We start from the raw sequence: 144,179 nt of genomic DNA, 5'->3' as shown, positions 1-144,179 counted from the left end.
ATTTGCCATAGCTTGGAATTCCATGCCATGTTGTCTGTACATAATAGGTACTCAAGTTCTTCCCCAGATATTGATGCTTTTCTAACTTACGAGGACTCCTGAAACTGGCCTCCCAAACGAGATCACCTTTCTTGCTCTCAGAAATGCATGCTGAGGTTCACAGGTACTCTTATTTCCTCTGAAATTTATGTTTCCTCTAGTGTCCCTTTCCCACATCTCCTGATACAGGACATGTTCAGTGATATGAAATGTGTTGTCTGACAATGTAATCAATAGAGCAGAATCCTGCCTCAAGATGCCCTGGGACCTATGTCTCATATTCATAAAAGGTGTTATTACTTTGGGTGCTGCTAGGCTGTTGAGTCTATTTTTATTAATTGCATCTCTCAGCTGCACTGGATAGAAAAGAGCTGCTGCTTTATGAGTTTTTTCATTTCCTGAATCTGGTAATGTTTTGGACTCTGAATGGGGCAAAAAAATAATTCACGATAGCAACAGTTGTTGTTTGTCTCATACAATTAAATTCCTAGCATCGACTGCAGAGGTGATGTTTTAAGGGGAAGCAGGATATATTGGTCATAAATGTCTTTGCCATTTGTTGAAATTGCAGTTCGATTTGGAGATGAAACCTGATAAAGTAAACAGAGAGCTAGACTGGAGTTAGGATCCTAGGTTATTGCCTGAGTGTTCCTGCTGACTTCTGGGAAGCTTTAGCTAAACACAGGATGCTTTTCTGTGCTACAGTCTCTTTGTGTGCAAATATTGATAACAGTGCCTATTTTAGAAGACAAAAGATTTTTTCTTTTTTTGTAACTATATATATATATATATATAGTGAGGCTTCCCAGGTGGCCCTGTGGTAAAGAATCCTCTTGCCAATGCAGGAGACCCAGGAGATGATGGTTTGACCCCTGGATCCGGAAGGTTGCCTGGAGAAGGAATGACAACCTACTCCACTATTCTTCCCTGGAAAATCCCACAGACTGGGAGTCTGGCAGACTACAGTCCATGGGTCACAAAGAGTTGGACATGACTAAGCACACACACACACACAGGCACACATACAAATATAGCAAGGTATTTGGTATAAAAACTCTAAATTACAGCCAGGGCATGCAAGCTACTCAGTTAAACAGTGCCCTACGTTTGGCTTAATGATTTACTGTCTCTGCCTTTAAAGTTTTAATTCTTTTAAACAATAGGCTCCACATTCTCCTTTTGCACTAGACCCTTTAAATCAGGCTTCATTATTGTACATTCAATTGGAATAGATAAAACTGGATAGATATAGATCTCCGTACTGTAAAATCTTTTTTTTTTCAATGATGTAAATTAACAATGCATCCAATGTTTTCAGGAAGAATTTGTTTTAGTTCTTGCCTCATTAAAGTACTCAATATTAACTAGTTTATTATAATACTGGCAGGAGTAATTTCTGCTTGATTTTATAGGTTACAGACATCATTGTTTTATGGATAAGCTAGCAAAATCCTTTGGGAGAAATAAACCTGTACACTTTTGAAAACACTCCTGGGCCAAGGTAATTGTTTTTGTGTTAGGTACTCTTGAAAAGACTGATTCTTAGGTAGAACTGTCTTCTATCACTTAAAGTTCTTATGTGATCAATGGCCTTCAGGCAGACTCCTAGGCATGTCAACTCAATACCACCTAGCAGAGTGACAGCCACTGCTATGTCTGTCATTATAAATTGAAATTAATCAAGTTGTTTTCCTGAAAATATTGTACAGGTGTGATGAATCAATGACATTAACAACATATATGGGGTTAAGGGGAATACTATGACCAGCCAGTTTACTTGATAAGATACATTTCCAATACAGCCATAACATTACTTTTATCATTATTTTTTTAACCCGTTATATAGAACAAGTTGGAAGGTGTTTCTTAGGAGTTGAGACTTTTTGTTGTTTATTTTTTTTTGCAGCGATGAAGTGTGGGGTTGTTATTTAAGTCCATGTACATGGACTCCACACATGAACTACTCACACATGGTACAGTTGCATTCCTAGTTTTGAATTATTATCCTTTTACTTGTTTAATGGACCAATCACAAGATTCATGATTTTAAGCTAAAGTATGGAAGAAGACTCTCCTTTAACATTATATGTATTGCCACTCTATTGTCACTATTATACATATTGTCACTGTATCCCTTCTGTCATATACAGAAACATGTTTGCCTCAGAGAGTATATTATAGTTTGCTTAGAATATAAAAATTATAAACAAACAAAACAATAAAAACTGTTTTAAGTGCTATGACATCAAAAATATAGACAGGACACCTAATTTAGACTGCAAGGACAAGGAAGGAAACCACATGCAGGCTAATAACTGAATGATATTAGCGGCCAGCTTGAACCCAAAGTTTAACCTTGAAGATAGCCTGGAAGCAAAAGCTACCAAACAAGAGAATAGATAAGTGGAGTGAATATGATGAAACCATAGTCTGGTTGAAATATGAGGAAAATAATATCTGATGAGATAGACCTAACCTTTAACAAAAACATTACAAACAGTAGTTAATGGAAAGATAACCTGGATTCAGAATTAATGGATGATGGTTGTAGAATCTTAAGAAGTCAGCTTCAGAGCATCAAGTGATTTTGGAGATTGTTTTCTTCAAGAAATGCTATATGCTAACTCCATGAGACTATAGATTCTGTCTTGTTTGCTGCCATTATCGCAAGGTATATGAAGAATTTTCTCAATAATAAGCCCCTATATCATGTACTGGATAACTGAATAAATTTTCTAGGTAATCATGTAAGTAAAAAAGTTAAAAATGAGAAGCTATATATTCTAAATGAGATCAAGCTGAAATCGATAACAAAGTTGTACAACAGTAAATTGTCTTCCTAGACAGATTCCTTATACTTTAGCAATATATTTTTATGCTTTTTACAAACAAAGATTATGCTTGTTTTATAGGGACAGAGAAAAAGAAAAGGGGTACATATCATTTTATGAATTAAGTAAAAATGTTCTTTGAACTTTAGACCTCTTGCTCTAGTTTTTAAAGAAATTTTAAGAGAAATTTCAGTGTCTAAAATATTTTTAACTCCTTCCTATATATGTCATTGTTCTAATATATTAACTGCCCAGTTGTCAGAGTTTGTGAGGAACTAAGGGACCAAGTCTCGTTGGGAGGAAAGTTATGACCAACCTAGGCATCATATTAAAAAGCAGAGACATTACTTTGCTGACAAAGTTCCATCTAGTCAAGGCTATGGTTTTTCCAGTAGTCATGTATGGATGTGAGAGTTGGACTACAAAGAAAGCTGAGCACAGAAGAATTGATGCTTTTGAACTGTGCTGTTGGAGAAGACTCTTGAGAGTCCCTTAGACTGCAAGGAGATCCAACCAGTCCATCCTAAAGGAGATCAGTCTTGGGTGTTCATTGGAAGGACTGATGCTGAAGCTGAAACTCCAATACTTTGGCCACCTGATGTGGAGAGCTGACTCATTTGAAAAGATCCTGACGCTGGTAAAGATTGAGGGCAGGAGGAGAAGGAGATGACAGAGGATGAGATGGTTGGATGGTTTCACCGACTCGATGGACATGGGTTTGGGTGGACTCCAGGAGTTGGTGATGGACAGGGAGGCCTGGCGTGCTGCAGTTCATGGGGTCACAAAGAGTCGGACATGACTGAGCGACTGAACTGAACTGAAGGGACCAAGGACTTCTTCCTAACAATATTCAAGAAATACTTGTCCCTTGAATAATGAAAGCAATAAAAATGAGTGGTAAGTAGATAACTTTCAGAATTTTTGTACAGGTTACTTGAAGGACACATAATTAAGTTTAGGACCTAATCAGGTCTCTGATACTAGATTTTTTTTTTTTTTTGTAAAATTCTGGTGATAAATGTCTCATAAATTTGCATTAGCTCATCTAATATGTGAGTGCTAAAAAAAGAAAAAAAGTCTAATTCTAAACTCTAAAAAGGTGGACTTCTGGATGTGATTTTAACTACAGAGGAAATATACCAAGGAGAAGTTGTTTGTTTAGCTGATGACAGAATGCTAATATAAACCAGTGACATGCATCATGTAAGAAATCATTAAAATTAGATCAATTAAAGCTAATGCCTTGAAGAAATTATGAAGTTCAAATGGAAATTATTTTAATAAAACATTATAAAAGAAGCCCAATGTAACTAGCTTAAAAATATTTTTAGTTTTTTTGTGTTTTTTTTTTTTTTAACATTTTAAGGTATTTATTTACCATGGGGAAAAATAGTAATTAGTAGATGATTCCTTAGGCAGAGTAAAACCTATTGTTACAAAGAATATTTTTAAAAACCTAATGAAGAAATGTGAGCTGGAATCCTTTATATTAAGAAGATTAAATGAATCATGTTTCATGGGTTTGATTAAACAATAGTATCCATAGAATAAAGGGCATTATTTGATTCCTGGGCATCTTGTACTTATTCATGAAATATAATTCTATGGCATCAGATTCTTCTGCCAACTGCAGTCTCACAAAGGTTTGGTTTGTCATAGTGGTGCTCAAGAGAAGGCATGTGGGTCATTTTCAGAATCACTCAGGAAATCATGTTTCTCCGGTGGTGGGCCAATATTTTATTTTTCTTCTGTATATTGTGCATTTAGCAGGAATAAAGAAGGATGGTGAAAAGCTAACAAATGAAAGGTATGTTGACTATTATATTTTTTTTCAAACTTAATTATGCCTCTCCTGTCCAAATAAAATTTTGAAATACTATAAGGGGGGACTACATAGTGTGAGAAATCTATTTAATCAGAGTTTCTGAGCAGAAAAAAATTACAAAAGTTTCAAGGTGGGTTTTGTGCTATAATGTCTGAACATTGGTAGGAGAATAACCAGGTCCTGGGTTTGGTCATCAGAGCTGGGTGTCTCAGCACCAGCAAGGTTCATGCTTAGGGATGAGGGTTCCATGGTCCCTCCTGAGCGTAATGTGATAAACTCAAGAGCTCCTGGTCAGAGACTTGCAGAATCTCTAATGGAACTCATTATTCTTAGTTTGGATATCATTGCCTATTTTTAAGATTCCTAAAGAATATGAGTCTCTATAAGGTATTTAATCCTGTTCCTCCCCTTCTAGGTCCACATTGCCTCAACAATAATGTCTGCTGGGAGTTTAAATTCTTATTTTGTTCTCTTTTTTATAATTATACTTCCTTCACTTTCAGTTGACATTTAACCTATTTTACCTTTCTCCAAATTGATTTTTACATCCATTTATGGTATGTAGATCATTTTCACCCCTTTAAGGATTTATGAAAATAAGAAAACAACCTCTGGTATATTAAAGATGGCTGAAAAATCTTTGCTATTCCTCCAGTTAAGATGTGAAGTTGAATTGCTCTCCTCTTGAATCTTCTCTGGGTATATGCACTTATTAACCAATGGAATAGAATACAAATTAATTTCTGAAATTATGAGACTAGATAAGAATAATCTTGTAGCTTCTATATTCCCTCTTGGACCTTTAAGTCCCTGTGTAAGAATTCTGACTACTCACCTAGAAATACAATGTGGAGAGGCCCTGAGAGGTCCCAGAAGAGCTCAACTTTCCAGTTCTCCCACAAAGGCACTAATCATGGATAACCATACTGAATCTCCCAGGCTGAAAGAAAGAACAGAAGAAAAGCAACATGGTGATTCTATAAGATGAGACTCAGCTGGAGGCTATGATAAAACAGGAATTTAGAAAGCAGCCTAACCATGGCAAAACAGGATAATTCAGCAATAGAAAAACAATTACACCATGAGTAGGGAAACTGCAATAGGGAAAGCAGATATGAGATTGGATTAAAAATAGTAGTAGTTACTGGAGTCAAAAGGAGGAGGTAGCCACAAATATGAGAAGCCTTAAGAGTAGCATATAAATGATCCCCCAATTCTTGACTGACCCCTAACTCTGAATCCAATAATCATAGGGTAAACACTATTTGGAAGACTGACATATATCAGTTACTTCAAAAAAGCTTTCTAAATAAGCCTACCCATTGACTAATTATCATATCTTTTTGGCCACCTTAATATGTAAAGAAACTAAACATATCTAGTCTTATTTTTTGTCCATTGAAATTTACTGTCAGCAGAAATAAAACAGAATTTCAATTTATAAGGTTAGAGGCAATCCTAGGGAACTGAGTAGGTAACCGTAATCATTTCCCCACTAAAATTAAACATTTTCCAAGGATAGGAATGCTGGAATAAATTTATGAGTTGCAATCATGACCTAATCCTTACCCTTCACTTTTTTCCCTGCAGAAGATCAAGATAGTATTCTCTTCATGAAGGTGTTGAAGTATATTTGGTAAAAGGGACAAGAGCATTCTTGGGAAGAAATATGGTGTCTCTTATTTGTACTAAGAGAGGATGGTAAGAGATGATAAAATTGACTAGACTCCTGGGTTTCTACTGTGATTATAACAATCTCACCATGGTGATCTTTGGCTATGACTAATTGGTTATAAGTTCTCTTAGATTGGAATGTGTGGATGGACCATTAATAAATTATTTAATATATATTTCTGAATAGCCCCAGAATTGTGAATAGAGGCCTGATTATAGCCACAATGATAGAAAATCTCCACTTGAATCAGTTCACAGAAACTTCTCCAAATACATAATTTTTGTCAGTTCTACTTATTTTTTCCTTAGGCATACTTCCTATTAAACGTTCACAGTATTAACTCATATTAGTACTTATCACTATATGAATGTCTTATCTCCAAAACTAATCTGTAATTTTCTTCAAGTAGGAGCCATGTTTTATGATTCTTCTCATTTCCTGAAGATCCTACTAGCTCAACAATGAACATATGTGATCCATATGTAATGACTTTACTAAATTGACTGGACACAATGTCTAGACAGGAAGTGACTATTAATTTTTGCCAACACTGAATTTTCCCTATCCCTGGAAAATATCTTGGAAAGATAATAGTTTCTGATCTTGGTTTTTTTTTTTCTGTTCACTTTTAGACATTCAAATATCTTCTGAATGTAATTCTATGTTTATGTAGCATAAAAATAATCACATATGTTTTAATCTTCCCACAAATCCTCCAATAACACATGCTAATCAATAAAATGCAAAACTCTCATTAAAGGGGGGTATAGAGAGAACAAAGCTTAACCTAACATAGGCCATTTATGACAAATCTACAGTTTACATCAGACTCAAAGATGAAAAGCTGAAAGCCTTTTCTCTAAAATCATGAAGACAGACATGCCCACTCTGATCACTTCTATTTAACACAGTATTATCAGTCCTAGCCACAACAATCAGACAAGAAAAATAAATAAAAGACATCCACACTGGAAATGAAGTAGGGAAATTATCACTGTTTGTGGATAATACAATACTATATATTGAAAACCCTAAAGCTTCCACAAAAAAGCACTAGAATTATTAAATGAATTCAGTAAAGTGGCAGGACACAAGATTAATATACAGAACTCTGTTGTTTTTTTATACACTAATAATGAACTGAACTGAACTGAATGAACTATCAGAAAGCGAAATTAAGGAAATAATTCTATTTAAAATTGTACCAAAAAGAATGCCTAGAAATAAGTTTAACCAAGGAGGTGAAAGACCTATACTCTGAAAATGATAAAACGTGAATAAAGGAAATTAAGATTGATACAGATAAATGGAAAGATATCCTCTGTTTATGGTTTTGGAAGAATTAGTATTATTAAAATGTCCATACTATCCAAAACAATCTAAAGATTTAATGCAATCTCTATCAAAATACCTATGACATTTTTCACAGAACTAGAAAAAAACCATGCTAATATTTATATGGAACCATAAAAGACTCAGAGCTGCCAAAACAATCTTAAGAAAAAAAGAACAAAGCTATAGGTACTGAACTCCTGGACTTCAGACAATACTTCAAAGCTTCAGAAATCAGAACAGCATGGTGCCAGCACATAAAAACAGACACATGGATCAATAGAACAGAACAGAGAGCCCAGAAATAGACCTAAGCACTCATAGTCTATTAATATATGACAGAGGACGCACAAATATATAATGGAGAAAAGACAGTCTTTTCAGTATGTAGTGCTGGGGAAAATGGACAGTTACATGTGAAAGAATGAGATTAGAACATTTCCTCAAAACATATACAAAATTTACTCAAAATGTATTAAAGGCCTAAATATAAGACCTGAAACCATGAAACTCCTAGCAAAAACATCTTTCAAAAACAAAGGTAAAATAAAGATATTTTTAGATAAATAAAAGTTTAGAGAATTTATAGTTAGCAGATAAGAATGATAAGAAATGATAAATAAAACCTTTTTTGGTTGAAAGGAATTCCAAGTTAATGGAGTTAAGGGTCTACCAGATTTTTAAAAAAACCACTGTATAAGGTCACTTTGTGGATAAATATGAAAGACAATTTTTATGTTCTTAAATACCTTTTTTTTTTTTTTACTTTTAAGATCTACTTTTTAGCAACTTTCAAATGTACAACACATATTGCTAATTATTATCACTATGTTGTCATTACATCCCCAGGAATTAGTTATTTTGTAACTGAAAAATTCTGTAGCTTTGACCACCTTCACCCATTTCACATACTACTACTGCTGCTGCTAAGTCGCTTCAGTCGTGTCTGACTCTGTGCGACCCCATAGATGGCAGCCCACCAGGCTCCCCCGTCCCTGGGATTCTCCAGGCAAGAACACTGGAGTGGGTTGCCATTTCCTTCTCCAATGCATGAGAGTGAAAAGTGAAAGTGAAGTCACTCAGTTGTGTCCGACTCTTCGCGATCCCATGGACTGCAACCCACCAGGCTCCTCCGTCCATGGGATTTTCCAAGCAAGAGTACTGGAGTAGGATGCCATTGCCTTCTCCGTTTCACATACTACCTTCTCCCAATAACCTCTTGCACATGGCATTCTTTAACAATAGGACCCAGAGCTTTGTCCCAAGAGTTCACAAAACTCTTTGCAACAATTTGGAAAGAACACTGAGATCCAAGGAATGAGTATGCAGGGAATGAGAGAAAGATGTCTCTACTGACTCTTTGCTTTCCTTGATAATACCTGGAATTTATAAAAAGAGCTTTAAATTTTTACAAAGCACCTACTCCTTGCATTATTACCTTTTCCCTCACATAGTCCTTGAGATGGAGATTTTATGATGATCCCTAAATACATACAAGAAAAATCTGATCAGAGATGTTAATTTATCCATGATAAGCAAATGAAGCCAGAAGCAACTCCTGGATTACAGCATTTTAATTATAAAAGAGTTTAAAAATCATCTAGTTGAGAAGGTTTTTTCACCTAGGGTCCACCAACCCTCAAATGGTCCTTGAGGGTCCATAATTTGGATGGGAAGAGTATTGTGTTCTTTTAAACTAACCTATAACTGTAATCTAGCACTTCCTTCTATTATAATTGTAAACCACAAACCATTTAATACTTAAATACTTTTAAGTCAATTGACTATAGCAAAAAGTCATATAGTATGGAGTTCATAACATAGATAGAAGTAATACCTGGACAAGGATGGTACAAAGGATGGTAAAATTGAATTATTAACATAATATTACAAGATTTTTATTTTACATGAGTAGTCCTTTAATAGTAATTTAATATAGACAGTTATAAATTAAGGAAACACATTTTCATCCTAAGAATAACTATATGTTAAAAAAAACAAAAAACAAATATCAAATGTATAGCTAAATCCAAAAGAGGAGAAGGAGGGATGGAACATCAAAAATATTTGAAGAGAAGACAGAAAATGGGGTGTAAAAGAAAACACAAAGAGAAAAAAAAGAAAACTAGAAATTAGACTTACATTCAACCATATAAACCTTTACATCAAATGTAAATACCGGAGTCTTATTAAAAGGAAGGGATTGTCACAATGAATAAGATGAATGAATGAATGAAAGTCACTCAGTCATGTCCGACTCTTTGCCACTCCATGAATTTTAGCCCGCCAGGCTTCTGTGTCCATGGAATTTTCCAGGCAAGAACACTGGAATAGGTTGCCATTTCCTTCTCCAGGGGATCTTCCAGACCCAGGGATGGAATCCAGGTTTCCTGCACAGCAGAGAGATCCTTTACTGTCTGAGCCACAAGGAAAATTAAACCCAAGTAAATGCCTTTCACAGGAAATACTTTAATTTCAAGGACACACAAAGGGAATTTTGCTTCAGGCCATTTGTAGTAACAGCAACTAAATACCCCTACTATCAAAAAAAAAAAAAAAAAACCAACAACTTTCAAAAACTAAGAAAAATTGTTGAAATAATAGTTTCTAGATACTACACAGAGCAGAACCATGATTTCTAAGAAAGAACAAACAAACAAGATGAACTCTATAAAAGCACTGGTTTGCCGACAGTTTCTAGGTCACGGTCAGTGAAAGAAACCCATGTACAGCCTACCATTCTTGATGATTTGAGAAGATAGAAATTGGGCTGAAGAAGATAATGGTGGAATTTGGGAGGCAGAATGTTGAAGGGGCAATGCAAACACAGAAAGCTACAAAATACTAGTGATTTAGTGCAAGAGTTGAGAAAAAGAAGTAAAAGCCTGAAATGTAAGTAAAATTGACTTTATTTGCTAATAGCATAATCCTTTATTTAGAAAATCCTGAGGAATTCACACAGAAGGAACTAGAATGCCTAAGTAAGCTTGGTAAATTCAGCTCAGCTCAGTTCAGTTCAGTCTGTCAGTCGCGTCCGACTCTCTGCGACTCCATGAATCAAAGCACGCCAGGCCTCCCTGTCCATCACAAACTCCCGGAGTTTACCCAAACTCATGTCCATCAGTCGGTGATACCATCCAGCCATCTCAGCCTCTGTCGTCTTCTTCTCCTCCTGCCCCCAATCCCTCTCAGCATCAGGGTCTTTTCAAATGAGTCAACTCTTCGCATGAGGTGGCCAAAGTATTGGAGTTTCAGCTTCAGCATCAGTCCTTCCATTGAACACTCAGGACTAATCTCCTTTAGGGTGGACTGGTTGGATCTCCTTGCAGTCCAAGGGACTCTCAAGAGTCTTCTCCAACACCACAGTTCAAAAGCATCAATTCTTCAGCGCTCAGCTTTCTTCACAGTCCAACTCTCACATCCATACACGACTACTGGAAAAACCATAGCCTTGACTAGATGGACTTGGTTGGCAAAGTAACGTCTCTGCTTTTCAATATGCTATCTAGGTTGGTAATAACCTTCCTTTCAAGGAGTAAGTGTCTTTTAATTTCATGGCTGCAATCACCATCTGCAGTGATTTTGGAGCCCCCCCCCAAAAAAAGTCTGACATTGTTTCCACCATTTCCCCATCTATTTGCCATGAAGTGATGGGACCAGATGCCATTATCTTAGTTTTCTGAATGTTGAGCTTTAAGCCAACTTTTTCACTCTCCTCTTTCACTTTCATCAAGAGGCTTTTTAGTTCCTCTTCACTTTCTGACGTAAGGGTGGTGTCATCTGCATATCTGAGGTTATTGATATTTCTCCCAGCAATCTGGATTCCAGCTTGTGCTTCATACAGCCCAATGTTTCTCATGATGTACTCTGCATATAAGTTAAATAAGCAGGGTGACAATATACAGCCTTGACATACTCCTTTTCCTCTTTGGAACCAGTCTGTTGTTCCATGTCCAGTTCTAACTGTTGCTTCCTAACCTGCATACAAATTTCTCAAGAGGCAGGTCAGGTGGTCTGGTATTCCCATCTCTTTCAGAATTTTCCACAGTTTATTGTGATCCACACAGTCAAAGGCTTTGGCATAGTCAAAAAAGTAGAAATAGACGTTTTTCTGGAACTCTCTTGCTTTTTTGATGATCCAGCGGATGTTGGCAATTTGATCTCTGGTTCCTCTGCCTTTTCTAAAACTAGCTTGAGCATCTGGAAGTTCACGGGTCATGAATTGCTGAAGCCTGGCTTGGAGAATTTTGAGCATTACTTTACTAGCATGTGAAATGAGTGCAATTGTGTGGTAGTCTGAGCATTCTTTGGCATTGCCTTTCTTTGGGATTGGAATGAAACTGACCTTTTCCAGTCCTGTGGCCACTGCTGAGTTTTCCAAATTTGCTGGCATATTGAGTGCAGCACTTTCAGAGCATCATCTTTCAGGATTTGAAATAGCTCAACTGGAATTCCCTCACCTCCACTAGCTTTTTTGTAGTGATGCTTTCTAAGGCCCACTTGACTTCACATTCCAGGATGTATGGCTCTAGGTGAGTGATCACACCATCATGATTATCTGGGTCATGAAGATCTTTTTGTACAGTTATTTTGTGTATTCTTGCCATCTCTTCTTAATATCTTCTTCTTCTGTTAGGTCCATGCCATTTCTGTCCTTTATAGAGCCCATATTTACATGAAATGTTCCCTTGGTATCTCTAATTTTCTTGAAGAGATCTCTAGTCTTTCCCATTCTGTTGTTTTCCTCTATTTCTTTGCATTGATCACTGAGGAAGGCTTTCTTATCTCTCCTTGCTATTCTTTGGAACTCTGCATTCAGATGCTTATATCTTTCCTTTTCGCCTTTGCTTTTCACTTCTCTTCTTTTCATAGCTATTTGTAAGGCTTCCCCAGACAGCCATTTTTCTTTTTTGCATTTATTTTCCATGGGGATGGTCTTGATCCCTGTATCCTGTTCAATGTCACGAACCTCATTCCATAGTTCATCAGGCACTCTATCTATCAGATCTAGTCCCTTAAATCTATTTCTCACTTCCACTCTATAATCATAAGGGATTTGATTTGGGTCAGACCTGAATGGTCTAGTGGTTTTCCCTACGTTCTTCAGTTTAAGTCTGAATTTGGTAATAAGAAGTTCATAATCTGAGCCACAGTCAGCTGTCGGTCTTGTTTTTGCTGACTGTATAGAGCTTCTCCATCTTTGGCTGCAAAGAATATAATCAATCTGATTTTGGTGTTGACTATCTGGTGATGTCCATGTGTAGAGTCTTTCTTGTGTTATTGGAAGAGGTTGTTTGCTATGACCATTGCATTCTCTTGGCAAAACTCTATTAGCATTTGCCCTGCTTCATTCCGTACTCCAAGGCCAAATTTGCCTGTTACTCCAGATGTTTCTTGACTTCCTACTTTTGCATTCCAGTCCCCTATAATGAAAAAGACATCTTTTTGGGGTGTTAGTTCTATAGAACCGTTCAGCTTTAGCTTCTTCAGCATTACTGGTTGGGGCATAGGCTCTCCAGTAATGCTGAAGAGCTTGGTAAACTTGTATGCAATGTAGTTAATCCATGAAAAAACCAACTGTATGTCTATGTAAGTGAAAAAATTATAAATTGATTTAAAATTACTATTACTGTACTATCAAAGAAAGAATGACACTGAAATCCTTAGAGATATATTTAGTGCATGAAACATACACTGAAAAGGATAAAATACTGCTGCAAGAAATTAAAGACCTAAATAAAGGAAGGGTGATACCATGTTCATGAATCAAGACTCAATATTTTTAAGATGGCAATTCTTATCCCAAAGTAATCCCTTGATTAAAAGCAACCCCAATCAAAATCACAAGACATTTTTTAATTTAAAAAATTGATTCTGAAATTATATGGAAATGCAAAGGATTTAGAATAGCCAAAATAATTCTGAAACAGATCAAAGTTGGAGGACTTACACTACCTGGTTTCAAGGCTTACTATGGGACTGTGGTAATCAAGAAACAGTGATCTAAAAATAGATCCACATATATAAACTGAGATGAAGTTCAACAAAATTTTCAAGGCTGTTCGATGGGTAAAGTATATTATTTTTGACAAAGACTGCTGGGAAACTAGATATCTATATGTAAAATAAATGAATACCTATTCATCTTATATCCTAAAATTTACTTGAAATGCATTATTCATATATGTTTAAATGTCACAAAGTAATTATTTCAGAAGTAAATATAAAAGAAAGACCAAGATTTTCAGACACAGAAAACTTGAACCATAAAATAAAAAGTATCTGTCTTCATTAAATTAAAACCGTGGTGTTCATAAAACATTATTTAGAACATAAAAAAGATAATCCACAGCCTTGGGGAATATTTTCAAAACACACAACATAATAAAATTATATGCTGAATAAAAAAAAACATAGCCCCCCCCAAAATTGGAGAAAACTTTTGAACAAAAAATCACAAAGTTACACAAATGGCTAATATGCATATTCATACATGCTCAACTTCATCTATTATCAGAAAATGTAACTTATGACCACATGAGATATCACTGCATAACTGCTAGAATAGCTCAAATTACAAAGATTGATTAAGCCAAGGGTTGGTGAGAATGTGGAATAACATGAATTCTCAGCCCACTAGTGCTAATGCAGAATGGTACAAAATGATATACCCACATAAGAAAAGACTGTGTCACTTTCATATAAGGATAAACATAAATTTTACTATATGACCCAGTCTCTCACTCAGAGTATTTACTCAAGAGAAATGAAAACTTATATACATAAAAAGATATATATTTGGGTATGCATAACAGGTTTATTCATAAGAACTAAAATCTGGAATTTCCATAACAATAGCTATCCAGACATTATTAATATACAGATACTCCAGTTAAAACAGTATTGTGAATTACAGGCAGACCAATAAACCAATGCAACAGAATACAGTCCTGATACATGAATACTATAAATGGGAGTCATGTCAAAAATGACATTACTGAGTACAGAAAGAATTTGTTATTATATAAATTGTTCTGGGATTATTGTATATGCATATAAACATCCATTGGATCATTGAAAAAGTGAAAGAATTCCAGAAAATCATCTACTTCTGCTTTACTGACTGTGCCAAAGCCTTTGACTGTGTGATCACAACAAACTGTGGAAAATTCTGAAAGAGATGGGAATACCAGACCACCTGACCTGCCTCTTGAGAAACCTATATGCAGGTCAGGAAGCAACAGTTAGAACTGGACATGGAACAACAGACTGGTTCCAAATAGGAAAAGGAGTACATCAAGGCTGTATATTGTCACCCTGCTTAGTACTTTTGCCTGGAAAATCCCATGGACAGAGGAGCCTGGTGGGGTCGCTAGGAGTCGGACACAACTGAGCAACTTCACTTTCACTTTCTTTAACTTATATGCAGAGCACATCATGAGAAATGCTGGACTGGATGAAGCACAAGCAGGAGTCAAGATTGCCGGGAGAAATCTCAATAACCTCAGATATGCAGATGACACCACCCTATGGCAGAAAGTGAAGAGGAACTAAAGAGCCTCTTGGTAAGAGTGAAAGAGGAGAGTGAAAATGTTGGCTTAAAACCGAACATTCAGAAAACTAAGATCATGGCATCTGGTCCCATCACTTCATGGCAAATAGATGGGGAAACAATGGAAACAGTGGCAGACTTTATTTTGGGGGGGCTCCAAAATCACTGTAGATGGTATTGCAGCCATGAAATTAAAAGATACTTGCTCCTTGAAAGAAAAGCTATGACCAACCTAGACAGCCTATTAAAAAGCAGAGACATTACTTTGCCAACAAAGGTCCATCTAGTCAAAGCTACAGTTTTTCCAGTAGTCATGTATGGATGTGAGAGTTGGAGTATAAAGAAAGCTGAACACTTAAGAATTGATGCTTTTGAACTGTGGTGTTGGAGAAGACTCTTGAGAATCCCTTTGACACCAAGGAGATCCAACCAGTCCATCCTAAAGGATATCAGTCCTGAATGTTCATTGGAAGGACTGATGTTGAAGCTGAAACTTCAATACTTTGGCCACCTGATGTGAAGAACTGACTCATTTGAAAAGACTTTGATGCTGGGAAAGACTGAAGGCAGGAGGAGAAAGGGATGACAGAAGATGAGATGGTTGGATGGCCTCACCAACTCAATGGACATGAGTTTGAGTAAACTCCAAGAGTTGGTAATGGACAGGGATGCCTTGTGTGCTGTGGTCCATGGGTTTGCAAAGAGTCAGACATGACTGAGCAACTGAACTGAACTAATATAAACAAAGCAAATCTATTTCTGTTCACAGCATGCACAAAATTTAATTCCAAATGGAATGCATATGTGAATGTGAAGGGTCAAACAAAGAAACATTTAGTGGACAAAATAGAATATCTTTATGATCTTGATGTAGATAAAGATAAAATTTAGTCTAATCAAAAACTTCAAAAAGACTGGGCTATATCAAAATTAAGAACTTTTCTTCCTCAAAAAACACTATTAAATGAGTGAAAATATAAGGTATAGAATGTAAGAAGGAAGATATTTGCAGTATCCAAAGAAGAATTTATACCCATAATATGCAAGGGGGGGGGGGAAAGCAACCCTACAAAGCAATAAAGGAAATATAGGCAATCTATTTTAAAAATTGGCCAAAAAAATCAAGAAGTACTTCAGAATCTATCCAAATTACCAGTGAACATAAGGAAGAGTGTTCTGTTTCCTTAGTCATTAGAGAAAGGAAAATTATAATGCTTACCATTATATGTTACCAGAACGCATGAAGGAAAAAACACAGCAGATACAAAGAGTTGCAGAAGTACAGAATCTATAACTCTCATAACACTCCTGGTGGGAGTGCAAGTTGGTATAAACAAATTGGGAAATTGTTTTTCAGTGTTTGCTAAAGCTGAAGATATACCTTCTGACCCCAAAGTTTTACGTCTAGGTATTCCCCTACCAAAATTCAATTCCTATTTCACCAAACCATTTTTACCAAAATTGTCAAACTGCCACCGTTCAAAACAGTCCAAGATTCACCTACATTAGAAGGAATATATAAAATTGTGAGGTATTGGCATAATAGAAAACTATATACACTTTTAGAAGAAAGAAACATGAGAATCAAAGGAATATATATTATGGGATTATATTGCTATTAAGTTAAAATATCCAGATATAATTTTTAGTCTTAGATATCAATCTAGTGGTTACACTTGGGTATTAATTAAAACTTTGGCCACCTCATGTGAAGAGTTGACTCATTGGAAAAGACTCTGATGCTGGGATTGGGGGCAAGAGGAGAAGGGGACGACAGAGGATGAGATGGCTGGATGGCATCACTGACTCGATGGATGCGAGTCTGAGTGAACTCCAGGAGTTGGTGATGGACAGGGAGGCCTGGCGTGCTGCGATTCATGGGATCGCAAAGAGTCGGACATGACTGAGTGACTGATCTGATCTGATCTGATCTGATCAATTAAAACTGTACAGAGTTTGAGGGGCTCTTGGGGTGCTCAAAAAGCTCTTCTTCTTTAGTTGGATAGGTATGTCTTGAATAAATCTACCCAGGTATGCTCAGTAGGTAAAATTCATTAATATGTACATTCATAATTTGTATACTTTCCAGGAAATGTGTATGATGCATTGCAATTAAAATTGTAGAGACTCTAAGAAAGATAGAGAATAGAGAAAAATGATGGAAAGCCAAGGAAATCATAGTGAAAAACTGACCCTTAGCTCTGGCACAGTGTTGAATTAACTTTGGGATTGCCCTATTCCAGACTTCTCTTCTTGGATATGTTTTTTCTTTGTTAAGCCAATTTCATCCTTTTTTTTTTTTTTTTTTTTTTGGCTAAGCTCAGTCTTCATTGCTACTCTTGCACTTTCTCTAGTTACAGAGGCTACTCTCTAGCTGTGGTGCATGGGCTTCTCATTGTGGTTGCTTCTCGTTGCAGAGCACAGGCTCTAGGCGTGTGGGCTTCAGTAGTTGTGGCACACAGGCTCAGTTGCCCTGAGGTATATTGGATCTTTCTGAACCAGGGATCAAATCTGTGTCCCCTGCATTGGCAGGTGGATTCTTAACCACTGGACTACCAGGGAAGTCCAGGCCAATTTAAATGTGATAATCTATTTCTTGCAGCCAAACATCTTAATTGATACAGGACTGATATAAATTTGTACAAAAGTATTTTTTGTTGCCCATTTCACAAGTACTCTGTGGGAAATGAAAGAAAAGAATTCTCCTCCCCACACACATTTTTTAACATAGTGTTGAGAAAAACTAGTACATCTTGATCTTGCTATAGATGAAAATGAGGCATCACAATCATATGGTTTTGCAGCAATACCATTTTACATGGAAGAAAAAAATCATGCGTAGGCAATAACAATTGCTTATAATTTCCATTACGTTCTTTGTTTCAGTTTACCTCCTGAGAGTCCTAGACATCAACGTTAGACTTTCCAGCCCTGACAAGGTGACTTAGGAAAGTTTCTGACCCCTTGACTTGTCCATGTTATGAAAACAGTAAAATGTTTCTGAATTTTCATTTTATACATTGATGTCAACAAATCTCATTCAAACAGACATCTCTTCCAAGAGACTAACTTGCAGTTTCAGTTCAATAAATTTGTGTCCCCTTCAGGTTTAAAAAGGGGTTTCCCCAATGACTCAGTGGGTAAAGAATCTGCCTGCAATGCAGGAGACAGAAGAGATACAGGTTCAATCCCTGGTTTGGGAAGATGCCCTGGAGGAGAAAATGGCAACCCACTCCAGCATTCTTGCCTGAAAAATCCCATGGACTGAGGAACCTGGCAGGCTACAGTTCAGGGATTGCAGAGTCAGACACCTCTGAGTATTCAAGCACAGGTTTAAAAGTGTTCTCAAAAATCATATCTCACATAATTCAATGAGTTCTTTAAGAATCATTTGTGACATAATTGCAATCTTGTGACAAAATATGCACCAAGTGCCCTTCATTTCGGAGAAGGCAATGGCACCCCACTCCAGTACTATTGCTTGGAAAATCCCATGGACGGAGGAGCCTGGTAGGCTGCAGTCCATGGGATCGCTAAGAGTCGGACACGACTGCGCAACTTCACTTTCACTTTTCACTTTCATGCATTGGAGAAGGAAATGGCAACCCACTCCAGTGTTCTTGCCTGGAGAATCCCAGGGACGGGGGAGCCTGGTGGGCTGCTGTCTATGGGGTTGCACAGAGTCGGGCACGACTGAAGCAACTTAGCAGCAGCAGTAGCAGCCCTTCATTTATCTTATAATTTATATGAAATCATCCCATAGGTTAGGTGCTGAATAACGCTCACTTTGTACTCTAAGACAGTCCTAACAACTTTCTTTTTAGATCCACAGAAGGTCTTTCACAGATTCCATGTGAACTCTGATTCTCTCTTGCTAAGTAGAGAGTTCTACTTCTTCATTGTCTCCAAATTTCTTTCCAGGGCTTTGCTCATATTCAATTAACACTGAAACTTGGCATCAAGGCAAGTATTTCAAGCTTTATTTGGCTTCAACTGGTAGTCAATCTGATACAGATTGACTGGATGACATTTTACGTTTCCTGGGGCCTACCAAAGTTTTTTTTTTTTTTTTTCTTTCTATTATTCAATCTACCAATTACTTCATCTGATTTTGGAATGAAGGCAAACAAATTTCTACAGATGGAGGCCATTCACTCATTGAACTTTAAATAAAGCATCCAGCACTGTATACTATTTATACTTTCAAAATTGCATCAGAATGCAAGGAAAAATAACACCTAAATAAATCCAAGGTAAAGCTGTCAAGTTGTTTATTCTGTCATCGATCCCTGACAGATTTCAGATTGTTGGTATCAGATGGTACTATTAGGCAAGATCAAAATTGCCCTTGCCCATTTTGACAACCTCTCAGTTATCATCTGCATCTTTATTGCTTCAGATGAACTTCTTCACTGACATATTGATTTGATTAGGTGGCACCTCAAAGCCAAGTTTTTATGGAGATTAATGATCAAATATGTAATCTGTAATTAAGACTGTAATTTTAGAATGTGTTCCTGGGGCAGACTTTGAAATAGAGTACTGATTGAAGGTCTGGGGAAGAATTCTCACAGAATATACACTTCTGTATACCCAGGCCAGAACTGGGAATGAGGAGAAGCTGACCTGCACTGTGGTTGCACCTGAGACAACAGTATTGCCTATAGGCTGGTGGCAGGGAGGTTACTCTGAAAAGCTACAATAGCTCTTTGGAGTTCTCGTAAACTGAGGCGGGGGGTGAGACTCAGGCCTTTGTATCAACACATGAACCAACCATTGGCTGTCAGCCACCCACAATAGGGAGTTATAACCCTAGGATAAGCAGTTCCTTGATGCTGAGAGCAATTATTGGTGAGTGAAACAGATAATAGTCATGGTAGCTCGGAAGCAAGTGTCTTGCACTGAAGAGGGAATGTGGAGTTACCTTAAGAACACCACTTGCTTCTTAAGGTTATTTCCTGGAAATCTCATGGACAGAGGAACTTGGTGAGATGTTGCAAAAGAGGGGCTTCCTAGGTGGCTCAGTGGTAAAGAATCTGCCTGCTAATACAGGCAACATAAAAGACACTGGTTCAATCCTTGGATCAGGAAGATCCCCTGGAGGAGGGCATGGTAACCCACTCCAGTATTCTTGCCTGGAGAATCCCATGGACAGAGGAGCCTGGTGGGCTATAGTCCATAGGGTCGCAAAGAGTCAGACATGACTGAAATGACTTAGCACAGCACACATGGCTATTCCTTAAACCTTCTTGACCCTGATCTTTTAATATTTCTCTTTCAAGGCTGTTCATATCTGAATCCCACACATACCACTTCCAATTCAAGATAGACTACTCCTGTGTTCCCCTAATCTTATGGTTTGGAGAGTCTCACAGAAATGACTCATGGGAAGTTGCTGTTTCATGGTCAGATGTCCTTCTTGAGAGGCATCTGCTGACTTAGCGGAAGAGCTGCCTTTTTTCTACAGATGATATGTTGTTGCTCCAGAACACCAAGAATCAACTTTCTGATTATCCTATTAGAATTTTTTGTAAACTCTACACAGCACTTTTCCCCATTACAGTTGCCATTAATATCATAAGATCTGTCAGGCTACATGCCCAATTGATAGAAATATATGTACCACAGCTTGGGCTTGTTGCATAGTCCTTTTTTTAGTCTGGGCTGTATTCAGTTAGAAACCTTCTGTGACACCCAGTAAATGAGCCAAACAGGGAGAAGAGGTATTACAGAAGAGGGGATCTGGACAAAGAACCACAGTATTTGTTTGAACTAGCTTCCTCAATACAATGGTGTCAATGTGACTCCAGATTTAAAAACAAACCCCTATGTTTTTAATACTGTATTATAAAAGTAATCTTCAAAATTAAAAGCATTTGTGACAAAGAAAAAGAATCAAATGGCTATATTCAGATGCATATGTGGAATGGTCAAATAAGTTACCTCTCCTACAAATGACTAATTAGTACTAAAACACTTATGGGATGGTCAACACAACAAAATAAATTAATTAATGAGTGTGGTGGCAATGGTAAGGGAACATCCTTGTATCACTGAAACTGTGGATATTACACGTGCTAAGCCAAGGGCTTACAGATGAAGTGCTGGGTAGAGAATATACATTTATTGAGTGAAAATCTAGTTTCCATTCTATCAATCACTTGCTATGTCTCCCAGTTCGTTTTCCTTTCTCTGACGAACTAATTTACTTTTGCATTACCAAGGCAGCTATTTTGTCTGTTAACAGAGGGCACTCTTCTAGGCACCTTTAAAAATTTCCAGAAAGAAAACTGTCTAATTAAAATACTGTTAATACTGACCTTGTCTCACATTCATATTTATTTATACTCTCCAAGAAAAAATATAAACATAAAACAGATTTTTCAAATGCTGGGAGATACATTGTTTGATTGATAAGCTGAATTCTTCATCAAGTTACTGAACGTTGAGAGCAGAATATGTCTGGAAAAATGACCGTTGGTATAGGTGGAATGTAGGAGGGAGAAGTAGGCAAGACGTAAACAGGAAAGGACTTTGATGCATTTCTGAAAAGATTTTACCATTTTGAACAAGTATAAGTAACTAATAAATTTTATTTGTAGTTCATTATTTTTTTTCTGAACTCTTAAAGTAATACTTGGAGAAGGAAATGGCAACCTACTCCAGTATTATTGCCTAGAGAATCCCATGAATAGAGGAGCCTTGCGGGCTATAACCATAGGTTCACAAGAGTCAGACATGACTTAGTGAGTAAACCTCCACCACCAAAGTAAGACTATTTGATAATGACTTCTTAAAACTGAGTTGAAATTTGTATACATGAAAATGTACCTTGTAGAATATAGTTCTATGACTTTTGACAAATGCATACAATCACTTATCTGCTACCAAAAGCAAAATACAGTCTATTTTCATCATCCCCAAATTTCCTCCCTGTCCATTAACAGCTAACCCCTCCCTTGACCCCTAGTCCATAGTAATGACTGGCCTCTTTTGGGTCCCTCTATGTTTGCCTTTTCCAGAACATTACATAAATGGAATCATATGCTATGTGCTATGAGCTCAGAAGCTCTGCTGCTGAGTCACTTCAGTTGTTTCCAACTCTGTGTGACCCCAGAGACGGCAGCCTACCAGGCTCCCCCGTCCCTGGGATTCTCCAGGCAAGAACACTGGAGTGGGTTGCCATTTCCTTTTCCAATGCATGAAAGTGAAAAGTGAAAGTGAAGTCGCTCAGTCGTGTCCGACTCTTCGCGACCCCATGGACTGCAGCCTACCAGGCTCCTCCTCCACCCATGCGATTTTCCAGGCAAGAGTACTGGAGTGGGTTGCTATTGCCTTCTCCAGCTCAGACGCTCAGTCCTGTTCAATTCTTCATGACCCCATGGACTGTAGCCCACCAGGCTATTGGCAGGTGGATTCTTTATCACGAGTGCCACCTGGAAAGCCCAAAATGGACTCATTAGGGATTTATTCATGTTATCACTTGGTTCAGAAAATTATTCTTTTTATTGTTGAGAATTATTCCATTGTATGGATGTACCACAGTTTGTTTATGCATTCAATCACCAGGTGAGAGATAATTGAATTTTCTTCCAGTTTTGAGTGATTGTAAATGAAGTGTCAATAAGCATTCATGTAGACTTCTGCATGGATATGCTGTCACTTCAGGAAACTAGGCCTGGAAGTACTGTATAGAAGTGTGCATTTAACTTTTTAAGGAACTCTCAAACTCTTTTCCAAAATTGCATTTTTGCATTCCCACCAAAAAATGTATGAAGTTCATCATATTAACCAGCACTTTGTAGTTTTCTTTCTTTCTTTTTTGTTTTGCTTTAACCATTCAAATAGAAGAGTGGTTTGTTAACAATGAACATATTTATGTGCTTATTTGTCATCCACATATCTTTCCATGATACGTTAGTTCAAATATATAATCCATTATTTTAAATTCTGTTTTATGATGATGATTATCATTGAGATTTAAGATTTTATTTACATTGGATACAAATCCATTGTGAAACATGATTTGTAAATACTTTCTCCCAGGTCATGTCTTGTCTGTTCATGATTTTACCAGTGTCTTACAGAGAGTAGAAGTCCTCTATTTTGGTGTAGTACAATTCAGCAAGTTTTTCTTTTATGAATCTTGCCTTTGTTATCACTTCTAAGAAATACTTTTCTATCCCAAGGTATCAAATATTTTCTCCAATATGTTCTCTTAGACTTTTGCATTTTTAAACTTTGCACCTGTTATCTAGCCTTTAGCCTTTTTCAAAATATAACTAATTTCCTTTGACCTGCTTGTGTGGCACCAAGCACTTCTTTTTCCTTTCTTCTGGCACAGGAGAGTCAGTGCCTGCATCTCATCCACCATTGAAGAAAACCTTTCTTTGGATTTCAAGCTACTTGGTTGCTTGGTGACACCAGGTCTATTATAGAGTCAAAAAATTATGACTTTGTAGTTGATCCATGTTTCACTTGCTGTTAAAAGAAGCACAGCTTCCAGCTTTCTAAGTTCTAGATATTAAGTAGAACTCTACTGATTATTGTTATTTTAAGCAGCTTTATTGAGATACGGTTCAAGCACCATGAAATTCACCCATAAAATACAATGTTTAGTAATTTTTAGTATATTTAAATATTTAGTAAATCTAGTATATTTGTTGGAGAAGGCAATGGCACCCCACTCCAGTACTCTTGCCTGGAAAATCCCATGGATGGAGGAGCCTGGTAGGCTGTAGTCCATGGGGTCGCTAAGAGTTGGACACGACTGAGCAACTTCCCTTTCACTTTTCACTTTCATGCATTGGAGAAGGAAATGGCAACCCACTCCAGTGTTCTTGCCTGGAGAATCCCAGGGACGGGGGAGCCTGGTGGGCTTCTGTCTATGGCATGGCACAGAGTCGGACACGACTGAAGCAACTTAGCAGCAGCAGCAGCAGTATATTTGTACTAAAAATATTTAGTATAATTTTTGGTATATTCAGAGTTGTGCAATCAATAACATTTTACATATATTTAATTTTAGAATATTTTCATCACCCTCAAAATAAAATTCAATATACATTAACAGTCACTTCCCACATTTCTCTCCTAGCCTCAAATAACCACTAGTCGACTTTCTATCTCTTTGATTTTGCCTATTTTGGATGTTTTATATACACAAAATAATATAATATATGGTATTTTTTGACTGATTTCTTTCACTTACATGCTTTTAGGTTCATCCATGTTGTACTAAGTAGCAGAATTCATTCCTTTATATGGATGGGTAATATCCCTGCATATGGATATGCCACATTCATCAGTTAATGTTTGGATTTTTCTACTTTTCATGATTATAAATAATGCTACTATGAAAAGTGGTATACAAATTTTTGTGTGAATACAATATTTTTTCATTTCCCTTGGGTATATACCTAACAGTGGAATTACTGAGTATATGGTCATTTATTTCAAACATTTTAAGGAACTACCAAACTGCTTTCCAAAATGGTTTTATCTTTTAAATTATTTTTCAATGTGCCTAAAATACAGATGATTACAGTCATTATATTCATTGGACCCATGCTCTATAATCAACATTATTTCACTGAGGTATTAGATTACTGGTGAACTGATGTAAGTAAAGTCTTTTTTACACTATCATGTAAAAGTCCAGGCCAGTGACCATGAGAGCCTGAACTAAAGCAATAAAGGGAAAATTTTATTAAAAAATAAGTGCATAAAAATCTAGAATTAATTAAGAAGTACTGACCAAATTACAACCCTATTTTGGATGGAAATAAAAGAGAAAAAGAAATCAAGGATGCTTTTTACATAAAGCTCACATATTCAGACTTCTTGGGACAAGTTAGGCTATTGCTACAATTTGCACAAACTATTACTTTTGCATAATAATAATTTTATTTGCTTAAACATTTGTTTACTTTTTTTGTTACTTGTAGGTAAGGGTGGCAAAGAAATATTGCCTAGGACATATTGTTTAAGTAATACTGATTTACAGTTTTAATAAATATATAGTGACATTTTTATGTATTTAAGTAACTTAATTATCAGTTACCCCTGAACAAAGTTACATTTTGTTTCTGCTGTAACAAAAACTGCTAATATTATTCGCTCATTTTTGATGCTGTCAGTAACAAACAGATAAACACAGAAGACAAAATCTGCACTTGTACTGTTTCCCCACCTCCTAGGAATTTTCTTCTAGCTGCTTTTTTACTTCAAGTATGTATTAGATGCTTTAGTTCTTGTAGGTCAGCATGGATTCCAGTGTCTTAAGTCTATCATTTAGCAGAGATAATGTGCTAATTTTCTTCTTGCTCCTAACTTTAAGAGTAACCCAGTGCTTCTTCTTGTTGACTTACATCCCAAATCATTACTTGATTTCTAGACTGACTTCTTGTCTAAGTAACTAAGATAATAACACCAGTCTGTTGATTGACTGTTCCATAAAGCTCATAATATTCTTCTATCAATAAGAAGTGGTGGCCTTGGTATTCACTCTGTTATCTCTCAGGGAAGTTAACACTTCCCCAAAAGTCTAGCACTAAGATATAATAGGATTACTTTGCTAACCTCTTTGCTGTTGATATTTTGCAAATTGCCAGAGGCTTTTTACATAATTTCATTTTTCTTAAATATAACAGTGCAGTTAAAAAGTTATGCAATTTTTTTCTTTATAACATCTGTTTCAGAAATCATTATAGCTTAAGTTTCTTCATGGCATAAATTGCCTTATTTTGATTTCATCACTTTTTATGTCATTTCTGTTCCATGTCAATATGATTAAAGCTATATTTAGAAACAGTATTTTCAGACAACCTTTGCTTATCTCGCTGCAATTTTTTGTGAACATGGTTTAGAGTTTCAACTTCCCTGCAAATATACCCTTTCTCCTTACAGCTTGCCTTCTCCATACCTGCCACTCCCCACCCCCCAACCTGCACACAAAATCCAGATAGATTTTATTCTTTAGTGTTTTTAGTTCGAAATGGTGGGACACTCTTATTTTTCATTGATATTTGCTTTTCTACTCTTCATAAGCTTGATTATGAACCATACAAGCAATCTCAAAATATAGTTTAAATAAGATTCCTTTAGTCTTTCTTTAGATGGCTGACTTGAAGAACAGCATAACTGTTGTTATCCAGGATCAAGGAACCAAGAAGCCTCCCATTGAGGTCCTGAAGGCCAGTAGTAATGAACCAAGCCACAGGGCCATTGTTCTGGGGTGTATCTCCTAGCCAGTACAGTCCGACAAAATCAGTTTAGACATGCACAGAAGCGGGCAACAGAGGATAAGATGGTTGGATGGCATCACTGACTCAATGGAGTTGAATTTGAGAAAATCTGGGAGATAGTGAAGGACAGGAAAACCTGGCATGCTGCAGTTCATGGGGTTGCAAAGAATCAGACAGCACTTAGCGACTGAACAACAACAACAATATACCAACAACGATACAGGAGACTCGTATCTATAGATTTTACATCTTGTTGTCCAGGCTGCAGTCCTAAAAATGTGGCCAGAAGAAAGTCAACGGAAAATGACATATACATGACATAGCACTTTCTTTTTCACCAAAAATTTAAAAAGTTAATTTTAACTCCCTATATATGCACTTTATTCATTTTCTTGTTCGTTGGCTGAGGATATTTTTGAAAAGTTTATAAGTCTCTACTTTCTCTTTTCAAACAGTGATGAAGAAAGGGAAACTTATTTTATGAATTCCATTATTTTTTACTGTAAAGAACTGAAAAACTTTAGAATATCAGGACTTTCTTACCAAAAAAATCTAGTAAGAACATTTTCTCAGTGACATACTTCACTTGTTATTGGTTCTTTGAGTTTGCCACCCACTGGAAGCCTAGCAGTTATCCCAAAAAGATAGCAATGAGCATCAGTTTATGAGTAAAAATGCTTGATAAAAGAGCCACTGTCAGAACCTGCCTTATGAGATGGGAGAGGCTGAAGGGCAGACGCTGCCCATATCCCCTCCCCCATATGCAGGCATTATTACAACTTCACAGAACCTGAGTTCCCTAGAGTTCTTTCTTTTTGGTTGGTAGCTAGTGGACTCTTGAAATATTAATTTTACCATCAAGAGGCAGTATGGTCTTATTTTTAAGAAAATGGGCCTTATAATCAGATCGCCATCTTTGCTCTGATAGTTACTATGAGAATTATTTAATTTTATCTCTAAGTGAGCATAGGGTTAATCTAAAGAAACCGCCTGATCTCTTAAAATTTCTATAAAAATGAAATAACATATCCATACCCAGTTCCCAAAATAACTCTTGATATTTAGTAAGTACTCTTTAAATATTAGCTATTAATATCATTATGTAAGAGGGGAAATATAGCCATCACCATGCATTAATGCCTTTGATACAATTCTCATTCCAGCAGGATTCTGTATTTATGGAACAGGGAACAGAGGATGGGAAGGTCAGGATATATCTTGAGTACCAAAGATGGTGAAGAGAATGTTGGCTTGGTGTATGTCTATATCTACCTCTAACATTTGTTATTATTCTTAAAGATAGTTTCCAAAGTTGTATAAATTTCAGGCCCCACAAGACATGGATCCTCTCCTGTCAAAATGAGCACTACTTCTCAAAATGTAATGCACACATGTAACACTTAGCCATTTCATCAAAAGATTTTGATTCAGAGAAAATATTTACAAATGATATGACTCATAAGGGGTTAATAACCAAAATATACAAATAGCTCATAGAATTAAAAGATGAGCAGGAGAGCTGAATAGTCCTTCCAAAGAGGACATGAAGATGGCCAATAGGTTCACAAAAAGATGCTCAACATCCCTAATCATCAGAGAAAAGTAAATTAAAACCAGAAGGAGATATAGCCTCACATATGCCAAATTAGTTATCATCAAAAAGAATAAAAACAACAAATATTGGTGAGAATGTGGAGAAAATTGAGCCCTCAAACACTGTTGGTAGGAATGTGAGTTGATGCAGCCATTGTGGAAAGCAGGGTGGAGGTTCCTCAAAAAACTAAAAATAGAACTACCACAGGACCCAGCAATTTCACTCCCAGGTATAATTTCAAAAAAAGATGAAAACATTAATTTGAAAAGATGAATGTACCCCAATTTTCATAGCAGCAATATATACAATTGCCAAGAGATGGAAGCAACAGATCATTGATAAAGAAGAAAAAATACACATGTATACACACAGTGGAATACTACTCAGCCATAAAAAATAACAAACTTTTGCCATTGCCAACAATGTGGATGAACTTGGAGGGTGTTATGCTATCAGACAGAGAAAGACAAATCATGTATATGTGGAATATTTTTTTTAATGAAAAACTAGTGAATATAAGGAGAAGGCAATGGCACCTCACTGCAGTACTTTTGCCTGGAAAATCCCACGGATGGCGGAGCCTGGTAGGCTGCAGTCCATGGGGTCGCTAAGAGTCAGACACGACTGAGCGACTTCATTTTCACTTTTCACTTTCATGCATTGGAGAAGGAAATGGCAACCCACTCCAGTGTTCTTGCCTGGAGAATCCCAGGGATGGGGGAGCCTGGTGGCTGCCGTCTATGGGGTCGCACAGAGTCGGACACGACTGAAGTGACTTAGCATAGCATAGCATAGTGAATATAAGAAAAAGAAACAGATGCACAGATATAGAACAAGCTAGCAGTTACCAGTGGGAAGTGGGAAGGGGGAAGGAGCAAGAGAGGGTAGGGGACTAAGAGATATGAACTATTATATACAAAATATATAAGCTACAAGGATGTATTGTACAACACAGGAAATATAGTCAATGTTTTGTTATAACTGTAAATGGAATATAACCTTTAAAAATTGTGAATCACTATGCAGTATACCTGTAACTTACAGAATATTGTACACCAACTATACTTCAATTTAAAAAGTTAAAAAAAATTTTTTTTATTTGGTAGGTCTGGGATGGGGCCCAAGATTCTAGATTTCTAATAGGCTGATACAAATGCTAGTGGGCTCCCAGAGAGACACTACATTGCCTGACCTTCTGACAATAATAAACCCCTTGTGAGGTAAGAATCATATTATTGAGTACTTTTAGACACTGGATAGACCAAAATTTCATGAATTTTTGTGATAAGAGAAATCTTAGAGATTCTTTAATCCAACTCTCTCTCTCTTCTCTAGATTAGAAATCTGAGGTCCAGAGGTGTTAAGTGACTTGTGCAAGACAATGCAGTTAGGAGCAGTACTATCTCCTAAGCCTAGATTTCCTCTCATCATATTGTCCTTAGAAGGATAGAGGACAAGCTTTATGCAGGAGAAAGAATGCTACCAACCCACAGTAACCTCTAAAATGCAGAATAGGTGAGCTTATACCGAGCTATTTGAATGGGAGGTATAATAAGCACAGAGGTGGCCAAGGAAACTTTTAGAGGATGGATATATGAGACTGAAGCTGGGCTTCAAAGGAAGAATGAATCAGATGCAAATTCAGCTTTCCAATACGAGAGTCACACTGAAAAGGTCTATGCTTTGTGGTTATCATGAACCCAGGGGAGAGCAATCATAATGAAACTTGGTTTCTAAAGAGATTGCCAAGCAAGAGATAGCTGGGACCTGGGAAACTGATTATTTCAGTAACTATCAAATGCAGGAGCAGATGGTCCAGGCAGGTCCAGTGAGGTCTTGAAGGTCAGACTGTTCCCAGAGACTGTGTTTTAAGTCCCCAGGGGGATTTTTGGGGTAAATAAGGCCTTTGGAAAACAAAGAAAGGGTACCAGACATAAAACAAAGACAGGTATTCCAGCATGAGGAAATAAGAAATGTTAGAACAGAAGTATGGAGAGGGGAATTGATTTCAAGGGATAAAACACTGTTGGAGGTATTAGTGTTCAGGTACATGGGGTCACAAAGAGTCAGATATGACTGAGCGACTGAGCACACACACAGTGCGATACAACCTAAGGCATCGCAACAGAAACACTAGAGCTATGGACTCTGGAGTCAAGTCATTTTGCAGCTCCCTGTACATAAGGATGATGTGTGAAAAAATCACTGGGATAGGAGGTGAGTCTGAAGTTTTCAGTCTGACACTGATCTATTGTGCAAAAATGTCAAGACATTTGTTTACTCTCCTTGAGCCAAACTTCTGCCTGCAATGCGGGAGACCTGGGTTCGATTCCTGGGTCGGGAAGATCCTCTGGAGAAGGAAATGGCAACCCACTCTAGTACTCTTGCCTGGAAAATCCCATGGATGGAGGTGCCTAGTAGGCTATAGTTTATGGGGTCACAAAGAGCTGGACACGACTGAGTGACTTCTCTGAGCCAAATTTGCTCGCCTATAAAAGGCGGCATGGGAACTGCCTTGTTAATTTCACATTTTTTTAGGGTATAGCTTTGAAAATTATTTCAAAATAATTTCAGACTAAGAAAAAAGTTGCAAAAATAGTACAGAAAATGATCGTAGACACACACTGTACACCATTCAGACAGATTTCTTCAAATACTAACTTTTTCTGAATCACATCTCCTTTATCATTCTGTGTGCAAATGCAACATTTCTCTGAACCGTGTGAGAGCAGGTTATGGACAAGATGTCTCTTTACCCCCAAATACTTTCATGTGTATTTCCTTCAAACAAGAACATTCTATCACATACACAAAACAATTACAAAATAATGCAGTTAATTATCTAACCTAAGAAAAATTCAGATTTTTCCAAGAGTCCTAAAATGCCTTTTAGAGGAAAATTTTTTGCGGGAGGTGTGTGTGTGTGTGGGATAGGATCCAGTCCACGATCTCAGTTTGTTTTTAGCTGTCAAATCTTATAACTTTTTAAATCTTCCCCAGTCTGTCTTTCATGACCTTAACATTTTTGAAAATATTTTCTAAAATGTTCCTCAATAAGGTTTTTGATGTTTTCTCATGGGTTAACTTAGCTTATGCATTTTGACTGACAAGAATAATACTGCCTTCATATTTTATTGTCAGAATCAAAAGCAATAATGTATATGAAACTACTTTAGTAAAATGTAAAGTTCTATCCCAAACCGAGGGTTGGGGATTAAAAGGATTATTACTCCTTTGAATCCCAATCTGCATCTCTGCTCTTGTCCTCTAGAATAAGTGGTATTTCCCCTGAAAAGTAGCACTGGGATACCCTGCTTTACTTGGGTGCAATAGTGAAGCTGTAGGATAATTGAAACCTATACCATGCTCACTATGAGAGAAACGTGAAAACACTGGTGTTATAAGAACCTGTGCTGGTCCTATCCTCCTCTTTCTGTCTCCTTATTTCTTTTCACATAAGCATTTCCTCTTGTAAAATCTCTGCACATTTATTTAATTGCATCTCGGTGTTTACTTCCCAGAAGACCTGCACAAATGGAGGGAACTAATTCTCTCCTAGACACTGTGGGAAGAATAAGAAAAAAATATATATATATATATCATATCATATCTATATCTATATATATATATATATCATATCTCCCTGAAAAGCAGGGCACAATACTGAAATAGGCAAGTTTTCTGGCAAAAAAAGAAAAAAAAAAAAAAACATATTATGAATTCTTTTCCCAGAGCCAGTCCAAATCATCACACTTTGAAACCATAGTCAAATGTCACCAACCATTTGCATTTCAGAGACAGCAAAGAATGTCAATTCCATTCCAGAGTGAAAAACCTATTGGGTCAGGAAGAGAGTGGTAGAATAGAAGCCTCAGAAGGAAAGAAGAATGGAAGATACATAAAGTGGACCTAGTAATTTACCATAATAACAAGTGTCCCCTTAAGCAAGGAGAGTGAAGTTTATTGATTTTATATTAGTTGATGCTAAGAACAATGATTAAGAATGAGAGGAAAACATTGACTCCCCTGAAGGAGATTCTAACAGGGCTTCTAACATCTGCAACTCTTAAATGAAGGTGGGTAATGATCCCACATATTTCATTTTCACAGTGTCATGTGAACAACTAGGAGGCCAGCCTGCCTGGGGTTGCAGCCAGTTGCAGTAGTTTTCTGTAGCAAAGATTATATCTGATGTGTGAAAGGCATATCAGCCTTTCAGAGGTGGAAAAGTCAACCTTCCCCAGGGCTTCCTGTTGGCTTGAATTTTTGGTGGTGTTTGGAAGGCAGGTGCTGGTCTCAGAATGCTCACAGCCTGATTTGTACAGCTTCATGGGGACAGACAGGTAGCCTTTGTGAGGAGTCAAAGTGCCCCTAGCAATCCCCAGAGTACTGAATGCTCCCAGCAGGGAAGGGGGTTGGGGGGGAGACAAAACATCTGACTTATGTCTGCATTTACTGCAAGAAAAAGGATGGCATGTTCAGTTATGAAGACCTCCAGAAAACATCCTTTTTGGTCTAATTTAAAACCATACAGGTGGGTAGATAAATCATTATGTAAACCATATCATCGCTATCAGAATATTTTAAGGAAATGAGGAAAGACTAGGTATGTTTCTATTCATTAATTCTCTCCTTCTTACACACACACACACATACACACACAAATGCTGAATTTTCTATAATTAGTTTTGTTCTCTACAGAAAGCTTCATTTATTGAGGATGCCATTAAACAAGTGAAATACAAATTACAAGTGACATTGATATGATCATAACCACTCTTTCCTGGCTGCCAGAGATATTTTCTGAAAGGAACCTGCATTTCTACAGATGGCATAAAAAAAAAATTAGAGCTGCAGAACACACCATTATTCCTGCGAGGCCCTCAGTTCATTAGTTGAAGCAGCCAAGTCTTCATGAGCTGCAACTGATCAGCAAATGGGAAATGAGCAAGAATATAAATTCCCAGCAAAGCAAATCATTAACATTTGCTGCCTGCATCCTGGAAACACAGTAAATCAAATGTGTCATCATTTATCAAGACAAAATATCATTACTAATTGGGATTAATTTGCTGCTGTGGGATTGCTGACCTTTGCTGAAAGAAAATAAAACTGCTCGTTAGCTGTCTTCATTTAATTTTCCTTGAAGGAGGGAGAGGGGAAAAGGCAGCCTGCCTTTGGGAAGAGGTAGGGGTTGGGGGCATTCTTTTATCTCAAACAGCTATACATTCTAAAGTCACAAAGCAATGAGAGAACCTGCTGATGCACTATTGTCAATTGATGATCCAGAATTTTCGATATGCACTTAGAGATCACAGTGCCTCCAGCAGCCATTGTCTGTGATTTAACATTGTCTTGGGAAGAAATAATCAGAAAAATTTCTAGGGTGAAATTCTATATGGTTTCATTTACAGAGAAAAGGCAAGCATGATTGCACAGGAGCAGTCTAGGATTTATCTGCGTGTACTAATATTAAAGGGGGTTCCAAAGAAATATATATGTTTGCGCATCCCCCATGATCCCACATGTGGCTAAGGTCTCCATGGAACCACTGACTTAATAACTGTGGGGGTGATCTTTTACTTTTAGTAGCGACTAGTGCTACCGCAACTGATGAATGCATCTGCTTTGTAAAGTGACTATAAATGCCTGAGTCAGAGCTACTATCTTTTAGACCCTGAAAAAACTGTGAATCCTGAGAATTCCTTTGAGGACTCAGATCATCTCATTAACCAATCATCACTGACCTTTTGAGATCTTTAAAACATTAAACTGTTATTTATCTTGATTACTAAGATTTTTGGTGCACCCTTAAATTCTGTACCCCATGCAAATAATACCTTGCTCACTTCACCCTAATAGTGTTGGGCATTGTTTAAAGTTAAAAGTTTTACTCATCACAGGTAATGAGAAAATTGAAGATAAATAACCTCTGGAAGTTACACATCTAGCAAGCAGTGGAGTCAAGATTCAGATCCAGAGCACTGCTGCCTGGCTTCAGCATCATGGCCATTACAAAACTACCATTGCCCATTTGCTACTGTTAGGGAATTGGGGTGAGTTAATAAGTGGACCATGGCACCAAGCACTGTATGATGTCATGGGAAGACCACACATGCATGCGCGCATGCACACACACACACACACACCTGAAAGAATTAGGTGCTATACTATAACAAGTTAAATGGAGAAATATATGAAAAAGCCAGTCTATAGTACAGGAAAACTGAAGATGAAAAAACTGAAACCCTAACACTTAAGACATCTTCAGGTCAGTACCAGCCACTGGCTAAGAGACATCAGAGTTCTGGATCAAGAAAGGCAATGGGACTGAGTCAAGTAGCTGTCCCGGCCTCTCGATGAATCCTGTCTGTGATCAATCTACTTTGGGAGTTTACCAATCTCCAATTCAGAAGTGCCTTTGCTTATTTCCCTTTCAACATGAGTTAATATTTGCAGTGGTAGCAAGCATATTAATGTTTGTGTTAATGTGTTTTAAAACAATTTTCTCTTCTTAATTAGGGAAAACATTCTTCCTTAATATTTTGACATTATAGATATGCTCAGCAAACTTTTTGTGTGACTTTTTAAAAGGTATGTGAGATGGCACATAGAGGCTAGGTGTGAAGAGGGAGACAGGGTGCCAACTTTCCCTAAATGATAATTTAAAGAAAATAATTTTATGAAAATGTATGATATTTCATAATTCAGTGTAATGAAGAGACCCAAATGCATAAGTTTTAAGAGCTTCCTCTGGAGAAGGGCTTTGAAACAATAGAATGGGAAAGACTAGAGATATCTTCAAGAAAATCAGACATACCAAGGGAATATTTCATGTAGACATGGGCACAATAAAGGACAGAAATGGTACGGACCTAACAGAAGGGACAGATATTAAGAAGAGGTGGCAACAATACACAGAGGAACTATACAAAAAGATCTTAATGACCCAGATTACCACAATGGTGTGATCACTCACCTTGAGCCAGACATCCTGGAGTCTGAAGTCAAGGGGTCTTTAGGAACCATTACTATGAACAAAGCTAGTGGAGGTGGGATGGAATTCCAGTTGAGCTATTTCAAATCCTAAAAGATGATGCTGTGAAAGTGCTGCACTCAATATGCCAGCAAATTTGGAAAGCTCAGGAGTGGCCACAGAACTGGAAAAGGTCAGTTTTCATTCCAACCCCAAAGAAGGGCAATGCCAAAGAATGTTCAAACTACCACAAAATTGCACTCACTTCACACACTAGCAAAGAAATGCTCAAAATTCTCCAAGTGAGGCTTCAATAGTATGTGAACCAGGAACTTCCAGATGTTCAACCTGGATTTAGAAAAGGCAGAGGAAGCAGAGATCAAATTGTCAACATCCATTGGATCATAGAAAAAGAAAGAGAATTCCATAAAAACATCGAATTCTGCTTCATTGACTATACCAAAGCCTTTGACTGTGTAGACCACAACAAACTATGGAAAATTCTTTAAGAGATGGGAATACCAGACCACCTTACCTGCCTCCTGAGAAACCCATATGCAGGCCAAGAGGCAACAGTTAGAACCAGACATGGAAAAACGGACTGGATCAAAATTGGGAAAGGAGTCTGTTAAGGCTATATATTGTCACCCTGCTTATTTAACTTCTATGCAGACTACATCATGTGAAATGCTGGGCTGGATGAAGCACAAGATTGCCAGGAGAAATATCAATAACCTTAGATATGCAGATGACACCACCCTTATGGCAGAAAGTGAAGAGGGACTAAAAAGCCTCTTGACGAAGGTGAAAGAGGAGTCAAAAAGCTGGAATAAAACTCAATATTTAAAAATCTAAGATCATGGCATCTGGTCCCATCACTTCATGGCAAATAGATGGGGCAACAATGGAAACAGTGAGAGACTTTATTTTCTTGGGCTCTAAAATCACTGCAGATGGTGACAGCAGACATGAAATTAAAAGATACTTGCTTCCTAGAAGAAAAGCTATGACAAACCTAGACAACAAATTAAAAAGCAGAGACATTACTTTGCTGACAAAGGTGCCTATAGTCAAAGCTATGATTTTTCCAGTAGTCATGTATGGATGTGAGAGTTGATCCATAAGAAAGGCTGAGCTCCAAAGAACTGATGCTTTTGAACTGTGGTGTTGGAGAAGACTCTTGAGAATCCCTTGGACTCTTCCTTGCAAGGAGATCAAACTAGTCAATACTAAAGGAAATCAGTCCTGAATATTCATTAGAAGGACTGATGCTGAAACTAAAGCTCCTACTTTGGCCACCTGATGTGAAGAGCTGACTCATTAGAAAAGACCTTGATGCTGGGAAAGATTGAAGGTAGGAAGAAAAGGGGATGAAAGAGGATGTGATGGTTGGATGGCATCACCAAGTTAATAGGCATGAGTTTGAGCAACCTCCATGAGATGTTAAAGGACAGGGAAGCCTGGCTTGCTACAGTCCATGGGGTCACAGAGTCGGACACAACTGAGCAACTGAACAACAGCAACAACTTGTGTACTATGCCCAAATCTTCAAATAAGTGGGGAGAGGGAGGAGAGGACTGGGAGACCCACAGTCCTCACCAAAAATGATGCTCCTGCAAGTCATGTCCTAGGGCAGTTTCAGTAAACTAACCTGATGGTTCTGCAATGATTATTAAAAAATACAGTTTCAAAATAAGTGTTTGTATCTCGATTTTTTTTTCAGTTCACATTAGTCTCAGTACTGAATTCTCTTCTTCATATGTAATTGAATCTAAGATTGAATTTCATTTATATTGGAATCCTTGAGCATCCAACCTCAGTCCAAGGGGGTTACTTGGTTTCAGCTATGTTACTTTGGTCTTGTCACTGACTACTCTTGACATGTTTTTCCTCTTCTGAATCTGCTATGGGACAGCCAATGATTTCAGGATGTTGACTTGCTAGTAACCAGATTTGACTGCCCAAAATACCATTGTAAGTGTTAATCAATTCATATTTATATGAATACATTAAAAAAAAATCCCCTACTTCATTCCAGTTACTCCTCTCATCTACCTGGTAAACAGAAGTAGTTTTAATCAAAGATAATATCTACAGAGACATCAATTGTAAAACCTGTCTCTTCTCTGACTCAGAAAAATTTAGGTAACAACATTATAATCCCTGAATTATATGTTGACTTCTCACGAGTTCCTCTATTACCACTCTAAACAGTATATACAACCTTTTTCTATTTGGGAGTTGAGAAATAAAGACATCATTTAAAAAATAACAAAAGCAGCCTACAAAGTAAAAGTGTATACAGTTTTACTAAATCCAGTAACATTCCAGGCAATTATAGCTATATAGCTCCAGACTTGTATTTGCCCGCAAATCTCTAGTGGGGATTTGAAAGGAATGCGGTAGCCAAGAACTATACTGGTGACTTCAGTCCTTCTAGGGGGAACCAACGGGATGCAATGTATGGAAAAAAGATGTTGATTTTTTTTTTTTTTTAATTTACAGAAATTTATTGATCTTAGGTGTGTGGCTCAAAGGAGAAAGCTTTGACAAAAGTTGATGCAGGTTCAGCCTTTCCATATTACAATATCGTTCACAGTCCTCTCCAAGTTAAGGACCCCTTGATGCCTGCACTACCCCTATCCCAGTAGTGGAAATAAATGTCTGAAAGCTCTTCTCTATGTCTAGGGCATATTTTATCCATTGATCTTCTGAGCCTTTGACAAGCCCGAGTTTTATAGCTCCCCTCACTTAGAATCTGACCAGGTTTCCTGACATAAGGATACTATCCAGAGGCACATTTTTTTCTTTCTGCACAACAATGCAGATAAATAAGACAATACTAGATTACACAAGTAACCTACGCAAACATTGTAAAGGTCAACTCCAACCCTATTGTGCTGTGCTGCTCTTAGTCACTCAGTCACGTCCGACTCTTTGCAGCCTCAGGGATTATAGCCTGCCAGGCTCCTCTGTCCATGGGATTTTCCAGGCAAGAAAACGAGTGTGGTGCCATTTGCTACTCCAGGGGATCTTCCTGACCCAGGGATCCAGCCAGTGTCTCTTGTGTCTCCTTTGTTAGCAAGCGGATTCTTTACCACTAGTGACACCTGGGAAGCTCCAATCCACCCTAAACATACCCATTTCCCAAAGGACTCTGCAAACCTTTCAAGAGAAAAAGAAGTGCAGGGTGTTAGAAGATAGTAATATGAATCATATAGGAACTAACTAAGAGATATGGGAAAGGGGTAGAGCCAGACTAGAGTCAGGTCTTCTGTAGTCTGTCCTCTTTCACTTTCTTGGCTGACTATTAGATTCATCTTAGCCCACCTCTTTCACTGTTGCAATCTCCCATGCCTTGGTCTGTCTACTTCAGTATCCCTGTTTCTCTTCATTCATGCTGTAGATATTATATCATCCCTTTGATTCTATTCCATTCTAGCCATTTTATGCCAAGGGTTTTCCATTCTAATAAGAAAAATCTCTTTTGGTCCTTATCTCTACTGTGTCATTTTCCCCTCTCTGTGTCATGTTCATTGTATTTCTCATTTCTCTGTTCCATATTTTTCCTTCCTAATATCTATTTACAGTGAGGAAGTGTGATAATTCATTATTTTTCCTCTTCATTTGCTGCCATGCCATGCTCTATAACTACTAGCCAAGCAGTTTCTTTCTCTTTCCCTATGTGCCCCCTAAGGACAGAGCTCAAGTCACCTTACATGCTCTCTTCTGGTCATACAATCATGAGGTCACCATCACCCAGATCACACGGCCTCCCACTTCTCTCGCTGACACCCTTGGTCATCCTGGACCATCATGTGCTTCCTGTCTTTGTAAGTGAACTGCTTATTTAGATACAATTGGTCTACCTCCTCTCTCTGGCTTGCTCCATGCTTTTACGATTAGCTGTTCATTCACTCCCATTATTTTATTTTTTTATAAATTAATTTATTTATTTTAATTGGAGGCTAATTACTTTATAATACTGTAGTGGTTTTTACCATACATTGACATGAATTAGCCATGGGTGTACATGTGTTCCCCCATCCTGAACCCCCCTCCCACCTCCCTCCCCATCCTATCCATCAGCCTTGTCCCAGTGCACTGGCCCTGATCACCCTGTCTCAGGCATCAAATCTGGACTGGTGATCTATTTCACATATGGTAGTATACATGTTTCAGTGCTATTCTCTCAAATCATCCCACCCTTGCCTTCTCCCACAGAGTCCAGAAGTCTGTTCTTTACATCTGTGTCTCTTTTGCTCTCTCGCATATGGGGTCATCATTACCATCATTCTAAATTCTGTATATATGCGTTAGTATACTGTATTGGTGTTTTTCTTTCTGACTTAATTCACTCTGTATAATAGGCTCCAGTTTCATCCACCTCATTAGAACTGATTCAAATGCATTCTCTTTAATAGCTGAGTAATATTCCATTGTGTATATGTACCACCGCTTTCTTATCCATTCATCGGCTGATGGATATCTAGGTTGCTTCCATGTCCTGGCTATTGTAAACAGTGCTGCGATGAACACTGGGGTACACGTGTCTCTTTCCCTTCTGGTTTCCTCAGTGTGTATGCCCAGCAGTGGGATTGCTGGATCATAAGGCAGTTCTATTTCCAGTTTTTTAAGGAATCTCCACACTGTTTTCCATAGTGGCTGTACTAGTTTGCATTCCCACCAACAGTGTAAGAGGGTTCCCTTTTCTCTGCACTCTCTCCAGCATTTATTGTTTGTAGACTTTTGGATTGCAGCCATTCTGACTGGCATGAAATAGTACCTCATTGTGGTTTTGATTTGCATTTCTCTGATAATGAGTGATGTTGAGCATCTTTTTATGTGTTTGTTAGCCATCTCAGTCCCATTATTTTAGAAGGAAAGTACTGACTTAAAGACTTCAACTTTATCAGACCAAAAACAACAACACAAGTCTACAGCTTTCCTTCTCTATGATCTTTGAAATTTTCCTAATTTAAATGTTCCTCTTTCCAAAACCCACCACTATTGCCATGGCCCACGCTCTACCCCTTTCCTCTGCATCTCACTATAGCTAATAAGATTTCTAAACAAAGTAATGCCGACTCAGTATAAAAGCCATAGCTGACTCTTTCCTCTCTCACACATGTGATTTACACTAATCCCTTGAATTTTATCATCAAGAGACAACTTCATACAAGAAGCTTGGAGAGAGACTCACCTTGCTATTTATTTATTTATTTATTTTTGCCTGCTTATTTTGTTTCGGTTTTAACGCTGAGTACCAAGCACTGTGTTGGGAAACTAAAGGCTTCAAAAATTCTTGATGACAGGAACAATTAAATAATTTAACTTTTCCTGGCTAAGATTAGTTCATTCAGAGCCCAGGAGAAGACCACACATTCCAATATGAGCTTAGTCACCCAGATCCTTCTCCCCCCTCTGAAATGGATGTTTTTACAACCCTGTAAACGGGTGGGGCACAATTTTAACTGGACAGTTTGTCAGTGCCTTAATGTAAACAATCTTACAGTTTCTTTTTCTCAACTCCTTCCTCCTCCCTTTCTCCACTTCAAGGTAATGATCCCTGAATTCATAACACCTCCTGCCTCAAGGTAATGACCCCTGAATTCCTATCTCCATCTGATTTTACTCATTTTTATACTATCGGTTTTCTTTAAAGGACCTTGTGCTTTTTTGTTCCCTTGTGATTGGTTTTATCTAGTGTTCTCTTTAATTTAGCATAGTTGTCAATTAAAATTAAAAATATTATTGGTGATCATACAAGTAACTGCATACTCCCCAAAATCCAAATTTGGAGACCTATTTCTTCTCCAAAACCATTCTGCTTTACCACTGAGACAACCCACAGGAAAGTAATAAACTGATGAGAAGAGATTGAACTGTCACTCAAGCACACTGAGCACCACACCCTCTTATTCCATTTCAAGGATGAAATGGCACTGTTTATGGTATCCTGTAATAATAGTCTAGATTTAGCTTGAGGGGGCTGAACTTTATCTAAACAAGTTCTTTTGTCCCATGTTCATGTTTATGGTAGCATAAACAAACTTGCAAAAGCAACAAGAAAGGCAACAAATAATACCTTTGAAATATCATAGGGAATTTTGGCAGCAGTAAAATATACTCAGTCTTCCAAGAAGAAGTAAAGCTATTTTTCAAAGCAACAGACAGATTTATAGAGTTAGTAGATACTGATTAGGCTTAAAAGGGGGCTATTCAAATAGAATCACAGAGTGCTTTCCTGAGCAATTCCGTAAGGAACAGAGGTCTGGAGGACTTGAAATAAGCATTTGCTTTCATCCTTCTTACTCATTTCTCCCTTGTTTAGGTGCTTCCGAACTTTATAATAAGCTACAGGCTATTGGAGGTTGCTAACTAGTGATCTAAGAACTGAAATTGGTCTGAAGAGGAGTTCTGTTGTAAAAATAATTACAGTTCATGTCAAATTCCATACTTAACATTTTTCTTACGTTTTAAAAAAACTTTTATTTGCACTGGGTCTTCTTTGCCGTATGCAAGTTTTCCATGAGCTGGAGCCACTCTCTTCATTTCGGTGCACGAGCTTCTCACTGAGGTAGCTTCTCTTGCTGCAGAGGCACGCTGACTCAGAATTGTGGCATATAGGCTCAGCAGTTGAGGTGCGTATGCTCTAGGACAAGCAGGCTTTGGTAATTGGGGCACATGGGCTTAATTGTTCCACGGCATATGGAATCTTTCTGGATTAAGGCTCAAATCTGTGCCCCCTGCATTGGCAGGTGGCTTCTTATCCACTGCACCACCAGGAAGCCCCATGTTTCTTATTTTCTTGATAAAAGGAAGATTTGGCAACAACAGGTCCACATTCGCACAGGGCAACAGTGGCTTTTGCTGGCAATGACTTCCTCATATGAATGGCTCCAGTCTGGTTCACCATACAACTTACTGTCTCTTAATGTACTTTACTTCATTTACTTAAGTAACTTGGTTAAACTCTGGAGACAATTTGCAATTCCTGCTTTAAGCCTTTTGAGAGATAAAGGTTCAGTGATTCAGAATGGATACCTTGTAAGCTGGCCCCTTCTAGTTGCATAAAACAGGATACCTCCCAATACTTAAGGAAATCAATGATGGTCTGGACCTTAGTCCACCTCCGACAAAACTGAAAAATAAGACTGGTGTTTCCTCTACCATGGATACTGATGTGATAGATTCTGGTACTAGTTTGTGTATATATATATATATATATATATATATATATCATATAACTGCAACTGCAAAGCCTGAGCTGGTCCCTTGATCATGTCAGAGGAGGGGCTGGTTCTCATCCACAAACATGAAAGTTGAGCTGGCAGGATATGGTCAATGACATGATTTTACCAGGCTATGTAATTATTATATCCTGGTCCTTCATCACACTAGCATGCATTTGTGCTTTTTTTTTTTTTTTTTTTCCATGCAACTTGAAAGTTCCATAGATCAACAGTTAGGGTCTCCTGCCCAGAGTCTGATACTCAGCTTTGTTTGATCTCTGTGCTCAGCCTGAGGACGTAAGGGGCAATAGGGGCTCACTTATCTGCTACTTCTCTTGACTTATTGGATTTTACCCAGTGACACTGCTACAGTAGCTTTTTGAGAGTGCCCCTTGGTTATTTGCCTTTGTTTCCATGACAACTGCCCTAAACATCTGACCAAAAACCAACAATGGACCTCTAGTGTAAACAAGAGGATTAGGGATGAAAGTCCCACCTGACAGATAGACTAAGTCTTAAGGGTGTCTACTTTGGGAAGCATGACTGGATATTAGGTTTAGTTAATGAAGTCCTGAGAAATGGGAGAATTTCACATAATAAGAAAACCTATACTGAATTCTTAGGATGTTAATAAGGTCCTTAGAAAGAGTCACTCAGAAAGGAGTGAGGTCCATTAAGGAGGATATTGAATCATGCCTCCTGATAAACTGCATACATTCACACATGTATATACACACAGAGACAATGGAGATGAAAACACGCACATACAAACACACACAGACTATGGAGATAACCCACCAGTTTTTCACTGAAGGACTAACTAGCTGGTATAAGATAAAGGAGATGTTAGGAAACTATAAGGACCAATCTATAAGACAGAGAGGGATAAAGAGGGCTCCCAAATAGGATCCTTGTCCGGGGGATACTAGCTAACACTTCCTTGACACTCCAGAGTCATCGAGTGGCTCAGAGGTTGATGCAGAGACACAGTGTGTTCAACAGTAGATGCCTCCACATACAGTTCAAGCACTGGATGGAGAACTCTGTTGCTATTGAGTTTGGCAATGGAACACCAAAAAACGTAAGACTGTGTTTCCACCACATCATGTGTTTCCACCACATGATGAGCTTCCTCAGCTAGCGTGGCATGAAGATAGACCTGCCATCCAGTACCAGAAGTGATAGGAGGAGAGATGGCAGTCAGTTCAGTGCCTGCTAACGTAATTACCCTGATCCCAGTCCTTTTGCCGGAGAAGGCAATGGCACCTCACTCCAGTACTCTTGCCTGGAAAATCCCATGGACGGAGGAGCCTGGTGGGCTGTGTTCCATGGGGTCGCTATGAGTTGGACACGACTGAGCGACTTCACTTTCACTTTTCACTTTCATGCATTGGAGGAGGAAATGGTAACCCACTCCAGAATTCTTGCCTGGAGAATCCCAGGGACGGGGGAGCCTGGTGGGCTGCCGTCTATGGGGTCGCACAGAGTCGGACACGACTGAAGTGACTTAGCAGCAGCAGCAGTAGCAGCAGTCCTTTTGCTAGACTCTAAAGAGACATACCACCAGTACAGACCAATGAAAACAACAACCAGTAATGAATCACCAAAGGGTTTCCCTGGTGGCTCAATGGTAAAGAAACTGCGTGGCAAGCGGGAGATGCGGGTTTGATCCCTGGGTAGGGAAAATTCCCTGGAGAAGGAAATGGCAACCCACTCCAGTATTCTTACCTGGGAAATCCCAAGAACAGAGGAGCCTGTCAGGCTACAGCCCATGGGATCACAAAGGAGTCAGACATGACTTAGTGACTAAACGACAATAACAACAACAGCAACAACAAAGAGTCTTCAAAAGGCTAAACAGGTTACAGTACAGCTACCCCTCCCTTCAGGTTTCCTCAGTCATGGAAAAGGCCTTGGAAACTAGTTGACCTTTGCTTAATCTTTGCCTGAGCCAAGGGTGTAGTCTTCTTTCTCTGGACTTGACAATGTACTCCTCTAGGGTATTCTTACAAATGGCAGTACCCTGTCTGTTTTGGGTAAATATTTTCTGCACCCTAGAATTAGTCATCTAGTCAGTACTGACCTACTTTCAGAATCTCCTACAAGGACATCAATGACTGCACTGTCTTTGACTGAAAATGAGCACAGTGGTACAAGTTGTTAACTTATACCACCATAATAAAATATGTCATATTATTAGAAGCTATCTTTGGAAGGTGTACTTAGTATTAAGAAATAACTTGTCTAAGATTGCCTGCAGGATGGTCTTTCAGAATATGAATTGAATTCCTTCGAAGTTCAATGGAAGCATTGTATAACCCAAGTTTCCTGGTCAACAAATATACTTGCTATCAAGTTCCCCAGACTTTCTTCCACATTCCCAGGGCATGGCTGGTGGTAACATGGTGACATGTAGCTACTAGCTTGCCAGTTTTATGGCAAAGCCAGTTTCTAAAATCTTGGCCAAAGTCATAGTGCCAAGTCACATGGCTACAGTCAAGGGTTATAGCTCTACCATAGGTCATATCAGAAGAGAGACTGCTGCTTCCTAATCATACAGTTTAAAAGCCTTGCAACCAAAGAGTGGGGATACAATTCCCAGAATCTGATATTGTCACACAAGATTTCTATGTGCCTTGTAGAAGGCAATGAGCAACTCAAGATCTACAGAGCTACCACTGCTTATGTCATAAAGAGCTTTCCCTATTGAAATGATTCAGGTCTGGTTAAGAGCTGCTTGGGGATGCAGATTCATTTGCAGGACACCATGCGAGGAGCTTGCTTTTGAGCCTTCCCCCCATCCCCAGAAAACTCTGTAACATTCTATGTTTTCTTATCTAAAAATAATACTGAATCCTTCAATCTTGTTTTTCTATGTGCATGCAGAAACCTCAAATGTAGGATACTAATTTGTGTGTGTGTGTGTGTTACTCTTATTTATTTAATTAGTGCAAAATTGCTTTAAAATGTGCTGGTTAGATACTAATTTATATTGTTTTTGTTTGTTTGTTCTTAACATAGATACACTAAATGTTGAGGGAATAATGGATAGATTTAAATGCTGTCTTTGATGCCAAATGCTAGATGCCTCTATATATAGGAATGTTTATAGTGATAATGAGAATGTGGTGTTTAGCACAAAATGCCCATAGCCTATGGGAAATTCAAGAGGAGCACTGAGTTTCACTCCTTCCTTTGTCTTTAATATAGTTTCATTGGGGCTCGTCCTGCTCCTCTTCTCTGTGCAAGCAGGTTGCAGCTGGCCATGTGAAGTGTCGATTTTCAAGTCTATATAAATATCTTGAGTCTATATAACTACCTTGAGGGTCTAGTAAGGAGCCCAGCAAAAAGGAACTGGGCTCAGAGTTATTCTAATTTGAATATAAAAGAATGTTTTTCTATTTTATTCCTCAAACTGATGAAGCAGGAAATATCAATAATATATCTCAAATGTTTAATGAATTTGCATAGCTGATTCAATTTACCTAGCACATTTTAACTAATCAAAATTAAATTATTTATAAGCTAGAAAAATGTGGGTAATAAATTCTGAGAAATGAAAAAGAGACTATGCAAAAATATTGAAACTGTTATATAATCTAAGTATATTCCCATTTTCATCCCCAAATTGCTTTTTTAATAACCCTGTCAGCCACTGTCATTTGCTTATTGGTTCTTAAGTTGAAGAGTTTCATCCTCTTAATTTTTTCATAATAGATTACGTGAAACTTAGAACCAGGTCCTTCAGTTTTTTCTTTGTTTCCTCTCAGTTAAGAATACATGGGTTTCTTAACAGTCCCATATTCATGAGTTTACAAGAAGGCTCAACAGTGGGAAGTGGAAGCACACGTTCATTTTAGAAAATTCTTTGAATGCCCACCTTCTCTGTGGCTACAAAAAAAAAGGAAGAAAGAATAAAAGAAGAACAGATGGGAGGAAAAGAGGAAGGAAGGAAAGAAATATACAAAGAAGGAAAGAAAAGAAGGGAGAGGAAAAAAGGAAAAAAAAGTTTTACATAAACCTATTTTTCAGGGCACACATGTGTCTCTTTACCTTCTTGTCTTTATTTAATATTAGAAATGGGATTATTACACCCATTAATCAGTTATAGAAAATCAAGCAACAAAGACTAGAAGGGGGAACAATGCTTTGAGGGTCTTGCATACGTGCTCAGTTGCTTCAGTCATGTCTGACTATGTACGAGCCTATGGACTGTAGCCCGCCAGGTTCCTCTGTCCATGGGATTCTCCAGGCAAGAATACTGAAGTGGGTTGCCATGCCCTCCTCCAGGGTTGGAGGTTTTAATCATGTCCAAAAAGGCGAAGTCCATGTTTTTACTTAAAGTAAAAATAAATGTCATGAGTATTCTGAGAACCACCGCATTGTAGTGATTTTGCCACTTTTTGCCATCATCATCGTTTTTATTTCCAAGATATCTGAGGATTCATTTAAATAGTACAGATATTACCAAGTTGGAAAACAAAAGGAGAAATCAAACAAATGTGCCATTTTATTTTAACCTTGCTAGAATTCCCAAATCCCTCTGATTTTTGTTTCTTTTTTGTTTTGCAGACAGCTTTAGTGAATTAGATCACAACCAGCCTCTTGAGACTGAATTTATCATTCATATGTTTTCTGAAATCTATTGAATGAATAAGAGAGAGAGAAAGCAACTAAAATGCTTGCTCAGTTCTTAGTATTTGGCCATCTGCCAAATTTATCTGAGGTCATTCTTATGAACCCAAAAGCCCTTTGGAGAGCTTTCAGTTGCCATGCTAGCTCTTAAGTACTCCCGTTTAATTGTCTATAGATTAGTGTTCTACTTTGTTCTCTGCTCCTTTATGTTTCCTGGGCCATCTTTCTGGTGTAACCACACAGGTTACATAAACCATGGGCTGAGGGCTTAAAAGAAATTGTGAGAGGCTTGTAAAGAAATCAGATTGTGGGTGTGGGAAAATCATAAAACAGCAAAACAAAACACAGACCTTTTCCCAAAGTAACAGTGACTAGAAAGAAGGTTCTTGAGAAGATGGTGATGGGTGCAAAGAACATAATGTTATTGTTTTGTTTTAATGCTTCAGGATACAGAAAACAAATGGATACTCTTCAACGTGCGTATGTACCCAGGATACCTGACATCAGCGTTATTTTAAGCAAGCTGATGTGATTTAGCAGAATAATAAAGTAATATGAGCTTTCAGAGGTCCTCTGACTTCAGAACTGATCAAGAGTAGAGTAAAAGCAGAATTCTGATTTGAGAACACATCTCAAGCCAGTATACAAGAGTAGAAGAGGAAGAAAATGACATGGGGGGTGCGGGGTTTCCATCTGGATAGGATCTATGTTCTCAAGGCCCTCTTTTCTCCTATCACTCATTTCCTACAGTCAGCAGGCTCCATGTATTTGGAAATAGATTCTCTACATTTGCACCTTCTTTTACTTCCATCCATCCCCCCTCACCTGATCTCCTAACTCTTAGCCTTTCCCAGGTGATAGTGCCTTCTATATTCCTACAGCCATACCCCTGAAACATGGAGGGAGGAGATGGAGCTAGAAGTATCAGTGTTCGTGTTCTTTGCTCTCTTTACCAGCCCATTCAAATGCAGAAATTTTATTATAAAACGGTGTGAAATCTGTGTTATCCTTATAACACACTCCCCATCCTAGTCATCATCTTTGCCTGGAGTCTTAGGGCATTCTAATAATAGCAAGCAGCTATACTTGCTTGAATTTATAGATATATTTTGCTATTTCCCTGTCTTTTGACTTCAGGCAAATTCTAAGAACCACCTGGCCACTTTACATATCTGTAAAATTAAAATAATTACACCTATTTTAAGCAAAATGTTAAGTTAGACAATGATCCAATAGAAAGAGATTCAACTGTAACATCTTGGAAATGAAATACTTGGTGGCAACAGATAAGATTGCCAATACTATCAACTTTCTCAAAATTTCAGCATTCTGTTTCAAACCTTTTTTCCAGCCTATCCTTTAAATCAACTTCCTGAACTTGAATATCATGTGATGGTGGCCATTATTCCTTTCTAGCTATAATCTCTACTATACTTCTATCCACCTACATTTCTTCCATCCTCAGACATACATTTTTCAAATGTGTCCGTTTCACTTGGGTGCATTTTATAACTGTTTTTTAAAACTTCCAACTATTCCCCCGCCTTAAAATCTTGCTATTTTTGTTGGTGAGGATATAAAATGGTACACTACATGCTAAGTCACTTCAGTCGTGTCTGACTCTGTGCAACCCTATGGACTGTAGCCCCCAGGCTCCCCTGTCCATGGGAATTCTCTAGGCAAGAATACTGGAGTGGGTTGCCATTTCCTTTTCCAGTAAAATGGTACAGCCACTATGGAGAGTCCTCGTAAAACTAAAACTAGAACTACCATATATGATCCAGCAATTCCAGCAATGCTCCTTGGTATATATCCAAAGAAAATGAAACACTACTTTGAAAAGATACATGCACTCTAGTGTTCAGTTCATTTATTTATAAAGCCAAGATATGGAAGCAATTGTCCAACAATAGATGAATGGATAAAGAAAATGTGATACACATATATACAGAAACAGACTCAAGGATATACAAAACAAACTTGTGGTTACTAGTGGGGAGAGGAATGGGTGAGGGACAAGATAGGCCTATGAAATTAAGAGATACAAACTACTATGTATAAAATAGTTAAGCAACAAAGAAATAGTGTACAGACAGTACAGATAAATACAGTCTTTATGATAACTTCAAATAGAGTATAATCTATGAGAATAAACTAACAATATTATAAATCAACTGTGCAATAATTTTTTTAAATTAAAAGTAAATAAATATGCTTCTTATACTTGATGACATTAGAACTAAATAAATGAAATAAATGTGATAATTCCCCTTGGTCTCAACTTAATTTTTACTATCTCCTATCCCCTCCTTGTTCACAGCATTTCATCAGTGACTTCTGCCCATTGTAGGTTATTGCTTCAGAAAATCTTCCATCCAGCTTTCCTACTAAGTCTTGGATTTCCCCAATTCTATAAACATACTTTTCAGAAATTCCTTAAAGCAAATTATCCAACTCAGGACATGCACAAGAGTCTCTTTTGCTTTCAGTAGCCATGAATCTCTTTGAGTGAAGCTCAAACTTCATTCCTCAATGCTTTACTCTGCTGTTCTAGGCTAACCACACCTCACCAGGGTTCTAAGCCTCAGTATTTGCCCAGCAAGACAGACACTAATATCTAGAGAAATGCTTTATTTCCTATAGAGCATCAAACAGTAAGTATATAAGTCTTTGTGAACCACATGGTACCTATCACAACTATTCACTTCGTCTTTGTAGTGGGAAAGCAACTCTAGACATATATGTAAACAACTAAGTGCAGCTGTGTTCCAATAAAACTTCATGTACAAAAATAAGTGGTATAGGAACATTCATACATTACTGATAAAAATGGTACAGCTACTCTAAATACAATTTTATAGTTTCTCCTAAAATTAAACATGCAAGTACCATATCACCTAGTAATTGTACTCTGGGGCATCTATGTCAGAGAAATGAAAATTTGTGTGCTCAGTTACTCAGTTATGTCTGACTCTTGTGACTCTTTGGACTGCAGCCTGCCAAGCTCTTCTGTCCATAGGATTTTTCAAACAAGAGTACTGGAGTGGGTTGCCATCCCTCCTCCAGGGGATCGTTCCAACCCAGGGACCAAACCTATGTATCCTGTGTCTCCTGTATTACAGGTGGATTTTTCACAACTGAGCCATCAGGGAAACCCATTCACCTCAAAATCTGTACACAAATGTTCATAACAACTCAATTTATATTGATCAAAAGCTGAAAACAATACAAATGTTCTTCAGCAGGTAAACAGTTAAATTGAGGTAGATTTATAACATATAATATTACTAACCAGTAAGATGACATGAACTTTTATCATATACAACTTGGACAAATCTCAAGGGACTAATGTTGAGTGAAAAAAAAGTCAATCCAAAAAGGTTACATACTGTATAACTTCATTTATATAACATTCTTGAAATTACAAAATTATAGAATTAGAAAATAGATTAATGTTGCCAGGAGCTAAGATGGGAAAGAAGGGTGGTAAATATGGTTACAAAATGGCAACAAAAGAGACCTTTGTAGTGACGGAGCTATTCTGTATCTTGACTGAAGTAGTGAATACTTGAACCTAAACATGTGATAAAATTGCATAGAATTATACACATCAAATAAACAAATACATACATAAGTGAATGCAAGGAAAACTGAGGAAATCTGAATATGATTGGTAGACTATGATTTTGTCAATATCTTGGTTATAATATTGTTGTTGTTGTTCAGTCACCCCATCACGTCTGACTTTGCAACCCCATGGACTGCAGCACTCCAGGCTGCCCTCCCTCACCATCTCTTGAAGTTTGCCCAAGTTTATGTCCATTGCATCAGTGATGCCATCCAGCTATCTCATTCTCTGCTTAGAGTTCTAAAAGATTTTATAATACTAGTGTGGGAAACTGAGTAAAGGTTATATAGGACCTCTTTATTAATTTTTACAACTTGACATGAATCTACAACTATTTCAAAATAAAAAGTTTTGTAGAGGCAATAAACAGGTTGGCAGGCCAAATTTGGCACACAGGCAGTAGTTTGCTGACTTTTATCCTAGAGCTGTATTTCCATCACTTGTTTTTAAAACCTAGCCTCCTTGCCTATGGTTCCAGATTTTCTATATCTGGTCCTTACCTCTCTTTCTTGATCCAGATATTCATTTTCTACTGCCTGCTACCTGAGTAACCTTCCTATAATTCAACCTCAAAAAGTCCACATTTAAGCTACCATCATTCTTAATCCTTCTCTCCTTCCAAACTACCCATTTCTTCATATCTTTGCAAGTCCTTGCCCTGTGAATGCCAGCAGGATCTCCTGTAAGTCTACCTTGGTCCAAACCCAGGAGTCACCTCTGATTCTTCTTGTACCCTCCATAACAAATTATGTGACAAGATCTTTAGTTCCATCCCCCAAGACACCTCTTCTATTGATTTGTATGGTTATGACTCTTGGTCAAGCTTTTTTTATTTACTGTTTAAACTATTGTCAGAGCCTTCTGTGTGGTTCCTTCCTCCTTGATTCTCTCCATTAAGCCATTTTACTCTGTCTGACACCTCTGCAGAGGGCATTTCTTTGCTCAAACCTACTCTCTCTGAGTGACTCTCCTTTATTTGGGGAGGGAATTCCAGGCTCCTCACCTTTCCATCTGGTGCTCTCTACATCTTTTCCTCAGTTAGTCTTTCTACTCTTGCCACTTACCTATTCTTCCACTAGGCAACAGTCTTTCGATTTCTTACACATTTATCTCTCGATGGTTTTGCTCTTTTTTCTGGCTGCAGCCTATACCCCCATCTCTGCCAGTCAAAATTCTTTCAAGTGATGATCAAATAAGTCAGTCTGTCAATAAACAATAAAACTCTCTATAGATATAATGAATATGGACATTGGGAAGGATTTCCTTTCTGAGAGGTGATGACAACAATATTGATTTACAACACAATACTGCCCACAGAAGCCTTATGCCTGGCAGGAAAGATGCTTATGTGTGCTGGTGTGCAAGGCATACATTGTGTTTAACTAAACAGAGTTGATTTATGTGTATGGTGGGGTGCCAACAGTCAAGCAAAGACAAGATCTAGTCAAAACCTAGTAAGAGTCTACTTCCATCAGATTCATTTTGATTAAAATCACACAGATACCTTTCTTTGGTGTGAGTCTCTTCTGCATCACGTCATCACAGAACAGCCCTCTCGTGGCCCTTCTGCTCTCCAAATAATCCTGAATCAAGACTGGCATATGTAGTAGATTTTTACTAACAGTGTGTGTTAATCTAGATTCAGGGATGGTTGAAGCCAGTTATGCAAATCAGATCTGCAGAAATCTCTTTCTCTCTACTCCTTGATATTGCTTTCTTTTATTTTGATTTGTTTTCAAGAGAGTTTCCTTCCTTGGTGATTAAAAACAACCACTAGAAGCTTGAGGTTCCCATAATTCATCTTCATGACTTTCTCAACTGAATATCATCATTCTTGTCTTTAATTCCCTGTGTTAATCTGTATGGGCAGTTTTTCTGGTACTTACGTTCGTCTTTTAATTATAGCTTGTGGAAATTTGTAATTGTGTAAGCCTTATCTTATTTAATCCTCACAATTATCCAATTTAAAAACTATTGTTTTTTTTTCACATTGTACCAGTGACAAAGTTGAGTTTTAGAGAACCAGTGACAAAGCTGAGTTTTATAGAATCTCAATTACCTTGCTTAAGATTCCTCAGTTAATAAACGGTGAGGGACAATTTGAACTTTAGGTAGTCTAATTCCAAAGCTCATATGCTTAACAAGTGCTCTACTGCCTACCTGAGACTTGGTTTATCCATTCTGAAAGTCAAGATAATTATAACTACTATATTTCCCTCATAGAACTCTTGTGCTTTTCAAAATTTAACAAAAGGTATATAATTATGCCATAAAAGTACTGTTGAATGCATGGGGTTATTATTTTTCTATAATTCATTTTAAACTTCATCTAATATTCATCTACATTTTTTTTGAAAAATTAAAGTAAATGCTTTTACTAGTACCCAAAATATGAAAAGAATTCCAACAACTCAATTTTTTAAGTGAAAAACAATTTGAAAAGACACTTCAGAAAATAATATGTATGAAAGGCCAATAAAAAATAGATAAATGATCAGTATCATTAATTATCAGATAAATACAAAAAAAAGATAAAACTGTCACGCGAGTGTATGTTCCTCGGTTCTTTGTCTCGTCACAACAAAGATTTGGAGCGACGGACATTAAAGCCCTCAGCGCGTCACAGCTCTTGGGTCTTGGATAAACCGTGCTACAGCTCTTAGGCAAATCAGTGTTACAGCTCTATTTTATTTAGAAGATAGCAGGAGAATCCAAGACTCGAAGAGAAGAGAGTGGAGGAGTGTGTGGGGAGGGAGAAAGAGAGAGAGAGAGAAAGAGAGAGAGCGTGCGCGCATGCAGGAGAGAGAGTTTGAGAGAAAGTGCTTTGGCTCCTCCTTTTATATGTTTTTTCCTCCACCTGGGCCTGCCCTATGCAAATTGGGCTTAGCCAGGAGTGCTGTTTGTTCTGTTTGTTCTGCCTGAAGTCTTAACTCTGGTCCTCGGGCCTTCCTTGTCTTTTAGCCACCACCATTTTGGACTCCTTTTCCCTATTCTACCTACCTAACAAAACTAAGATCATGGCATCTGGAGCTATCACGTCATGGCAAACAGAAGGGGAAAAAATAAAGTAGTGACAGATTTTATTTTCTTGGGCTCCAAAATCACTGTGGATGGTTACTATAGCCGTGAAATTAAAAAACTCTTGCTCCTTGGAAGGAAAGCTATGACAAACCTAGACAGCATATTAAAAAGCAGAGACATCATTTTGCTACAAAAGTGCCTGTAGTCAAAGCTATGGTTTTTTTAGTAGCTGTGTACAGATGTGAGAGCTTGACCACAAAGAAGGCTGAGTGCCAAAGAATTGATGCTTTCAAATTATGGTTTTGGAGAAGACTCTTGAGAGTTCCTTGGACAGCAAGGAGATCCTAAAGGAAATCAATCCTGAATATTCATTAGAAGGACTGATGCTGAAGCTTCAGTAGTTTGGCCACCTGATGCAAAGAGCATCAGGAAAAGATCCTGATGCTGGAAGGATTGAGGGCAGGAGGAGAAGGAGGTGACATAGGATGTGATGGTTGGATGGCATCACTGACTCAATGGGCATGAATCTGAGCGAACTGTGGGAGACAGTGAAGGACAGAGGAGCCTCGCATGCTGTATAGTGCATGGGGTCACAAAGAGTTGAACAGAGTATACAAATTAGAATCACAATGAGATACTATTATCTACCCAGCTAAAATTAAAAAGAGAGACTAATGGTGGGAATCTAAGGTAATTACTGATAAGTATGACCCCGTTGCCATTTACTTTATTGTTTTGGGTTCGAATTTATACACCATATTTGTGTTTCCTGTCTAGAGAATATCCTTTAGTATTTGTTGGAGAGCTGGTTTGGTGGTGCAGAATTCTCTCAGCTTTTGCTTGTCTGAAAAGCTTTTGATTTCTCCTTCATACTTGAAGGAGATCCTTGCTGGGTACAATAATCTGGGCTGTAGGTTATTTTCTTTCATCACTTTAAGTATGTCTTGCCATTCCCTCCTGGCTTGAAGAGTTTCTATTGAAAGATCAGCTGTTATCCTTATGGGTATTCCCTTGTGTGTTATTTGTTGTTTTTCCCTTGCTGCTTTTAATATTTGTTCTTTGTGTTTGATCTTTGTTAATTTGATTAATATGTGTCTAGAAATGGTGGGAATCTAAATGGTATGACCACTTTGGAAACTTTTGGCAGTTTTGTAAAAAGCTTAACATATACTTTATAGCCATTATACTCCTAGATATTGAGGGAGTCAATTCCTGGGAAGGTTAATAAGATGTCCAAGGTCCTCCAGGAGGAGAAAGGGGTCCAGGGCCCTCGAGAAGGAGAAAGGGGTCTGAGGCTCTCAAGGAGAAGAAAAAGGAGAGAAACTTTTTTTTTCCTCCCTATATTGCTTTGTTTTAGTCAATATAACAATGTATCTTGCTCCTGTTTCTCCTTAACAAGAAGGTTTTCTGACTAATCTTGTTATCTTAAGAAGTATGTTGTGGGAGTGGGTCTGGTAAGACCTTTCTATTATTAGCTCTAATCCTGTTAATTTAAGATGTTTATTGTGGGAGTAGGTCTGGTAAAAGTATATAGGGTCTTGATAAGACTAGTGGGTGTGGGCACTCTCCATCCCCCTTCTGAGATCTATGTCAGAAGCTTTCTGTCCCCTCTCATACTTTAATAAAATCCTGCTATACAAGAGTTCTTGAGTGATCAGGACTGGTCCCTGGTCCCGAAGCTAAATCTTCTTCAGAGATCATGAAACCAACACTGTTCACCATAAGCTATCAATATTTACCTAATAGAAATAAAAACATGCCTCTCCACAAATATTTATATGCCACTGTTCATAAAGTCTTATTTCCAATAGCTAACAATGAGCAACAATTTAATTATGTAATGAAGTGAATGGAAAGACAAACTGTAGTATACCCATATAGTGAAAATTCCAGTTAGCCATATGAACTATTAATATATACTACAATATAGATGAATCTCAAATATCCTGAGAGAAAGAAGCTAGACACAGAAGACTGCTTACTGTATAATTCCATTTATATACAATGTAAACTAATCTGTTGGGATTAAAAGTGTATCGTAGTTGCCAGGAATGGAGTGAGGGGTATCCTGCACTGAAGCATAATGGAAGTGATGCATCTTTAGTGTAGTTGGTGGTTTCAGGGGGCTATACAACTGTCAAAAATCAATGAATTGTACACTTTGCATGGATGCAGTTTATTGTATGTAAATTATTTCTCAATAAAGTTCAAAAGGAAAAAATTTAAAAATGATGGAATATAGCCAAGACTGTGACTAATTTAAATAAAATGTTCTAGTGGGGAAAGTAATCAATGAGGGCTGGTGGCAGCTCCTCCCAGCCTCTAACAGCTGATTGTGAACATCTTTTCCCAATTCCACAACTGCTTTACAGTCAAAGACATCTTTATTGTAGCTTGGAATCAGCCGTGGTAGGAGTATTTACACCATAATTAGTGAAAAGAAGGCAATGGCACCCCACTCCAGTACTCTTGCCTGGAAAATCCCATGGATGGAGGAGCCTGGCAGGCTGCAGTCCATGGGGTCGCTGAGGGTCAGACACGACTGAGCGACTTCCCTTTCACTCTTCACTTTCATGCATTGGAGAAGGAAATGGCAACCCTCTCCAGTGTTCTTGCCTGGAGAATCCCAGGGACGGGGGAGCCTGGTGGGCTGCCATCTATGGGGTCGCACAGAGTCGGACACGACTGAAATGACTTAGCAGTGAAGGAAATGGCAACCCACTCCAGTATTCTGTCCCAGGGACAGAGGAGCCTGGTGGGCTGCCATCTATGGGGTCGCACAGAGTCAGCCATGACTGAAGCAACTTAGCAGCAGCAGCAGCAGCAGTGAAGGAAATGGCAACCCACTCCAGTTATTCTGTCCCAGGGACAGAGCCTGGTGGGCTGCCGTCTATGGGGTCGCACAGAGTCAGACATGACTAAAGCAACTTGCAGCAGCAGCAGCAGCAGCAGCAATGAAATTGTTAGTCACTCAGTCGTGTCTGACTCTGTGATCCCTTGGACTGTAGCCTGCCAGGCTCCTCTGTCCATGGAATTCTCTAGGCAAGAATACTGGAGGGGATAGCCATTCCCTTCTTCAGGAGATCTTCCCAACCCAGGGATTGAACCTGGGTATCACACACTGAAGGCGGATTCTTTTACCTTTTGAGCACCAGGGAATAGGCAAATGCTACAAAGTAGCATTCACATTCCCCCAAGAACCTACTGTTAAACACTTATTAGCAAATCACTGACTGGTACCACCTATAATACATATATTTTACACCCTATATTTCTGTTTATAGTTGTGAACTTACTTCAGGTTCTAAGAATTTGATAATAAATATGGGAAATTGGTAAGAAATTTAAATGCAATATAGTATACTTACTGAAGAAAAAAAAACCAACAACTTTCTAATTAGACTCTCTTTCTGAATTTGGAAAAGAGGGATGGGACAGAGATCCTGTTAGAAGTAAAGCAGAAAGAACACCAAATGAGGACTTAGCACACTTGAGGCTGACACAATTCTATCCACTTACATTCTGTGTACCTTTCTTTTTTTAGCCACAAACTCTTTGTTTGTAAAATGATTAAAATACCATATAGGTTTGAATCATACAGTTGTTGTAAGGATTAAATAAAATCTTATCTGTAAAGGTTCTTCTTATTGTAAGTTTTAATATGATGTTTCTAGAAGGTTTAAGTGTCTCCCCAAATACTAATATATTGTAAACATCTTAAAAGCAGAGAAAAAAATAGTAATTCAGTCATTATTTGTGAATTAGACAAAGCATTTCCAAATATAAAGGCCATGAGCCTTATTTTTATTTTGAGTGACACTAGAAACTTTAGGTATTTACCTCTTCCTCAAACATGCATAGATTGATTATGTCATTATGCATGTGATAAAATCAGTAACAATCTTTTACTATAACACTTCAGCTCTATGACTTAAAACTTCTCCATTTTATTACAGTCTGAAATAGAACCTCTCAAATATAGCTATAAAACATCTAGCTTTCTATGCTGAAATTTAAGTAGCCTACAAAAAAATAGAAATTGTAGCAACTTCTTTCAAAGAATAAATTAGAAATAAAAAAGTGATCAGTCAGCAACTGTTAAGAATAGAAATGTCAAGAGTTAATGCTTCTGGTAGCATGAGAAAACCAGAAGTATGGTGAAGGAAAAGACTGACCGAAGAACCCATTTGTCGCTTCCTGAAACCAAAGTCTAATGTGGAGGATAGACTCTGCTGGAACTTCTTTCTGATGATTTATTAGGGCCAAATTCGAGATGGTCTTCATCAAGATAAATATGGTCATGAAAACATGGATGGGAAACCATGGAGAAAGATGATGGAGTTTCTTCAGGAAGTGAAAGGATGAAAGTGAACTTTAAGGAACACTTGCCTGGTGTACTAATCAATACAAATGCTCAGGTATAAAGAGAGTCTGGGACCTGGATTCCCACAGTGACTGGGAGGAGGGAAAACTGAGTAGCTTATGACACAAAACATGAGAAACTTGTATGCGTTTCAATCAATAATAAGCCCATGTGAACCAGATTGCATTAAAAGTTAAGGCAGCTTTTGGATGTGTTGGTAAACTAATTCATAGGGTGAGCATGTTAATACCCTTGTTTGTTCAGCTAGTCAGACCATTTCTAAAGGGTTGTATACAGCTTTACTTAACATACTCTGAGAAAGACTGAAAACCAGTATCATATGAAGAATGAAGAAAAGAGGATATTAAAAAAAGAGGGGTGAAGACTGTTCCTATGTATAATGGAGACTGAAGATAATAGCTGTTTTCAAAACTGAGGAACTTTATGCATAAGTCAGAGGTTAAGGGAGGTTAAGATCCATAAATTTAGGATACTCCCAACTTGAGAATGTATGAATTCAAGATACAGAATAAAAGTTAATGGAATGAGCATATAATATTCTTGCCCTTGCTATAAAAGCTGCTACTGCTGCTGATTTGAATTACTTATTGTAATAATGGTAAGTTTGCATTTATAGACCTCCCATTTAATTCTCCTACTTGCAGCTGCATGAAATTTGTCTTGGAATGGAATATAGCATGAGTCCATGGGACTCATGAAGGACTCAAGTCTCAGAGGCCAGCCTCATTAGTGCTGATCTAAAAGGACTTAGACACGCTCATTTTCACTGAGATTAGAACATGGCAAGTTTGCTTGAGTGGTTGACTTTATTATTGAGAAAGGACAACTGGATCATTATTAAAATAACTTTCCTAGAAGATGAATATTGAATTATCTTTTACTTATCAATGGCTAAATTAAAAGCAGTTCTCATTATGGATTGATGCATTATTCCAGCCTCAGAATTATTGGTTCATGCATTTAATATACTATAAATATAGGATGACTTTCAAGTTATGATAAGCTAGCTTACCAACTGAGCCCAAGCTGACTACAGTATTGACATCATTAAAAACAGAAGCAATATCTTATTAATTTAAAAGATGAGAGACACTGTTATAATTAAATGGTATAATTTAGTTCAAAACTATAAATTTTTCACCAATTTTTCATTTCTACTTGCTAACATGTAAGCATTTTAATCTATTTTCACTGTAGTTTCAGATAATTTGATATACTTTTCCAAACAATTGGTCATATTTTCAAGTCATTAAAAAAATAAAATCCCTTATTCATGTTGGGATGTCATTGGTGAACCTGTCTTAGCCCTATATGGGGATATCTTTATTGATTCTCTCACTATTATCTGCCAAGTATTTGGAAATAATACAGAAAACATCACTGCCCTCCCTAAGCTTACATTGAACTCCAAAATGCATCTATAATATGATCTATGATTATTATTATTATTATTTGAGATCATATGATCTCAAATCTACATTGAGACAAAATATCAATCAAATATCGGGGCAGAAGATGGGCATTTTAAATGCCAATGTCACCAAAAAAAAAAAAAAAAAGAACCCTGATATTTTTATTTGCTGGAAGATTCTAGATACCCCCAAAGATAAGAAGTGAACTGTGAAAGAGAAAGACTTAGAATCTGGTACCACATTTTTCAAACTGTACCAACTTTCCTTGGAAGATACTGCAAAATAACAGTATACCATAGAGTATTTGGGCTTCCCTTGTGGCTCAGCTGGTAAAAAATTTGCCTTCAATGTGGTGGCTCAGATGGTAAAGTGTCTGCCTGCAATGCCAGGGTTCGATCCCTGGGCTGGGAAGATCCCCTGGAGAAGGAAATGGCAACCCACTCCAGTACTCTTGCCTGGAAAATCCCATGGACGAAAGAGTCTGGTAGGCTAGAGTCCATGGGGTCGCAAAGAGTCAGACATGACTGAGCGACTTCACTTCATAGAGTATATGGTCATGAAGGAGGATACAGTAACATTATTAGTACCACTTAAACTCCTAGTATAAAGTCATTGGGACTAAAATTCTTAACAATAATGTTAGGTATTTCTTTTGGCTTAGGAGTATCATAAAAAAAATCAATATGACACAAAGGGTATTATGAAGTGAGAGCATTTTAAAATATTTGATTTAAGAGACAGAGTATCTAACAGAAGACAAAGGCAAAGGGAGTCCTTTGGAGGATGGTGAAAGGAAAGCCATAGTGACTAATAGTCAGCAGGTCTAGAGATTTACCAGGTAACACTGAAGCAGGTTAGAAGAGGCAGGAAATACTTCTTAAAAAGATTTACTTTTTTAAAAGTGGTAGACAGCCCAATGGGTTTAAACAGAGAAGAGGTGTGTCACTTTGAAGGTTGTGGTATGATTCATAACAAATACATAGAAAAATAAACTAACTAAGCCATGTCCTAAGATTGAGGGCAGGAGGAGAAGGGGGCAACAGAAGATGAGCTGGTTGGATGGCATCTCAATTCAATGGACGTGAATTTGAGCAAACTCTGGGAGATGGTGAAGGACAGGGAAGCCTGGCATGCTGCAGTCCATGGGGTTGCCAAGAGTTGGGCACAACTGAGTGACTGAACAACAACAAGCTATGACAATTGAAAATATATAGATAAGGAAAAAAAGGAGAAAAAAATAACCATAGTAATATGCATGGATCATTTAGTAGCTGTTTGACATATAATGTAAAATAATGCAGTGAATATGTTTTAACATTTGGTCTATTTTGAGAGAATATGAGAAACAGGAAGTGTCTGAATTTGTGTGTGTGTGTAAGAAAAAAGATTAAACCATCACATTACATTTGAAGAAGCTAGGAGATAATTCTTATGACCAAGAAAACTTTAAAAGGAGCAATAAAATCTTATTATATTAAGTGTCAAAAGAATCAGCTAAAAATGTAGAAGATGGCTGCCTATAGGGAACTGTAAATTGAGAGTAGTCAGAATAATTAATTAGTTTCATAGAACCATTTAACTCTTAAAATGTAGACTAGAATGTTAATAAAAAATTAAAAACTAAATTATTTAAATAAACACACTTTATGGACACTGTGGTCCATGTACACTTCCTTAGGTTTTTTCACGATCTCTGTTTCTTCAATGACTATTTTATGTGAGCCTGACCTCAGTGAAAGCAGGAGAGTAAGGATTTGAAAGATGGTGTCCCTCTTCCAGAAGAGTTTGAAGTAAAAATCAATGAAATAGAATGTGGCAGCTTTTGGAGGAGAAGATAGCAAAGATAAGTTACTTTACTCTCATTATTTCATTTTTAAAATTAATACTTCTTCAGTATTTCATTCTTTTTAAGTACTTATTTCAAATTTTACTTTTTAAATTAATATAGAATAAAACTTTCTCTTTTGAAATAATTTTATGAATTTTAGCACATGTGTCAATTCATATTCTAAAGTTCAGCACTTTAAAAATGTAGTAAAACTTGCTTTTGGCCTCCAAATTTTCTGATTTGAAACTTTAGCCATTCAAATTCTCACTCCCTTACTAGTAACATGCCATTTTCCTCTGGATACCTTCCTGATTTTTTTTCTTAATTTTTAATAGCTTGATTATGATGTATCTGAGCATGGATTTATTTAGGTTTATTGTTTTAAAAGTTCACTGAGCTTCTTGAAGCCAAGTTTATGTCTTTTACCAAGTTTGGGAAGTTTTAACCATCATTTAAAATAAAATATATATATATATTAATATTATTTGGCAATCTGACGACACCAATGTTAGACATTTTGGTATTGCCTCCTTGGTCCCTGAGCCTATTATTTTTATTCAATCTATTGTCTCTCTGTTTTTAGATTATATATTTTGAATTTATATATTTTCAAGTTCAAGGACTAATTTCTCTGTCATTTCCATTCTGTTAGTGAGCATTTTAAGTATTTTATTTTATTAATTGTAGTTTTTAATCCTAGAATTTTCATTGTTTCTTCTTTAAGTCTTCTATTTCATTGCTTATATTCTTTATCTTTCCATTTGTTTCAAGAGTGCTTGCCCTTATTTCTTGGACTATTAGCTACTTTAAAAAATGTATTAGATAAATACAATATTTGTGTTATCTCTGCATGGGTGTCTTTTTTTCCCTCCACTTAAACTGAGGTTTTTTTTCCTATTTCTTCATGTTAAACTATTTGTATTGCATTTTGACATTTGAATATTGTCTTATGAGGCTCTTGTTTAAATCCTATTATGTATGTTGATATTTTGGTTTTATCAGACAATAGATCTAGTTAGGTTTAGGTCACAAGTTCTGACCAGCAGTCTTCTGTAGGTAGTGGTTTCAATGTCATTTTCATTTTCAAAGCTTTTGCAATTCTGTCTGGATCATTCCCAGGTGTGCATCACCCATAGCCAGTCTGGGACGTGAGTGGCAGTCTACCTTTTGATTCAGTGCTCAAGGTCTTTAGTATGGTGTATAGGATTATCATATGTACATCCATCAAGGGGAGTGTAATCTCCTCAGTTCTGTATCATCTCAAAAAAAATTTGATCAATGGACGTTAAAACCCTTGGCATGTCAGAGCTTTCAGACTGTGTTATAGCTCTCAGGTCTCAGACAGATCGTGTTATAGCTCTTGGACAGATCAATGTTACAGCTCAGTTTTATTTAGAAAATAACAGGAAAATACATCCTCCAGGCGTGAGGACATGCCGATCCAAAGATGCGAAGAGAAGGGAGAGCCCCGGCCCTTTGGCTCCTCTTTTTATATGTTATCTCCTCCCCCGGGGCCTGCCCTATGTAAACTGGGCAGCCAGGAGTGCTGTTTGTTCCACCTGAGGTCCTCCCTCTGGTCCTCGGACCTTCCTTTGTTCTATTTTCGCGGGCTTTTCCCTTCCTCGTCTTTTAGCCGCTGCCATTCTGGACTCCTTTTTCCTAGTCTAACTACCTAACACATCTTTGAGGGTAAACCTAGGCATTCATAAACATCTCCATATAGTAACTTCATTATCTCCCTGGTACTCTGCGATTCTTGGTACTTTTTATTGATACTGAGAGCAGAAATTTGGAGCATTATTTATTCACTCGATCATGCCCTCCTACCACTATACCCCCTGTCTGGGGTACAGAAGCAAAAGAAAGACACAGAGAGACAAAGAAACAAAGGGATATGTATTTCCCCTGCTCTTTTGTGATCCCAGGTTCTCTGACAGGAAAGTTTCCCTGCCACCATCTCAGTTTTAGGTGTATGTGGGTCTCAGATGCTACCACTGTTACTTACAGTTTCGTACACCTTGAGCCTGAACTAAGATGTTCTGGAGCCTCTCTCTGTTCATGCCTATGCTCTCTTCTCAGTTTCTAGCAGACTTGACACTGAGACTAGGCTGGGGGATATCAGAGGAGGAAAAAAAAAAAAAAAAAAAATTCAACTCACTACCCCTGGTTCAGTAGTCTTCTTTGACCTTCTTGTTTCTATTGACTTTTCTGAGTCCTCAAAGTGATCCTCCATATACTTGTCTGGGTTTTCTAAGTGCATTCCTTGAAAGAGATAGGGTCAAATATTCTGATTCCGTTTTACCCATAAACAAAACCTATGGTCATTTCATTCTTATTTATGTACCGTGCATTTAGTTTTGTAGTTTCACAATTACAAATCTGTGCATTTTCATATTTCTACTTTCTTTCTTTTACTGGTGAAATCTCTGGAACAGGGAACATGTTTCCTTATGATTACAGGGAATTATACTCCAATATATTTTCAGAAATGAGACGGCTAAAATAAGCTGAAATGTCACATTCTTCACCCTGTCCTTTTCTTTTGTCTTACTATTAGAACTGTGTTCATTCTAACCTTGGCCATCCAATGGCCTTGTTAAGATGCTGTGGCTTTTTATATACAGAACACACATTATTTCAGTTAGTACATTAGTAGTTATTTGAAATGTTGTGAGACTCAAGGAAGGGGCAAAGATAAACAGGATGAACAAAAATGAAATGAATATGAGAGACATGGTGACTATATACACATCATTTAATCACTATAGGCAGATTTTTAAAGTAGATACCGTTGATCTATTTTATGGATAAGAAAAACAAAATTTGTGAGAACTTTGTCACCTACTTATACAATTACTCACAAAGCAAGAAGAGGAAAAAAAAAGAACACTTAAAAAGGTTGTCCACAGAGCCCCATCACCTCACTGAACTTAAAGTGAGATGGGAAAGGAGATGGGAAAAAAAGGAGATGGGAAAAAAAAATTTAAGAAAGCCATTTTCAGAGCAATAGTTTCTTGTTTCCTCGCCTGACTTTGCTACAAACCTTTCAGAGCTGCACCTAACTATAAAGAAGCTGTCATTCCCTTTATTGTCAGCGTTTTTGCTCAATTCTCCAAGTGGTCCAATGAATCCTGGACTTTCTATCCACATGTGCATGCTTCAGGAATGTGAAGACTGGAGGAACTGGGATTTGACTGGATTTAGTAAATTTTGGCTATCAAGTTAGATGATTTAATGCTGCCCAGGGCTAAGCCAGCTGAAACATGCTCCATTAACCTGATAATCTGATAACAGATTATTTTTATGAGTGAGAGTCAAAAATTGTGTGGTCTTTGCCTAATGCTTGTAGTATACGTATCTCCCTGTCTATCACAGGCTAATATTGTAAAGAAGATAAGGAGGAAACGGTTAACAGCTTTGTAGAGGAGAGAAAAAAAAGTTTCCTCTACCTTCTAGGTTCTTTTCACTAGTCTAATAATCAAATTAACATAATATAGTTTAACAGGAGAAAAATACAAGCACACAAATTTAATTTTGTACCTATGGAGGCCCCATAGGTATGGAACTAACAAGTGATTTAAATAGGTTTTTTTATACATATTTTTTTATAAAAAGAATCAATTATTTGTGAAGATTTGACAAAACAAACAGGTTTCTGTTTGGGGTAGTAAATTAATGAAGAAATAAAAGGTTTGTTTATACAGCTTTCTTTGCCTTGGCTTCCCTATCACTGGGAATACGGATGCTCTCCTTACTCCAGGTCTAGGGAGGACATTTTCACACGGGAGCTTTATTTCCTGTTTTCAAGCGAACACAGGAGGGTCAGAGTGTTCTTATACCAGCTATTCCTCAAGTAACTTTAATTCAAAATAATCAATACACCACCTTGGCATATTTGGGGGCAGCCTGCCCTGAGTTCCCTCAGCCTTTTGACAGACTCAGCCTTGATTACAGGTAAGCCTAGATTACTGGGGAAAAAAGCTTACAAATGAATATCCAAACCTTTTTTTTTTTTCTTTTTAAAGAATTCATTTGAAATATCATTACCCCAAATAAAAATTTCCATAGTTATATTTCACATGCTAGGAAGGTCTGCTGACTGTGGTCACTCGGTCCTTGTGGTAACCCTGTGAGGTCAATGAGGCATCTTTTATTATTTTCATTTTATATATGAAGAAACTAGGTTGCAGATATTATGGTTCAATATCACATAGCAGTTGTGTCTCAGAAGTAGATCTCAAACAAACAGAATGATGCTTTCATTTACTCCTCACCAATTAGACTTCCGCTCCCATATTTTCAGAGAAAAATACAGCTACAAAGATCATTTATCACTTCCTTGTTTTTGTAAAGCATACCCTCCCAACAGCAGGGACCCCGCAGCACAGCGGCTCCAGATTGAAACCTTCAACTAGTTTCCCCTACTTTCACAACTCCCGTTTCTTCTATGCTTTTTTACTAGAGCAGCCAGCTCCTTCAGATTTTAATTCAAGCAGATTTTTCAAGGATTGGTCCTAAGCACTCTTCTCTTTATAATTTATATTTCCTCTCTAAGCATTCCTAGATACTCCCATAAATTAGGATGTAATAATTTTTATATTATAAAGGTAGTTTTCACCTTTCTATGCACTAGAGAATTCATATCATTCATACCTCAAATATTTCCTTTGCAATAATTCATTTACCACTTCCTTAATTTACTCAGAAATGTTTATTAAGAGTCTACCATTTTCTAGGAATCAATCTAAATTTCAGAATTCATTGCTGTTCAGTCATTCAGTCTGACTCTTTGCAACACCATGGACCACAGCACGTCAGGCTTCTGTGTCCTTCACCATCATCTGGAGCTTGCGCAAACTCATGTCCATTGAGTTGGTGATGCCATCCCACTATTTCCTCCTCTGTTGTCCCCTTCTCCTTCTGCCTTCAATCCTTCCCAGCATCAGGGTCTTTTCTAAGACCTTTGCAGCTTCAGTCTCAGCAACAGTCCTTGCAATGAATATCCAGGGTTGATTTCCTTTAGAATTGACCAGTTGTATCTCCTTGCAGTCCAAGAGACTCTTAAAAGTCTTCTCCACCCCACAGTTCAAAAACATCAGTTCTTCAGACCTCAGCCTCCTTTATGGTCCTACTCTCACATCCATACATGACTATTGGAAAAACCATAGCTTTGACTAGATTAACTTTTGTTGGCAAAGTGATGTCTCTGCTTTTTAATACGCTGTCTAGTTTTGTCATAGCTTTCCTTCCAAGGAATATCATCTGTTAATTTCATTGCTGTAATCACCATCTGCAGTGATTTTGGAGCCCAAGAAAATAATGTCTCTCACTGTTTCCATTGTTCCCCCATCTATTTGCCATGAAGTGATGGGACCAGATGCCATGATCTTTGTTTTTTGAATGTTGAGTTTTAAGCCAGCTTTTTCACTCTCCTCTTTGACCTTCATCAAAAGGCTCTTTAGTTCCTCTTTGCTTTCTGCCATAAGGGTGGTGTCATCTGCATATCTGAGTTTACTGATATTTCTGCCAGCAATCTTGATTCCAGCTTGTGCTTCATCCAGCACAGCATTTCTCATGAAGTACTCTGCATAGAAGTTAAATAAGCAGGGTGACAATATACAGCCTTGATATACTCCTTTTCCAATTTTGAACCAGTCCATTTTTCCATATATGGTTCTAACTGTTGCTTCTTGACCTGCATACAGGTTTCTCAGGAGGCTGGTAAGTTGGTCTGGTATTCTCATCTCTTGAGGAATTTTCCACAATTTGTTGTGATCCACACAGTCAAAGGCTTTTGCATAGTCAATGAAGCAGATTTTTTGTTTTTGGAATTCACTTGCTTTTTATATGATCCAATGGGATGTTGGCAATTTGATCTCTGGTTGCTCTGACTTTTCTAAATCCAGTTTGTACATCTGGAAATTCTTGGTTCACGTACTATTGAAACCTAGCCTGGAGAATTTTGAGTATTACTTTGCTAGCATGTGAAATGAGTGCAATTGTGTGGTAGTTTGAACATTGTTTGGTACTGCCCTTCTTTGGGACTGTAATGAAAGCTGATCTTTTCCAGTCCCGTGGCCACTGCTGAGTTTTCCAAATTTGCTGGCATATTGAGTGAAGCACTTTCACAGCATCATCTTTTAGGATTTGAAATAGCTCAGTTAGAATTTCATCACCTCCACCAGTTTTATTTGTAGTGATGCTTCCTAAGGCCCACATGACTTTGCAAACTAGGATGTCTGGCTCTAGGTAAGTGATCACACCATCGTGGTTATCTGGGTCATAAAGATCTTTTTTGTACTTCTCTGGTGGCTCAGATGGTAAAGCATCTGCCTACAATGCGGGAGACCTGGGTTCGATCCCTGGGGCAGGAAGATCCTCTGGAGAAGGAAATGGCAACCCACTCCAGTACTCTTGCCTGGAAAATCCCATGGATGGAGGAGCATGATAGGCGACAGTCCGTGGTGTGGCAAAGAGTCAGACACAACTGAGCCACTTCACTTTCTGTGTATTCTTGCCACCTCTTCTTAATATCTTTTGCTATATTTGGTCCATGCCGTTTCTGTCCTTTGTTGAGCCCATCTTTGCATGAAGTGTTCCCTTGGTATCTCTAATTTTCTCGAAGAGATCTCCAGTCTGTCCCATTCTATTGTTTTCCTCTATTTCTTTACATTGATCTCTGAGGAAGGTTTTCTTATCTCTCCTTGCTTTTCTTTGGAACTCTGCATTCAGATCGATATGTATTTCCTTTTCTCCTTTGCCTTTCATGTCTCTTCTTTTCTCAGCTATTTGTATGGCCTCCTCAGATAACTATTTTGCCTTTTGTTTGGTTTGTTATTTTTATGTTAAGCATTGCTAATCTTTCCTGTTCTCCCTAATCTTTCAATGTGAAACATCTAGGGAGTTTAGTTTGGTTGCTTTGTCTTCTCCTGCTTTTCTTTTTTTTTACTTTATTTAAAGTAATTTAAAAGAAATTTTTAAAGAGCAGTTTTAGGTTTACAAGAAAATTGAGTAGAAGGTAGAGATTTCCCATATATTCACCTGTCTCTACACATACATAGCCTCCCTTACTATCAATTTCACTCACTAGAATGGTGCATTTTTTTTTTTATTTACTGAGAAGAGACCTACACTGACCTATGATAATCACCCTGAATTCACTGTGTACCTGAGCTCACTTTTGATATTGTATAGTCTATGGATTTCAACAAGTGCATAATGACATATATCCATTGTCATAGCGGTATGCACAGTATTTTCACTGCCCTAAAAGTCTTGTGTGTTCTATTTCATCTCTCTTCCCTCTACCACCCTTGGCAACAACTGATCTTTTATTGTGTTTGTAGTTTTGCCTAATGATGGGATCATATTGTATGTACCCTTCTTAGATTGACTTCTTTCACTTGTGTGTGTGTGCTAGTCACTCAGTTGTGTCCAACTCTTTGCAACCCCATGGACTGTAGTCCACCAGGCTCCTCTGTCTATGGGATTTTCCAGGCAAGCATAGTTGAGTAGGTTGCCATGCCCTCCTCCAGGGGATCTTCCAGACCCAGGGACTGAACCCATGTCTCCTGTGTCTCCTTCATTGGCAAGTGGATTCTTTACCCTCTGAGCCACCAGGGAAGCCCTTCTTTCACTTAGTAATGCACATTTAAGGTTCTTCCATGTATTCTCATGGCTTGATAGCTCATCTTTTTTTAGTGCTGAATTTCTGTTTTTCTTCTCTCCAGCAACAATGTAACCTAATGTCTATACTACAAAAAGTCAAGTCATTACATTTTGAGCTTCAGTGTTACATGCAATTTTACACAGGGAGATTTCCTTCATTAATTTCAGCTGGTTTTGCTGACCAGCCTTCTAAGTTCTATCAAATTCATTATCAGTCCCAAGGAAATCAAAATCTTATCTAGCTGGTTTTATTAGAGTTCAGATCTCCCTTATAACCTCTCCTTTCCTGTGACACCCCAAAGGCTTATTCTCTTCACTTTCCCAATCCTTCATTCAGAAACTGTGAACCTCTCTTTTTGAGGCACTCAGTAGCTTTAAGCCCTCGCACACTATTTATGCAGCACTGTTTACTGATCAGTACAGTTCAAACATTATCAATTCTCTTTTTCACTTCTTTCTTGTCTTGTTGCTGTCCCTCAAAATGTGTCAAATTTCTGCTTCAGACCTTAGAGACCACATGTTTCTTATTCTATGGGATTGTATTTTCTTTCAATCAACTTCTACAAGATATGGGTATATATTCAAAATAACCATACTTGCTTGAGATTATAGTTTTAGTTAGAGGACTACAAGTAGATATAGGCACAAATAGGAGGGTAGTTACCCACACTGGGGTCAAGTGACAGAAAAGAACATGATTCTTTCCTTTAGGACCCAGGGTTACTTTGAGTTATTAAACAAATTTTAGTATCTTCCTGAATGCGTTTACTGTTAGAGCAATCTTAAGAATTCTGATAAAGATAATTTAAAACATTTAATATTCTTGGCTCCCTGATTGAAAAGTCTTATCTCAAATATATTAATGCAACCATAAATGAGGAACTCAAATATAGCTACTATCATTTCCTGAGCCCTAACTTTTACTGAACCAACAATTAATGTAAGGATAGATTCTCATCACAAAGCTCTGTTCATAAATGCTTAAGCTGAGTTTATGGTCTGTTGATTGGCTGAGGGAAGTTAATTGAAAGTAATTATGTATAGACAATTTGCAAACTGTAAAAAATAAAATAATTGGGAAAAAGTAAATCTCAGCACAATTCAGTGAGTCTTATTGTAAGAGTAAAGAATGAAAACTTCTATATTATGTCTAATAACATTTCCTTGATGTTACTTGCAAAAGAATATAAGCAAATTTTAGTATCTAAGCAGGAGAACCAACTTCTAGACTTCCTAAAGTGTCTCTGATCATTTCTGACCTATGCGTCTTCCTAAAAGGCATAAGTTAAATTGAATATAAAAAGAATACTCATTCATTATCCAACCAGTATTTGTGTATTGGCTATAAACCAAGGCAATGTGTTGAATACAAGTATTAAGAAAAAATCACTCTCTTTTTAAGATGCTTAAAGTCTAGCAGGAAGACAGATATACTAAAAAAAAAAAAAAAATCAATACAATGAATCATTGAAAGATCCAATATTAGAAACACCAACAAAATATTATGAAGGGACATAAAGGGACAACTAATTCTGAGAAAGCTAGGAAGGTTTCACAGAGAAATTCACATTTTATCAGACCAAGATCTTGGTTTATCAGACCAAGAAGGTGCCAGAGGTGACAGGAAAAAGAGATATCTATGGGCCACTTCATTCTCACACACACGTACAAAAAATTTATTGACACAGCTTATCAAGTGTGTCAGTCATTTAAAGAGTGCCGATTGTAAGGTGCATGAATGGGTAGATCTGACTGTAAAACTCTGCTCTGACTGCTGGCTGCTCAGGTTGCAGAGCTTGCACAAGTTTCTAGACCAGAGTGAGTAGCTGGTGTACTAATCTTAAAAGGTCAGAGTTGGCTGGGGCCTCAGTTATTTTCATATATAAGCCTTCTCTTTACAAGGCAGCGACTGAATCCAAGAAAGGGGGGTAGCTTGTCCGCTGACACTTATTACTGGAAAGGTGCAGTATAGAAATTCTGCAAACAGTAAATAATGGTACTGTTTACTGTAATAAAGTTGACAGTATGCACATCTCTTTGGGAGATCAGCAAAAGTATGATTTAAGAAGCTGCTCCTCATATACAAAATAATGTTTTGATTTGTTTTAAATCTATTTCATTTGTTTATAAGCACTCCTCAACTATAAATCTTCAACATTATTAATCTTTAATCCCTTTTCATGTTCTTTGGTAAAAAGTAGCAATTACATAATAGTAATATTCTCCCCAGTATAGGGACACGCCCCATAGCAGTTAGTAACATCCCAGCTACCCACATCCATGGAACAAGGTGATTCTTCTCACTAGTGCATGCTTAGTCTCAGTCGTGTCCAACTCTTTAAGACCCCATGGACTGTAGCCTGCCAGTCTATAATAGAAAGTTTCTTTATTCTAAATTTGGTTGCAAATTAGGAAATGAAGATTTGGAACTCTAAGCTGGTTCTATCTGTAATATTGCTGCTTCCATAAACAGATTTCACCTATTTTGTTTTCTTAGAGTCAGGGAATAGTAATGTTTACCTAGTGTTCTTCTTGGTAGATAATGATATAGTTTGAAATATGGGAGGGAGAGAGAGGGAAAGACAGGAGCAATTTTCTTCTGAATAGCTGGGACTATCTGGTATATCATTAGTTTTCAGGTAGTGGATCCCAGAAATCTGAGCTAGATATAGAAGTTAGAAGTTTCTACTCTGTGCTTTGAGGGTAAAAAGCCATATTCAGGACTGAAACCAGATTCTGGAAAAGCCAAAAGAAATCTAAGTAGACAAAGTGAAGGATTACAGGAACAGGGCAAAGAGGCAGAGCTAACCCCACAGACTAAACAGTCCATGGAATTCTCCAGGCCAGAATACTGGAGTGGGTAGCCTTTCTCTTCTCCAGGAAATCTTCCCAATCCAGGGATCAAACCCAGGTCTCCTGCATTGCAGGTAGATTCTTTACCAGCTGAGCCACAAGGGAAGCCCAAGAATACTGGAGTGGGTAGCCTATCCCTTCTCCTGTGGATCTTCCTGACCCAGGAATCAAACTGGGGTCTCCTGCATTGCAGGTGGATTCTTTACTAACTGAGCTATCAGAGAAGTCTTTTCTCCTGTGGGGGAAATGGCAAAGGTAGCAATCAAGGACAAGTGATATCCACTGCAGGGCAAAACTAATCCCCAGTGGTTTACAAAGTTTTCTTTGAACCCTGACTAAGAATAGAGAGGAAGATGTTAAGGATGGAGAATATTATGCCACTGTGATGGATGTTGACAATGTAAACTAGAGAAAACCCTTTAGTACAGATGAGATTTCTATAGGAAAGAAGGTTTTAGAAGCATCAGGATTTGCGATATTTTACTTGATAAGGAAAACATTTTCCCTTATAATTCTTCAGTTTAAGAAAAGTAAAATGTGGCCTTAGCAGTAAAAATAAAAAAAAATAATAATAATGAAGAGAAATAGCTGCCGTAGTACATAATCCATGGAATTCCAGAAGGTCAAGTTAAAACAGAGCTTTATGCCTGAAGTAAGCACTTGCAAAGTGTTAACTAAATTGGCATCCCAGATATCAGAGCCAGAAGAGATGCACTCAGTATTCAGAGAGCAAGTACTAAAATAGAACTCTTATTTGGGTAAGTATCAAACTAAAATGAATAGAGGTCTTTGAATGTGGAATGATAGCTAAGGTGTGGGAAAAAGGGAATTTCTCTCAACATATTAAAATAAGGAAATTAGAATTTCCTAAGGGTGAAACAGTAATTTGATAAGTATTTTTATAAAAGTAATTCTAAGCCAATAATAAAATGTATTTAAGGTGAAGGAAGGCTGATGACTGTGGTGTACAAGGAACTTCAGGGATGAAGAAAGATTATCAGGAACACTAAGTGGTTTCATTATTACCGACTTCACTGAAGTTGTTAGATTCCCACACCTAATTTATTCTTTGAAGCAAATAGGTCAGGGGGATTAGGGATTCTAGCAGTATTCTCTCACAGGGGCTTTTTCAGATTTTCTGACAACGTATACATGTGAAAAATTGCCAAATAAATAAATACATAAATAAATAACCAGTTTACTTAGATATATCTCTTGGAGTTGGAAGAGTGATGCTACTGAAATGATGGATAAGATATATAATTTATGTATTCAAATGCTACCATGTTCAACATTTCTACTGCTATCTGCAAAATGAAAGCAAAAAAGTGAATGTCGCTTAGTTGTGTCTGACTCTTTGCAACCCCATGGATTATACATTTGATGGAATTGTACAAGCCAGAATATTCCCTTCTCCAGGGGATCTTCCCAACCCAGGGATTGAATCTAGGTCTCCCACATGGCAGGCAGATCTGTTATGTCTGAGCCACCAGGGAAGCCCAATGAAAGCAAAACCCCTTACTAAATTTGACAGAATCACTGCAGGTGGTGATTGCAGACATGAAATTAAAAGACGCTTACTCCTTGGAAGAAAAGTTATGACCAACCTAGATAGCATATTAAAAAGCAGACACATTACTTTGCCAACAAAGGTCCTTCTAGCCAAGGCTATGGTTTTTCCAGTGGTCATGTACGGATGTGAGAGTTGGACTGTGAAGAAAGCTGAGCGCTGAAGAATTGATGCTTTTGAACTGTGGTGTTGGAGAAGACTCTTGAGAGTCCTTTGGACTGCAAGGAGATCCAACCAGTCCATCCTAAAGGAGATCAGTCCTGAATGTTCATTGGAAGGACTGATGCTAAAGCTGAACTCCAATACTTTGGCCACCTGATGTGAAGAGTTGACTCATTGGAAAAGACCCTGATGCTGGGAGAGGCAGGAGGAGAAGGGGACGACAGAGGATGAGATGCCTGGATGGCATCACCTACGCTATGGACATGAGTTTGGGTAAACTCCGGGAGTTGGTGACAGACAGGGAGGCTTGGTGTGCTGCGGTTTATGGGGTCGCAAGGAGCCGGACACGACTGAGCGACTGAACTGAACTGATGGAGATAAAAGGTGCCCAGGAAATTGCCATATGCTCTTGAGTAGAACAGCTGTGTGAACTCAGAACCTGGTGGGTAGGCCATTGAGATTTTATGAATTCTGTCCTACACCAACAGTTCTTACTCTGATGTAATGGGAATGAATGAAGAAGAGAGGAAGCATAAAGCATGCCCACTTAGCACTATTTCCCAGAATCTCTCTAACTATTTTTGTTGTCTTAACAAGTGCATTTGATCTTGGCAGCACTTTTTTAAGAATTGGATGATATGAAAGCCAGATGACTTTTCAAAAGTTGGATGATTAGAGATAAAGTCTTAATCCATTGGAAAATATTTTTAATTGTACATTTTTAGATATAATCACATATATTTGCCATCCCAGTGAATACTTATCTTTCTGTGTGTGTGTGTGTGTGTGTATGTTCTTAGAATTATCCAAGAGATACTATAGTTAAATTAAAGGTCTGCCTTAAGTGTCTTGGTTTGTGCAAATCTAAAGATTAAATTCTGATGTAAAATATTTGTAAATATTTATAGCAAAATTTTGTTTTCTTTGTCCTTAATTACAAATGCTTATCTATTTTTAGATTGGGCCAGATGAAGTAAAATGAGTTATCAATCTGACTGAGGATCATGTTTTTTCCCATGAAAGCCAGCCAGCTAGATTTTGAAAACACATTCTCTGTGGTTTATGATGAGAAGGGGTGGAAATGATGTGTGGACCCTCTATGATATGTTCTAGAATAACATTTCAAGGTTTAAAAATAGATTACTGTCACCTTAATTTTGACTGTATAATTTTTTTTTCAGTTTTAACCACAACCCTAACATTAAAATGGGGCTTTTGTATTTCATTAAGAGCTAAGCAATTAGGTTTGCATTTTTGATGCAAATTGTAGTAGTGTGACATTGTTTTAATGATAATATTCATTGATCATTCATAATGCAACTACTCACACCGTGAATCAAGTATAAATCAACACCTTTTAAAAATTTGTACATGCAGTAAGGCACTTGATTTTTAGATTGATAATTTGCACTCACAGTTTAATCTTCAGCTGTCAGAATTTTTTTTTTTTTTTTTTGGTTTAATTTCCATATGCCTTTCTTATCAAAGCTCCTTAAAACCTTATGAAAAGTATTTTGGAAGTAAACCAAATACCAAGGCAGGAGAAGAACAAGAAGTTTTATCATCATTAATAAAGAAGTCTATTTAATTGCTGAGTCAAAAAAAAAAAAATGACTTTCAAGCATAGGACAGACTGCAGTTAAGTGAAATCTTTGGTTTTACAGAGGGAATAGAGGTATAATATGTCACCTACTAACAGCTTCAGAATAAATAAACATATGGCCATCTCACCTCAATACCTATGAAGTTCTTTGTGTTCTAAACCACTCTCTGAATTCCATGGCTGATATAGATATTGTCCCTAAAATCTATTCAGATATCTTTCTGATTTTCTAAATTTCTAACATGAGTATACTTGCTGTGCTTTTATATCATGTCAACTGCTCTAAGTTAGGACAATGATTTCCAGAATTCCTTTCCTTACATGGTTCTGGATTAAGATGGGTCATAGGAGAAATCTGTACAAGATTTGGGATGAGGAAGAAAATTAGCAGTCATTGTGTTCTGAAAGTTAGGATAGCATGATAGGTACATATTGTCACTGACCTGCTATTTTGTCTGACTGAGGAGGAAATGCAGTCTGGCTTGGAGCTCTTCCAGGTTTTTTCTCACCACATTCAGCTTCTCTAAGTCCTAGCCTTTGCACATGTGCAGGTTAGTGGAGAAGGGTACCAGCTTATTTGGCAAAACACCACATCATTGAGATTCAATACAGACATGGGTTTTATTCTGTCCACCTGATTTCCAGTTTGTTGTCACCTTCCTTTGCTTCATCCCTAGGTGATATTTTTTTCCACTGCCAACCATGCTGATTGACAGAAACTTCAGGTCCAATGCCAGATTCAACAAGAGCTTTCACAGACTTCTCTATCACCTTCTACATTGTGTACTGTCTAATCTCTACACAGACTCCTTTTTCCATGCAACTGCTAATGGTTCTGCTTCCTAGATCAAACCCTCACTGGTAGAGTAGAAGCGAAGTCGCTCAGTTGTGTCCAACTCTTTGCAACCCCATGGACTGTAGCCTACCAGGCTCCTCTGTCCTTGGGATTTTCCAGGCAATAGTCCTGGAGTGGATTGCCATTTCCTTCTCCAGGGGATCTTCCCAACCCAGGGATCAAACCCTGGTCTACTGCATTGTAGACAGATGCTTTACCATCTGAGCTACCAGGGATAGAAACTAAATTTCTAGGCCAGTGATTCCCTTTCAGCTGATAACCAGAGTTATGCATTCTTTGACATATGCTCCATGACTTATCAGCATATGTTGACATGTTTCTATGACCAGAGGGAACAACCCTAAATTTTATATGCAAACACACAATTAGCCTTTCTAAGATGTAGAAAGCAGTCTTGCCATCCAGAGAATTTATGGAAATGAAGCCCTAGACCCTTTGTTCATTATGGTTGGAGTCTCTGCTGCCCTCAGATCATTGTCTCTGCTGTTCTAGATATCAAGAGTGCATACATTTCTCTATAATGATGGATCCTGTTCTTCTGCCAGTCTGTTCCCAATGTCACCACACCAGGAAGAGAAGAGGGAAAAGATCTGAACTTGGGTGATTATTAAGGGGTTTATCTCTTCATGGAAGTTGCCTTTCTTCTCTTGGCATCTATTTTTTCTGGCTCTTCTACTCTCTAAGATCAGAAACCCTCCTCAGAAAACAGAAGTAATCCGGTCAAGAGTCCTCTATCTCTCCTCTTTTTACTCACTATATTTGGCTCTCCTGTGCCAATTTTGGTTTAATTTCAAGTTTAATGTTATTTAAAGACAAATATGTTCTATAATGATAGGGAGAGGTCCTGATAGCACCTCAAGGAAGTTTCTACAGAAATCTCATTGCATCCATCTTTATGGATTTTTTGCATCTAGAAGATGAATAAGTCAGATGATGCTCCATGCTCTAGAGTCTGTGTATGGAAGGGAAAATGATGGCCAACATTCACTGGGAAGTGTTCAAAACTAGAAAAATCTCATCCAGTAGAGCTGGATCAATGCCAAAGGAACATATTCGGGGACAGAGTATGGGAGGAAGCTAAGGCAGGTGTCTGGAAGGTGGCATCTTGTGAGTTCAGATCCAGATGCCTACAGCAGTCCTGCTATTTCTTTCAAGAATAATAAAATCTCCCCAAACACAGTAAGCTGAATTATATTTGGGATAAAAAGTAAAGGTGAAGATTTTGATGATGATGATGATGTTCATTTTTCATTCATAATACCACTAGATCACTCCCAGGCAGCTAGTCCTATAGATATCTTGAGAAAAGATGTAGAACTCCAGTCAATCAGACTCTTACTAGGAGACAAGATTATAGTTTCTGGAGGGAGGAGAGAGAAAAGAAGGCAAAAACTTCCTCTGAAAAACCAATTCAGAACCCAATCATAGAGGAACCCTGCTATTTATGCATTTACTAAATGCTTATTTAGTGTACAGCATCTTCTGTACCCTAGATGAGGCACTAGGGATGCAATAATTTTCAAAACTGCATTTCCTGGAAGTAGTGCTTTCACATTAGTGACATTCTTTGAAAAATAATTTTGTGAGCAAATACTTATTATTACTATCATTTTATATAGAACTTTGAGAGCATTTATACTTGCTAATGTGCTTTCCCAAAAGAAGTATAGAGTAGGTTGCATTTTCTACACACAGGCTGTTTAATGGTGCCTCCTTTAGAAAGTGCTAGAGTCATAAATAAATACTATCCTTGCCTTGAAAGGCCTCACAGTCTATTGACAGCTAATAGGGAGAAGAGTGATCAATGTAGATAAATAGAACTTTGGAGCAAGAGAAGTGGAAGGTAAAGAAAAGCAACTGTGTTGATAATTCTCCATTTGCTCTTTTGAATTCATTATTTACCCTTCTATGTCTACTGTGTCCCAGGAAGATGATGGCTGTGGACAGCATTATTTGGGCTTTCTTGACCTCTATTTTCCAACTGGGATCAGTCAATAAAAGATCTCAGCAGAACATCAGAGGATGTGAAAATAGAAAGATTACTATATATTATTTCTGCCTCCACTTATTCCCTCCCTCTACTCAGGCAGGGGGATTTTGGCGGCAGCTGCTTTCTCCTGCTGAAAGCCACAGAACATGTCAAGCAGCCTCCCACACACTGATGCCAATATGTCTCAGCTGATAGAGGAACATGGGTTCCTCTATCCTTTCAGGTCTAGGGTGGTAACAACTTCCACTTGCTGTTAGTTCCTGGGTGCTTCACCATCTGCTGTTCATCCTTTAACCCTGCTCACACCTCTGTATAAAGTGTTGTAATTAAGTTATCTTAATTAACTTCTGAATGAATCATCTGTTTATGTCAAGACTCTCAGTGAAAAAGGAACCCATATTGTTGAGTGTCTTTTATGCCCCATACATTTTAATATATGTTACTTTATTCAGTTATCAGAAACATCCCCCAGAGTATAAATGATAAGCTCCATTTTGTAGAATTAAAAAAAAAGAGAATTAAGACACCCCACCCCACCCCACCCAAAAACTGTTAGGCAAGCAAAGTCACTATAGTTAATAATACTGTATTATGTATCTGAAATTTACTAAGATGGTAGATCCTAAGTGTTCTCACCACAAAAAAAAGGGAAAATGATAATTATATGAGGTGATGGATATATTAAGTAGCTTGCTTGTGGTAATTACTTCAAAATACGTATATATATCAAAACATCAATTTGTGTACCTTAAATATATACCATTTTAATTTGTCAATTGTATCTTAATAAGGCTGGGGAAAATAAGGTTAGGAAAAACAACAATAACTTATCTGAGGTTTTCTGTGCACTGGCTGTACATAAAGTATTTTTGTTGTTTTCTCTAGCTTTAGGGAAGCATTAGTGGCCTTAGGTCTCAGTATATGACATGTGCTGCCTATTTATATGAGAACCCCAAGCCCCACATAAATGTGATAAAACCAGATGGCTAATAAAATACTTTTTATTTCATAATATATTTCTCAGTATATAAATCTCTTAGTGTTCTGACCTTCAATAAAAAACTAGAGCATCTGAAAAAACCAATTAGGCCAAGTACACATTCAGATAACTGCAAAGAAAATGCAGAAGTGAAATTCAGTAACAAAGCGGAAAACATCAACTGGCATTTGCAAGAACCAAATTGCAAGTATTTCGAAAGCCAGCAATTTATTTCTTTGCAGCTAAGTCTAGAATATAGGTTTCCCAAAAGGACTGTTCAGTCTCTGAAAGAGCTAAAGTGGAACACATAAAGAAAAGATGGAAGGCTTGATGACAAGACCTGATAACAATGGTTAACATAAAAAAAAAATGTAGCCCCAAACGATGTATTTCTATAAACTTGAGAGAACAAAAATGAAAGAAGATTTAATTTAGAGAAAACTGTTTGCTAATTCTCACATCATCTGCTTGTTTTGCTTAAGTATGCTATTTTCCCCTTGATTTTGCTGGAAATATTTTTACCAGCATGAGTGAAACTCAGTGAGAGTATTTCTTAATACAAAAGAAGTTTTTGCCTGCAGGGCCTATATCATGGATCAAAGATTTTTTATTAAAATACATACAGTGAGAAGTAAAGCTGTGATGTTTTTGTGTGACACCTAGATTTTGTAATGAAACACTGCAGGAAGAATGTGAAGTTTAGGTTAAAAAAAAATGCAATATTCCTGAAATCTGTGTTGGATTTTTCTAACTCCTAGTATTATGATTAATTTTCTCGGGGAGGCAGCTGCTGTTCAGAGATGTTCTTTTGATGGAGAATGTCTGGTGATACCAGTTAGCTGCAAAAATGATGATAGCTATATCCTTTCTAAACTGGGTTTGTTTGATAAATCATAAGGGATTTTAGAGCTACACAGAAGTGGGACCCAGAAGAGAATGTGTGTATATGTGTGTGTGTGTGTGTGTGTGTGTGTGTGCTCTTCTTCCAACTTTTGAACTGATGCAAATTTTGGAGGCCAAACAATTTATTCTCCACAGGTGAAATGATGGCCAATAAAATATTATGAAAAAAAAAATGGGATTTAGCATCAGAAAATGTGATGTGAAGCAAAGCTCAACTGGATTTGGGGCAAGTTACTCTACTTTCTTGAGTAACACTATCCCTGGTGGAGTGATATCAATAATAATATCTATTTTACAGATAGTCATGCTGCTGCTAAGTCACTTCAGTTGTGTCTGACTCTGTGCAACCCCATAGACGGCAGCCCACCAGGCTCCCCCGTCCCTAGGATTCTCCAGGCAAGAACACTGGAGTGGGTTACCATTTCCTTCTCCAAAGCATGAAAGTGAAAAGTGAAAGTGAAGTCACTCAGTTGTGTCTGACCCTCAGCAACCCTATGGACTGCAGCCTTCCAGGCTCCTCCGTCCATGAGATTTTCCAGGCAAGAGTACTGGATTGGGGTAGCTCCACTATGGACCTTTGACTATATGGACATTTGTCTCAAAGTAGTGTCTCTACTTTTTAATACGCTGTCTAGGTTTGTCATAGCTTTTCTTCCAAGGAACAAGCATCTTTTAACTTCATGGCTGAAGTCACCATCTGCAGTGATTTTGGAGCCCAAGAAAATAAAGTCTGCCACTGTTTCCATTGTTTCTCCATCTATTTGCCATGAAGTGATGGGGCTGGATGCCATGATCTTCATTTTTTGAATGGTGAGTTGTGAGCCAGCTTCTTCACTGTCCTCTTTCACATTCATCAAGAGCCCTGGCAAACACTGATCTATTGTTTTCTAATATAAATATTTAGCTATAAATTTCCCCCAGATACTTCTTTAGCTGCATTCTCCAAATACTGGTATGTTGTGTTTTTATCTCATTGCATTCCAAATACTTTTTCTAAATTCCCTTGCAATTTTGTTTTTAATATAATGCATGGGTTAGTTAAAATTGTGTTGTGTTTGCACTATCAACCCTTTGGATATTTTCCAAATATCTTTTCTGTAATCAGTCTCTAATTTAATTCATTTGCAATCAGATAACATAAGTTGTATGCATGATTTCAATTCTTTAAAATTTGTTCAGATTTGTTTTCTGGCCCAGAATAAGTTCTTTTATGGTGAATATTCCATGTACACTTATAAAGTATATGAAGTCAGCTTTTGTTGGGTGGAATATTCTTTAAGCATCTATTATGTCAAATTGATTGATAATGTCTCCCCAGTCTTCTCTGTCTCTAATGATTTTCTATTTCTTTGTTCTGTAAGTTATTAAAAGGAGTGTTAAAGTCTCCAGCCATAATTGTGAATTTCTCCTTTAAATTCTGGGGGTTTTTTGGTGCATTTTGAACCTCTGTTTTTAAATGCACATACATTTAGGAATTATATATGTCTTCTTGCAGAACTGAAAGTTAAACTGTTAGTTGCTCAGTTGTGTCCATCTCTTTGTGGCTCCATGAACTGTAGCCCACCAGGCTCCCCTGTCCATGGGATTCTTTAGGCAAGAATACTGGAGTGGGTAGCCATTCTCTTCTCCAGGGGATCTTCCTGACCCAGGATCGAACCCAGGTTCCCTGCATTGCAGGCAGATTCTTTACTGTCTGAGAAGCTTCTGTCATTATGTGATATCCTCTGCATCCCTGGTAATATTTATTTCTCTAAAATGTACTTTCTCTTATATTAATAGACACTCCCAGTGTCTCTCTGTAAAGTTTTCACATTACTTCATTTTTCATCTTTTAATGCTCTATATTTAAAGTACATCTCTTAAAGACTGCATATACTTTAGTCTTGGTTTTATTCTTATCCAATCTCTTTTTCTCTATATTTCAAGTGAGAGTGTTTAGTCATTTACATTTAAAGTATTTATTGATAATTCTGTCATGGCATACATTACTAATTGTTTCTTATTTGTCACATCTTTTTCTTTGCTCCTCTCCACCTCTTCTCTCTGCCTAATTTTGGACATAATATTTTTCATTATTTCATTATATTTTCACTGTTGGTTTAGTAATTATATTCTTTATAATTTTTTATTTGTTACTTTAGAGTTTACATCCTGCTTCTTTAACTTATCACAGCCTACCTTCAATCCTGTTAATATATCACATCAAACATAGTGTAAACCTTTTGCAATGGCATAAGTCCTTTTCCTCATTTCTATATTATGTACTATAATTGTCATATATTTTACTTCTTCTAAATATATAATTGCCAAAATACAATGCTATTGTGTATAGTCAATTATTATTTATAAAAATTAAATATACAGAGAACCTATTAAATTCATCTTCATATTTATTATTAGTGGCACTCAGTTTCTTTGTGTGTATCCAAATTTATTTTCATCTGATATTATACAACTTGTCACTGAAGAATTTTCTTCAACATTTTTGACCACTGGTAATTAATTCTTCCATTCTCTGTTTTTCTGAAAAGATTGTTTATTTTACCTTCATTCTTGAAAGATAGGCTTCCTAAATGTTTAATTCTGAATTGACAGTTTTTGTTGGATTTTTCAATTTTGGCACATTAAAGATATGACTTCATTTTCTTATGTTTTAGAAAGAATTCTGAAAAAGGTGCTATAATTCTTATCTTTTCTCCTATGTGTATGTGTTTCTTTCTATTTGGTTGCTTTCAAGTATTTTTCTGTTTCTGATTTTCAGCCATTTGTACATTCTATGCCTGAATGTGATTGCATTTCATCTTTTTTTAAAATTTTATTTCTTGGAAATCCCTGAATTTTTTATATATGTAAGATTCTTTCACTTTATTAAATATTTAAAAACTAATTGGTCATTATATCTTAAATTATTGTTTTCTGTCCTAGAGTCTGTTCTTATTCTGCAACTCCAGTTACTCATAGATTAGACTGTTTGATATTGTACCATACCTATTTTTCTTTGTTGCAGCTTAGATAATTTTTATTGATCTATCTTTAAGTTCAGTGACTTCAATCAGATATATCTGATCTTCTTCACACTAAAAAATTCTTTATCTTTGACATTTTTTAGCTCTATATTTTCATTGATCTCTTTTTTAATGCTTTTTATCTTTCTGCTGAAATTCTGCATCTTTTAATGTATGTTGTTTACCTCTTCTGCTAGTTTCTTTCAGACATTAATCATAGTATTTTAAAAGTCCCTGTCTCCTAGATATAATATCAAGATCTTTTCTAAATTTTTTTATTGCTTTATTTCCTAACAATGTATTTTATTTTCAGTTTAATCTTTTGTATGTTTCATAGGTTTTTATTATGCTCATATTTTGTATATATAAGAACATTAGAGCCTAAGACAAAGGGTATTTGCATCCAGAAATGGGCCATTATGTTTTTTGAGGGGAGTGGAGCTGAGTTGGTGTAGTGAGGAGCTGAGCTGGGTTGGGGTTTTGTCACCCCTTTCATAATCTGCTCATGACTCTGGTGGGTTGCTTTACAACCCACCTGTGGGTTGACCTGTGGTACCAAAGGGTTTCTGTTCCATCTCAGTTTTTAGCAGTCCTCCTTTGGATTACCACAGTGGGGCCTCTGTCCATCATTCTTGATCCACCCACAGCAGTGGATTTTTCACTTGGTGACAAGCTCACAGTGACAGTGTTCTCGGTTCTCCTGGTTCAGCTTTTGTCTTCAGCAAGCTCTGTGCAACTAGGCTTTTTTTTTTTTTTTTTTACAGTGTCCTACCTTCCCCTTCCCATGGAAAAGGAAATGGCAACCCACTCCAGTATTCTTGCCTGGAAATCCCACGAACAGAGAAGCCTGGTAGGCTACAGTCCATGGGGTTGCAAAGAGTCAGTCACGACAGAGCAACTTCACTTTCTTTCTTTCTTTCTACCTTCCCCTTCCCATGTCTACCTACTTCTGTCTTGCCTCTGTGGTAGGTCTTATGCAGGAGAGCATTTCTTGACCTTCCTTGGTAGAAGCAGATCTCAGTTTTGTAACAGCTTGGATCCTGAGCTCAGTGAAGTTTCCTGCTCCTCAATCAGGAACAGAGTATTTTTCTGTGTACTCTTTACCTACAAGTAATCAGTCATTGTGACCTGGTGGTGGGAAGGTTTCGTGTCCGTCCCCCCGAGGCAGACATGTCTTGCTTCTGTCCTATTGCAGAAGCAGATAGTTGTGCCAGTCTTCCAGGGTCAGCCAGTTACCACCTACTGAGCTTTATCACACTCTCTGAACCTAATCCCCAATCTTTTTACTAAGCACACAGGAAATGAATTTATAGCAGAATTAACTGTACAACTTGGGTTCCCAGGGATACTAAGCTGCCATGCTTGGGAACACTGTTTTTAAAAATTAATTAATATATCAGTGGATTTTTGCAACTCTGCTTTTATGGATTTTGCTTCTTCCTCCCATAATCTGCCAAAGGCAAAAGAGTATATGGGTTCTGCATCTTCTCAGAGGGGCTTATCATCCTTTGAAATTCAGTTTACCTTATTATTTTATTCTCTGATAGAAAATGTTGCAATTTATTGCATTATCCAATGTTTTCTAGTTAGGGTGGATGCAACATTTTCTTTTGGCTACTTACAGCCTATGCAGAACTGGAACCAATTTGTACATTTCATATTGCTTTGGTAAATGATGTATCCTTCAGGTCCTCCTTTGAAATATAGTTCTTCATTGAGTTTCCTTACATTACATACTATATCCCCGAGAGCATGTCATTTTCTCTGAGCCTGATTATGCCTTTGTCCGCCATCTTCCATGGCAATTGTAGCATTTCCACCTCAGTTTAGAATGGGACATCACTTTTTTCATGCTTCTAGAAGCCATCCTAGTGATGTGTCTATACCATTGCCAGCATCTTTGCCAGGCTATTAAGTATTCTATTCCAGTAGTGTGTTGTAAGACTACTAGACTATCCCTTCTCCAGCTTATGTTTCATATCTCTTTGATCAAGCACATTTAGAATCCTACCTAAATTCCACAGTCATTCTGGAGTATATTCCCTTTCTTCCATTACCAGACCCAGAACATCTCTAGTTAAATTATACTCCAATTTTAATCTTAATTATAATCCTATAGTGTCTGGGAAGGAAATTAAGACAGATTTAGGAAAGGTCACATGGGGGAAAGGCCCATGCAGAATTTTCCAGCAATTACATAATAATAGTTTTTAATGTGGAGTACTAGAGCTTTGCAAGCTCCTTAGTTCCAGGGAAATTTGGGGATTCAAGACTGTCAGGAACTTCATCCCCAAAATCCTCATACCACATGTTAGAGTCATTCTTTTCCATCTTGGATCCTCACGTTAGCACTGCAGACCTTGTTTGCTTGGGACTTGTAGTTTTTAGGAACTTTCTCTACTTAGGATTAATCCTAGGTTTGGTCATCAACTCCCTCTACCCTACCACTTCTTTCACATTTAGCTTTTACTTACTAATCATTTATATTCAACATTTTATCATTTTTTCAAAACATCAATGTAGTTTAGCAACAGCCAGCTAGTCCTTTGTTCTGTCAGTGTCTGTTGATCCCCAAAATTCTCATTTCATAGCAGCTAATGCATTACCTTCCGCTGGTATACCATTTGGTTGCCTATTGGTGAAATTTTTAACATAACTGGACTACAGCTTGGTGCCAGGGTTCATCTTTAATCTACCTACCAAAGTGATAAGTTCCTCACTGCTGACCAGACAGTAGGTAATCTAGCTTCAAAATCTCATCCTAACTCCAGTTTCTGCAAAGTATTCTTTCCATCAACTATCTGTTAAGCATGTAGGAGATTTACTTGGGAATCCTGTCATCAATACTGGGGGAGTGAGGGGGAAGACACAAGACTGGGTACAGGGAAAAGATGAACTGTGATATAGTCTGTATAAAAGTTTCAGTCGACCCTGTGTATGTGAGGGGAGTGGAATGGGGGATTTGAAGACAGAATGACCTTTCAGAGCTCTCCATACACATTTATGTAAATCACAGGGTCTGCATCTCCTTGGGAAAGTGATATAACCTTGGCCATTGTGACTCTCTTCAACTAAGGCAATCTCCTAAGAGGATTGGCAGGTGAAGAGGCCATGCTAGCAGCAATCCCATCAGCTATGGTTAACGTAGCCTACATTTCTGAAGGGGCGTCTTAGAGGCCCATCAAGGTTCAGAAATGTGAAGAAACCATCCTGAGACAATTACCGTCAAACTGCTGAAAAGTAACAATAAAAAGAACATCTCCAAATCATCGAGAGAAAAAGGGACATCAAATAGCAACCATAAGTTATACAGCTATTTTTAGTGATGTAAATCAGACATTAATTAAAGGTTACCTTTTAAACAAAAGAGGAAAACAGCTGACAACCAGGAACGCTGTTCCCAAGTAAGAAGGGAATATAAGGATATTTGAAGATAATAATAAAAGACAGGTTTTTTGTTTGTGGGTTTTGCCAGAAGACTTACACTAATAGCAATACTAAAGTGCCTGAACTTGTGGACAAGGGTTATCTAGACATTTAAATAACTATTGGGCATGAGATGTCAACTAAAGCTGATACTTAGATCCTTAAGTTATTTGATTTATCCCTAATCCTACCTGGATCCCTAATTTGTTTGATTTATCCCTAATTTCTATGATCCTTCTTGCACTTCATTAGAGTGAGATTTTGTGAGAATGAGCTAATGAATGGAATCCTGGTTACATCTAGCTCATAGTGGGTTCATTGTGTTTGCAGACCCACACAGTGATTACTGCCCTGTCCCAGGTGGTCCTTGGCTTGGAAGACCAAATGGAAACCTCAGAAAATGGCCCCCTTCCTAGTGAAAAGAATAATAAAAAACACCACTTCATTCCAGGAGGGAGATTAAGTGATGGCAGATATTAGTTGCCACCATTAAAGACCTACATGTTGCAGGGGCAGTGGTCCCTATCATGTATTAATTTACTTATAGCATCACTTACTACATTCTTGTATATGAACTGTCCCTGGAAGCACGTGCCTTTGGATAATGCAGCATTTGGCAGTTGAGGCAAACCCTGAAGAATTTCAAAGCTGGCAGCACTTTTCTAAAAGATGGGACAGTAAGTCCTATCTTAATGAGGGATTTGAAGAGCACATTTACATGTTGAACACAGCAAATAATATAAACTAAGGTAAATTAAGCAATTTTTCATTTGAATAGAAATGAACTTATTCTAAATGCATTATGTAATTTCCCTCAAATCATCTTTTTTATTCCTTACCTACCGACTCATTGGAAAAGACTCTGATGCTGGGAGGGATTGGGGGCAGGAGGAGAACGGGACGACAGAGGATGAGACATGGATATGAGTTTGAGTGATCTCCGGGAGTTGGTGATGGACAGGGAGGCCTGGCGTGCTACAATTCATGGAGTCGCAAAGAGCTGGACACAACTGAGCGACTGAACTGACTGACCCAAACTTGATTGTGTCATCACAGACTGTAACAGGTAGGATGAGAGCCATGAGGCTTACCCTAACTGGACTTATTCAATAGTCTAGCTTTGACTTTTCCCATCAGATAGGTCAGTGTAGACACCTAACTTAAAATAACAGATTAAATGCCAAAACTGACTTCCAAAAAGGAATGAAAACTTTCTTTTATTTAATTATTCACCAAATACTTATTGAATTAGGTGTCAGTAAATGAAAACAAGTAAGGAAGGCTAATAGCTTCTAGACAATGTTTTCTGTGTACATTGCTCAGTATTTCATAGAGTTAGTCACCACATTTCTCACCAATTTCTTCCTAAATGTGTTACTGTTATTTTTCCCCATGGAAACATATTTTTAATTACATAATGGAAGTTAATATAAAATAGGATTTCCATGACAAATATTTCCATTCAGTCACCTTTGCTATAAGTCAAGGGATTTGATGCTGATAAAATAAATGTTCATGCAATCAACAAATTGAATATACAATCTGTTTTGTATACTGTGTGACTTGTGAAATAAAAGATGGATAAGCTGTAACCTTTTTCTTTAACAGAACCTCTATTCTATTAGGAGAGGTGAGAGATGGACATAAATAAACAAAATGTAAAACAATATGTATGAGATGCCAGATAACAAGGAAAGTAATGTAAGAATTCAAAAGAAAGTAATTCCACCTCTGTTTGGTGTGAGATATCTGGAAATGGCAAGAAGGAGGACATTCTTAGCTGAAACAATAGCATTATAACCAATACATGAAAGAACAAGAAAAGGCAAAATCTTTAGGGAAATGGTTACTAGTCAAAGTTGGCTGGAGCATAGGTTATTTGTAGGAGAATGGATAAATAAAAGTTTAGAAAGGTGGTTTGAAGGTCCAAATGCTGATCAAAGGACTTAGGATTTTATTAACTATACAACAAAAATGATCCCATGGTTATTAAGGCAATGTGTATAGATACAGAACCAAGCTTTTAGAAAACTAATTTGATTACTTGGAGCAATTTGGATTGAGTTGAAGATTCTGAATGTTTGATAACTTTAATTAGTTATCAAAAAATAATATTTAAATAATTGAAGTAAAAAGTAATGCTAAGTCACTATAGTCGTGTCCGACTCTGTGTGACTCCATAGGCGGCAGCCCACCAGGCTCTCCCGTCCCTGGGATTCTCCAGGCAAGAACACTGGAGTGGGTTGCCATTTCCTTCTCCAATGCATGAAAGTGAAAAGTGAAAGTGAAGTCGCTCAGTCGTGTCCGACTCTTTGCAACCCCATGGACTGCAGCTCCGTCCATCGGATTTTCCAGGCAAGATCACTGGAGTGGGGTGCCATTGCCTTCTCCAACAATGGAATACTGCTGCTGCTGCTAAGTCTCTTCAGTCGTGTCCAACTCTCTGCGACCCCATAAACGGCAGCCCACCAGGCTCCCCCGTCCCTGGGATTCTCCAGGCAAGAATACTGGAGTGGGTTGCCATTTCCTTCTCCAATGCATGAAAGTGAAGTCGCTCAGTTGTGTCCGACTCTTAGCCACCCCATGGACTGCAGCCTTCCAGGCTCCTCCATCTATGGATTTTCCAGGCAAGAGTACTAGAGTGGGGTGCCATTGCCTTCTCCGAAAAAGTAATGAGGACCTAAATTATTTTTATACAATATTACAATTATTTATCAACTCTTCTATTATACCTTATTTAAATTTTTGCATCTAAACTTCTAATGCAGTGCTAACCTAGTTTGCTTTTTATGAAATACAGTTCTAGTAAGTGAATAAATCAATCCATGATACATAGGAAATGCTATGCAAAAGACAATTTGAAATCAATGAACTCTTCAGAATTATCTGATATGGAGACTGAAACAGATTGATTTCAAAGAATTTTGAAAAAAGAACATGAATGGATGAGAGAGTGGTGGTAACGATTACAGAAAAATAAACCTCAACTGGAAAAGCAGATTTGAGGGACAATATGGTATGTTTCTACTTTGGCAGAAATTTGAGATGTAAAAGTGGGACCATAAAGAAGACTGAGCACCAAAGAATTGATGCTTTCAAACTGTGGTGCTGGAGAAGACTCTCAAGAGTCCTTTGGACAGCAAGGAGATCAAACCAGTCAATCCTAAAGGAAATCAGCCCTCAATATTCATTGGAAGGACAAGTGCTGAAGCTCCAATACTTTAGCCACCTGATGTGAAGAGCTGACTCATTGGAAAAGATCCTGATGTTGGGAAAGACTGAAGGAGAAAGAAGAGGGCAGTAGAGGATGAGATGGTTGGATAGCATCACCAATTCTATGGACATGAACTTAGGCAAACTCCAGGAGACAGTGAGGGACAGGGAGACCTGACATGCTGCAGTTCATGGGGTTGCAAAGGTCAGACATGACTTAGTGACTGAACCACAACAACACGGTTAGTTCAGTGCAAGGTGAGGGACATTCTCACTTGAGCCAGGAGAGAGGGCTACTTTTTACCACTTTCTCAGGAAATGGCACAAAGAGAGGAAGGCACTTGCCTTTTCCTCACAGAACACTACATTGCTTCAGGGGAGTGAATACTGGCAGGAAGTGAGCATCATTTTTACCTTTTAGGTGCCTGCTGTTTTGAGATGTTCTGTTAGTGAAGCAACCTGTGGAGGTTACTGTTTTCTGAGAGAAATAGCAAGACCATGAGTGGCCAAACCCTATAGAATAGTTCAGTTTATTTGGCAAAAGGAGTAAATACCCAGTCACCAGAGGGGACTCCCTCTGAAGTGGGAAGCAACAGCCTCTAGCAGCTGTGGTCACATTGTTGGACACAGGTGGGATTCATTTGGAACTTGCACAGAAGGTTTTGGGGTGGGTGGGGTATACTTCGAAGGAACCTGAATATTGTCAATAATGTTGGTGAGTTACTGATCTCACAGAATTAATGAGCATTATTGTTAACAGAGTCATATAATAGTCACAAGCTGTGGACACTACAGACAAGTCACATTCCTCTTTCATCAGAACTGTCCCTTCCTCCCTCATTTGTTTCCAAGACATTCGTCATATCTTATCAATGGGCATAAATCAGTACAAAACCAAGTTCTGAAGCATTTATGGCTGGTTTTGAATTTGGAAAAAAAAATGTGCATATATCCTGAGAAAAGCTAGGGACTAGAAAAAAATATGCATATACCCCTAGAAAAGCTAGAATGAATAATTATGCATAGAACTGATTACTTAAATACACAGTTCATGATTATGAATGAAATTACCTGCTTTACACTGCAAATACCTTGCTCTGCATGGCTTAAGGAAAGTAAAAACTTGATTGCAGATGCTAAAAATTTTAGGTCTTGGGATTTTCCAGTTGCTCTGAAAATATATCGCTTACTTCTTAAAACTTTCCCCTTATAGATGTAATTTACAAGTTAAAATTGAAAATGATATGTTGGTTATACTGGATTTCACAGTAGAGTAAAATTCCAGGAGCTGGACCACAGGAAAGTAAGTAGACTGTTTTCCTGTTTTTCACATCATCTAGTTCAGACACTTCCCAAGATAAGATGCACAGGCCAAGTAGAGCTCTACCTGTTGGCTTAATCTGGGTGATTCCAGCAAAGCCCCAAACTGCTTAGTTACTCTTATAAGCCTATGCATGCTCAGTTGCTTCAGTTGTGTCTGACTCTTTGCAACCCTACAGACTTAGCCCACCAGGCTCTTCTGTCCAGGGGATTCTCCAAGCAAGAATACTGGAGTGTGTTGTCATGCTCCCCTCTAGGGGATCCTCTCACCTAGGATCTAACCTGCATTTCTTATATCTCCTGCATTGGCAGGCAGGTTCTTTACCACTAGGGCCACCTGGGAAGTCCTTCTAAGCCTACGTAAATGCCTAAAATACTACCTTCATTAACTTTACTGGCTTAGGCTTTTTTGCTTATTAAAATGCATGTTCCTGAGGAAAATAATCTGTGAAAGTGTAATCCATCAAAGTAACGCAGTGTGAACCAGCTTGTCAGCTCTATTCCAAAGTGGCAGCTGGGAAAGAACAGGTTTCTTTTCCTTTGTTGCTTTGGCAATGTTGTTTTTCAAATCTTTTCCCACTAACCAGATTAGACCCTCTGTGGAGGCAAAGGTTTTGATTTGGCTTTTATCAGATCATTTTATGTGGACTCACTTCCTATTTTTGAGGAATTTATTTACTTTTCTTGGATTTCATAGAGAGTTTTGTAGAAAATCAGTTTTATAAGTATGTATTGCTTAAATGCTTGGTCTCAATGCTGAAATTGTGATCCCAGATTAACAAAATAAATAAATAAAGACACCAGACTCAGAAGCACTTTGAAATATCAGCAAAATATAGCTCACTTGCCTTGGTTTATTATTTTACATTCATAAATCATAGGACCATTTCAAATTAAATTTTACATTTACTGAAAGAATGCATTTGATATATATACAAAGTAACATAAAGTTTTTAAAACTAAAATCAGTCTGAAAAGGGAAAGCAATAGTTGTCTTGGTCTCCAAGGCCTCTGATTTCTGTTTTCCCTATCTTGAAGGGAAAACATTAGACATGCTGTCAGTTGTAGTTTCTCAGACATCCTTAATCAAGTTGAGAAAATATCCTTCTTTTTGTAGTTTGTTAAGACTTATCATGAAGGCATGTTGAACTTTTTCAAAGCATATTCTGTATCAATTGAGTTAATTGTGTGTTTTCTTTTAGCCTGTTGATATGGTGAATTAAGATTAAATTCTTTAAATTAATAAAATTAACTGTTAGACATCACTTTGCCAGCAAAGGTCCATATAGTCAAAGCTATGGTTTTCCAGTAGTCATGTATGGATGTGAGAGTTGTACCATAAAGAAGGTTGAGTGCCAAAGAACTGACAATTTTGAACTGTGGTTCTGGAGAAGACTCTTGAGAGTCCCTTGGACAGCAAGGAGATCAAATTAGTCAATCCTAAAGGAAATCAACCCTGAATATTCATTGGAAGGACTGGCACTAAAGCTGAAGCTCCATTAGTTTCACCTGATGCAAAGAGCTGACTCATTGGAAAAGACCCTGATGCTGAGAAAAATTGAGGACAAGAAAAGAAGGCAGTGACAGAGGATGAGATGGTTGGATGGAACAAGTGACTCAATGGACATGAGTTAGAGCAAACTCAGGGAGATAGTGATGGACAGAAGTCTGATGTGCTACAGTTCCTGGGGTTGCAGAGAGTCAGAAAAGACTTAGTGACTGAACAACAACAATAACTATTAGTGAAATGATTTATGAATTTATGAATGTTCAACATACTTTTAATTCCCACTTGGTCATGATACATTATCCTACTTTATGTTACTAGAATTGGTTTTGCTACTGTCCTAGTTTTTTGGATTTATTTGAACCTGTTGCTTCATCCTCCCATAGATTCTTGTAGGTCAGTATACTCTTCCACATGAAGAAAAGTATCTGATAATCTATTAGTTCAGTTCTCCTTGGCATCTTCATTCAAACAATTTGGACAATTGTTCTCTAGGCTTGCTATCCTCTAAGTTATCCAGTTCCCAAAAAGGGCAATGCCAAAAAATATTCAAACTAACATACAATTGCACTCATTTCACATTCCAGAAAGGTAATGCTCAAAATCCTTAAAATGAGGCTTCAGCAGTATGTGAACTGAGAAATTCCAGATGTACAAGCTGGATTTAGAAAAGGCAGAGGAACCAGAGATCAGATTGTCAACATCTGTTGGATCATAAAAAAAGCAAGGGAATTCCAGAAAAAAAAAAAAAAATCTACTTCTGCTTCACTGACTATGCTAAAGCCTTTGACTATGTGGATCACAACAAACGGTGGAAAATACTTAAAGAGATGGAAATACCAGACCACCTCACCTGCCTCTTGAGAAATCTGTATGCAGCTCAAGAAGCAACAGTTAGAACCAGACTTGGAACAACAGACTTGGTCAAAATTGGGAAGGAGTACATCAAAGCTGTATACTGTCACCCTGCTTATTTAACTTATATTCAGAGTACATCATGCTAAATGCCAGACTGGATGAATCACAAGCTGGAATCAAGGTTGCTGGGAGAATATCAATTACCTCAGATATGCAGATGATACAACTCTAATGACAGAAAGCAAAGATGAAATAAACAGCCTGTTGATCAAGGTGAAAGAGGAGAGTGGAAAAGTTGGTTTAAAACTCAACATTCAAAAAACTAAGATCATGACCATCTGGTCCCAACACTTCATGGCAAATTGATGGGGAAAAAGTGGAAACAGTGGCAGATTTTATTTTCTTGGGCTCCAAAATCACTGTGGACAGTGAGTACAGCCATGAAATTAAAAGACATTTGCTCCTTGGAAGAAAAACAATGACAAACCTAGACAACATATTCAAAAGCAGAGATGTTACTTTGCAGACAAAGGTCCATATAGTCAAAGCTATGGTTTCTCCAATAGTCATATACGATTTGAGAGTTGGACCATAAAAAAGGCTGAGTGCCAAAGAACTGATAATTTTGGATTGTGGTGCTGGAGAAGACTCTTGAGAGTCACATGGACACCGAGGAGATCAAACCAGTCAATCCTAAAGGAAATAATCCCTGAATATTCATTAGAGGGACTGAAGCTGAAGCTCCAACACTTTGGCCACCTGATGGGAAGAGCCAACTCACTGGAAAAGACCCTGATGCTGAGAAAGACTGAGGGCAGGAGGAGAAATGGGCAACAGAGGATGAGATGGTTGGATGGCATCACTGACTCAATGGACATGAGTTTGAGCAAACTCCTGGACATAGAGAAGGACAGGGAAGCCTGGTGTGCTTCATTCCATGTGGTTGCTAACAGTTGGACATGACTTAGTACTTAGCAACAAAGTCATTATTTTGAGAATGTCTTTATTCTCTCATTAACTTGTATTCTCTGTCCTCTGTATCCATGGTCTCTTTTCCTCAGTTGTTTGTAACTTACATTAATATTTGTAGAGAATATCCTTCACTACTTTCCTTTGGAAAAGTAGTTTTTGAGGTGCTTTTAATGTCTTAGAATGACTTTATTTCAGCTTCACCCATTATTACTAATTTGGTTGGCATAAAAATTTACATTATTCAATTAGAATGTTACATTTTGTTTTCTATTTTGTTGTGAATAAGTTCCTAAAAAATGATGACTGTTGATTATTGGTAACGTTGTTTTTTTTTTCTTTCAAAGAACTTATAGGATCTTTTCCTTATTCCTGACATTCTAAAATTCCATAAATATTCCTCTGATATGATTTTTTGCAAAGTAATTGTGTGATTAGCTGGTTGGCCTCTTCAATTCTGAATTCTCAGAAACTGTCCTTTAGTTTTGGAAATTTCTCTTCTCGAATTTATTTTGATTTTGTGTCAATGACTGAGTTGTGAATTTATTTTTGGGGTGGTTAAATTTTTAGAGGAAAAAATAATGGGATTATATTTACAATTCTAAAACCAGAAATCTGCTACTTTCCTCAGTCTATAAATTCTAATTGAACAAAGCATTAATTGAACATTTGTTATATGCCAGGCACTGTGCTAAAGAAAAGGAGCTCAAAGATGAATCAGTCCCAGATATTGTCCTTTAATTTTTTTGATTTACTCAAAACAATCAAATATAATTTATATAGTCTTGAAATCTGATAATAGCATTCTAATGTGGTAAGTTCTGATAGGTGGGATAAATAGAAAAAGCAAGAGAGTTCCAGAAAAATGACTATTTCTGCTTTATTGACTATGTCAAAGTCTTTGACTGTGTGGATCACAACAAACTGTGGAAAAGTCTTCAAGAGTGGGAATACCAGGCCACCTGACCTGCCTCTTGAGAAATCTGTATGCAGGTCAAGAAGCAACAGTTAGAACTGGACATGGAACAACAGACTGGTTCCAAATAGGAAAAGGAGTACGTCAAGGCTGTATATTGTCACCCTGCCTATGTAACTTATATGCAGGGTACATGCCAGGCTGGATGAAGCACAAGCTGGAATCAAGATTGCCGGGAGAAATATCAATAACCTCAGATATGCAGATGACACCACCCTTATGGCAAAAAGTGAAGAAGAACTAAAGAGCCTCTTGATGAAAGCAAAAGAGGAGAGTGAAAAAGTTGGGTTAAAGCTCAACATTCAGAAAATGAAGATCATGGCATCTGGTCCCATTACTTCATAGCAAACAGATGGGAAAACAGTAGAAACAGTGGCTGACTTTATTTTGGGGGGCTCCAAAATCACTGTAGATGGTGACTGAAGCCATGAAATTAAAAGACATTTACTCCTTGGAAGGAAAGTTATGACCAACCTAGATAGCATATTCAAAAGCAGAGACACTCCTTTGCCAACAAAGGTCCATCTTGTCAAGGCTATGGTTTTCTAGTAGTCATGTATGGATGTGAGAGTTGGACTATAAAGAAGGTTGAGCATTGAAGAATTGATGCTTTTGAACTGTGGTGTTGGAGAAGACTCTTGAGAGTCCCTTGGACAGCAAGGAGATCCAACCAGTCCATCCTGGTGGAGATCAGTCTTGAGTGTTCACTGGAAGGACTGATATTGAAGCTGAAGCTCCAATACTTTGGCTACCTGATGTGAAGAGCTGACTCATTTGAAAAGACCCTGATGCTGGGAAAGATTGAAGGCAGGAGGAGAAGGGGACAACAGAGGATGAGATGGTTGGATGGCATCACCGACTCACTGCACATGAGTTTGGGTAAACTCTGGGAGTTGGTGATGGATAGGGAGGCCTGGCGTGCTGTGGTCCATGGGATCGCGAAGAGTCAGACACAACTGAGCGACTGAACTGAACTGACTGAATGGTTAAGTACTGATAGGTGGGATAAATAGGAGGATGGGTGTGTGGAGGATGTACATATCTCAGTGGATTTAAGGGAAGATTCCCTGGAAAAGATACGTAAGTTAAAATTTAAAGATGTGTAAGATTCGGACATGCTTAAGCGACTGGACAACAACAAAGAATCAAATGAACAAGTAGATAAACAACTTTCCTAGCAGAGAGACCTTCATTCATTTATTTACTAATTTATTCAATAAGCATTTACATCTTATTCCAGACATAATTCTAGGCATGGGGATAAAAAGCACAAGTATAATCAAAGGCATGAAGTCACAAAATAATATGTTTGTGTCTTGTGTACTTGTGTACCACTAGAAGAGCTTTAGAAGAGTTACTATAGTATAATACATGACAGATGTGGCAGAAAAGAAGTCCAGAACAGGTGCTTTCTCAAAGTCTTATGGTATGGCATGGCAAGTAGCTTGAATTTTTTTTTGCAGGTTTTTGGGTGTCTTGGTAGGATTTTCTTCCTAGCTTTATTTCATTATATAATCACTTTGTATAACTTTCCTATCTTTGCCTTCCCTGGTGGCTCAGCAGTAAAGAATCCTCCTGCATTGCAGGAGACACAAGAGATGTGGGTTCAATCCCTGGGTCAGGAAGAGCCCATGGAGGAGGGCATGGCAACCGACTCCAGGATTCTTGCTGGAAAAATCCCATGGACAGAAGAGCCTGGCAGGCTATAGTCCATGGGGTTAAAGGGTTAGACATAGCTGAAGTGACTGAGCCAACTTACCAACTAGATATCACTTATAGACTAGAAATTATGGATCTAACTCTTTTCTTCCCCAAAATAGGATGATAGTACCTATGTCGTCTTTGCTTTAAAACGGCTCTCTATATCTATATATCTGCATCTATCTAAATTTTCTTCTCACCTTTTCTCTCTACCTCCTCTAACAACCACCTCTCATTTTTCTTCCACTGAAATAAGTTGTCATGTCTAAACATGATGGTTTGTATTGTTCCATAATTTTATCTATGTTGAAAGAATCATGTGTAGATATTCCTCTGTCTTTTCTCTATTTCTACATTCATGTCTTAATCTATTATCTCTTTCAAGTCTGCTTGGCTATTAAAAAACTAGATTCCATTGACCATTCTCAGCTGGCCTCACAGAAATCCTTTCATATTAACTCATATAGCTTTAATTAATTATTCTTAATGTCTTCAAAGTAGTCATGTCATTGTACCATAATTTATTCAACCATTCTTCTACTGATGGTTATTATCTTTATTTCCAATTTTATGCCACAATAACAATGCTGAAATAAGCATCCTTTTACATATATCTTGACACACCAATATTTTAATTTTATGAGCTGCATCCCAAATGCATAATTACTGACTTTAAAGGTATGTGTATTTTCAAATTTAATAGATTTTGCTGCTAAATCACTTCCCCGAAAGACTATCCCCTACATCCATCAACAAATTAAGAGAAGGTTGTTTTCTCCATATCCCTCTCAACAGTAAATATTATTGCTCTGATAATTTGCACCAACAGGACTGTATAAAATATTTCATTGTTACCATACTTTTTATTTCTCTGACTCCTAGTAGGTTTGGGGATATATTTACTGGTCATTGACTGAGGACTTCCCTGGTGGCTCAGATGGTAAAGCGTCTGTCTACAATGTGGGAGACCCAGGTTTGATCCCTGGGTGGGGAAGATCCCCCGGAGAAGGAAATGGCAATCCACTCCAGTACTATTGCCTGGAAAATCCCATGGACAGAGGAGCTTGGTAGGCTACAGTCCATGCGGTCGCAAAGAGTTGGACACGACTGAGCGACTTCACTTTCACTTTACTGGTCATTTGTATTTTCTCTTCTGTGATTTTTTGCTCATTGTTCACTAGCTTTTTCATATGAATTTGTACTTGGTCTTCAGTTCAAATATTAATATTTTGTCTGCCTTCTATAATCAAATGTGCATAATTTAACAAATGGTTTTGTTATAGAAATTTTTCAAATAAATTTTATAATTTTGTAGCATGATATTACTATTTCATAGTCTTATAGTTTCTGGATTTCCTATCTTGATCATGAAGATCTTCCATACTCCTTTATAATAGGTATATCTCTTATAGGTGTCACTAAATTGTCTTTTCCTTTAAAGTTTTCAATCCATCTGAATTTTTCTTTTACTTATGATGTAACATAGGCATCCAACTTTCTTGCTTTTAAATGCAGAATCAGTGTGTGAACATTATTGAAATAAAATAGCATCCTTGTCATATATTAAATTTTCATATGATTCTGTGGTCTGAGTCTGAATTTTCCATTAAATCCTACTGATTTCTATCTCTATAAGAATATTTCATTTTTACATTACAGGATTTATTGAGGTAAATTCCTTTTCACTATTCTTGCTTTTATTTTTACTGGTTATTTTCAGAAATTATTCTTTCTTATCCATTTAAGATATTTGTCAATTCTCAAATATAATTTTAAAGCATAATCCTTGTAAATATTTTAATCGGAGTTGAAATATATTTATTTATTAATATCGAGTGACATTTCCATTCTAATAATTTTTTCCATCTGAGAACATGGTATTTTATTTCCATTTTTTTCTTATTTTTAAAATATTTTCTTAAATCAGACTTCCCTTTCTGCACCTTTGCTGTTAAGTATTCCTAAGTATTATATATATATTATTATATATATATATGCATATATATTTTGTTGTTGTTGTTTTGGTGGTGGTGGTTATTAAGGGAATATTTTTACCATTTTCATTTCTTGGGGCTTTTTGCTAATGTTAAAAAACACAGAAGAATTTTAAACTGTTCTGAGACACAACACATGAATTTGAAGTAGAAAACTGGTAATCATATGAAGAATGGATTTGAGGGGAACAAAAATGGAAATAGAAGGGCTAGTTAGGAGACTGTTATTACAGTTAATGGGAAGAAACAAATACCTGAGTCAAAGAGTAGCTGCCAAGGTGGAGAAGATGGAGAATGAAAGAACTGGTTTGAGATAAAATTGGTAGAACTCAGATATTAACGTTATATGGGATATATGGACAAATTAGGTGTTTAATTCACATTCAGATTTCTGGCATGGCAGGTAGAGGAGAATGGCTAGGAGATACCCGCAGTCCCATATTCACTGCAGCACTATTCACAGCATCCAAGATACGGAGACAATTCAAGTATCCATTGAGAGATTAACAAAGAAAATATCACACACACACACACACTAGAATACTATTAAGCTATAAGAAGAGAAATTCTGCCATTTGTGACAATGTGGCTGCCAGATGCTAGGGGTGAAGAAATTGTGGTGTTATCATCCCAAGAATATAAAGTTTCAATTATACTAGATAAATACATTCTAGTAATTTGCTGTATAACCTAGTGCCTATGGTTAATGATTCAGTATTACTCAAGTTTCCCTGGTGGCTAAGATGGTAAAGAATCTGCCTACAATGCAGGAGACCCAGGTTCAATCCCTGGGTTGGGAAGATCCCCTGGAGAAGGGAATGGCTACCTGCTCCAGTATTCTTGCCTGGAGAATTCCATGAGCAGAGGAGCCTGGCAGGCTATATTCCATGAGGTTGCAGTCAGAGACAACTGAGTGACTAACATACACAGTGACTGCACACTTCAAAATTTAAAAAGGTAGATTTCATATTGTATTCTCATCACACACACACACACACACACATATACACACATATACACAAAGGGTTACAAAGAAACTCAGTAGGTGTTGGATCTAGTACCCTGATTGTGGTGGTGGTGTTGTGATCATTTACATGTGGCTGAATGTATTAAATTATACTGAATAAATATGTACACTTCTTTGTCTATCAATTATACCTCAGATAAAACTGTTAAACATTAATCAGTAAATTAAAAGATTGATATCATATCTATGGTGAATATACTACTGCTTTTAAGCCTTTCATTTTTCACTTTTATGCATTGGAGAAGGAAATGGCAACCCACTCCAGTGTTCTTGCCTGGAGAATCCCAGGGATGGGGGAGCCTGGTGGGCTGCCGTCTATGGGGTCACACAGAGTCGGACACGACTGAAGCGACTTAGCATAGCATACATGGTTAGTGGGATCAAGTAGGCAAATTCTACATGCAATAGGCTCTATAAAGTTAAAACATAAAATTTTCAATTGTTGATTTTGAGGAAATAGAAAAAATATATACACCTTTGTTAGTAATATCTCAAACACAGATTCAGAAATTACAAAGCAGTAACTCCTCTTTCTTATTAAAGGCTATTTTCAGGGCTATATCAGATATAAAACAACTGACTATGTCACATTGTAAATTTGGACTACTGAATATTTCAACTTGGACAAAAGCAGCAATCAATTCCCACATCTACTCTCATTGCTGTGGGTGTCAAAAATTATTTCCTCTTTTAGATGAGAAATAATAAACTCAGTAATACCTTATCAATTTCTATCTTCAACAAGTGAAAAAAAGCATTAAGGGAAAAGTTAAATCCTTTGAAGGAAAGCTATTCATACCATCCTTTGGTTTCCAAAAGAAATCCTGACACTGTCCTCAATAATCATATTTCCCTTGAATGTTTAGGGCCAGACTGTTCAAGATATTGAGTATATCCTTGAAATATGTTATTTGAGTAAGCCTCTTCAAGTTATACAAACTCTCTTTACTAGTATTATCAGTGCAATAACGAATTTTTTTTATTTTATTAACTCAACAACTCAAATCTTTACCCGTCAAGAGCAAGGGAAGTTGGGTAGAAAAGCAGCCTTTGACTTGCAGTCCACTCACATGCCATAATGAAAAGACAGACTTACTGTAGCTGTGATTTCATCATATTCAATATGTTTCCTATTTTAGAGAAATGTGCTGTCCAATACTGTAGCCATTAGACATATGTAGACATTTAAATTTAAAAGAAAGGTAAACAAAATTAGAATTTCTCAATTACACTATCCACATTTCAAGTCCTAAACAGCAATATATGTCTAGGACATACTTGACAGATCAAATAAAAAACAGTTTTCATCACTGCAGAAAGTTCTTTTGGTCAATGTTATTCTAGAAAAATGAATTAAGAATATTATTGATCACCATCTATTCTCTTTGAATGAATAATGTTTGGTTTGATTTTCATAGACAGCTTCTTTGTCTGTGTCACATGTTTTCCTTGCTGTAAAATGTCAATGTTCTTTCCCCATGTTCCAAAGGTACCTCTTTCTATCTATATCACACCTCACAAAATAATCATTAACTGCTTCAAAACAAACATTCTCTTCTGCATTCTTGTGAGTTTGGTGAAAAAGAAAACAAAGCACGTGTTCTTTCTATGTGCTCTATACCTGTGCTCAAAGATGATATCCTACACATATATCAGTTCAGTTCAGTTGCTCAGTCGTATCCAACTCTTTGCTACTCCATGGACTGCAGCACACCAGGCTTCCCAGTCCATCACCAGCTCCCGGAGCCTGCTCAAATTCATGTCCATCAAGTTGGTGATGCCATCCAACCATCTCATCCTCTGTCGTCCCCTTCTCCTCCTGCCCTCAATCTTTCCCAGCATCAGGGTCTTTTCAAATGAGTCAGTTCTTCACATCAGGTGGCCAAAGTATTGGAGTTTCAGCTTCAACAATCAGTCCTTTCAATGAACATTCAGGACTGATTTCCTTTAGGATGGACTGGTTGGATCTCCTTGCTGTCCAAGGGACTCTCAAGAGTCTTCTGTAGCACCACAGTTAAAAGCATCAATTCTTCTGTGCTCAGCTTTCTTTATAGTCCAACTCTCACATCCATACATGACTACTGGAAGCACCATAGCTTTGACAAGATGGACCTTGTTGGTAAAGTAATGTCCCTGCTTTTTAATATGCTGTCTGCTGCTGCTGCTGCTAAGTCGCTTCAGTTGTGTCCGACTCTGTGCGACCCCATAGACGGCAGCCCACCAGGCTCCCCCGTCCCTGGGATTCTTCAGGCAAGAACACTGGAGTGGGTTGCCATTTCCTTCTCCAATACATGAAAGTGAAAAGTGAAAGTGAAGTCGCTCAGTAGTGTCCAACTCTTCGCGACCCCATGGACTGCAGCCTACCAGGCTCCTCCATCCATGGGATTTTCCAGGCAAGAGTACTGGAGTGGGGTGCCATTGCCTTCTCCAAATATGCTGTCTAGGTTGGTCATAACTTTTCTTCCAAGGAGCAACTGTCTTTTAATTTCATGGCTGTAGTCACCATCTGCAGTGATTTTGGAGCCCCCCCAAATAAAGTTAGCCACCGTTTCCATTGTTTCCCCATCTATTTGCCATGAAGTGATGGGACCAGATGCCATGATCTTAGTTTTCTGAATGTTGAATTTTAAACCAACTTTTTCACTCTCCTCTTTCACTTTCATCAAGAGGTTCTTTAGTTCTTCACTGTCTGCCATAAGGGTGGTGTCATCTTCATATCTGGGTTATTGATATTTCTCCTGGCACTCTTGATTCCAGCCTATGCTTCAGCCAGTCCAGCATTTCTCATGGTGCAATCTCAAAAACATTTTGAGATTGCATTATATATATATATATATATATATATATATATATATATAACACACATATATAATTCTAAGCAATTGCAATAAATATTTGCTGGAATACATCCACCCCACACACAGATATGCACATACAACATAGACATGCACACTACACATACATATTAATACCTCAATTCATATGCAGTTTAATCTTTTTTTTTACATTCTTATGATATCATTGACATTCAATAGTATAATTTTTTAGATCAATTTTTCCAGGGACTTATATTTCTGGCATATTATTTGTCATTAATTTGCAGTTATCTTACAACCTTCTCAACAACAGTAAAGGTCATTCGTATTTCCTTTTACTCCAAGGAATGTACTTTTAGATAATGTTTATGTCATTTGTGCTCTTCAGTGCTAATATATGATCAACTTTATACTAAAAATACTTTTTATTATATGTATGGAAAATCTTGTCATTACTTAAAAATTAAAAGAAAAGTTCAATGACTTCATGTTACCATTTGTTAAATTTTATTAACAATTAAATCATTGTGGACCAAGAACATTATTTAATGGTCCAACCGAATCCAATACTGTAATTTATAATTCTATTTTTATTTGGCTTATTTTGTGAAATCATTACAATTAAACATTCAGTTATATAAAATATACACACATGTTTATACTACCACTGAAGTCCCATTTCTTATTCCACTAACAAGAATATTCAGATGGGTTGGTGTTTAGTGTCCCTTCCTCTATCATGTTTTTATGCTTCAGTAAACAATTTTTGGAGCTATTGATCCATTTTTGTAGAGGGAGATAACAAATCAATACACTAAAATGTAAATTTGACATATACATAAAATATAAATAAAACATATGCTACATATAAATACAATATACATGTTATGAATATGTGCATGTGTGCTAAGTCATTTCAATCATGCCCAATTCTGTGCAACCCTATGGCCTGTAGCCTGCCAGGCTTCTCTATCCATGGGATTCTCCAGGCAAGAATACTGGAGGGGGTTGCAATGCCCTCTTTCAGAGGATCTTCTCCACCCATGGATTGAACCCCTATCTCTTACGTCTCCTGCATTGGCAGGTGGGTTCTTTACCACTAGTGCCACCTGGGAAGCCCTGCTATGAATACATATGATGTGAAATTATATTAGCTTTGATAAATTTCACCCCCTGAAAAAGTGCACAGAAGATGAAAATTAAATAAAACAAGATTTCTCTAAAGATCACAATCTCATATTTTGAATTTTTGAAATACAGATTAAAATTATTTTCCCATAACTCACCTACCTTATGTGGGTCACTTGTTACACCACAGGAAAATATTTTGGGGGTAATCAAGCAGAGCATCAATGTCTCTAAGCTATGTATATTTTCCTAGAGGGACTTAATTTTTTTAGTTTTATTCCTCAGGAATTTGTTCACAGGGATCAAATGAGGAGTCAATGATGTAGACAATATCTACATGGAGTAGTGGTGGAATGCAGAACGAAATCTACAACATCCATTTCTATTGAAGTGGTGTCTCAGATGTGAGAGTGCTAATAAAGTCCACTCAGAGATGAATGCAGATTTTAGGAACAAAAATACATCTATGAATGTGTGAGGGCACAGAACTGTATGGGGGAACAGAGGGCTAAACCTCTAGAGGACATACTCTCTTCAAGACAAAAGGAACTTTTGGAGGTTATACAAAGCTCCAGGTGTAAACTTCATGATATGCTGACTCCCTACGCCATCCAACACTTACTCATCAACACAGGCTAATAAATGCAGATCAGTGATTTGTTAAATGCTTATCTTAATTAAAGGGGATATAATTACAGTGTATTCACCAAACTAACATACTCAGTAATCCTTCATTTACTTGGCATTGTCACTGAGGGAAATGCTTTTATGTAAAGAGAATTTACATGTAACTATCTCAAGTACAAAATCCCTTTGAAAATTGAAATATCATTATTAAAAAAAGTCTCTGTAAAGTTTATCCATATCCCTTGACTTTCTAAAACAAAACGTAGTGAATAGGCCCCCCCTACCCTCAATGATACCACATGAAGAGCATCAATGATTTTGCTGTACTCTATAAATTGATTCCTTTAGAGACTCTTGACACATGTAAGATTTCTTTCCTCTCCATTAAATGGCCTCAAGCAGTTCCATTTCTCCTTTTAAGTTTCTCTGGCTCCTCCCCCGTGGACAGGCAGTTTTCAGTTGAGCCATGGTACCAGAGTGCCTGCTGAAAGTACTATCTTCCCATTCTTTTTCTTTTCCTTTCATTCCCTTCCACTCTTTCAAATTAATGTTTCTAATTTGTTTAAGGTGGAAGACAGGTATTCATATACATAATAGCAGTGAATGTGTTGTAAGACTCCATCAGTCTCCTATGGTGGTCAATGGCTTTTCTAGGGAGCAAAGTAGTAGGTTGAGGGAGCTGGTTCTGGGATATCTGTCTCCTGGCTTTTTTTTTTTTTTTTTGTCTTTTGTCTTTCTGTGTTCTAAGCTATGCTCTCGAGGAACTGAGGGCTGACTTCTTGTTAGGTGCCATAGTTTTATAAGTTATGAAAAGCAATTAACAATGTCTGTATTCCTTTATAATATTTTAAACATAAAATGAAAAACTCATCACTAAAAGAAAAAGTACATGAGCATATGTTCTTTCTGTAATTCCAAATTTTCTTGGCATTTGTTTCAGTTCATGTTTCCTCCTATTGGCACCAGATCCATTCTACTTAGAGATGCTAGGTGAGCAAAATCCTATAGTATAAACTGCTTTCCTCCTTATGTTTTTATTCACAATACACATTATTTTTGAAATCTGAGGAGTCACTGCAGCAAGTTGTAAATGATGTATGGAGTGACAAGTCTTTTCTACTGCATAAAAAGAGAAACTGCACTGAGTAATGACTGCTGCGATGCGCTGTTTCTTGTAATATTTAGTTTATACAAAGCTTTGGAAACCCAGCAGGCTCTGAACCTTCTACACAGTAAGACAAAACCCAGACCAAAATGCATTTAATATGCTCATATCTTTTTTCTTTCTTTTCAATACATTTCCAGTTGAGCAATCAGTTTCATGCCCCAGGGTGCATTGCATGCCTGTGCCCTTGCTATGCAAAATGCTGGGATCAGGATTGGATCAGAAGGTGGAAATAGAAATTGCAACCCTCTGGTCTCTCTGCACAAGTTCCTACCATCAGCAAGGGAAATTCATCCACAATGGAAGTTCTATGTGTGTGTTAGAGATGGAGGGAGGGTGTGCAGGCTCTGAAGTGGAAAAAACATGTAACTGGTCTTATCACTAAGCCAACTTTACCCTGGGTGTCCAGTCTTCTGCTGGACAGAGATGAAATGCTCATATCTTAGATCAATGAGATGTTTACCAAGACAGCATCCCTTCTGGGATATGCTTGGAAGGGGATAGGGATGAAATCAAATACAGAGAAAGGTTCAAACGTATCTAGAGAGGGTTCTGAAAGTGAGTAAATGGAAGTTAACTTTCCTCTTTTTCACTGACTTCAAAGTACCAAGGGCATAATCTTATCTTAGAAACACCCCCACATGTGTCTGCATTGCTGTTCCTTTGTAGGAAAACCCCTGGTATGACGTTTCCTGAGATACCGTTGGTGAAAAATGTCTTTTGTCTTTACTTGGAGCCATGAAGCCAAGTGACCCTTTCTTGCAAAGTGGAACAAACATAGAAACACCAATAACTCACATGTGATCTGGCACCAACTCAGGTCAGCATCTCACAGCTTGAGTAGCTTGATTTGGAGCTAGGTGTTCTTTTCCTGCAGCATTTGCTTACTAGCAGTTCACATTTTCTTTCTTTCTTTTTTTTTTTTTTTTGGAGTGAGGACATGTTTGGGGATAGCTGAAGGAAGGACAAAGTTTCTGCCCATGACCCTTGTAGAATATTTGGTCCTGTCCAAAATGTTCATAAGACATCTGGTCCATGACACAAGGAGTTGGAAATCTGACCCATGCCAAAATGTCCACGAGCATATTTGGTTCACCCAAAATGATTTTGGACTGGATCAAATAAATATCAAGGATCTTTTGGTGTGGACCAAGTGTCTCCATGGATGCTTTGCAGAAGCAAATGCAATCAAATATCAAAAATAATTTAGACCACATTTCTTTTGATATTTTGTTGTTGTCACTTAGTCACTAAGTTGTGTCCAACTCTGGAATATTTGATATTTTGGGGAAGACCAAATATCAAGGACCTTTTGGCACAGACCAAATGTTTTATGGATGCTTTTCCTTTGACAAAACAAAATGTCTGCTAATAATACATGATGGATAATTAGATGGATGGCAACATTAAATGCATAAGCTAGTTTGGGAATTATTTGAAATTCACTGTAAGTTTTCTACAGCTCTACCTCTTTTTTCTCCCATTCATCCATAACAGACCTGTATATAGCAGCATAATTTAAGAACCAGTGGGCAGCTCTTAAAATATTTTTACCTGTTGCTCAGAGATATGCTCAGAGATAGCCACATCACAGATGTAATTCTTCTGAACATTAATAATCATCATCAAGGATATATGTGGTCATTAGGGGAAAAGTGATGGATACTGGAGTCCATGGGCCAGGCAATTGGAGTTATGGTATATCTATGTGGGTGTGAATGATTGATCTGGACTAGGACCCAACCCGTAATCTAGCCACCTCTAAACACATTTGAATCCAGCCCATCTTCGACCTTTTCAGCCTTATTTCCAGATATGAGAACATATTTCTGTTGTTAATTAACTAATTAAAATTATTTATAAGAATACTTCACTTGCATAATTGTTTTGAATTTGAAACAAATATCTAAAAGGTATTTGTCCCTGCTGCCCACTTAAGCTCCCAACCAGTAGATGGTGCTACCTGGATTATGGCATAAGCTCTATATTGAAATTAAATTCAAAAATTAGATTAATAATTTCTTCTTTATAGTTATATTTTTTATTAAAAACTAAATATATATATTTAGACATCTAAAAATAATAATTATATATATAATGCAGAATTTTAAAAAGTCATAGTAAATGAGACAAATTGAAATTTATATCATAATCATATATTCATGTCATCTTATAATAATTTCTCCTTTTTTTATCCATTACATTAAGCCCTCTAATGTTTCAAATTTGATAGATACTAAAATTCAAGCTAAAATAACTTTTTATTTTTCTCTTTAATAAAATAGCTGTAGATATTGTCTCACAATTCCATGAAAATTTCAGGTTGACATCCTAGCATAACCAATCAGCCTTCTGAATGATCAGATTTCTGGTAACTTGCCCTCCCACAATTAGATTAAGTTAAAATGTAAAGTTTTAGGAAAGAGATCACGATGGAGGAACAGGAGGATATAGAGCTCAACTCTGCCCACAAAAACATCAAAAATACATCTACATATGGAACAATTCTCACAGAACACCAACTGAAAACTAGCAGAAAGATCTTGTATACAACCAAAGCTACAAGAAAGGTCCCATGTAACCAGGTAGGACAGATAAGGGCATCAGGACAGGACTGGCACCTCTGGGAGGGAGCTGTGGAAGAGAAAAGGTCCGGATGGGTGGCTCCTTGTCCTAGGAAATCCCTTTGCCTTCTGGGAGGTCTACTAGGACAGACAGAGGAAATAGAGGACTCTGGACTCTGCTCCTGAGGAATGGGAACATGCTAGCTTGCTAGAAACCAGGGCAAGAAAAGACCAGCACCAACAGCTGCCACGTTGACACACTCCCCCGCCCAAAACATGCCCTGAGCAGGGCTGCCAGTGTGTGAGGCATCGAGGTGCCTCACTTGGGCTTCAGGAGATGGACCCTGGGAGAGGATCTGTCTAGCTGTGTGTAAAACGCCCAAGGGCTTATAATGGAGTGAGGGCCTAACCTAAGAGCCCATTGTGAGTGTGCACAGGGTGGTGTGTAGGGGGTGGCCATAGGAGCCCCACTGTCCACATGCTCAACAGCTGGGCATGGCTTTAGCAGCAGTGGGTTGTGTAAGGGTGCTCAGAGCATGCAGGGACAGGGTGGATATCAGAGTCCACTGTCAGCACTCCCACAGCAGGGGTAGGTCAGGGAGCAGTGGACTTTTTTGGAAAGCAAACTGAGGCAGCGTCATAGTGAAGGAGGAAACAGACAGAATGGGCTCCATCTTGAAAGCAGGACTCCATCTTCGGCCGGACTGTGGACTCTGAGCTATATGCCCAGTATCTATGGAAATGACATACCAACTGGAAAACCAGACCCCTAGATGGTAGAACCCCAGGGCTCGCACCTAGACTATCCATTGCCTAAAAGAACACCCTAATTATCTGTGTAACTGAATAGAATCATAAATTCTATTATGCTTATTGGGGTATGGCCACTGGCCTATTGATAATTGTCCACTATTAACTACCTAGGCTTAAGGCATACGAATCATGGGTTTAAGACATACTAATCATGGGTTAACTTTGATTGTATCTTTCTTTTCCTTTGTTCACACTAGTTTCAGGGAATCTGGGTTTGAGCACATACACTTAGGGTTATGTAAGGTTTTCACAAAAACTGGTCGGGGTCCTTGGCTAAGAGGAGACTCTGCCTTGGGCCCGACGGTGTAATAAACTGCACTCCACCATCTGCATTGTCCTTCTGAGTGAGTTTGTTTCCTGGAACGCAGGGCTACAACAATAGAACTGCACATCTCCAACAGACAGCCCGCGGGCAGCAGTGTGCAGTGGTTTCCTTCCCAAGAGGAGAACTCCAGTTCCATCTCAGAATGCAGCACAGAGTGAGATCTGGTGTAGACAGCCCTTGGAGGGCCCTACCGTAGAGACAGGATAGCTCTCAGATGGCAGACAACTCCCTAAATTCCTGGCACCCAGCAACAGCCTAGCACTAGGTCTGGAACAAACACAATACAGAAAGAAATGGGACTTTTGGCAACTTTGAAGCAGAACCACAGCACCTGTCTGGCCAGTACATGTGTTCACTGTGACCAGATGGGCCTCACTTGCTTCAGGATCACCTCCTTCAGGACAGAGCACACCCTTAAGGGCAATGGAACCTTATCGAATCCAGCCTTAAAGAGTGGGGTTTCACCCTGGCAAGATGACAGCCATGAAGAAATGAGGATTCCTCTAAACATCCAGGGAAGGCTCTGGTCACCACAACATCAATCACACCCTTATCAAAGAAACAGTGGTCAGCACACCTTAAAAAAAGACATGGCAGGCCTCCATACCCAAGCCAGCCCTGGCACCAAAAATATGGGAGTCAAATAGTATACAGGGATGATCCCACATAAAAACAGCACTTCAAGACCACAGTAGATAACTGTTTCTCCTAAATTAATAGAGACAGAGAAATTTAAGTAAAATGAAAAAGCAGAGGAACTACTCCCAATCAAAAGAACAAGAGAAGTCCCCTAAAAAAATAAACAATGAAACAGGCCTCTCCAGTCTACCAGACCCTGAATTCAGAACAGAGGTAATAAAAATGCTAAAGGAATTAAGAAAGATTATCAACAGAAATACAGATCACTTTAACAAGGAACTAAAAACTATAAATAGGAACTGATCAAAATTAGACAACTCAGTTGCCAAGGTAAAAATCCATCTAAAAAGCAATGAACAGCAGACTAAATAACGCAGAAGAATTAATAAGTGATTTAGAAGATAGAATAGTGGAAATCACCCAATCAAGTGTGGGCAGAAAGACATATTAAAAAAAAAAAAAGGAAAGGAAAGCAACTTTCAAGATCTATGAAGTATTACCTCACACTGGTCTAAATGCCTATCATCAAAATTTCTACAAATAATGAATGCTAGAAAGGGTGTCAAGAAAAGGGAATCCTATTATACTGTTTGTTGGTGGGAATGTAAATTGATGAAGCCACTGTGGAAAACAGTATGGAGTTCCTTTAAAAAGTAAAAATAGAGTTACTCTATTATCCAGCAATCCCACTCCTAGATATATATCCAGAAGAAGAGAAACTCTAATTTGAAAAGATACATGCACCCCAATGTTCACAGCAGCACTATTTACAATAACCAAGATGTGGATTAACCCAAATATCCATCAACATATGACTGGTTTAAGAAGATAAGGGGGGTGTGTGTGTGTGTGTGTGTGTGTATATATATATATATATATATATATATATATATATATAGAATATTAGTCAGCCATGGAAAAGAATTAAATATTGCTCATTTGCAGCAACATAGATGGACCAAGCGAATTTTATAATAAATGATGTAACTCCTACAAAGAAAAACAAATATTATATGATGTCACTGACATGTGGAATCTAAAAAATAATACAAATGAATCTATATACAAAACAGAAACACACTCACAGACATAGAACACAAATTTAAGTATACCAAAGGGGAAAGGGAGGGGAAGAAGGATAAATTAGGAGTATGGGATTAACAGATTAAAAACTACTATGTGAGAGCTGGACTGTGAAGAAGGCTGAGCGCCGAAGAATTGATGCTTTTAAACTGTGGTGTTGGAGAAGACTCTTGAGAGTCCCTTGGACTGCAAGGAGATCCAATCAGTCCATTCTGAAGGAGATCAGCCCTGGGATTTCTTTGGAAGGAATGATGAGAAAGCTGAAACTCCAGTACTTTGGCTACCTCATGCGAAGAGTTGACTCATTGGAAAAGACTCTGATGCTGGGAGGGATTGGGGGCAAGAGGAGAAGGGGACGACAGAGGATGAGATGGCTGGATGGCATCACGGATTCGATGGACGTGAGTCTGAGTGAACTCCGGGAGTTGGTGATGGACAGGGAGGCCTGGTGTGCTGCGATTCATGGGGTCTCAAGGAGTCGGACACGACTTAGTGACTGAACTGAGCTGAACTGATACATAAAATATTCAAGCAACAAGGATTTACTGTGTAACCAACCAATGTAACAGAGGGAACAGTATTCAACACCTTGTAATATAACCTATAATGAAAAATAATATATATATATAATATGTCTATATCTATATTTTATATAGATATCTGATAAATATATATAGCTGAATCCATGATCTTTTATGATTAAATAATATTTTTTCCTTACTTATTGCCTCTCATATTTAAATGTTTGCTCAACTTTTGAGATTTTTCTCCTTTGCTCTTGGTTCAACTTGGTAATCTTATTGTTCCCTTTGCTTTAAATAGTCACCTATCAAACATCTCTAAGTGAAGTCTAAATACATCAGACATCTATGAAATGTTTTCTATAGGCCCACAGTTCTAATTACAACTTTTGTCACCTGGATCCTGAATTTTCCTAACCCATCTCTGTTCTGAACTGTGATGGTGATTATGCTGACAATTGATGATAACAAATTTGTATGGAGGGCTTACTGCTTGTGCTGTTCTAAGTGCTTTATCCATATTAAGCTGCTTAATTGTCAAAAACCCTTTGAAAGAAGACAGGCTACTATCTGCATTTTATAGATGAGGAAGGTAAAGCCCAAAGACGCTTAGAAAGCTGACCAAGACTACAACAATATTAAAGTCTGAAACAGCTTTTAGACCTCTTGTTTTCAATTATGGAGTTCCTGAAGAATTTATCCACACAAATCATTAGGAAACAATGCAGATTTTTGACAGGGAGAGAGAGAAGGGTTAACACTGCAACAATAGTAAAAAAAAAATCTAAAACACAAATTGCATATTTTATTCTCTGAAATCCCTTCTTGGCAATGCCATCTCCTTTAGGACATTTCTGTGTGTTGGCCCCACTCCCACGCAGCTTTCCTCTGGCAACTTTCTGCAACTTCTGAGTTTCCCTGCAAACGTCTGTTTCTCTTTCCTCAATTGTATAGAACACCCAGGTCCTTTCATCCCTCCCTTCCCCACTACTCTACAACACCATCCAGGTATGCAGCTACAATCTGCCATCCCCAGAATAAATTTCACATCCTCAGAAAGCAATAACAGTATATAGTGAAGAAACATTGTGAATCTATTAGAATTTGTTTCTGTTACACAGCCTTTGTAATTATCATTTTAGTGGCTTACTAAATCATCTGATGATGTTCCATAATTAATAAATTATTCTGTTATTGTTGAATATTTTGGTGGTCTTTAGTATTTTGTTGTTAGTATTTAGCTAGTTGTTTTTGCTTCATTTTATAAAATACCACAAAAAATATTTTTTTTTTATTCATTTGGATTTAGCACCTGCTGGGTTAATTCTTTAGGAAAAATTCCCAGAAAAGAGATTACTGATTCAAAGGACAGGATTATCTCTATGTCGCATTATTTTCAAAATAGTTTATATCAGTTAACAGAGCTCTCCATTGTGTACAAAAGTCATAGGAAAACACTGTCAACATTATTTCTATTTTCCTACTATGCAGAAGGATGAAATACTTTCCTTATATATTTGTTTTCTATTTGTATTTTCTCTAGTGTGACTGCTTTGTCCACATTCTTGGATTATTGCCTACATGGTGAATATTTTTCTTTGTTTTTCTAGATTTGAATACCACTTGCACACAAAGCCCAGTACAATTTTGACTGCTATACTTGATGCAAATAATTTAACTTGTTTCATTATTTTACACTTTAGTGAAGTTTTGCCTCTCAAGTATATTTTAAATATACTTTGGTAAGTCTTTCCCTATATTATTGTTCTTTTTGCTTCAAAAGTGAGAAATCCATCTCTTTCAGAGGTCAGATAACAATTTTATTTTCCCCTTTAAAGCAATAGTTTCATGGGTTTGGAATATATTTTGGAGTCTAATACTGATATCCAATGTTGAAATAGGATTTTTTTTTTCCCCAAATTCTCAAAAACACAGCTTTGTTGAGGGCAAATTTTATTCTCATGGCAGGAGCTGCTTGAAGGATTTGGTGATAGCAAGAGTCTGAACTTTGGTTTCTGTTCAGGGTGAAACCAAGAAGAGAGGAGTGGTGAAAGGAAGAGCATGAAAGGGGCTTCTGGGAATACAGAAGGCAAAGCATCTACTTTATAGTAGAGCCTTTGGCAGTCCCTGTGCTGGAATTTTCAATCAGGCATGAGACCTTGTGTTACTCCCTGTGGTGTGAGACCAAGACTGATGGGTTCAACTGCTGCAAGGTAGTTAAGAACAATAACATATGGACCTGTCTTTTACTCCAATGTGAAGATTTTTGGAATAAATTTTTAAAAAATTATTTAAATTGAGTATAATTGTAGGTTTAAAGAGGAAAAATAAATGAGTTTTTTAAAAATCAACAAGGATATTAACTTTCTTTAAAACTGTTAAAATTAAAAAGGAAAAAATCCTTTGTTAAAATTAAAAGATCCCCATAGTTTTCTGTCACCTTTGCTAAAAACATCTTTGATAACAAGGCTGGTCACATCTCATGCACATTTGGGAGCTCACAGAGGCAATGAGGGCCTAAATCCCATGAGGGCCATGGTTCTTTTCTAGACTCAAGAGTAACCCTGCCCTTGTATTCCATGTGTTGAACCAGGAGTAAAAGGGTCACACTGACCAGAGGACAGTGATAGTCACTGGGCATATAGCTCAGAATTTCCCTCCTTTCTGTGCCCCATTTTTTTTTCTTTTCCTGATGTTAGCTTCATACAGCTATCCTGCTTGGTTTCATCTAAAGCCAGAATTTTTCAGCAAAGTAAAAAATAGAGGTAACTAAACAAAGCTAAGCTCTGTCTAATAATTTAGATATTTTACATAGCTGTAACCCTTTAATTTCCTTTATATTCACAAATTCACGGGCTATAAGTATTGATCTAAAATATTATTATATTTCTTTAATAGTTTGACTCCTCAGGAAGCTAGGGTCCTTCTGTTACGAAAGAATTCTCCTCTAAAGAATTAGTCAAGTCTATCGGGGGACTTCCCAGATGGCAATAGTGGTAAAGAATCCTCCTGCCAATGCAGGAGACCCAAGAGATGCTGGTTTGATCCCTGGGTCAGGAAGATCCCTGGAGTAGGAAATGGCAATCCACTCCAGTATGCTTGCCTGGAAAATTCCACAGGCAGAGGAGCCTGGTGGGTTACAGACTTTGGGGCCACAAAGAGTTGGACATGACTGAGCAACTGAGCATATAGTCAGAAAGCCAAATGAACAAGTACAGCTTACTAGTACAAGGTATATGTTTCTCAGGCTGGGGCATGGGAGGGATAGACACAGGAATAGCATGCATATCAGGAGTCTACTTCTCAAGTCTACTTCTCTGTACCATCAGTGACTGCTCTGATGTCAGAGGAAAAGCTGCCCTTCCCCTCAACCAAAGCTAATCCCTTTGTCTCCCTAGATCCCATCCCATTCTGACTTTTCTCCATTGACCAACCTCTTTTGTTTATATAATCTCATATTCCTTCTCTTTCCCTTAAACACATGTTTCATGGGCTGAGAGGGAAGCCAAAAATGACAAGAAATACGGAGAGAGAACTAAGATTTATTGAGTACATAGTTTGACCCAAGCAACTTATGTATGTTTTCTTATTTCAACATCCCTCAAAATTACAAATCTTCATATGTGCTGTTCACCATTTCTAATTCATTTTGCATATCAAAGATCCAAGAATCCAGGAATTTAAGTAACTTGATGAGATTACACTGATAATATGCTGCACTGTTAGTATTTAAAGTCAGATCTGTTTCAATCTAAAGCTTGTAGTCTGTACCACTTAGCCTTGCCAAGATGTAAATTCCCTCTGTCACAAAAAATAAAACCATAAACCTTTCCACTCTGCTACCTCTTCCAGCTTCTATCTGCTTAGTCTAAATGTCTTCTGACAACTCCAATGCCTCACAGGCCATAATGGGGCCCTGTCTCCTTGCCACCCCTATAACTCTCTATCCATAATTCTGTTAGAGCCACTGCTGGGGAAGCCTGTCTCCTTTTCTGGGTTTCAGCAAATCAAGCCATTTAATATGATGGATTCAGGTGCTAGACTGATTGAGATTCATATTTAGTATTGGACTGACTACCTGAGTGAGCTTGGAAAAGTTAACCTCTTTTGTACTTCAACTCCTATAAAAATTTGCAAAGTAAAAATATTAACTTCATTGAGTTGTTATAGATGAAATAATCTTGCTGTCATACAGTAAGAGTTCAATAAACATTGACCAGTCTTTTAGGTTAATAAACTACAAGGCAGCAATTGTGTGATATTCACGTACCTATTGGGCTTTCCAGGTGGCTCAGTGGTAAAGATTCCACCTGCCAGTGAAGGAGACCCAAGAGATGTGGGTTCAGTCCCTGGGTTGGGAGGATCCCTTGGAGTAGGAAATGGAAACCCACTCCAGTATTCATGGGTGGAAAATCTCATGGGCAGAGGAGCTTGGCAGGCTACAGTCCATGGGGCTTCAAAGAGTCAGACACAAATAAGCAACCGAGAACATGCACCTATTGTGCCTAGCATGGTATTATAATAAGAATTTAATATAATTTTGTTGAATAAATTAATATGTTAAGAAGAGTCTATATGCATTATCTTTAACTTTTCTTTAAACCCTGACTTCCATTACCATCAATCCACAAAAAATATCAAAGTCGTTAGTAACATTTTAATTGTTAAATCCAATTGTTTTAATTTCTATAATTAATTTAAAATCAATTTAATAATTTAACAATTAATCCAATCATTATTTATTTCTATAATATTGGATCAGTCAGTTGGCTAGTGATGCCAAATCTCTACTTCCCAAAACGCATGCTGCTCCTTACCAGAGGCATGGCACCCAAGTGGGTCTATATATCCGTCATGGCCAAATATGTTGATTTTACCTCCTAGAAAATCTTTGCAGCAACTTCCCTCTATTCATATGTATTGCTATGCATGTAATTGTAGTTTTTATAAACTCCTGAGACAAAAATGACTCCTAATTAGTCTTCTTGTACTCAGTCTTTCCCCAATCTCATAATTTTATTACACTTTGGATAGTATTCTCTTTTCAGAATACAAATCTGATTATACCACTTTCATAAAAGCCATCAATGTTTGCCTTTGCTCTTAGGATAAAGAAAAACATTCCTAACATGGCTGGCCAGGGCAAATATGATCAGTCTCTTCCCTCACTGTTTTACTCTCACATCCAGCAGGTTATCTTTTGCTTCATGAGCTCTAGATACACCAACTTTCTTTACGCTCATTTACAATTCCAATCTCCCCACTGGCCATGGACTAAGTAGAGTCCCTCTGCACAATTTTGCCCTCATCCTAGTCTTGTTAACCCATATTTTAGCTTCCTTTTTTAGTCATCAGTTTTCCAGGAGAGAGTTCCCTGACTTCCCTGACTGAGTCTATTGCTCTCATTGAATACTAGGAGAGGATGCCATTCCCTCTTTTCAGAGAATGTATCACAGTTCTAATTTCATATATGTTTGACAGATTATTTGATTAATGTCTGTCTCCCCTACTAAACTGTACGTTCCATGAGAGTAGTGGTATGTCTAATTTGTCTCACTTTTTCCCTCCTAGCATTCATACCAGTGACTGATGTTGAATGAATTTAAAATATTCTGTTAAATGAATGGATGAATGAATGAATCAATTCATCACTCATGAGTGTGCAATTTAATCTCTCTACCTTTGAGTATTCCTTCTATGTCATTTTGCTTCCCTTTTTCCTCATATCTGAATGTAGGCATTCCTTAGGTTATTTACTCAGTCATTAACTTTTATCTCTTCATAATTCCTCCCTTAGAAATATTCTTTCCCATAACTTTAGCCATAACACCTGTGCGGATGACTCCCTGACCTTAGGTTCCAGCCTGTATAGTCAACTTCTCTGAGCTGCAGTCTCCATACGCAGCCATTTGCTTACTTTCAATGACTAGCTCAAAAGTATCCAACAAAATTTCAAAGCTTTCCCCTTGATCTCACTTCTTTTCATTTTTTACTTGTGAAAATAATTACTATTCTACTTTGTCAGTTTCAAAGCTTTAAAAACTCTTGACTCCTCTTCTCCATGACTTCCCATATTCAGCTGACAGATCCTATTGATACTGCCACACTATCACTTCTATTTTTTTATTCTTTTTCACTACCATGCTGTAGGATGCTCTGCATAGAGATTAAGTATCAGAAATCAGTGATTCAAAAGATAAATTGATTAGAGTCAGTAAGCTGCTCATGAAAAAATTAACTGGAACAAAACAAGAAATCCAATCCATCTCCTAGCAATGAGGAGGGGGCTTCCCAGATGGCTCATTGCTAATCTGCCTGCCAAGCAGGAGACACAGGTTCAACCCTTGGGTCAGGAAGATCTCCTAGAGAAGGAAATGGCAACCCATTCCAGTATTCTTGGCTGGGGAATCCCTGGACAGAGGAGTCTGGTGGGCTACAGGCCACAGGGTTGCGGAGAGTTGGACATGACAGTGACTAAACAGCAGCAGCCACAATGAAGAGGGCCTTATAATTTAGGCATCCCTTTAATTCATCTAGGAATTTCTACACGCTTCTGGTAAGGCAAGTATAGTCCCTACCTGCGGCTTCAGGAATGGAGTCAGATGGATATCAGGCCAATATTGGTGAATTAAGAAGCAGTAAACAGTGGCACTTCCAATGGGCAGTTCCTTTCAGGGATCAGTCTCAAAGTCCCCCCACACAGGATTAGGTGTTTGATGAATACCATGAAACACACTGCTACCTGTTTTGCAGCTCTTTTTCATTAGCTCATTCTTTATAATTTCCAGGTTGTGGAATTATCTATCTAAATTTTCTTCACATAAATGCTGCTTGATGAATAAAAGTATAGTGCAGATTATGTCCCTTAATGTTACTGCTAATCTTCTGTAATAATGGTGGGTGATGATTACTGCTTATGTTATTCAAGGTAAAAACAGATTTTTACATGTGTGTGATTTTGATTCAGAGGAAGAAAAAAAAATGGGACAGCTGAGTCAGAATGCTAGACAGAAGAAATGGATTAGCACTGATTATTTCTGACTATTTCAATCCTGTACATGAGGTAAATGCATTAGAAAACCATGTGATTTTCATATTTAAATATTTGATTTCTGAATCACTACAAGTGATAAGTAATGGAAAAGTGCAGCAGCAGATGTTAATTTATGTTCTGTTTATGAAGTGGAGACAATTCCAAAGAGTACAGGGATTACTGGAATAAAAGAAAATGTTAAGTTCCAGTTTCTCTTTCAAGTCTCTACCTCCCAGGTAGCATAAACAGAAATATCATCTTCAGACATTTCCAACCACTATCTCTGTTTCAAAACTTGACTGTGCCCTCCCAGTTACCTGCCCACTTCTGTTTCAGTTAACTTGGATGCTAATTATAAAATCATGTACAGTTGAGATATAAACAATGGATTAACAGTTTGTAGACCAAGAATTATTGCTGCTTTTTTTGTTTGTTTTTTTTTTTTTTTTTTCTTTTTTTTTTTTTTTCTGTTGACAGCCCAGCAACACCTGGGAAACAGGCATCAGGATTTCTTATCTGAAAATTTTACTTTGGAGTCCGTATGTACTAAATCTCTCTCTCTATCACAGTTACCCAAGTGTGGCTTATGCCAGCAGCCATTTAAAAGTGGCATTTGTTTTTTCTTTTGTGAAAAATGAGGGAGAAAGTCAACATAGAATAGATGCAATAATTTTTTAAAATTTATTTTTATATATGCATTTAGTGTTTCAGTGGAACTGAATACTTATTTGAGCTAAATTATTTATTTGTCTCTCTTTTACAAGCTTTCATTAATAAACTTTTTTTTTTTTTAGTCTTTTTGGTCACTGCTATACTTACCAAAGCTGTTTTTTCTTTCTGTTTCTGTAACTATTGGTTACAGAATACCAAATACAAAATAGTCTTTGTATTAAGACTATTTCCCTTTAAGCCATTTAAAAAGAACATTTCATCTAGGAAATTCTGTATGCTTTGCCTTAAGGCAGATATAAGTCTCATTTAAGCCTCCTTATGTGGCTCCAAGAGTGCATAAACATATGTCTACATGCTTGACAAAAGTGGTAAATAAAGGAACAGAAAAAGAGCAGCTTCAAGAAGGCACTTCCTCTCAGGAGCTGGTCTCAGTGTCCCCCTTTACAGGACTGTATGTGCTGGTAGTAATCATAACACAGGATTTGCCCGACCATATTCCCTGAGACATCCTGGTTGTGTAGTAGTGCCATTCTGTGCACATAGCCTGCTGGGCTCTAGCATATATGACCACAACTCCACAAGGATGTCTTGCTTAGGGTATTTGTTTAATATGCCAAGCTCTTCAGTCTCTGGTTGTAGGTTACTCACTGCCATCTCATCATATATTGCAGAATTGAGCCCAATGAATTCATGTTCTCACTTCCATTAAAGTTCACAACTGATTACCCGTGGTGTAGACTACTCCAGGGCTTCCCTGGTGGCTCAGTAGTAAAAGAACCTGCCTGTCAATGAAGGAGACACAGGTTTAATCCCTGGTTCAGAAAGATCCCCTGGAGAAGGAAATGGCACCCCACCCCACTATTCTTGCCTGGGAGCCCCATGGACAGAGGAGTCTGGCAGGCTACAGTCCATGGAGTCTTAAGAACTAAACACAACATAGTAACTAGACAATAAAACAAGACTACCCCAAAGAGATGATCTTAAAGAACTAAAATTAACCACAAAGAGAAAAAAAAACTTCAAAACCCTATAATACTCGTAACACCTTCTTTTCTCTGTCTTCTATCACACTCTCCACTGAATTCAGAAGGAAGGAAATAATGAAAATGTAGATAATCCCACTTCTATATATTTCTGATCTGGGGTTTCTTAGAAGTGCTGGAATGCACTGAGACCATTGTCTCTGAGAGGAAACTATAGAATAAAGCTGTTTGGTTCTCTTGAGTGCAGTAAAGGTGGTGAGCTTGGCCAGGAAACTATATATTAGACAAATCCACAAATTCAGCTAATTACATAACACTGCACTACCTTTGCAGTGCTGTTTATAAGGACATTAGAACCAAAACCTCAGCTGGTATGAGGCCTTTATATCTCCTTTAGGCCAATGGATGGTATATGTGTGTGTGTGTGTGTGCGTGTGTGTGTGTGTGTGTGACTGAGAGGGGAAAGGAGGGACAGAGAGAGAGAGACAGCATTAGTGAGAAAAGGAGGAATTTGAAAGGCAAAATAAGTGTATTTATAAAATGGGAGAGATAATGGGATTGGGTCAGTGTTTCCATCTCTTTACCGGTAGTACATGTCTGTCAAGATGTATTTTCTTAAGGTTCTCAATTTCCCTTAATTCACATGACTTACACAGACCTTAAAATGGATAATGATGGATCATAATGAAAGACAGAAGGAGAGTCAGACAGGGAAGCAGCTGGAGATGAGAAGTAATGGAAGGGCACCAGTCCTCAAAGTGCCGAGGCATTTTAATCACCTCAGACTTGGCCTCAAGTGCTAGCACCTTCAGAGACTAATAACTGTGATCCTTAGCAAAAGAAAATTGGGCTTGTGACATCTTGAATAGGGAAAAAAATGACACTTCTTGTTTTTAGGTACAAATGAGACACTTAGGCAGTCTAGAGCAAGATAGCCCTGTAGGAATTTCCTCAGGGGGTAGGTAATAGATCAATTTACTTTATCACTGACAAGGTCCTAAAACTAGTCTCTCTTTCCCACATAAAGAACTCACGAGGAGAGCAGTGTCTGAATATACCATTTGGGGTAATTGAAATTGAAGTTTCCTAGCTAAAATCATTTAATAAGGTTTCCTTATAGCCCTTTTAAATTTCAAAAGTTAAAAGGAAGGAAAAAGAAAGATACATTTGGTAATTCAGTGACACCATGTTATCTAAAACATTCACTTTTAACATTCTACCATTTTTGTTCTCCTCATGTGAAATGGAAAATCAGAGTACAACAGTCTTTTGGGCTCTTGATGCATTTTCTTTCTCTGTTTTTGATCATCGTGCTGAGTAAGCACCTGCTTAAAGGATGTTTCACTTTGGTAATTGAGGAAAACACACATATGAATGTTATAAATTTACATGATCTTTCAGGAAACCTAACAGTAATACTGAAGCATACTTAATTTCAATTTAATAACATGAGGCTTTTCTTTACTCTGTAAAGAGTAAAAAAACTGTTTGGTGATCAAACTATTTCATGAATGAAATGAGTGTGCATGCAATATTGTCTAACTGCTCCAGGTAGGTGTGTGTGTGTGTGTGTGTGTGTGTATGAGAGAGAGAGACAGAGTGTGTGAGTGCATGTGTATGATGTAAAGTGAATGACAGAAAACACACAGAAATTCTGGATAGTAGGCCAAAAGGGTTAACCAAAAGCCTTTCACATTAGAGACACAAGGAATTCAGTGCCTAGGAGTTAATTAGGAAATACATGAAATAATAAAGAACAGAGATATTTGGTTTGGTACTATTTCTCTGCTTTCACAGTCTAACAATAACTGTTTACTTTCATATAGAAAAGCTTTCTAGGACTGACTCTGCTAAGAGGAATTCTATTGAGCAGACACACTCAGTACAACACTTCACCCCACCCCATTCATTTCATTGCTAGTACAGGTTTTGCTGCTAACCAACCACACCTGCAACTTTCTCCAGAGACTGTCCTTGGGTGATACGCTCTGCTTCACCAGAGGCAGCCTGGGACTGATGGCTGATGGAGTAACATGAGGATGTGAGTTGGTGGAAGGTGGTGGTAACAAAAACTCCAACATCTTGTTGCCAAAAGCCTTCATGTGGCATCAGGCTGGGGCTAGAAGTCATCTGATATCATGTCTTTACTTAGCTTCTCCCTGCCCTATCCTAATTCCCTTGCTTCCTTTGAGTCTCCTCCTAAGAGCACTCTCTAAATAAATCATTTACCTAAGAATCATGTCTCAGGCTCTGCTTCTAAGAGAGCCAGATCTAAGACAAACAGTTATAAATGATGTTAAAAAATGTTCCTAAATGCCATTTCATGTTCTAAATGTGGACTTTCTGTTCATCAATCATTGAACGTGCATTTTAAGAATCTTATCATGGCACTTCCAGACAGCAGTTAAACTTGGATATGAATATTACTTTTCTTAGTAGAGCAAAGTTTTTGCAATTATCTGAATATTTTATTGCTTTTCACCCATACAATTTTATGAGAATTAATAAAAAATTGAAAAATTAAAGTACACACAATAAAGACAAGAAAAAACAATAAAATTGAAGCAAAGGTGAAAATCATTAGAGCTGTACTGAAATGGTGAATCTTGAGCCTCATTCAGACTAAATCAACATAAGGTATCAGAATGTGATTGATTGTGAAGGAAACAGACAAAATTAAAGGACATGTACAGAAGGCTGGGTGTACAGCATTGGGTATTTGGTACTAAAGCAAAAGGATTATAGTAATTCTCCTTATTTTAATTTTTTATCTTTATATCAAGCTAATTTTGTTATGATTTTTATTGGAACAGAGCTGACAGTGTTATGTCAGCTCCAGGTGTACAGCACAGAGAATCTGCCACATATACATCCACTCCGCTTCAGACTCCCCTTCCACACAGGCCATCACAGAACACCGAACAGAGCTCCCTGTGCTATACAGTAGGTCCTTGTCAGCTATCTATTCTATATACAGCAGTGTGCACTTGGCAATCCCAGGCTTCCAGTTCATCCCTCCCCACCCCTTACCCCTGCAACAATAAGTTTACTTGTTCCATCTTTAATTCTATTTCTCTTTTGTAGACAAGTTAGACAAGTGTCTACATTGCTTCGGTGTAGAATCAAAAAAAAAAAAAAAAAGGTTACAAATAAACTTAAAAAAATACTTTTGTGTTTGTTCTAGGAGTGCATTATATATGAATGTAGACAACTGCATACAGATAGGCAATTAAGATTTTTAAGAATGGAACGGCAAGAAATCCTGCGGAGAGGGAAGGAGAATGAAGAACATGGCAGACCTGGATGCACCACCCAGATCTCCCTGCAAGTACCTGCTACAGGGCATATAGGCAGGCAGCCTCTCTGTCCCATCTTTGGCTCCACACTAGTGTTCTTAGGCCATGCTTTCACTGGGCTATTCCCTGTCAGAAATTGAGCACAGCAGAGGAACCAGGTTGGGGGTAATTTCTGCCCAATGCAAGACTCCTCCCCACCAACCTGGCTGAGGCTTTCTCAGGAAAACACTGCAGTCTGAAGTTCTTCTGAATTCATCCTTTTTTTTTCCTCTCTCCTTTCACAGATGTCAAACCTGATCATAATTTTAAAGATCTCCAGCCTTCTCATGATCCTTCCTTCTTTATCCTTTACAGTTACTTTCCATAAGCTTCTCATGCATCTAATCTTTCTTGACAAATTCCTCTCCAAACCTGTAAACTGATGCAAAGGAGGTGTTTAGGAATTAATTTAGGAGTTAAAATATGCATCATTTACTCACTGAGTCCCCTCAAAGAAATGCTTCCAAAGCAATTATGCAAGGTAGATAGTGGGCATGTAGTTTTCTGCCATCAAACTAGAAAGCTAACAATTTAAGCAAACAGGACCACCTGAAAAAAATCTCTTAATTGGCTATCTGGTGTACACATTCATGTGCGTGCGTGTGTGCGTGCCAAGTCACTTCAGGCGTGTCTGATTCTTTGTGACCCTGTGAACTGTAGTATGCCATGTTCCTCAGTTCATGGAATTCTCCAGGCAAGAATACTGGAGTAGGTGGCCATGCCCTCCTCCATTGGATCTTCCCAGCCCAGGCATCAAACCTGTGTCTCCTGCAGCTCCTGCATTGCAGGCAGATTCTTTACTGCTGAGCCACCATGGAAGTCCCATACACCTTCATAACCAACTTAAATTTTAGAACACAAAGCCAGCTTACAGGAATGGCCAAAATCCAGAACACTGACAACCATAAATGCTGTGCAGCAACAGGAACTCTCTCCTTTTATTGCTGGTGGGAACGCAAAATGGTAAGATTTAGCAGTCTTGTCCCTTAAATACTTATCCAAAGGAGTTGAAAACTCATGTTCACAGAAAAGCCTGCACAGGGATATTTATATCAGCTTTATTTACAATTGCCAAATTTGGATATAATCAGAATGTTCTGCAATAGGTGAATGGCTAAATTTATTGTGGTACATCCAGATAACAGGATATTGCTCAATACTAAAAGAATGAACTATCAAATGAGTAAAAGACATGGAGGGAATTAAAATGCCATTATATTACTAAGTTAAAAAAAAAAAAACTGAAAAGGCTACATACAGTATGACTCCAACCATATGACATTCTGGAAAAGGAAAAATGTGGAGAAAATAAAGAGATCAATGGTTGCCATTGGTTAGGAAAGGAGAAGGGATGAATAGGTAGATTACAGAGGATTTTAGGGCAGTGAAACTACTCTATATGATACTATAATGGTGAATATGTGTCATTATAAACTTGTCCAAACTCACAGAGTATACAATACCAAAGGTGAACTGTAATATGAACTGTGGACTTTGGGTAATTATGATGTGTCAGTGCAGATCCATTAATTCTAACAAATGTTCCACTTTGATTGGAATGTTGATAATGGGGGAGGTTATGCATGTGCATGGGCTTCCCTGGTGGTACAGACAGTAAAGAATCTGCTTGCAATGCAGGAGATCCCGGGTTTGATCCCTAGGTGGGGGAAGATGCCCTGGAGAAGGGAATGGTTACCTACTTCAGTATTTTTGCTTGGAGAATTCCATCCACAAAAGAGTCTGGCGGGATTGGAAAGAGTCAGACATGACTGAGTGATTAACACTTTCACTTTCACATCCATGTGTATGGGCAGGATTTATAAGAGAACTCTCTGAACTTTCCACTCAATTATCCTGTGAACCTAAAACTGCTCTAAAAAGTAAATTTTATTAATAGTGGTAAGAAAAAAAACCCCCAAAAAACAAAAGAATGAGCCTTCAGATGATAAGAACTCATATTTGAATTCCATGTGCTTTGGGCAATCCATTTTATCCCCCTGGGCTTAAGTTTCCTTAACTATAAAATTAGATACAAAAGCATTTATATTGCAAATATATTAGAAAGATAAAATTAAGACTTAATGCATATGGAAATGCATAATAAAGAATAGTTTTCTCCCAGCTAAACACTTGACTATCTGACCTTATTAACAGAAAATCTGAAGGTCACTGTACATACTTCACAATTAATGGAGGTAGGAGACTAGAGAAAAGAGGGGGGAGGTGGCTGACAGAGGGAGTGAGAGAGAGAGAGAAAGAAAGAAGAGGAAAGGGGAAACATTTGAACATACAGAAAAGATATTTTCCTGTGTTAACACAGCCAATGTTTTTCTCCCTTATCTCTGAATCCCAAGCAATCTGGCTGCAAAGGTGAATATATATTTTGTGTTTTCTTTCCAATTTTTGGACTAGAAAAAGAAATGATTACTAAAAAGAAAAAAGATTTTTTCTTAAGCTAAGCTATAAATGAAAAAGCAGGAACTACAAGTTCTAATACTAACTCTCCGATAGATTTATCACATTTCCTTAAGGTACTGAAACCCCTAAATCTGGCAGAGAGGTGTCAGTAACTCACTGTGACATTCTGGGTTTAAATATTTTAAAAGGCAATGGTCCATGTAGCAAAGCCGCAGGGAAATGTAGAGACCTCATAGAGGAGACCAGAAGCACTTTAGGCAGGGACATGGAAAAGGAAATTAAAAAGGAGGTGGAAGCTCTTAGAACAGAATAGATTAGAGGGTAAGAAACTGAAGGCTTTTGAGGTCAATGGTAATAAACAGTGGAGGGCACCACCTTTTGCCTTCAGCTGAAGCTTCTTTTCCCAGTTGCTGGGAGTGGTGGTGGCCCACCGCTCTTAACTAAGACAGCCAACTTCACCCCAGGTCAGGCCTCTCTAAGGGTCAGTAGAGGACACCAAACGCATGGTTGACTTGACTTCACCTGGGATGAATCTGAAGGGCCACGCCAGCTTCACAGTTCTCCTAGGAATTTTTGAGGCCTTGGTCACATCCGCATTGCAGTTCATCATCTCCGTCTGATTATTCCTGCTTCCACTATGCCCACAGAGGTGTTGATCTTAAGAGTGTTTCCCAATAAACTTGCTGCATGCAAGTCTCTATCTTAACCTCTTCTTTAAGGAAATCTAACCTGAGACATTAGTGTTGAAAAGCATCAAACGATGGAATGAATGATTTCAGTGACTGTCATAGTTGTGACAAGAAAATATGTAAGAGAAAACAGATTTAATCAGATTTCCTGCAGCAGCAGATGGCAGTCACCAGTGCACTAGTAGCTGAGCCCTTTTAAGGATGCATTTTTTCAATGGTGGCTTCTGATTTTCCAGGGGCTTCCCAGGTGGCTCAGATGGTAAAGAATCTGCCTGCAATGCAGGAGACCCGCGTTTGATCCCTGGGTTGGGAAGATCCCCTGGAGGAGGGTATGGCAACCCATTCCAGTATTCTTGCCTGGAGAATTCCATGGACAGAGGTCTTGTTGGGCTACAGTCCATGGCACCACAAAGAGTCGAGCATGACTGACTAACACTTTCACTTCACTTTCCAATTGTCCAGAGTAATTTTTCTAATTTTTAAGTCTACACATTATTTAGCAACAACTCAGTTTTCTGGGTTGCACATGCAACATTTATGTTCTTCTCTATATTATATTACAAAAATTTCTTTAATTCTCTCAGCTGATCCTTCTCCCTTCCCCGTTATTGAAAACAATTAAAACAATATTTGACCTTTACTGCCCTTAGCCAATTTCTGCTGACAATATATATTTCTATTTTTCCTTTGGTTATATAAAGCATGCTTAAAATAAAGATATAGAATGCCCCTTCAGATTTGGTCCTCCATGCTTGTTTTCTATTCTTTATTAAAGTTTGCTAATATTTTAGTTCAAATGGAGTTCCCATACTGTGGTAAGATAGCAGGGGCTTAAAGCAATGAAAGTGTGATATATTAAAGACTGTCCTCCCTCCAAGAAAATCATAATGATTAGTAAATCACAAATAAAACTGTGCACAACATCAGACATGATACTCTATATTCAATGCCTTTGAAAATTTCAACTTTGAAATTTCAACTTCACCAGTCTCAGCATAGACCTTGGGTTTGTCATAGGCTTTAGCTGACAATTATTATTTCTCTATTTCTCTTGTATTAGGTTCCCTCCTAGCTCAGTTGGTAAAGAATCTGTCTGCAATACAGGAAACCCAGGTTCAATTCTTGAGTTGGGAAAATCTCCTGGAGAAGGAAACGGCAACCCACACCAGTATTTTTGCCTGGAGAATCCCATGAACAGAGGAGCCTGGCGGGCTACAGTCCATGGGGTTGCAGAGTCCGACACAACCTAGCAACTAAACCACTACCACCCCTACTTTCAGAATGGTCCTTTGGCTGATTGATATCATTTCATAACACTCGAAAACAAAAGAGTTATCTGTTGAGTATTTTTTTTCCCTAGGCTTCAAACTCATAAAAAATAGCACACATAAGCAAAAATGATGTTCAAGGGAGTGGAAGAAAGACGGATTGGAAAATGAGATGACACCAATACTAAAATTAATTGTCATTGAATGTCATCAAAAATTAAATGCAATTTTTACCACCTATTAAATAATTCACATTAAGTATTTGGGTCCAAAATATGGAATATGAGAGGAGCTAGTATATAACTTTTCTTCAAAAAGGAGTGTTTCTGGCAGTAAGTACAATAAGTTTTGAAAAGTTACATAATATTTAGGAATTAGCAACCTCTCTCTGCAAAAATGGCCATTAGAACAAATGCCTATCCCTTGACATTGATAGCCGGTCTGTGCACATGCTCAGTCACTCAGTCATGTCCAACTTCTTGCTACTCTTTGCCAGGCACATCTGTCCATGGAATTTTTCAGGCAGAAATACTGAATGGGTTGCCAATTCCTACTCCAAGGCATCTTTCCTACCCAGGGCTCAAACTCTCATCTCCAAAGATTCCTGCATTGGTAGGCATATTCTTTACCACTGCACCACCTGAGAAGCACTTACAGTTAGTCTAGCAGCTTCTTAAACTGACTTGTACTTTTTTGACACAGAAGAACTTCTTTAAGAAGGAGAAGCAACATATAGACTTAAGTCTGGCCTATGTGAGAGATGTGGTTTTGTTCTTTGGACAAATGCAGCATATACTTATATTTATTGGGTACTTTTTAAGTTAATTCATTTGATCCTTTTAACTCCTCTTTGAGAAAAGTACCATTTCCTTATTGCATAAATGAGGAATCAGATACTTGGAGGTACAATATAGCCTGCCCAAAGTTACAGAGTTGTTAATTGTCAGAACTGACATTTACACTCAAGCTGTCTCACTCTAAAGCCCATTCTTTGAAAATAATATACTGCAAAGGCAAAAAAGGAGGAGGGGCAAAAACGGAGGAGGGGCAAAAACACATGCCATATTAAACAGAAGGTCAGGGGGCACCTGGAACATTCACTAACCTGAGTTCTCATTTGTAATAGGGGAAAAAATCAATAGGTATTGCTTTATAATCTAGTCTCCTATATCCTCCAAAGGTTGTAAGCTCCATTAAATAGGAAATCAGATCTACTGTTACCTGCACAGAACTTGGAACATGAGAAATAATCAATACACATATATCTGATTAATGAATAAACTAGAAAAGGAGAAATACTACTATAAAATCCTGAAAATTTATCCTTTGCCTCCCATTTCATACTTTTGTGTATAACATTCCCCCTATTGTCAGAAGCACGTGTTGTCTCAGGAACAGTTTTGATTATAAACATGAATGCCAAAAGAAATCAATGTTCATTTTAAGACTTCCAAATGAGGCCCCTGAAGCCCTAAATTACAATAAGAACTTTGAGAGAAAAGTGTTTTTTGAGACTTAAAAAATAAAGTCCTAGCATAATTGATTTTCCTGTAACACTGAGAGCCCTTTCAAGATTGGGCTATGTGGAAAAATCTTCAGAACTTGAAAAAGACAGAAAAAGAAGAAAGCAAGAATAAAAGGAAGTTAACATATATAGAGGGTAGACTGAAGAGTTTTAATACATGTATAATTAAAATCTCAGTCTAAAATAATGAAAAAGAAAGGAAGGAAGGGCAAAAGGAAAGATGGAAGGGAGGGCAGGAGGGAGGGAAAGAGAAAGGAAGGAAGGAAGAAAGGAAAGAAGGCAATATTCAGTTGTAATGGCTGAAATGTTTCCTATACAGATCAGAAACACCAATACTTACATACAAGAAGACAAGAAAATCTCATCTATGATAAACTAAAAAAGAAGCTTCACTTAGATACATAACAAGAGAAACTAAAGAACATCCAACACAGATGGGAAAATCCTACAATCAGACAATGTGAAAATATCAGTTATCTCTAGAGGAAAACTATTAAATTGGCAGCTGATATCACTGCAGTGACATTGGAAACTAGAAAAAAAAAAAAGAATGACATTTTCAATATGCTAAGAGAAAATAACTGTCAAGTTAGAATTCTAAATTCACAAAACTAATTTTCAACAAGAAGAGCAAAATTGTAATTTTTTCTACCACCAGACATACACCATAATATGGTATGCAGAGCCAAGAAAATGGTAAACATGTGGATCAAGCTAAATGTATCAGAACAATATAAAATAACTACAACTTGAGACACTTAATGTCAATTTGAAGCTTCAAAATTTTATCTTGTCATAGGTGTAGTTCCCATTACCATAGATTAAGTGACTTAATCCAAATTTATTATATTGCAGTTCTGCTGGTCTTAGGCTAAAATTAAACTGCGAGTAAGCCTGTATTCCTACTGGAAGCTCTAGGGACGGTCTAAGGAATAATTCATTTCCTTGCTTTTTCTACCCAGAAGCCCTCTTGACTTCTAGTAATCACCTTCCTTCCTTGGCTTATATCCTCACTCCTCCATTCAAAACCAGCAAGGTTGGGGTGAGTCTTTCTCACACCATCTCTCTGGTTCTCTGGTTCTTCCTCTTCTGACTTCCTCTTCCACTTACAAGGGCTCTTGCAATTACACTGAGCCCATTTGGATAATCCAGAGTAATCTTTCCATTCGAAGGTCAGTTGATTAGCAAACTTAATTCCACATGCAACCTGAATTTCTCTTTGCCATATAAAATATCATATTCACAGATTCTAGGGATTAGGATGTGAACTTCTTTAGGGGGATGTAATTATGCCATGACATTTGGCTTCTAATTATCTTTGCCATCTTTTAATATACAGTAAACCAGGTCCAATCACGTAGAAATTACATATTAACATAAACTGATTAGAAACTAATTATTTTAAAAATCACAAAAGCACTACTGACAAAGTAATCAATAAACAGAAACCAAACAGGTTTGAAGATTGTTTGGTAGTTTCTTATAAACAAAAATATGTAACTTCTCTGTGGCCCAGTAAATTCCAGTCCTAGGTACTTCCCCAAGAGAAATGACAACATATGTTCACAGAAAGGCTTATACATGAATGCTCATAGCAGCTTTATTTATAGCATCCTAAAGCTGGAAACAGCCCAAATGTTCATGAACAGAAATATAGACAAATTGTGGTTATATTCAGAACAAAGGAATAAATTACTTATGTATGCAACCACATGGGTGAATCACAAAATCATTATATTCAGTGAAAGAAGCCACATAATAGACACAAAGGAATCCATACTACAGGATTTATTTGCATGCAATCCTAGAACAGGTATGCTGCTGCTTCTGCTGCTGCTAAGTCACTTCAGTTGTGTCCAACTCTGTGCGACCCCATAGACGGCAGCCCACCAGGCTCCGCTGTCCCTGGGATTCTCCAGGCAAGAACACTGGAGTGGGTTGCCATTTCCTTCTCCAATGCATGAAAGTGAAAAGTGAAAGTGAAGTCGCTCAGTCGTGTCCAACTCTTCGCAACCCCATGGACTGCAGCCTACCAGGCTCCTCTGTCCATGGGATTTTCCAGGCAAGAGTACTGGAGTGGGTGCCATTGCCTTCTCCGAGAACAGGTATAATCATACATAATAGAAGTCAGAAGGTGTCAGACCTACGGCAAAGTGGAAATTGACTGAAAAGGGGCTAGAGGGAACTTTTTGGAGTGTCTGGGTAGTGGTTACACAGGCATATACAACTGTGAAAACTTATTGTACTTAAGAACTGTATAGTCTTAATAACATAACAAAGCTCCTTTGTAACTATTCAGATAGCATCAGAGTAATTTCAAACTACAGCTATCCAATACTGATGGCTCTTAAGTTCCTTTGCTGTTAAATTTATTCTCAGACATTTTCATTCTTGTTAAAATTACTTTTAGGGTATCATTAAAAAGTTTTATTTATTTAGGAGTCTAAACAAAGTAACCAAACCCATATATTGTCCAAATTTAAATACTTTCCTCTGTTTCCCAGGTACAACTATCCTTGACCTTCTCATATGGGCTGATGTTTTATGTATTTCTTTTCCAAATTTATAATCCACAATGACTGCATTTGATACTATAAGAAAGGAGTGCATTACAACAAGTTCATTATGTCTGAAAAAGTGTGTAGCTATTTCTCATTAATTAGAATGAAGTAAGATCAAATAATAATAGTCTAATTCTTGATAATTTCTGTTCTTATAATTGATATCATCAAACAAATGAATCTGAGAACAATGAATATTTCCAATTAGACTTTTATCCATCTTATTTACATTCAATTTTCCCTCATAAAATTTTAAATTCAATCAATTTTTATTTATTGAAAGTATATCTGTAAGCTCACACTAATTAGATCTGAAGTACAAAATTTAATTATATAAAGTAGGTCAAGTTAAACTCATTTGTCAAGCTTCAAATTATAAGTAACTTTCAGATATTTTATTATCATACACTGCATTTCATCAAACTCTCCGTATAAGTGACTTTTAATAAACTAAGTGCCTTAAACATCACTTTTTCTTAACCTTGTCAATACCTAGAACATTATCTCACTTATTTTGTCCAAAACTAAGGATGATATGCCACTTTATTTATCTTGACACTGATTGTAAAAACAGTATCTTTCAAAATAAAAAATTCCAAATAAACGCTGATTTTTCCAACTTTAACTTATTTTTTCTATTTCATTTCATTTTATAATAACATCTAATATCTTCTGGAGTCATATATTTAGTTTTTAACTTTCAAATAAATTTAGAAAGATCTATGATCCTCAATTTGCTAATGAACTATTAAAGAAACAAACACTCATTTTCTTAAGGTCCAATTCATCCCCATAAGCATGCACACAATTAAACAAATTTAAGAGTGAGCATATGCACACATGTTTTGTTGCTTCCCTGGTGGCTCAGACAGTAAAGAGTCTGCCTGCAATACAGGAGACCTGGGTTAGATCCCTGGATCGGGAAGATCTCCTGGAGAAGGAAATGGCAACCCACTCCAGTATTCTTGCCTGGAAAATCGTATGGACAGAGGAGCCTGGCAGGCTACAGTCAATGGGGTCACAAAGAGTTAGACACAACCCAGCAACTGACACTTTGTTGCTTTGGGTCCATGACAAAAATAAAAAAATATATATAGTCTTAAAATGACGTACATTTGTATGTGGCTATACTATCTTTCCACATAAAATATATTTTGTACACAGAGTTCAGTGATGTTTGTTGAATTGAGCTGCTTTTACATTACTACCCATGCATATATTTATTTTAGATAATACTAAATTTAAAACCATTAAAAAGTCTTCTTCAGATTGAGGGATTACTTATTTGCTAGAGGAAGGATACTGATTTCCTCAGAGAAATACAAACTCACAAGTCTATTTTCTTTGTTATCCAATATGGTATTTTCTGCAATATTTTCTAGATCTGTACATTCTTGGTCAGTAGACCTAGACTCAGCTGTTACGAGGAAGGATTCATACTCGGTCTGGGGAAAACTAGCATAAATTTGCATATTATAGAAAAACTTTTATAGCTGATTGAACTGTTAACACAAGTTTCTCTAGGATTCAAAAAAGTTTACAAAAGTACTTCATGGATACTATATATTCTACTTTGTTAACTAAATTTCTTCTAAGTCATACTTAGCTCCTTTATCTCATTGGGAACATTACTTTTATTCAAACAAATTGAATTTATTTACTCTTAAATTTACTTAATTAAGCCTTATTTGTCTCTGCTGCTGCTAAGTCGCTTCAGTCATGTCCGACTCTGTGCGACCCCATAGACGCAGCCCATCAGGCTCCACCATCGCTGGGATTCTCCAGGCAAGAACACTGGAGTGGGTTACCATTTCCTTCTCCACTACTGAGAATCAAAACAGTTGAAATTATACTCATTGTTCAAGGGTAATACCACTTTGACATAATGTTTGCATGCAAAAGCAAAAGTGCAAAAACACTTGTTATAGCATGATGATAAGCTGTGAGGTGATATTTTATTGCAGTTTTGGTTGGCATTTCACTGATGATTGGTGATATTGAGCACCTTTTCATGTACTTGTTAGTAATTTACATGACTTCTTTGGAAAAATATGTGTTTAGGTCCCTTGCCCAAAATTTAATCCATTTTGAGTCAATTTTAAAATATATAAGATGTGTTCAATTTCATTTTTTTGCATGTGGATATCCAATTTTTCTTACACAATTTATTGAGGCTATTATTATTTCCCCATTTTGTGTTCCTGGCATCTTAGTCAAAGATCAGTTGATCATAAGTACATGGCTTTATTTCTTAAACAGGCCTTTAAAACTTTCTCTTTAACTACAATGAAAGAGAAGTACTTGAAACTGAACATGACTATGGACATGAGCTTGAGTAAACTCCAGGAGATGGTCTGCTGCAGTCCATGGGGTCACAAAGAGTTGGACACGACTTAACAACTGAACAACAAAGTATTTCAGGACTAATAATGGGCAGAAAGGTAAAAAATACAACTTTCAGAGAATTACACCTAAACAAGGCATGCTAATTGTGCAACAGTTAGAACTGGACATGGAACAACAGACTGGCTCCAAATAGGAAAAGGAGTACGTCAAGGCTGTATATTGTCACCGTGCTTTTTTAACTTACATGCAGAGTACATCATGAGAAATGCTGGGCTGGAGGAACCACAAGCTGAAATCAAGATTGCTGGGAGAAATATCAATAACCTCAGATATGCAGATGACACCACCTTTATGGCAAAAAGAGCCTCTTGATGAAAGTGAAAGAGGAGAGTGAAAAAGTTGGCTTAAAGCTCAACATTCAGAAAACGAAGATCATGGCATCTGGTCCCATCATTTCATGGGAAATAGATGGGGAAACAGCGGAAACAATGGCTGACTTTATTTTTCCTGGGCTCCCAAATCACTGCAGATGGTGATTTCAGACATGAAATTAAAAGACACTTACTCCTTGGAAGGAAAGTTATGACCAACCTAGACAGCATATTAAAAAGTAGAGACATTACTCTGTCAACAAAGGTCTGTCTAGTCAAGGCTATGGTTTTTCCAGTAGTCATGTATGGATGTGAGAGTTGGACTATAAAGAAAGCTGAGCGCTGAAGAATTGATGCTTTTGAACTATGGTGTTGGAGAAGACTCTTGAGAGTCCCTTGGACTGCAAGCAGATCCAACCAGTCCATCCTAAAGGAGATCAATCTTGGGTGTTCATTGGAAGGACTGAAGCTGAAACTGCAATACTTTGGCCACCTGATGTGAAGAGCTGACTCATTGGAAAAGACCCTGATGCTGGGAAAGACTGAGGGCAGGAGGAGAAGGGGACGACAGAGGATGAGATGGTTGGATGGCACCACTGACTCAATGAACATGGGTTTGGGTGGACTCTGGAAGTTGGTGATGGACAGGGAGGCCTGGCGTGCTGTGGTTCATGGGGTCACAAAGAGTCAGACACGACTGAGCTACTGAACTGAACTGAATTGTAGGTATGCCACATTTATCTAAATTAATTTTCTGAAAAATACACAGAAAACTATTTTTTACTTTTTTTTTTTAACTCGGGTGAAACCTTTCAAGCTCAAATGTTATTGTTCTTTTTAGAAATTTTTATATTTTTGAAACTGATGACAGAAGCAGTAACTACACCCAAAGTGCCTTTCTTTATAACATTTTCTTTCCAATTCTTAATTCCTAAAGGATTTATGTGATGCATACAGTCATTGATATTTCTGAGTGCTGAAAACATTGCTAAAGGCGACTGTAGTGACAATAGAAGATTTGTTTTTACTTTGTGATTCTAATTTATGTGCTTTTCAAATCAATGAATTTAATTTTTATGTCTTTCTTTATTCTCTTTTTTCTCATCAATTATCACGCATAATTTCAAGAAAAATACTAAGAAATATTTTTCATACTTTAAACTCCTCGGATGATTTAAAAGAAACACTTAATTCCTGAGTGGGTTTTTGAAAATTCAAGATATAAATTTAACAAACAAACTAGATCAATGAATCTGTATATAGGGTAAGTTATTTTGCCTAAAAATTTCCTTTAAAAATCATATGCCTGACTGTATTTTTTTAATTCAGAGAACCAGCGATCCTTTGTGGGAAAAAATGGCTCATGAAACTTAATGACAGGTCATCATAAACTTATAAAAAATACCAAGTTTTCCTGAGAAATGGACTATAGAAGTCCAGCCTCAATTTTCATTTTTAGAGAAAAAAACGTGAAAAAAATTTAATAACATCTTTACTTTAAGCAGTTTAATTGATGTACTATCTTGACTACATGGGGATTCTTTAGAACTGAGAGATCTTCACCCATTCAACCCTCAAATTTTAAATGCTTACTGAATGCCAATTGTGAGCAAACCATCATAAGTATGTACACATTCTTTAACCCCTGGAATTACAATTTACTGGAGTAAGTTAGGTAGGAACTGTATGTTTTAAAAAATATAGAACTCTGTTTATTATTCACCCTGTCAAACATGAAAAATATTTACCCCATGGAGTATTACACGTAAATACTTCCTTGGGTTTAGAAGTCTAAATTCTGGTAGGCTATGCAGAAAATGAAGAAATGTATAGCTTCACTTCATTATACACTATGTAAAAATGTGTATATCTTGACAGAGAGGTGAGAGTTGGAGCAATGGAATTCAACCAGTTTCCTGTGTGCTTTAAATTGCAACATAAGGGAAATAAATATTGCACACAATTCTTTCTGGAAGAAAGATAAGGGGACTTGATTCCATAATACAGCACTTTTCTTGAAGCTAAATTTAAAAGACCTAAGGCAGACAAAAAGGGAGAGATGTGTAGGGAATATAAATGAAGCAAATTCTGGTTTTATAAAATGATATTTAAGAGAGAAAGTGCAGTGCCATGTCCTCAGATTCAAGTTAAGAAGCATCTATGCACATTTCTGCCTTTTTTATTTTTCAAGAAAAAGGGTTACATGCCAGAAAGCTGACAATAGAAGTGTTTGGAAATATAGTGCTTTTATCTTGAAAATAATATCTAAGAGAAATGGAAAGACTGCATTTTTTATCTTCACAAAAGCAAATTCAAAAGATTATTACTTTTTATCCTCTTGGTGATACTACCATAGGCTTTAATTTCCCTCAAAAAACTCACCCTTTAAATTTGTGACTTAAGAGAATGAGAATCTGAAAGTCCACAGGTGGTGGTTTTAAAGTTCCTCTTACTCTTATTCATAAACTGCTAAAAATTAAAATCTGGAGAAGGGGGCTAATACCAAAAAACCCATAATGCTCAGTGCTAGGAAAGGAGGTAGCCCCAAATCAGCTACTGTAGCATCCTTATCACTATTTCCAGAGAATAGGATCTCATTGAATATCATTTTTCCTTTCCATTACACTCTAAGAAATTTACTATGAGATCATTAGACTAGAAAGCAAGCAGCTCACCAACATAGGATATATAATCTCCCTCAAAGATAATGAGATCCCACCAGTGATCTGCAGTGTCTCAGCCTTTTGTTCATATCTGAGGTCTTAAAAAAATTCAGTCTTGAAGGGGTCAATTTGCTTTCAAGTGTGTTTTCTCTATACCTGGACATTGATTTATAAATCAGAGTATTTAAAGCTTTGAAAGAAGAGAGGTCTCTTCTACCATTTTCTTTTCTTTCATTTCTGATCACAATTCTGCCATGAAAAACGCTTTTATCCAGTCCCTTGTAGTTGAGACTTTTGGGTAATGGAGATAGCCAGGCAGTCAGATAGGTTGAGGTTTAGATAAGAATGTGTGTGTGTGTGTGTGTGTGTGTGTGTGTGTGTGTTCAGGGGGTGGGGGAGGATGGGGGGGTTGCTTGTGGAGAAACTCTTTTTAGCACAATTATCTAATAAATCTAATATTTACTATGTTTATTGCATCATTGTTTCAGAACATTTGCCCCCATCTGACTTTATACATTTCTTGTCATCTTATTATCTTGTCTTTATTTCTATAATTATCACATGTGTGATAATGATAGCCAACACTTATCTATAACTTTCTAAGTAGTGTTTTCAGTACAGTATACATTATCTCACTTAAGACCCATAAGAGTCCATAAGCTATGTACTAGTGCTGATATACTAATTTCATAAATGAAGAAACTGAATTCAATAGCTTGCTCGAGGTTTCAAAGCCAGTCAGTAGGTGAAGCCATTATTTCAATCCAGCCAAAGTTTCACGTGTGTGTGTTGGTTGTGTCCGACTCTTTATGACCCCATGGACTATGACCCTTCAGGCTCCTCTGTCCATGGGATTTTCCAGGCAAGAGTATTGGAGTGGATTGTCGTTTACTTCTCCAGGGATCTTCCCAACCCAGATCTCCCCCATTGCAGACACGTTCTTTACCATCTGAGTGACCAGGGAATCCCAGAAAGTTTTAACTGCTGAAACATTCTGCCTTTTGATTCTTTTAGTATTTTATATCTATATCTTAAGTGTTGTTTTCTGACTAGCACTGTCTCCCTTTTTCTTCCTTCCAGAAACATGTACATATTTACATGTGTGTATACATATATCTATGTATGTGTTAATATATTAATAATTGGCAAATAATTTCCTTAGGAAGAGAAAAATTCTTTATGTGTATATAGAGTCATCTTGTAGGCCTGTGCAATGTCTGCAAATGAGAGTAACTGTTTCTCATAAGAAGTAAAGGAGTCATTAATTGTTCTGAATTATTTTGACATCAAGAAAAAAGAGATGGCAGAAGAAGAGGGAGTTGGAGGATGTGAAAAAGTGAGATTATGGACTACCCAAGTTATACAATGTGAATACCACAACAGGTCCCCTCCAAAATGTTCAATAAAGTTTTTTTAAAAATCTCAAAGCAAGCAGATTCTAGTGTAAGGTGATGAAGCAGCTGACTACCCATCAGTGGTTCTGTATGAGGTTGTATGAGGCATCAGCAACAGGACCTGGAGCAAAAAGCCAGAGAAAAGCACGAGACAGTGTCTTTAGTTTGCAGAGGGCTTTTGCTTTTCGAACATCAATGGAGTAGGTTTGGGTCAAGTTTAAATACATCTTCAAGGATTTCCCATCCCAGAATAATACCTTAACATCTTATTTCCTCACTTCCTCCATTCCTTCCTGCTTGCATTTTTTGTCATTCTCCTCCTTAACTCCCACTTTTCCTTCTATTCTTTCTTCTTCCCTCTTTCCTCCCCCATCCTTCCTCATCTTTCCTCCTTTCTCCCCTTTTCTTCATCTTTTGCTTCTTCTTCCTCCCTCCTCCTTCTTTTTCTGTCTATTCCTTCTCTATCTAGTTTAATGAATCCTTTCAATTGCTTCCATAAATATATAAAATGTAACTAAAACAGCAAACAAACAGGCTCCTCTAGAAGGGTATAAAGCACATTAAAAGCAAAATTGAAATAACACCCAGTTAATCAGAAAACAAGACAAAGGTTAATAGAATCCACAGATATGTAGATTACAGAAAATATTTTTAGATAGTTATGCTCAAGTTGGCTATAAATTTTAATGTGAGCTTCCTCTTGGATAAAACAATGAAGAGAAATAAGTGCTTATAAGATGTGTATTGAACATAAGCAAATTTACTTATTGGAATACATTTTTTTTTTGTTATTTCCCCAAAGGCTTGTTTGTTTATGGAGTGTTACAAATTTTTCCTGTTTGTTTATGTCACATGGTGTAATGCTTTTCCAGTTTTAAGATGTTTTGCCATCTTGGCCAAGGTGACTAGCCTCTTCCAATTTTGAGGAAAATCTTCATCCTCCATATATATTCTAGCCCATCCCTGATTCCAGGTCAGGAAGGGCAGATGCTCTCACTGTTGACAAACTTTAAGACTTTGAGACAATTACACTGTTTAGCTTGTTTCCTAGAATACTGCTAAGTCACTTCGTTGTGTCCGACTCTGTGCGACCCCATAGACGGCAGCCCACCAGGCTCCCCCGTCCCTGGGATTCTCCAGGCAAGAACACTGGAGTGGGTTGCCATTTCCTTCTCCAATGCATGAAAGTGAAAAGTGAAAGTGAAGTCGCTCAGTCGTGTCCGACCCTCAGCGACCCCATGGACTGCAGCCCACCAGGCTCCTCCGTCCATGGGATTTTCCAGGCAGTATTACAGTGACTTTCTAGGTCCTCGAGCTACAACCGGAAATAAAAAACGCATATTGTTTTAGATATTTAGAGGCAGAAATAGTCACTACACAGTGTAAAAGTTCAGTAAGAAATGAACTCCATCAATATTTTTTACAAAAGAAACAAAATTTAGAATCTCACATGAGCTTTCTGTAAAGCGATTACACTGGAGTGCTAGGTAATACTGCCAGCACAGCACTTTTTGATGGTTTATGGGAATTCTCTACAATCTTAAATTCTTTTAACTAAATTGCACTTCAAAGTTTCATTCATATCCTGTAAAAATGATATAGCTAAGTTTTCAACAGGGAATGAATTATTCATTACAGCAGATAATGGTGTTAGGGCTCAACCAAGGAGCTATAACATTAGCATAAAGAATTCCCTATGCAACATTAATTGTTAAAACTGAAAATATAGAGCACAAAAGATATTGAGTCAGAGATCTTTTTTGTTAAATTAAATAAACAAAAGTCTTTTATGATAACCGTTGCATCATACTTTTAATCATGCTACCTGGGGATTTATAAACCATTTGATCTTTCTTATTAATAATATTAGTGCAAGAAATACACTTCTCTGCAGGCTTGATGATAGTTTAGAGTGAAGGTTTGGATGTTTTTCTTTTTTTGTCTTATGAAAATTCCACAAATACATTGTTTGAAGTAAAAAAGTAGCCTCTGTGTCTGTGTATCATTTCACTCATTTTCTTCCTGAAAGATGTTGATTTGTGAATGATGGCTTATAAATGCATGGTTGAAATTTATAAGAGAAACAATCTCAAATAATATTTTATTCAATAAAGGTATCTTGATTGAAGCATATACAATGAATCACTGACTCAAAACATCATGACATAATATGTATGTATAATGTGCATTAGATAAAACATTAGACAGTGTGAGAGATAGACAGGTAAATATGACATGATTTATGCCCTTAAGAAAACCACTGCTTATTTGAGGAGAAAATTTATGAAAAGTAAAGGCAAATTTCAAGGTGACAGATCAGCTTCCAAGCTTACTCACTTAGTTATTGGCAAGCTTCAGAGGAAAAGAGCAAGAAAAAGAGACAGAGAGTGAGAGAGGAGAGAGGGATCCCAAGATGGAAGTCACAGTCCGTTTATAACCTAATACTGAAAGCAACATCCTGCAAGTACTAGAGTATCCTGTTTGTGAGAAGTGAGTCAGTCCAGCCCACACTAATGAAGAGAGGATTACACAAAACTGTGAATACCCAGAGATGAGGATTGTTGGACATCATCTTAGAGGTTACCCCCTTCAGTTCAGTTCAGTTCAGCCGCTCAGACGTGTCTGACTCTGCGGACCTATACCCCCTTAGGCCTATATATTTTACCAGCTCTTGCAAGTGAGAGTGTTAACTATATCAGATTTTCCTAAATACCAAGGGAAAATAAACAAAAGGTGAATGCAGATAATGCAATAAGCATAAAAATAAACAAACAAAAAACTATAGCTCATGAAGTCTCTGGGAAATTCCCATTCTGACCAGTTATTTCATTAACCCAAGAGAAGGTGTTTTTAGCCACTGAAGGAATATAGTTCCTCTTTGTGAACTGATATGATGACAGATTATTTTAATTTAATGAAGAAACATGGAAAGAGAAAGGTGGTCATAATTCTAAACTGTTAGATAATTAGTTTAAGTTCTGAAGATTCTCCATCCATATTGAGATTCTGGAGCTTTTTATTACGGAAAATTGTTTTTCCTTCTAAGAGAGCTATTTGACAAAACAGAAACAACAGCAAATTTGGATTTAGAAAACGTGACTTCTAAATCTGTCTCTGCCTCTTACCAGCTGTGTGACCTTATACTACTCACAGGACAATTTTATGTTTAATTTTCTCAATGGATGGGATGCAAAATGATTAAGTGCTATGACCACTGTATATGCCAAAAGCAATGGGATCTCAGAGAGAGAAAGAGAGGATCACTAGTGAGAGTTGTGGGATGAGTGTGGGGCTCTAGAAATGTGGGGAAAGCTAGACCAGCAGTTGGGAAAAGCTAGACCAGCAGTTGTGGAAATGAAATACAGAGCCAACTAGATATGGAAGAGGATGGATAAGTTTCCTGCTAAGGCTGAGTGATATGGATTTGTGGTGGAGCAAAGAGAACCACTTCTTGATAGCTTTCTGCAGTTTGTTCAATGGGCTGGAAGCAAGAGTACTGACTGATTGTCAATAGTGAGATCTGCCTAGAGTTAGGATTTGTAGGAAAAGTGCAACTGGAGATCAAGGAAGCATGATAATCTAGGGTGTTATTATGGGAAAAAATAGTTCTGGATAGTCTTTCCAATTGCCATTAATACATGTTAAATAGAGAACTTTTTAAAATTACAGGGAGACACTGCTCACAGAGGCCTCGTGTCAAAAATACGGTCTCTGTATCGATATCTGCTCTCTGTTCCTATTTATGGCTCTAACGCAGGGAATATCATTTGGATGTTATTGATATAGGAAACCTAAGTGACTGAAAAAGCATTCAACCAGCTACAGGAAGAAGTATAATCTTTGCTGAGTCATTCTGTGGTGTCTGACTCTGCGACCCCATAGAGCCTACAAGGTTCCACTATCCACTGAATTTTCCAGGCGAGAATACTGAAATCAGTTGCCATTTCCTCCTCCAGGGAATCTTCCAGACCCAGTAAATGAACCTGCATCTCTTGTGTCTCCTGCATTGGCAGGAATATTCTTTACCACTGAGACACTGGGAAGTCCAATTTTATTCTTACTGTATTCTTCTCAATACTCTTCATTGTTTCATGTGGGCCCTCATGCCTTTGGCCACACATAACTCTCAAAAGTCTGAGCCTGATTTTTTTCTTGCCCAGGAAAAACATACATGATTTTTAAAAAGAGTAAGACCTTTAAGTCAGAAATTCAATACCTATGTGGAATGTGAAGTCAAGTGGGCCTTAGGAAGCATCACTACAAACAAAGCTAGAGGAGGTGATGGAATTCCAGTTGAGCTATTTTAAATCCTAAAAGGTAATGCTGTGAAAGTGCTGCACTCAATATGCCAGCAAATTTGGAAAACTCAGCAGTGGCCACAGGACTGGAAAAGGTCAGTTTTCATTCCAATCCCAAAGAAAGGCAGTGCCAAAGAATGCTCAAACTACTGCACAATTGCACTCATCTCACACACTAGTAAAGTAATGCTCAAAATTCTCCAAGTCAGGCTTCAGCAATACGTGAACAGTGAACTTCCAGATGTTCAAGCTGGTTTTAGAAAAGGCAGAGGAACCAGAGATCAAATTGCCAACATCTGCTGGATCATGGAAAAAGCAAGAGAGTTCCAGAAAAATATCTATTTCTGCTTTATTGACTATGCCAAAGCCTTTGACTTTGTGGATCACAATAAACTGTGGAAAATTCTGAAAGAGATGCGAATACCAGACCACCTGACCTGCCTCTTAAGAAATGTGTATGTAGGTCAGGAACCACCATTTAGAACTGGACATGGAACAACAGACTGGCTCCAAATAGGAAAAGGAGTACGTCAAGGCTGTATATTGTCACCCTGCTTATTTAACTTCTATGCAGAGTACATCATGAGAAACGCTGGGCTGGAAGAAGCACAAGCTGGAATCCAGATTGCCGGCAGAAATATCAATAAGCTCAGATATGCAGATGACACCACCCTTATGGCAGAAAGTGAAGAGGAACTAAAAAGCCTCTTGATGAAAATGAAAGAGGAGAGTGAAAAAGTTGGCTTAAAGCTCAACATTCAGAAAACTAAGATCATGGCATCTGGTCCAATCACTTCATGGGAAATAGATGGGGAAACAGTGGAAACAGTGTCAGACTTTATTTTTCTGGGCTCCAAAATCACTGCAGATGGTAATTTCAGCCATGAAATTAAAAGACACTTGCTCCTTGGAAGAAAACCTATGACCAGCCTGGACAGTATATTAAAAAGCAGAGACATTACTGTGCCAACAAAGGTCCATCTAATCAAACCTATTGTTTTTCCAGTAGTCATGTATGGATGTGAGAGTTGGACTGTGAAGAAGGCTGAGCGCCGAAGAATTGATGCTTTTGAACTGTGGTGCTGGAGAAAACTCTTGAGAGTCCCTTGGCCTGCAAGGAGATCCAACCAGTCCATCCTAAAGGAGATC

Source organism: Bubalus kerabau, chromosome 10, assembly GCF_029407905.1.
Source record: "Bubalus kerabau isolate K-KA32 ecotype Philippines breed swamp buffalo chromosome 10, PCC_UOA_SB_1v2, whole genome shotgun sequence".
Taxonomy (NCBI): Eukaryota; Metazoa; Chordata; class Mammalia; order Artiodactyla; family Bovidae; genus Bubalus; species Bubalus kerabau.
This window is presented reverse-complemented; position numbering follows the sequence as displayed.